Genomic DNA, 119,581 nt, shown 5'->3' with positions numbered 1-119,581 from the left:
CCTGATCCTGATCCCAATCCCGATCCTGATCCCAGTCCCAGTTCTGATCCTGATCCCAATCTTCATCCCAATCCTGATCCCAATCCCAATTCTGATCCTGATCTTTATCCTGATCCTGATCTTGATCCCAATCCCAATCCTGATCCTAATCCTGATCCCAATCCCAATTCTGATCCTGATCTTTATCCTGATCCTGATCTTGATCTTGATCCCAATCCCAATCCTGATCCTAATCCTGATCCCAATCCCAATACTGATCTTGATCTTGATCCCAATCTCGATCCCAATCCTGATCCCGATTATGATTATGATTATGTTAAATAATCCTGGAAAATAAACGGGATTTTAAATAGTCCTGGAACTGGAAATAAACGTGGGATGTTAAATAATCTTGGAACTGGAAATAAACGTGGGATGTTAAATAATCCTGGAATTGGAAATAAATGTGGGATGTTAAATAATCCTGGAATTGGAAATAAATGTGGGATGTTAAACCCTTGTGATCTTGGAATTGGAAATAAACCTGGAATTGCAAACCCCTGTGACCCTGGAATTTTAAACCCTTGTAATCCTGGAATTGTAAATAAACCTGGAATTATAAATCTTGTAATCCTGGATTTGTAAACTCTTGTGATCCCAGAATTGTAAATTTTGTAATCCTGGATCTGGAGCCCTTGAAATCCTGGAAGTGTAAATTAATCTGGAATTTTAATCCTTGGTAATCCTGATGGATCACAGCCCCGGAGCTCTGCCTCTCGCGTTTTCTCCCCCAGCATTCCCGATAGGAAAAGGGTTCTGCTTCTCCCGATATTCCCAATATTCATTCCCAATATTCCCGATATTCCCGATAGGAAAAGGGCTCTGCCTGTCCTGATATTCCCGATAGGAAAAGGGCTCTGCCTGTCCCAATATTCCCGATATTCCCGATATTCCCAATAGGAAAAGGGCTCTACCTGTCCCGATATTCCTGATATTCCCGATATTCCTGATATTCCCGATTTTCCCGATATTCCCGATAGGAAAAGGGTGCTGCTTCTCCCGATATAACCGATATTCACGATATTCCCAATATTCCTGATAGGAAAAGGGCTCTGCTTCTCCCAATATTCCCGATATTCCCGATATTCCCGATATTCCTGATAGGAAAAGGGCTCTGCCTCTCCCGATACTCCCGATAGGAAAAGGGTTCTGCTTCTCCCGATATTCCCGATATTCCCGATATTCCTGATATTCCCAATAGGAAAAGGGTTCTGCTCCTCCCGATATTCCCGATATTCCCGATATTCCCGATATTCCCAATAGGAAAAGGGTTCTGCTCCTCCCGATATTCCCGATATTCCCGATAGGAAAAGGGCTCTGCCTGTCCCGTTTCCCCAAGGCCTCCCGGCTCTGTTTCCATTGGTTACGCCCGATCCGTTCCCCGATAGGAAATTGGATTTTCAAAGGAAAATCCGCAGGGCTCGGCCTGGCGCTGATCGCGACACGCGAGGATCCGGGTGGGAATTTTCTCCAGAGGGGAAGAGGATTTTAAATCCAGTTTTTAAAATGAAAGCTTTTAAAACTAAATTTTAAATTTTGAGATGCTGATGCAAGACAAGGATGGGGTCAGATTCCCTCCTCTCCTTCCCAGCTGATCCCAAATCCAAATCTGGGACAATTCCACACATCCAGAACTTGCAGTGATGAGGGAAAAAGGGAAGAGAGAGCAAATAATAATAATAATAATAATAATAATAATAGTGATATTCAGGAAATGGGGAAAATCCCTTTTCCTGAGACATTACCCGTGATATTTTTATTTTCTGTTATTTTTTTCATTTCCTGGCTTTAATTCCCTAAATCCCGGCTCAGGAGAGCCTACCTGGCCAGATGTGAGGAACAGGTATTGACAAAGAAAAAAAAAATCCATATTTTTCCACTCCAAAAGGCTCAGAATTCCCTAAATCCTGCTCCGGGGATCCTCACCTGGCTGGGGGGTTTAAATGGAGGCACTGACAGGGAAAAATCCACAATTTTCTCCCAAAATTCTCAGAATTCCCTAAATCCTGACCTTACCTGGCCAGGAACTTACAGGGAAAAATCCACAATTTTCTCCCAAAAAAAAAATCTCAGAATTCCCTAAATCCTGACTTACTGGGAAAAATCCACAATTTTCTCCCCCCAAAAAAAAAATTCTCAGAATTCCCTAAATCCTGACCTCACCTGGCCAGGAACTTACAGGGAAAAATCCACAATTTTCTCCCAAAAAAAATCTCAGAATTCCCTAAATCCTGACTTACTGGGAAAAATCCACAATTTTCTCCCCCCAAAAAAAAAATTCTCAGAATTCCCTAAATCCTGACCTCACCTGGCCAGGAACTTACAGGGAAAAATCCACAATTTTCTCCCCAAAAAAAATCTCAGAATTCCCTAAATCCTGACCCTACCTGGCCAGGAACTTACAGGAAAAAATCCACAATTTTCTCCCCCCAAAAAAAATCTCAGAATTCCCTAAATCCTGACCTCACCTGGCCAGGAACTCACAGGGAAAAAATCCACAATTTTCTCCCCCCAAAAAAAACCTCAGAATTCCCTAAATCCTGACCCTACCTGGCCAGGAATTTACAGGGAAAAATCCACAATTTTCTCCCCCAAAAAAAAATCTCAGAATTCCCTAAATCCTGACCTCACCTGGCCAGGAACTTACTGGGAAAAATCCACAATTTTCTCCCCCCAAAAAAAAAATTCTCAGAATTCCCTAAATCCTGACCTCACCTGGCCAGGAACTTACAGGGAAAAATCCACAATTTTCTCCCAAAAAAAATCTCAGAATTCCCTAAATCCTGACCTCACCTGGACAGGAACTTACAGGGAAAAATCCACAATTTTCTCCCAAAAAAAAAATCTCAGAATTCCCTAAATCCCGGCCTGGAGATTTAACGAGCAGCTCCTGTGATATTTTAATTTTCCATCTCCTGTTCTGGGCCCCCGAGCTGCGACGTTTCCTGTGCTTTGAGGTCTCAGCATCCGCTGCGAACTCTGCATTTTGGGGCCGTTTCGGTCCTAAAACCGAGCTCGAGCTGCGGCTGAGCTGAGCTTAAAAAAAAATAAAAAAAAAAATTGAAGGGGGGAGGGGGAATAAACTGAGTTTAAAATTTTGAGAAAGAAACGGCTGAAATGGGGTGGGGAGCGTTGGGTGCGAAACTGCCAGGTTTGGAAATGACGCGGCAGCGACAGCTCCGAGGGTTTTGGTGTCGGATTTGGAGAATTTTCTGGTTCTCGAATAGAAATCTTAAAAATACTAAAATCTTAAAAATCCTAAATTTTAATAATGCCTAACCTTCAAAATATCAAAATCCTCAAAATCTTTAAAATCTTCAAAATCCCAAACCCTTAAAATCTTCAAAATCCCCAAACATTTCAAAATGCTGAACCCTAATAATCCCCGAGTCCTAAAAATCCCAAAACCTTCAAAATTCCAAATGTTAAAATCCTCAAAATTCCAAATACCCAAAATCCCTAAACCCTCAAAATCCCAAACCCTCAAAGAGCCAAACCCCTCAAAATCCCAAACCCTCAAAGACCCAAAACCCTCAAAATCCCAAACCCTCAAAATTCCAAAATCCTAAAAATCCCCAAACCCCTCAAAATCCCAAAACCCCTCAAAAACCTAAACCCTAAAAATCCTAAACCCCTCAAAATCCCAAACCTTTAAAATCCTACAATCCTCAAAATCCCCAAATCCCTAAAATCCCCAAACCCCAAAATCCCAAAACCTTCCAAATCTCAAAATCTTAAAAATCCCAAATCCTAAAAAATCCCCAAACCCTAAAAAATCCCCAAACCCTAAAAAATCCCCAAACCCTAAAAATCCTAAAATCCTCAAAATTCCAAAATCTTCAAAATCCCAAACCCCTCAAAATCCCAAACCCCTCAAAATCCCCAAACCTTTAAAATCCCCAAACCTAAAATTCCCCCAAACCCCTAAAAAAACCCCAAAACCATAAAAAAATTCCCGAAATCCCAGCGTTGAATTTTTGGGTAAATCCACCCTTTAGGGTCCCTTCTCCATAAAACCATCTCCTTGGGAAATTTCTATGTGGAATTTTCCATATTTCCAGGTGGGAATTTCCCCATTTCCAGGAATATTTCCAGGTGGAAATTTCCCCATTTCCAGGAATATTTCCAGGTGGAAATTTCTATATTTCTAGAAATATTTCCATGTGGAAATTTCCATATTTCCAGGTGGGAATCTCCATATTTCCATGTGGAATTTTCCATATTTCCAGGTGGGAATTTCCACATTTCCAGGAATATTTCCCACATTTTCTTAATAAGAAGCACCTCTGGATTTCCAGGAATATTTCCAGGTGGGAATCTCCCCATTTCCAGGAATATTTCCAGGTGGAAATTTCTATATTTCCAGGTGGGAATTTTCCACATCTCCAGGAATATTTATATGTGAAAACTTCCACATTTCTAGGAATATTTCCATGTGGAATTTTCCCCATTTACAGGAATTTTTCCAGGTGGAATTTTCCTAATTTCCAGGAATATTTCCAGGTGGAAATTTCCATATTTCCAGGAATATTTATATGTGGGAATCTCCATATTTCCAGGTGGGAATTTCCACATTTCCAGGAATATTTCCAGGTGGAAATTTCCACATTTCCAGGAATATTTATATGTGGGAATCTCCACATTTCCATGTGGAATTTTCCATATTTCCAGCTGGGAATTTCCATATTTCCAGGAATATTTCCCGCATTTTCTTATTGAGAAGCATCTCTGGATTTCCAGGAATATTTCCATGTGGAATTTTCCCCATTTCCAGGAATATTCCCATGTGGAATTTTCCCTATTTCCAGGAATGTTTCCAGGTGGGAATCTCCGTATTTCCATGTGGAATTTTCCATATTTCCAGGAATATTTCCCACATTCCCCCATCCCAGGTGTGAGACAACCCAAGGCTTTATTTTTACAACCCAGCCCCTCTTCCCTGCAGAAAACAGGAAAAGTGGAAATCCCATTCCACAACATCCCAGCACCACTTTTTCCCCATGGGAATTTTGGGAGAAAAAAAATAAAAATTGGAAAAATCCCAATCCCAGCTTCAACTGCGGGGCGGGAACAACCCCAAGTGAGGAAATTCCCGTTGGGAAAAACCTCCCCCAGCTCCAGGTGTAAATCCTTGGCTGAAGCTCAGCTTTTCCCACCGGGAATTTTTTTTTTTTTTGGGATCATTCAGGACAGCTGTGAATGATTCTGCTGGGGTTTAAAAGGAGGAAGAACCCAAACCCCAAAAGTTCCTCCTCTTATTTTGGTTTTGGTTTTGGGTTTTTTTGTCTTTTTTTTTGGTTTGTTTTTTTTTTTTTTTTTTTTTTTAAGGGGGTGTTACCGCCCTCTCTGCTTCCTCCTCGCTGCCCTTTGGGGTGATCACGGAGGTTCCTTTTGGGGTGGGAAAGAATTCCATGGATCCCGAGATCCCGGAGGAGATTTGGAGGGTCCTGGAAGGTACCGAGCTCGTCCCTGTCCCCTCCCTGCCCTGTGGGGTCACCCTGCTCTGGGGTGGGGCTGGGGAAGGATTTGGGGTGGTTTATTTTGGGGTCTGTAGGGGCTTGTGGAGAGTTGGAGGGGGGGGATCCCCCTGACCCCAAAGAGAACTTGGGGGATGTGGTGCCTTCCTGACCCCAAAGCCGAGGAGGATTTCGGGGTGATCCCAAAGAATTTGGGGGGGTTGTGGGACCTCCCTGACCCCAAGAAGAATTTGGGGGATGTGGGACCTCCCTCAGCCCGAGGAGGATTTGGGGGGGGCTGTGGGACCTCCGTGTTCCTGACCCCAAAGAGAATTTGGGGTTGTGGGACCTCCCTGGCCCCATCCCTGAGGAGAATTTGGGGGGGCTGTGGGACGTCCTTGACCCCAAAGAGAATTTGGGGGATGTGGTGCCTTCCTGACCCAGCCCCCCCGTAAGAATTTGGGGGTGACCCCGAAAAATTTGGGGGCTGTGGGACCTCCCTGACCCCAAAGAGAACTTGGGGGATGTGGTGCCTTCCTGACCCCAAAGCCGAGGAGAATTTGGGGGTGATCCCGAAAAATGTGGGGGGGTTGTGGGACCTCCCTCACCCTGAGGAGGATTTTGGGGGGGCTGTGGGACCTCCGTGTTCCTGACCCCAAAGAGAATTTGGGGTTGTGGGGCCTCCCTGACCCTGCGATGAATTTGGGGTCCGTTTTTGCTGTTTTGGCCACCAAAACCCTGATTTTTGTGTTTTTTATTTATTTATTTTTAACCCCATGGCGCGGTGGTGCCCACCCACTCATAAATCCAGAAATCCCATCCCGGTGGGAATTCCGGGCTGGAGCAGGGACTGAACCCATCCCTGCCTATGGAGCCTCCCCCCCTCCCCGCTCTGTGTTTTGAGGCTGCCGCTGCTTTTGAGCGTTGGCTTCCCCCAAATCCTCAATTTTGTGGGGTTTTTGTTTGGTTTTTTTGGTTTTTTGTTTTTTTTCCTGCTGTGGCGTTGGGAGAAACGCTCCGTGGTGGTGGAGCCCATAAATCCAAGCCCGGATGGGATCTGATCCATCCCTGCCTACGGAACCCCCACACCTGGAGGGTATCAGGAAGCAGCTGGGACCCCTTCTTGTGTTTTGGGTTTTTTTTTTTTTGGGGGGGGTGGGGGGGTTGTTCAGCTCTCATTTCCTGCCACGGCAACGCCGAGCTCATCCCTCCCCCTCCAAAACCCCACAAAACTCCCCCCACCCTGCCCTTCAGGACGAGATTTTCCCAACCCAACGGCTCTTTTCCCAAATTCCCAGTGTTTTATCCCAAAGTGAGTTGGGAATTGTCCCCTCGGCTCAACCCCGGGGACGTTTTTGACCCTCCATGGTTCCGAGCTGCCGCCTCTACGATGACTCCTTCCCGTGGATTATTTCCTCGTTAGCTGCCGGGTTTTAATTGAAGGCATCAGCTCTGTCCTCGTTCCCGCTCTTTGCCGCTTGACAGCTGGAGCAGGCCGGGAATGGAGATTAATTGTGTGTCACAAAGCTCGGGATCAAACCTGGCCCGGCCTTGTCAATCCCAAAGTCTTCCAGGAGCTCTGGGGATTTCCAGGAGCTCTGGGGATTGAGGCATTTAAATCCGATTTTTTTAAATTTACTTTTTAAAAAAAAAAAAAATAAAAATTATTCTGTGAGGTTTTGGGGTCGTCTTGTCCCTGAAAGAGTTGGCAAAAAGTGTGGAGGGGGATTTGGGATCAAACCTGGCCCGGCCTTGTCAATCCCAAAATCTTCCAGGAGCTCTGGGGATTTCCAGGCTGGGGATTGAGGCATTTAAATCCGATTTTTTTAAATTTACTTTTTAAAAAAAAAAAAATAAAAATTATTCTGTGAGGTTTTGGGGTCGTCTTGTCCCTGAAAGAGTTGGCAAAAAATGTGGAGGGGGATTTGGGATCAAACCTGGCCCGGCCTTGTCAATCCCAAATTCTTCCAGGAGCTCTGGGGATTGAGGCATTTAAATCCGATTATTTTTTTTTTTTTAAATTTACTTTTTGTTTTAAAAAAATTTTATTCTGTGAGGTTCTGCGGTCGTCTCGTCCTTGGAGTTGACAAAAAATGTGGAGAGGGATTTGGGATCAAACTTTGCCGGACCTTGTCAATCCCAAAATCTTCCAGGAGCTCTGGGGATTTCCAGGAGCTCTGGGGATTGAGGCATTTAAATCTGATTTTTTAAAATTTACTTTAAAAAAAAAATAAATAAAAATTATTCTGTGAGGTTTTGGGGTCGTCTTGTCCCTGAAAGTGTTGGCAAAAAGTGTGGAGGGGGATTTGGGATCAAACCTGGCCCGGCCTTGTCAATCCCAAATTCTTCCAGGAGCTCTGGGGATTTCCAGGAGCTCTGGGGATTGAGGCATTTAAATCCGATTTTTTAAAATTTACTTTAAAAAAAAAAATAAAAATTATTCTGTGAGGTTTTGGGGTCGTCTTGTCCCTGAAAGAGTTGGCAAAAAATGTGGAGGGGGATTTGGGATCAAACCTGGCCCGGCCTTGTCAATCCCAAATTCTTCCAGGAGCTCTGGGGATTGAGGCATTTAAATCCGATTATTTTTTTTTTTTTAAATTTACTTTTTGTTTTAAAAAAATTTTATTCTGTGAGGTTCTGCGGTCGTCTCGTCCTTGGAGTTGACAAAAAATGTGGAGAGGGATTTGGGATCAAACTTTGCCGGACCTTGTCAATCCCAAAATCTTCCAGGAGCTCTGGGGATTTCCAGGAGCTCTGGGGATTGAGGCATTTAAATCTGATTTTTTAAAATTTACTTTAAAAAAAAAATAAATAAAAATTATTCTGTGAGGTTTTGGGGTCGTCTTGTCCCTGAAAGTGTTGGCAAAAAGTGTGGAGGGGGATTTGGGATCAAACCTGGCCCGGCCTTGTCAATCCCAAATTCTTCCAGGAGCTCTGGGGATTTCCAGGCTGGGGATTGAGGCATTTAAATCCGATTTTTTTTTTTTTTAAATTTACTTTTTATTTTAAAAAAATTTTATTCTGTGAGGTTCTGAGGTCGACTCATCCTTGAAGGAGTTGACAAAAAATGTGGAGAGGGATTTGGGATCAAACTTTGCCGGACCTTGTCAATCCCAAAGTCTTCCAGGAGCTCTGGGGATTTCCAGGCTGGGGATGGAGGCATTTAAATCTGATTTTTTTTAAATTTACTTTTAAAAAAAAAAAAATTATTCTGTGAGGTTTTGGGGTCGTCTTGTCCCTGAAAGAGTTGGCAAAAAGTGTGGAGGGGGATTTGGGATCAAACCTGGCCCGGCCTTGTCAATCCCAAATTCTTCCAGGAGCTCTGGGGATTTCCAGGCTGGGGATGAGGGCGTTTAAATCCATTTTTAAATTATTATTTTATTTTATGAAGTTTTGGGGTCATCTTGCCCCTGAAGGAGTTGACAAAAAATGTGGAGAGGGATTTGGGATCAAACTTTGCCAGACCTTATCAATCCCAAAGTCTTCCAGGGGCTGTGGAGGTTTCCAGACTGGGAATGGGAGAGTTTAAATCTGATTTTTAAATTTATTATTATTATTATTATTATTATTATTATTATTATTGTTCTATTTTATGAGGTTTTAGGGTCATCCTGTCCTTGCAGGAGTTGACAAAAATGTGGAGAGGGATTTGGGATCAGACTTGGCCGGGCCTTGTCAATCCCAAAGTCTTTCAGGCTGGGGATGGAGGAGTTTGAATTCATTTTCTTTATTATTTCCCAGATTTCCCGATCCCCTTTCCCATATCCATGTTTCTCCAACCCTTTCCCAGTTTTCCCAAACCCTCTCCCATATCCGTATTTCTCCAGCCCAATACCCCTTTCCCGGGTTTCCCCCCTTTCCCGGGTTTCCCCCCTTTCCCGGGTTTCCCCCCTTTCCCGGGTTTCCCCCCTTTCCCGGGTTTCCCCCCTTTCCCGGATTTCCCTTTTCCTCCTTTCCCATTCCCGTATCTCCTGCCCCTTTCCCGGATTTCCCCAACCCTTTCCCGGATTTCCCCAACCCTTTCCCGGATTTTCCCCCTTTCCCGGATTTCCCTTTTCCCCCTTTCCCATTCCCGTATCTCCTCCCCCTTTCCCGGATTTCCCCCCTTTCCCGGATTTCCCTTTTCCCCCTTTCCCATTCCCGTATCTCCTGCCCCTTTTCCCGCTCCCTTTTCCTGATTTTTCCGCCCATTCCCTGTTTTCCAGAGGCTGAGGATTACCTGGCCCAGGGATTGCAGGAGGAGCCGCTCAGCTCCAGGGCCCGCGAGCAGCGGGATTCGATTCTCCAGGACTTCCAGCTCCTCAAAGCCAGGTTGGATTTCCTGAATTTCCCCATCCAAACCCTCTGAATTTTGTCTGATTTTGGGATTCCTCCTTCTCTTCTGGCGGAGTTTCCCTGTGGTTTGGGATTTTTAGGGATATTCCAGGCCTGGGATAATGGGAGAATTGTGGGGAGCTGTGTTGTTTTGTTTGGATTTTTCTCTGTTTTCAGGATGGGGATTTCTTCCTCTTTTTTTTTTATTTTTTTTAATTTATTTTTTTTAAGGAAGGAATTCTGGGATATTCCTGATTTATTCCCTAATTCTAGGATGGGGATTTCCCCTTCTTTTTATTTCTTAAGAAGGAATTCTTGGCTATTCCTCAATTTATTCTGCATTTTCAGGATGGATTTTTTTGGCCTCTTTTTATTTCCCTGAGGAAGGAATTCTCAGATATTCCTATTTTATTCCGACGGGGAATATTTTCCTCCCCCCCTCCCTTTTTCTTTTAAGAAGGAATTTCCCATATTAATCCAAATTCAATTAATCCCATTTTCAGCTCCTTTATCCCTGAGCTCACTCCCACCACTAATTCCATTTGGAGCCTCCTGGGTTGTTCCTTTCCGGAATTTTCCATCCTTTCCCAGCCTGGCTGATGGAATTATCCCACTTTTCCCATCCATTTCCTCCGGATCCATCATTAACCTGAAACCTGAGAGCCTCGACCAAGATAAAAAATGAATTTAAATCCCTTTCATTTTCCCCTTATGGAGAATTCCAAATCCTATTTTCCTGGCTCCCAATTTCTTTTTTGGAAATCTCATCCAGCATACTTTTTTTTTTTTTATATTTATTTTCCCAGACATTCAAATCCTGGCTCCAAAGGTCCCGTTCCACTTCATCCCTTGGGAATATCAGCTCTTAATTAATGAGGAAAAAACCAGGAATTTAATTGGAAGCTGCCTGGATTTTATGGATCTGGCTCAGAGGGTTTGGATTTTGGGTTTTCCAGCTGCTCTAATCCCATTAAAACTCAAGCTTGCCCAAATATTTTTTTTGCATTATTTTGGGTCCCAAAAATCCAAGAATATCCTGGAAAAATGGGAAAAGGGATTTGAATGATGTTTTCTGCCGGAAGAGGTGGGGAACACCAAGTTTAGGGAAAATATTGGGAAAACAACATGGGGGGACTTCCTGGGCATTCTCCTTCCCCCATTCCCAATTCCATTTTATCCCAGCTTCGCATTCCTGGAGTAAAAATGATCCAAACCTGGAATTAAATCCAAATCCTTGAGCTGAAATCAGATTTTTTTTTTTCTGCTTTTTTTTTTTTTTTTTTTTTTAATCCTAAAAAACAAACGAAAAAAAAAAAGGCAGGAAAATCAAGCTTTTTTTCTTGTTTTTTCTTTTTAGCATTTTTCCTCTGCTTTCCCAGAGCTGCTCTGGGAGGGAATGGAACTCAATTTTCCCATTTTTTTTTTTAGGCCATTTCCTGGGATTAAAATTGACAGAGGTCGGGAGCAAAGCCCAACGCTTTCACAGAGCAGGAATTGCGAGTGACAGAAAATCATTCAGGAAATGTTGGCGCTAAAACGTGGCCAGGGAAAGCTCCCGAGGCAAAAATTCCCAGGAAAAAAAAAAAAAAGGATTTTTGCCGTTCTTCTTTGTCCGGGAGGCAAAAATATCCCGAATTTTTTTGGGAATGTTGGATTTTTGGGATTGGTTGAATGCAGGGATCTCTTCGAGCTGTTTTATTACTGAAATGTTGAATAATTGAGTTTTCATGGAAATGTTGGCATTTAAGGATAAAAATATGGAGGGGGGTGGAACCTGGAGCTGCTTTACCAGCTGGATTTTTGGGATTTAGGGATAAAATGGAGCAATCACAGGATGGAGAAAATAATTCCTTGTGGAATTTCAGGAACCACTTCAAGAGCATGCTGAGAAATTCCCAATTTTCCCTCCAAAAGGCTCTTCCCAACCCAATATCCCAGGAAATTTTCTCCTGGTGATTTTGATTTTTCCTGGATTTTTCTTTTTTATTTTTTTAATTTTTACATTTTAATTTTTTTTTATTTTTTTTTTTTTTAAATCCAAAGCAAACATCTCCAGGCCCTTCATCAGAATTCTGGCGTTGTTTCCCAATAAATCCGTGCCAGGAGCTCAGATGTTCCTGAGAAATTTTTTAGCCCCAAGGATCATAAATTATTGGATTTTTTCCCACGTCGGATTCCTGCCACCAGAGCTCATCTTGGAATGGGCGCTTTGTGCTTTATTCCCAATTCTTGGTGGGATTCCCAAATTTCCAGACACCATTCCTGGATTAAAATGTTTCCCAGGATTTGCCTGAAGTGGGAGAGAGGAAAGAATCTGGATTTTTTTTTTTTCCAATGTTAAATCCTGATTTTATTTTTTTTTTGGTGGGGGGGGGGGGGGTGGAATGGACAATGATTTTTTGGGAATGAGCTTGGCAAAAATCCTGGAATATTTTGGGGTTGGAAATTATTTTTAAAGGACTTGAGGAAAAAAAAAAAATGTTGCAGGAATTTTTGTATTTGGAGGAGTTCCAATGGATGGAAATCCATGGAATTCCACTTGGGAAGAGCCTTGAATCCCCTCCATTCCCTTCCCACATTCCTGGGTTGTTCCAAACCCTCTCCAGGGCTCCCAATTCCTCTTGGAATTCCTCGTGTTTCCCATTCCTGGGGTCCTGGATTCTCCCATCCATCCCTAATTCCTCAAGGCTGAAATAATCCTTGAGGAAAATCTGGGATTTTTATTTTCCTTTCCGTTTGGTTTTTTAGGTACCACCTGGAATTCCCATCCCGAGGTGAGTCCGGCTGGGAAAGGTCTGGGAGTTGTTGGACTGGGAGAAATTCCCAGTGCAGAATTCCCGGGGTGGGGAAGGAAGAAAAAAAATTAATGGATGTGTGGGGCAGTTCCCGGGGTGGGAAAACTCCGCAGCGGGAATCTCATCCCAGAGAGCAAATCCCACAATTTCTGCAGCTCTGGCATCGATCCCTGGGTTGGAAAATTTTCCGGAAACTCCAGAAATGTGTAAAAGTTTGGGAAGCTTGGAAAAGGCGGGGCATTCCCATGGAAAATTGATGGGGAATGAAGTTTCCCTGAGCTTGGAATGGGAGCAGAGCGCAGGATCAGGGCAGGAATTTTCCAGGAGTGACCATTCCTTGTTCAAAAATTCGGGAAATTTTGGCTTTTCTCCTCATTTTTTTCCATTGTGGGAGTGAGGATTTGGGTCACCAGGCGGGAATTCTGGATCTCCAGGACAATCCGTGGATGTTGGGATCGCTCGGAGCTGGGCTGGAGCTCCTTTGGATCAAGGGATGGAATTCCCGATTCAGAGTCTTGGGAAGAAAGCAGGGATTGGTGGATTTGAAGTTTTTCCTTTAAAAAACCTGTTGGAATCTGTGGGGATATCCTGGAGTTCTGCTGAGGTGGGAGCAGCTGGAATAAATCCTTTCCCAGAGTTCCAAATGTTCCAACCCTTCATTCCAGGAATAAATCCCTTCCTGGAATTCCAACTCATCCGACCCTTTATTCCAGGAATAAATCCCTTCCCGGAATTCCAACTCATCCGACCCTTTATTCCAGGAATAAATCCCTTTCTGGAATTCCAACTCATCCGACCCTTTATTCCAGGAATAAATCCCTTTCTGGAATTCCAAATGTTCCAACCCTTTATACCAGGAATAAATCCCTTCCTGGAATTCCGGCTCTTCCAACCCTTTATTGCAGGAATAAATCCCTTCCCAGAATTCCTGCTCCTTCAAACCTTTATTCCAGGAATAAATCCCTTCACAAACTTCCAGCTCCTCTAAGCCTTCATTTCCTCTGGGAATTGCAGAATTCTAAATCTTCCAGTTCTTTATTAAACTCCTTCCCAGAATTCCAACTCCTCCAATCCTTTACTCTGGGAATAAATCCTTTCCTGGAATTCCAGCTCTTCCAACCCTTTATTCCAGAAATAAATCCCTTCCCGGAATTCCAACTCCTCTAAACCTTCCTTTCCTCTGGGAATCCCAAAATTCCAAATCTTCCAATCCTTTATTCCAGGAATAAATCCCTTCCCAGAATTCCAGCTCTTCCAATCCTTTATTCCAGGAATAAATCCTTTCCCGGAATTCCAACTCGTCCAACCCTTTATTCCAGGAATAAATCCCTTCCCGACATTCCGACTGCTCCGATCCTTCCTTTTCCCCAGGAACAAATTCCAACGTGTTCCCTCCTCACTCAGGGCCTGCTTCCAGCCCATCCTGGAAATGCCAGGAGCGCGACAGCCGCGCAATTCCCACCGGGAACGACGTTCTCCCGTTTTAATCGGAGCTTCGGAGCTCTGATTGCTTCCCGAGCTTTGTTTTCCCCATGAATCCAACATCTGGCACCATTTGGGAAAAATCCAAGGGACAGCTGGGCGGAAAATTAAAACGAAAATGGGAAGGAGGGAAGATCTGAGCACATTAAAAGGATCCAAATGAGGTTTTTAAAATCGGGAAAGTTCATGGAATTTCAAGGCTGGAGGGGGAGGGAGGCTTTTGTTGCTTGGAATTTTTATGGAGTCAGAAGATGAAGGAAAAGTAGAAAAATTGGGATGTGGAAATGGGCAGGGGTTTGGAAGGGAGCACTTGGCTCGCTTGGGCTCGCCACCGGGAATTCCCGGCTTTTTGGGGGGGTGTTCCCTCCAGGAATTCCCGGCTTTTTGGGGGGGTGTTCCCTCCAGGAATTCCCGGCTTTTTGGGGGGGTGTTCCCTCCAGGAATTCCCGGCTTTTTGGGGGGGTGTTCCCTCCAGGAATTCCCGGCTTTTTGGGGGGGTGTTCCCTCCAGGAATTCCCGGCTTTTTGGGGGGGTGTTCCCTCCAGGAATTCCCGGCTTTTTGGGGGGGTTCCCTCCAGGAATTCCCGGCTTTTTGGGGGGGTTCCCTCCAGGAATTCCCGGCTTTTTGGGAAGGTTCCCTCCAGGAATTCCCAGCTTTTTAGGGGATTCTCTGCTGGGAATTCCCGGCTTTTGAGTTCCCACTTGGAATTCCTTGGTCTTTTCCTTGGAAATTAATATTGTTGGGACAAAAGCTGGGAAAACTTGAGGCAGAAAACGTGGATTTGAGGTACAAAGAGGCTCAGTGTGATCCCTGTGGAGAAAGGAGAGGTGGGAATGGGAATTTGGCTGGCCTGGATGGAAAAGAGTCAGGGAATTGTGGAGCTGGGGTTGAATTTTAGGGATAAAATAAAATCCGTGCCTGAATATCTGGGTGAGAGAGCTGGGAAATCCTGGGATAAATGAGGATGGATTTTAGGAACAGGCTGGAGTGGCAAAAGAAGAGATTCCTTCCAGGATTTTCCTTGGGAATATTTAGGGGATATTTTCTGAAGGATTGAGCTGGATCTGGTAAAGGCCAAGTTCTGGGAATCCCTCTGGAGAGCAAAATCCCAGGAATTCCAGTTATCCCAACCTGTGGATTCCCAGGATTGGCTGGAACGAACCAAACCCATCCTGGGATCTAAAAAATTAATTCCTTCAAACCAGGAGTTCAGGATTTCCTCTGTTTGAGATGAGAATTTCCCCTTTCCTTTTCCTTTCTTTTTTTTAAGGAATTCTTGCATATTCCTTGTTTATCCCCTAATTTCAAGATGGGATTTTTTTTTTTTTTCCCCACCTGCTTTTTTTTGAGGAAAATTTGGGATTTGAGTGCGGATGTGACCGAGCAGGAATTGCTGTTCCCAAATCCCTGGCACCAAACTCTGGAGCTCCAATTTATTTTTACCTCATTCCATAGGTTCTCTTGGAACAGAGCCCCAGCAGGAGCCAAATTCCCCTTTGGAATTGCCGGGGTGAAGTATTTTAATTCTATTTGATTCCGAATAATCTCCTTGGAAGGAGAGAGGGAATTTGGGAAGGAAATTCAGGAATTTGAGCCCTTCCCCCGAGCTCCTGGGCGCTGTTTTCCAGGGAAAATATTCAATTAAAAAAAAATCGGGATTTGGGAGGAAGGGAAGGAAGGAACGGTCTGAGGGAGCAGCCAGAGGCCGGTCAGGGAACTGCAAGGGAATTTTGAGGGAAAAGGATGGGAATTTGGGAAGAGAGCTGTGGGAAAAAAAGGGAGGGATAAAGAAGGGAAAGGTCTCTGGAGGGGAAAAATGGGAGCGGTGGGTCAGGGCTGGAATTCCAGAATTGCTGGAGTGGGAGTTTGGGAGGGGAAAAAAGGGAGAGAGGGATGGGAATTCGGGAGGGGAAAAAAGGGAGGGAAAAATGGGAAGTAGTGAGGAAATCAAGCATTGCTGGAATGGGAATTTGTGATTGGAAAAGGCATTTCTGAAGTGGGAATTTTGAAGGGGAAAAGCATTATTGGAATGGGAATTTTGAGGGGATAATGGATCGTTGGAAATGGGAATTTTGAGAGGGAAAGGATTGCAGGAATGGGAATTTTGAGGGGGGAAAAGGATCCTTGGAGTGGGAATTTTGAGGGGGAAAAAGGATCCTTGGAGTGGGAATTTTGAGGGGGAAAAAGGATCCTTGGAGTGGGAATTTTGAGGGGGAAAAAGGATCCTTGGAGTGGGAATTTTGAGGGGAGTGGGAATCAGCAGTAAATGTCTCTGCTGTGTCCCACTGACCCCAGACCCAAATCCTAAAGGATGTTCCGGTGTAAAAATCCCCTCTGGCACAGAGCTCAGCCCAATCCCTCCATGGATTTGGGCTCCTTTTTATTTCCCTGATTTCTCTCCAGGAATTTTTTTTTTTTTTAATTTTTTTTTACATGTCCCAGACCAGGTTTGGGATTTGGAGCACTCTGGGATTTTGGAATGTGGCACTGGGTGAGCTTTAAACTCCTTCCAAGCCATTCCGTGATTCCCTGAATTTATTTTTCTTTTTTCTTTTTTTTAATTTTTTTTCTTTTTTTTTTTTTTTTTTGGTGCCCAGGAGCTCGGGTGACTCCGTAACCACTCCTTGAAAAACATCGGAGATGGAAAATGTGGCTCTGCCCTCCAGCCATGGAATTATCCCTCCCAAATTCCCGTGGCTGGGAATTCCCTGAGAGCTGCAAGTATTAATTCCCACTAAAAATTCCCAGTGGGAAGCAATGAATTTTTCCCCATTTATTTTGTAGAAAACAGCTCCAAATCGATGAAATAAACCCAGATATTTTTTTTTGCACAGAGCTGACAACGCTTTTATTTTTTTTTTTTCCTCCATCCAAAATTTATCCCAAATGGCTTTCCCTGAATTGCTGAATTCCTTAAAATATTCCTAAGTACTCCAAAAATTCAGGAGGGAGAGGATGGAGCTTCCCTTTGGATGAAATTTTGGGAAAAATTTGAGGCTCAAAAAATACACCCCAGGGGTTGGATCCAGAATTCCTTCTTGTCCCAGCTCTGTGTTTTAACCCCAGAAAATTCCAACCTCCAGGAATTCAGGAGCCGAGAAGAATCAGGGGAAATGTAGAGAAAGGAGGGATGAATTATAATTTAAAATCTGGGAGCTTCGTTAATTAAAAGGATTAATTAACAAAAAGTCAGAGTAGGCCCTGTCTGGACAAAATTTGTTTTAATTTTTTTGGCCTCATTTTTTGGTATAAATATTTTATTGGGGATCGTGTTTTGAGATCTTTTTTCCAGTCCCCTTTTCCCCATTTTGTTCCTCCCTTTTCCCCATTTTGTTCCTCCCTTTTCCCCATTTTGTTCCTCCCTTTTCCCCATTTTGTTCCTCCCTTTTCCCCACTTTTTTCCCAACCCCTTTCCCTTTTTTTCACTTTTTTCCCAACCCCTTTCCCTTTTCCCCATTTTTCCAACTCCGTCCCCTTATCCCCATTTTTCCCCACCCCTTTCCCTTTTTCCCATTTTTTCCCCACCCCTTTCCCTTATCCCCATTTTTCCCCACCCCTTTCCCTTTTTCCCCATTTTTTTCCCCACCCCTTTCCCTTTTTCCCCATTTTTTTCCCCACCCCTTTCCCTTTTTCCCCATTTTTTTCCCCACCCCTTTCCCTTTTTCCCCATTTTTTTGCCCCCTTTCCCTTTTCCCCATTTTTTTTTGGCCCCCTTTCCCTTTTCCCCATTTTTTTTTGGCCCCCTTTCCCTTTTCCCCATTTTTTTGGCCCCCTTTTCCCCATTTTTTTTGGCCCCCTTTCCCTTTTCCCCATTTTTTTGGCCCCCTTTTCCCCATTTTTTTTGACCCCCTTTCCCTCATTTTTTTCCCCCCATCCCCTTTTCCCCATTTTTCCAACCCCTTTCCCTTCACCCTCAAAATAAGGACTCTAAGTTTTTCCTGGGAATTCTTTTATAACTCCTGGAATATCCCTCCTCGTCCTCTCCCTTCAAGAACGACATTCCCCCCCCCCCCCCCAAAAAAAAAAATTAAAACCCAGATATTTGGAGCTTTTTTCCCCCTTTTAAAACCCAAATTCCATGAATCTGGAGCTGGGTGGGAGCTGGAATCTCACATTTCTCTGCTCCCACATTTTTTTTGTTCCGTGTAGTTACGACAAGGACAAGTAGCAAATCATTAAAGCGGGGAAAAAAAAAATTTAAAATAATTTTTTTTTTTTTTTTTTTTGCTGCAAAGATTCCCTTTGAAGCTGAGCTGGAGTGTGCAGGAATTAATGGAGTGCTGGATGATTTTAGGAAGTTTTATTTATAAAAAAAAAAAAATCTCTTTTTTGGTTCATGTCGGTTTTGCAGTGCAGAGTTCAGGCGCACGAACCCGGCTCGGATTTATGAAGTGGTTGGGAAATAATTTTAAAAAAAAAAAAATAATAAAAAGAAAAATTTGGGATTGATAAGATTTGGAATCTCCGGCTGAATTCCCCCCGGAATTCTGGTTCTAAACACCAAAGCTCAAAAGGTGTCAAAACACAGAAAAATAAAAACAAAATTTTTATTTAGAGGCCTCGTTTGGGCAGAGAAACAGCAATTAATTAATTAATCAATTAATTAATTGAAAATTATTGCCACGTGTGGAATTCCGGTTATAAACACCAAAACTCTGGAGGTGTCAAAACACGGAAAAATAAAAACAAGATTTTTATTCAGAGGCTTCGTTTTGGTGATGGGAGGAGCAGCAATTAATTAATTAATTAATTAATGGAAAATCCAATCTCCACAAATGCCATGGAGCTGGAAAAAGCCAAATTTTAACAACATCCCCTTTATCAGAAACGAGGTTTTGCTTCTGGGTGGATTTTTATTTTTTTATTATTATTATTATATTTTTTTTAATTTTTAAGTTTTTAATTTTTATTTTTAAACAGTTTTAAGTTTTTGTTTTGGTTTGGTTTTTTTTGTGGATTAAGTCCTGGGTGAACTCCTTCAGGAATTTTTTAAAATTCTCTTTATTTTGTTTTTTTGGCACGAAAATCCCTCCCAAATTTGGAGTTTTGCACGATCAGAGCAGCTACACAGATTTTTTTTTTTTAATCCCATTTATTAATTGTTGAGTTGAATTATCATTAGTTGTAATTAATTGTTATTAAATTGTTGAATAATTGTTATAAATTATTCCGAGATTTTGGGTGGAAATTTAGGAGGGAAGGAATTGCAGGAATAATTCCAGGAGAGGAAAGAAAACTTTTAGTTTGGGAAAAGTCTGAGTTCCGAGTTGGGGGACTCCGAGTTGGGAATTCAGAATTGAAATTCCAAGCGGAGAATTCCAAGTGGAGAATCCTGACTTGGGAATTCCAAATTGGGAACTCCAGCTGAGAATTCCAAGCGGAAAACTCTGAGTTGGGAACTCTGAGTTGGGAGCTCCGGTTGAGAATTCCAAGCGGAGAATTCAGAGTCGGGAACTCCGGGTTGAGAATTCAGAATTGAAATTCCAAGCGGGGAATTCCAGGTTGAGAATTCCAAGCAGAGAATCCTGACTTGGGAATTCCAGGTTGAGAATTCCAAGCGGAAAACTCTTGAGTTGGGAGCTCCGGTGGAGAATTCCAAGCGGAGAATCCTGACTTGGGAACTCCAGGTTGGGAATTCAGAATTGGAATTCCAAGTTGGGAACTCCAAGCGGGGAATTCCAGTAGGAGAATTCCAAGTGGAGAATTCAGAGTCGGGAACTCTGAGTTGGGAGCTCCGGTTGAGAATTCCAAGCGCAGAATTCCAAGCGGAGAATTCAGAGTTGGGAACTCCGGGTTGAGAATTCAGAATTGAAATTCCAAGCGGGGAATTCCAGGTTGAGAATTCCAAGCGGAAAACTCTTGAGTTGGGAGCTCCGGTGGAGAATTCCAAGCTGGGAACTCCAGCTGAGAATTCCAAGTGGGGAGCTCTGAGTTGGGAGCTCTGAGTTGGGAATTCCAAGCAGAGAATCCTGACTTGGGAACTCCAGGTTGGGAATTCAGAATTGGAACTCCAAGTTGGGAATTCCAGGCGGAGAATTCCAGGCGGAGAATTCTGAGCGGAGAATTCCGAGTTGGGAACTCCAGGTTGGGAGCTCCGGTTGAAAATTCCAAGCGGAGAATTCCAGGTTGAGAATTCCAAGCAGAGAATCCTGACTTGGGAACTCCAGGCTGGGAACTCCAGCTGAGAATTCCAAGCGGAGAATTCCATGCCGGAATCTCCCGGAGTGTCTGCGCGGGCTTTGGGGTTTCTCCTGCCAGGAATTCCCCGATTAAAAACCACCCCAAAACGCCCCGGGGTGGGGGAGGAAATATCAGAATATTTGGATTTAAGGATTAATAATTCCCAGATTATTCCTTTTTTTTTTTTTTTTTTTTTAATCCGGGAAGTTCCCTGGAATAATTTAACCCCTGAGCTGCCGAATTTCCAATGGCATTATCCTCAAAAATCCCAAAATTTCATCTTTCCCTCTTTATCCCACCCTAAACCCACTGCAGGAATGTTGGAATATTTCGAATTATTCCCATCCTCCACGAGCCCGAAATCCACCTTTTTTTTTTTTTTTTTTTTTTTTTTTTTTTAATCCTTTCCCGGTATTCTTTGCTGGATTTGGATATTCCCGAGGTTTTTCCATGCCTGGAGGGGGAGGGGATGGGAGCAGAATTCCAGCGGCTGCCGCTGCCTTGCAGCCCGACCTGCTGGGCACTGGGAATCACTGCAGGCTCCGGCAGTTCCATCCCTAAGATTTTCCCCCCCAACTCCTTTTCCAGGCGTTTTTTATTTGATTTATCGCGTGTTAATTTGGGGAAGAAAAAAAAAAAAACCAAACAAAAAAACCAAACAAACAAAAAAAAAAAAAAAACCAAGGAAAAAAAATCGAGAAAAAACCAAACAAACAAACAAACAAAAAATCCAGAAAAAAATAAACAACCCAAAAAAATCCAGGAAAAAATAAAAGAAAATCCAGAAACAAAAAAATAACAAGAACAAAAAAAAAGCACAAAAAAAAAAAATCCAGAAAAAAATAAGCAACCCAAAAAAATCCAGAAAAAAATAAACAACCCAAAAAAAATCCAGAAAAAAATAAAAGAAAATCCAGAAAAAAAATAGCAAGAACAAAAAAGAAGCACCAAAAAAAAAATCCAGAAAAAAACCCCAGAAAACAAAAAAAATATATAAAATTTAAAAAAAAACAAAACACAGAAAAGTCAGGAAAAAACCAAACCAAACAAAAAAAAAAAAAAACAGAAAAAAGTCAGGATAAAACAGGAAAAAAAAAAAAAACACGAAAATCCAGGAAAAAAAAAAACAAACAAAAACACACCCCAAAAAAAATATATCCAGGAAAAAAAACAAACAAAAAACCACACAAAAAAAAATCTAGAAAAAAAAGAAACACAAAAAAAAATCCAGAAAGAAAAAAAAAAAACCTAAGAAACAAAATAAATAAAAAACCCCAAAACCAGAAAACCCCCCCAAATCAGAAAAAAGCCCCAAAACCAAAAAAGAACCCCAAAACCAGAGTACCACCCTCCCCCCCCCCAAAAAAAAAAAACAAAACCAAAAAACCACCCGGAACAAACACCCAAAAAACAACCCCCCCCCAAAAAAAAACCCCAAAACCAAAAAAAAAAAAATCCCCAAAACACAAAACCTTCCAAACCAAAAAGAACCCCAAAAATAAACCCCCCCCAAATAAACACCAAAAAAAAAACCCCAAAAATACCCAACCCCCCCCAAAAAACCCCCAAAAAACCAAAATAAAACAGAGAAAACCCCAAAATAACAACAATAAAAAAACTGGAAATTTTAGGGAGAAAATGAGGCTCGGATAAAACCACCCAAAAAAAAAAAAAAAAATGATGAGGGAGAGATTTGGAGGCTCTGTATGGAATTTTGGGGTTTTTTTTGGGGATAATGGAGTTGGGATAAGGTGGGAATGGGAGAGCGATGGGTGGAATAAAAAAAAAAATAGGATTTGAAGGTAAAAAATTGGGATTAGAAAGCAAAAATATATAAGATTTTAAGGTGAAAAAATGAGGGTTTGGGAGGAAAAAAATAGGATTTTTAAGGTGAAAAAATGAGGGTTTGGGAGGGAAAAAATTAGGATTTTTAAGGTGAAAAAATGAGGGTCTGGGAGGAAAAAAAATAGGATTTTTAAGGTGAAAAAATGAGGGTCTGGGAGGAAAAAAATTAGGATTTTTAAGGTGAAAAAATGAGGGTTTGGGAGGAAAAAAATTAGGATTTTTAAGGTGAAAAAATGAGGGTTTGGGAGGAAAAAAATTAGGATTTTTAAGGTGAAAAAATGAGGGTTTGGGAGGAAAAAAAATAGGATTTTTAAGGTGAAAAAATGAGGGTTTGGGAGGGAAAAAATTAGGATTTTTAAGGTGAAAAAATGAGGGTTTGGGAGGAAAAAAATTAGGATTTTTAAGGTGAAAAAATGAGGGTTTGGGAGGGAAAAAAATTAGGATTTTTAAGGTGAAAAAATGAGGGTTTGGGAGGAAAAAATTAGGATTTTTAAGGTGAAAAAATGAGGGTTTGGGAGGAAAAAAATTAGGATTTTTAAGGTGAAAAAATGAGGGTTTGGGAGGGAAAAAAATTAGGATTTTTAAGGTGAAAAAATGAGGGTTTGGGAGGAAAAAAATTAGGATTTTTAAGGTGAAAAAATGAGGGTTTGGGAGGAAAAAAATTAGGATTTTTAAGGTGAAAAAATGAGGGTTTGGGAGGGAAAAAATTAGGATTTTTAAGGTGAAAAATTGGAGTTTGAAGGCAAATTTTTTAGGCACTGGCACTCCAAGGAAGTCAGTCAATAGAAAATTTGGGATTTTAGGGAAATATGGAATTGTTCAGGCCCTGGAATTCCAAGGAAATCAGTCAATTAAAAAGAAAAAAAAAAAGGGATTTTAATGAAATCCAGAATTATCCAGAAACTGGAATTCCAAGGAAGTTGATCAATAAAAAAAAAAAAAAAAAAAGTGGGATTTTAAGAAAAATGCTGAATTAATTCCGAGAAATTCAACAATCCCTGCGGAAAATCTGCACCACCAAACCTTCGGCTCTTCCTGGAGTTCATCCCAAAAATCCAAACTCTGGAGTTGTGAAGGTTTTGGGAAAAAAAAAAACAAAACAAAACACCAAAAAAACCCCCCAAAAAAACCGGGAACTTCCTCAATTTTCCAGCCCATCCAGACATTAAAAAAAAAAAAAAATCCCAAATTTCTCCGAGCGGCGTTGGCGGAATTTAAACCAAACCCCAAGAGCTCCAATCTACCCCATTCCCAAATTTTTTGGTGCCGTTTCCATGGAATTTTTTTTCCCTGATTTTGGTCGATTATCGGGATATTAAACCACGATATCGATAATTCTTTCCCAGCTCTGAAAATCCAGGGATATTAACAGAGCCGGGTGGGATTTGAGGAGGAAATTTTTGGGGTTTTTTTGGGTTTTTTGGTTTTTTGGTTGGTTTTTTTTTTTTCCTGGGATTTGGGGATTTTGTAAAATCCCAACCGGAGCTCTCCCGGTGTTGATTTTTCCCGGGATTTTTAAGAGATGTTTAACGAAGCTCTGGGTACCTGAGAAAGCCAAGGAAATTTAATTGCAATTCCCATAAAAAGCTGCAGGAAATTAAGTTTATTTTCTTTTTTTTTTTTTTTTTTCTGTCATCCATGGAAATTGGTTTTTTTTGTTCCCCTGGCTTTGCTGGGATTCATTAATTCCTTTTTTTTTTTATTTTTGTTTTTTCTCCTCCCTCCATGGGAAGCAGCTGCAGCTGAAAGAAAGAAAAAAATTCTGTTTAAAATAAAAAAAAAAAAAAAAAAAAAAGGGATTTTAGTTTGGGGGATTTTTGAGGTTTTAAGGAGAGGTTTGAGTTGGAAAAGAGGGGGAATTTTCCTTCTCCTGCTTTTTCCCTTCCCCCAAATCCGGATTTTTCCTTCCCCAAATCCGGATTCTTCCTTCTCCACCTCTGGATCTTTTCCTTCTCCACCTCTGGATTTTTTCCTTCCCCAAATCCGGATTTTTCCTTCCCCAAATCCGGATTCTTCCTTCTCCACCTCTGGATCTTTTCCTTCTCCACCTCTGGATTTTTTCCTTCCCCAAATCCGGATTTTTCCTTCCCCAAATCCGGATTTTTCCTTCCCCAAATCCGAATACTTTCTGTCTCAAAATCCACATCTTTTCCTTCTCCAAATCCCGATTTTTTTTCTTCTCTAATTCGGGAACTTTTCCTTGTCCACCTTTGGATCTTTTCTTCCTCCAAATCCAGAGATTTTCCTTTTCTAAATCCAAATATTTTTTGTCTCCAGCTCAGGATCTTTCCCTTCCCCAAATCCGGAATTTTCGCTTTCCCCAAATCCGGATTTTTCCCTTTCCCCAAATCCGGATCTTTCCCTTTCCACAAATCCGGATCTTTCCCTTTCCCCAAATCCGGATCTTTCCCTTTCCCCAAATCCGGATTTTTCCTTTCCCCAAATCCGGAATTTTCCCTTCCCCAAATCCGGAATTTTCCCTTTCCCCAAATCCGGATTTTTCCTTCTCCTCTTGGCATTTTTCTTTCCTCCAGCTCTAGGGCTGAGGAAGTTTTTCCTGAAGTTTTTCCTGAAATTTTTCCCTCGGAACGTTCGACATTCCCGACTCCTGCAGGGCCCTGGAGTCACCAATGGAACCAAAACCTCGGGAATTCTTCCCGTTCCGGCTGGGGACACCCCTGGGACACCTCTGTCCCCCCTGGAATTTGCTCCGCGTAAATCCCAACATCTCGGAATTCCACAGAAAATCTTCAAACTCCTCTTCCTGCCCCTGCAGGGAATTCCAACCAGCTGGAATTGGGATAATCCCATTTTTTTTTTTTTCCCCCAGGGAGAAATCCAGGATTTGTTCCAATCCTGCTTTTCCATGTCCCAAACAGAAATCAGGGAATTTTGCCGTGGATTTCATGGAGCAGCTCCCTGTCCGGTGTAGGAGAATTATTTTCCAGGGTTTTGTGCTGTTCCGATTTTATTCCCGGTGTTTTCATTAAGAGTTAATGAGTTTTTCCTTCATCACAACAATCCCGGAATTGTTTTTCCTGCTTGGACTCCTCCTCGCTCCATAAACTTTATGGAAAAAAAAAAAAAAAAAGTGGATTAAAAGCAGGAGAGATCCTCGGGATGAGAATCCAAATGGAAAAAAAACCAACGGGATTGGGTTTTTATGGAGCAAGGGCTGCGGAGTTTTGGGTCACTCCTGAAGGAATATTCCGGAATATTCCCAGAAAATGAAGCAGCTCCGTTTCCATGGATTTGTGCGGCGCAGCTGCACCTGGAACGATCCCTAAAAAATGGGAATTATTGATGCTGGATCATTTTATAGCCAAGCTTTATTTGGGTGAATTATGGGATTTTGGGAATTCCTAGTTCTGGGGGGGGAAAAAAAAAAATCCCAGTTTATGGTAATGAAAATCTTGGATATTGCATCTTTGGGAATTTTCCTGTGGGATCCGGAGTTGGATTTGTGGTTGAGTTGCCCGATCCCAAAGGGAATTTTCGCACTTGGAATTTTGTTCCTGTTCTGAAGGGTTCCAAGGTGCTGGAGATGCTCATCCCTCTGGAAAAATGGGAACGGGCTGCTCGTTATCCCAAAAAATCCCAAATCTGGAACGGGCTGCTCATTATCCCAAAAAATCCCAAATCTGGAACGGGCTGCTCATTATCCCAAAAAATCCCAAATCTGGAATGGGCTGCTCGTTATCCCAAAAAATCCCAAACCTGGAACGGGTTGTTCATTATCCCAAAAAATCCCAAATCTGGAACGGGCTGCTCGTTATCCCAAAAAATCCCAAATCTGGAACGGGTTGTTCATTATCCCAAAAAATCCCAAATCTGGAACGGGCTGCTCGTTATCCCAAAAAATCCCAAATCTGGAACGGGCTGCTCATTATCCCAAAAATCCCAAATGTGGAACGGGTTGTTCATTATCCCAAAAAATCCCAAATCTGGAACAGGCTGCTCGTTATCCCAAAAAATCCCAAATCTGGAACAGGTTGTTCATTATCCCAAAAAATCCCAAATCTGGAACGGGCTGCTCGTTATCCCAAAAAATCCCAAATGTGGAACGGGTTGTTCATTATCCCAAAAAATCCCAAATCTGGAACGGGCTGCTCATTATCCCAAAAAATCCCAAATCTGGAACAGGTTGTTCATTATCCCAAAAAATCCCAAATCTGGAACGGGCTGCTCGTTATCCCAAAAAATCCCAAATCTGGAACGGGCTGCTCATTATCCCAAAAATCCCAAATGTGGAACGGGTTGTTCATTATCCCAAAAAATCCCAAATCTGGAACAGGCTGCTCGTTATCCCAAAAAATCCCAAATCTGGAACAGGTTGTTCATTATCCCAAAAAATCCCAAATCTGGAACAGGTTGTTCATTATCCCAAAAATCCCAAATCTGGAACGGGCTGCTGGTTATCCCAAAAAATCCCAGACCTGGAATAAAGGTGGAATTCCAAGGAAATGTTCTTTTTAAGGAATTTCAGAAAGGGATTTGGTATTCCCAGCACCAGGATGGGGGCATGGAGAAGTTCCCAGCGCTGGGAATTCCGGGAATTTCTGTAGGGAATCCGTGTTTTTATCCCAATCCCTGTAAATTTCTGTAAAGAATCCATGTTTTTATCCTTATCCCATTTGTTTTTACAGAGAATCCATGGTTTTATCCCAATCCCTGTAATTTTGGGATCCAAGTTTTTATCCCAATCCCTTTAATTTCTGTAGGGAATCCACGTTTTTTATCCCAATCCCTTTAATTTTGGGATCCATGTTTTTATCCCAATCCCTTTAATTTTTGTAGGGAATCCACGTTTTTTATCCCAATCCCTGTAATTTTGGGATCCAAGTTTTTATCCCAATCCCTTTAATTTTGGGATCCAAGTTTTTATCCCAATCCCTTTAATTTTTGTAGGGAATCCACGTTTTTTATCCCAATCCCTGTAATTTTGGGATCCACGTTTTTATCCCAATCCCTTTAATTTTGGGATCCAAGTTTTTATCCCAATCCCTTTAATTTCTGTAGGGAATCCACGTTTTTTATCCCAATCCCTTTAATTTTGGGATCCATGTTTTTATCCCAATCCCTTTAATTTTTGTAGGGAATCCACGTTTTTTATCCCAATCCCTGTAATTTTGGGATCCAAGTTTTTATCCCAATCCCTTTAATTTTGGGATCCAAGTTTTTATCCCAATCCCTTTAATTTTTGTAGGGAATCCACGTTTTTTATCCCAATCCCTGTAATTTTGGGATCCACGTTTTTATCCCAATCCCTTTAATTTTGGGATCCAAGTTTTTATTCCAATCCCTTTAATTTCTGTAGGGAATCCACGTTTTTTATCCCAATCCCTGTAATTTTGGGCAGAGAATCCACGTTTTTATCCTTATCCCAATAAATTTCTTTACCTAATTAAATTTTTTTTTTTTTTTAATTTGGAGTTTGGAATCTCAGCAGCATTTGAGCTTGGAGCTGATCCAGGAGGGGAAAATCCTTGGGCATTTTTATTCCTTATTTTATTCCTTATTTTATCCCTTATTTTATCCCTTATTTTATCCCTTATTTTTATCCCTTATTTTTATCCCTTATTTTTATTCCTTATTTTTATTCCTTATTTTATTCCTAATACGTTTCTTTTGGATGAGAAACTGGAAATTTTCCTGGAAAAAAAAAACCATTCCCTAGGATGTGGGAAAATCTGGGGTTTTTTTTTGTTTTTTTTTTGTTTTTTTTTTTTTTGTTTTTGTTTTTTTTGTGGGAGATGAAAGGAAAATTCGGGCCTTTCCCAGATTAAAATCCTGACTCTCCCAATTTTTAATCAACAATTAAAATTTTTTTCCAACTCCATCCCGGTGTTTACCAGGAGAAAAGTGGGAATTAGGGCTGGGAAAAATGAAGGAGCAGCTGGAAATTCCAATTTGGAGAGCGCCGAGTGAGGAGCAGCTGCTCCTCTCGCTTATCAATCCTCGTTTTTATTCCGGACAAATATTAAATTCCAAATCTTTTATCGCCTCTGGATTTTCATTCAGCCTTGATCTCAACACTCGGAGCTGAGCGGCCGATCCCGAAAATCCGAGAGGGGAAGGAAATTTCCCTGGAAAATTCAATGGGAGGTTCATTGGAGGAGAGGAAAGATCCTTTCCACACCTCGCCTTCGGAAATTTATTTGTAGGGAATCCATGGCTTTATTCCTTATCCCATAAAATTTCTGTTGGGAATTAAATTTTTTATTCCTCATCCCATAAAATTCGTGTTGGGAATTAAATTTTTTTATTCTTTATCCCATAAAATTTGTGTTGGGAATTAATTTTTTTATTCTTTATCCCGATTAATTTGTGTTGGGAATTAAATTTTTTATTCCTCATCCCATAAAATTCGTGTTGGGAATTAAATTTTTTTATTCTTTATCCCATAAAATTTGTGTTGGGAATTAATTTTTTTATTCTTTATCCCGATTAATTTGTGTTGGGAATTAAATTTTTTATTCCTCATCCCATAAAATTCGTGTTGGGAATTAAATTTTTTTATTCTTTATCCCATAAAATTTGTGTTGGGAATTAATTTTTTTATTCTTTATCCCGATTAATTTGTGTTGGGAATTAAATTTTTTATTCCTCATCCCATAAAATTCGTGTTGGGAATTAAATTTTTTTATTCTTTATCCCATAAAATTTGTGTTGGGAATTAATTTTTTTATTCTTTATCCCGATTAATTTGTGTTGGGAATTAAATTTTTTATTCCTCATCCCATAAAATTCGTGTTGGGAATTAAATTTTTTTATTCTTTATCCCATAAAATTTGTGTTGGGAATTAATTTTTATATTCTTTATCCCGATTAATTTGTGTTGGGAATTAAATTTTTTATTCCTCATCCCATAAAATTCGTGTTGGGAATTAAATTTTTTTATTCTTTATCCCATAAAATTTGTGTTGGGAATTAATTTTTTTATTCTTTATCCCGATTAATTTGTGTTGGGAATTAAATTTTTTATTCCTTATCCCATAAAATTTGTGTAGAGAATTAAATTTTTTGTTCCTTATCCAATAAAATTCGTGAAGAATTAAATCTTTTGTTCCTTATCCCATAAAATTTGTGAAGAATTAAATCTTTTATTCCTTATCCCATAAAATTTGTGTAGGGAATTAATTTTTTTATTCCTTACCCTGATAAATTTGTGTTGGGAATTAAATTTTTTATTCTTTATCCCTGTAAATTTGTGTAGGGAATTAATTTTTTATTCCTTATCCCATAAAATTTGTGTTGGGAATTAAATTTTTTATTCTTTATCCCGATTAATTTGTGTTGGGAATTAATTTTTTTATTCCTTATCCCATAAAATTCGTGTAGAGAATTAAATTTTTTATTCCTTATCCCATAAAATTCGTGTAGGGAATTCATGTTTTTATCCCAATCCCTGGTAATTTCTGCAGCAAATCCATGGTTTTATTCCTTATCTCAGAAAATTTGTGTAGGAAATCAATTTTTTAATTCTTTATCCCGGAAAATTTGTGTAGGAAATCAATTTTTTAATTCTTTATCCCGGAAAATTTGTGTAGGAAATTAATTTTTTTATTCCTTATCCCTATTAATTTATGTAGGGAATCCATTTTTTTAATCCTTTTTTCCTCTCTCCTGAAGAATTCCCAAGTTTTTATTCCCTAAAATTCCCCATTTTAGCAGAATTCTTTATTTTACACCTGGATTTATAACCAGGGCAGGGATAAAGATTTGGATTCACCTCTGGAATTTTTGACCCTCAGGATCAACATTCCCAGATTTTTCCAGGTTTTTTTTTTTTGTTGTTGTTGTTGTTGTTGTTGTTTTGGTTTTTTTTGAGGCAGGAATTCCATGAACGATGGATTTTGGAACTCCTTCAATCGCACAAAAACGATTTTGGATTTTGGGAGGCAACCAGAAAGAAAAGGGAATATTTGGAATATTTAGGAATTCCTCAAATTTTTCCCCAAAAATTCAACCTCACCTCGTCTTTCCCACGCAGGAGAGGAAGAACACGAAGGACGGGACGGCTCCCACGAAAATCCCGGCTGGAATTTCGGCTCTTCCCGAAGGATTTCTGAGGCCTCGTTCCCAGCAGAATTCCAGCACGAGGGTGAGTCACTGATTTCATTTTATTGATTTGATTTGATTTGGTTTTTATTTTATTTTCTTTTATTTTATTTTATTTTATTTTATTTTATTTTATTATTTTATTTATTTTATTTTATTTTATTTTATTTATTTTATTTCATTATTTTATTTTATTTTATTTTGTTTCCTTTCCTTTCATTTCATTATTTCATTTTATTTTATTTTATTTTATTTCTTTATTTTACTTTATTTTATTTCATTTCTTTATTTTATTTTATTATTTTATTTCATTTCATTTCAATATTTTATTTTATTTCATTTCATTTCATTATTATTTTATTTTATTTTATTTCATTTCATTACTATTTTATTTTATTTTATTTTATTTCATTATTTTATTTTATTTCATTTCCTTTCATTTCATTTCATTTCATTATTTTATTTCATTTCATTTTATTTTATTTTATTTCATTTCATTTCATTTCAATATTTTATTTTATTTCATTTCATTTCATTATTATTTTATTTTATTTTATTTCATTTCATTTCATTATTATTTCATTTCATTTCATTTCATTCATTTCATTTTTTTGGCAAAATTCCGAAATTTTTACTGGAAAAGTTTCTTGGAATTCTGGACGGTTTCTGCAGCTGTGGCTGCTGTTCCTTGGAATTGTTGGAATTTTATCTTCTGGAGAACAAATCAAAGATAAACCTGGAATCCTTTGGTTTTCCATTCATCCCATCCCACCGTTCAGGAGGGCATTTTGGGATATTTTGGGTCATTTCAGGGTCTATTTGGGGTTATTTTGGTGCTTTTAGGGCCCGTCTGGGATTTATTCGCTGTTTTTGGGATCTGTTTGATCCCATAATTCAGGAGGGGATTTTGGGATTTATTTTTTTTTTTCGGTGCCACTAGACGTGAAAATCCCGGCTAACATTCCTGAAATCCCACGTTTTCCTTGGTTGTCTTCGTGCTGCTTTCTTTGGGGTGGCTTTTCCCAAATTCCCGAATTCCCAGTTTTATTCCATCCCGCTTTTCTTGGGATCCGATTGGATTTGGGATCCCTGTGATGTCTTTTCCCAAATTCCCGAATTCCCAGTTTTATTCATTCCCGCTTTTCTTGGGATCGGATTGGATTTGGGATCACTGCGATGTCTTTTCCCAAATTCCCGAATTCCCAACTTTATTCATTCCTGTTTTTCTTGGGATCCGATCGGATTTGGGATCATTGCGATGTCTTTTCCCAAATTCCCAACTTTATTCATTCCCGCTTTTCTTGGGATCCGATTGGATTTGGGATCACTGCGATGTTTTTTCCCAAATTCCCGAATTCCCAACTTTATTCATTCCTGCTTTTCTTGGGATCGGATCGGATTTGGGATCACTGCGATGTCTTTTCCCAAATTCCCGAATTCCCAACTTTATTCATTCCCGCTTTTCTTGGGATCGGATCGGATTTGGGATCCCTGTGATGTCTTTTCCCAAATTCCCGAATTCCCAGTTTTATTCCATCCCGCTTTTCTTGGGATCCGATTGGATTTGGGATGATTCTCACCAAAACAAAACAAAAAAAAAAAATAAAACCCAAAAATGTGAATTTTGGATGTGGAAGAATTTTTGGATTCAGGGCCTGGTTTTATCCTGGCTCTGATTCCTCCTGGGAATTCAGGAATTTTCTGGACGGACACCAAGGCTTGGGAATGATTTCACTCAATGAGCCGCGAGCTCCGCGGGATTTTCCCTACGGAGCGATTCCGGAGGAATTGTTTGTGCAGAACCAAAACCTGGGAAGTGCTGGGAAATCCCGAGGGATCTCGGAACGATCAGAATTCCTCGGGAAACAATTCCCGAGATTCCCAGGCTCCGGGAGACTTCTCCAAACTGGTTTTGGGGTAAAAATTCGGGAGATTCCTTAATTTTGGCGTTCGACCGTTAATTTTTAGGGAAGGAGTGAAAGGTTCAGAGCTGGAAATGGGAGGATATGGCAGGCGGGGCAGGGATTTTTAGGATGGAGTTTGGGATATTTTTGGGATGGAATTTGAGATTTTGGGATGGAATTCTGGTTTTTTTGGGGATGGAATTCTGGGTTTTTTTTGGGATGGAATTCTGGGGTTTTTTTGGGATGGAATTTTGGTTTTTTGGGGAGGAAGTTTGTGATTTTCTTGGGATGGAATTCTGGATCTTTGAGATGGAATTTGGGTCTTTTTGGGATGGAGTTTGGGATTTTTTTGGGATGGAATTCTGGATTTTTTGGGATGGAATTCGGGATTTTTTGGGATGAAGTTTGGGATTTTTTGGGATGGAATTTGAGATCTTTTTGGGATGGTATTTGTGATTTTTTTGGGATGGAATTCTGGATTTTTTTGGGGATGGAATTTCGGTCTTTTTGGGATGAAGTTTGAGATTTTTTTGGGATGGAATTCTGGATTTTTTGGGATGGAATTTGGGATTTTTTGGGATGAAGTTTGGGATTTTTTGGGATGGAGTTTGGGATTTTTTTGGGATGGTATTTGTGATTTTTTTTGGGATGGAGTTTGGGATTTTTTTGGGATGAAATTCTGGATTTTTTGGGATGAAATTTGGGATTTGTTTTGGGAATGCCTAGGGCCAGGTTGGAGCAGCCTGGGATAACGGGAACGGGATGGGATTGAAAAGCCGGAGCATTCCAGGGTTTTATAAACGGGATATTTGATGGATTTGGGATATTTATTCCCCTTGGATATCGATTTATTCGCTCAAGATATTGATTTATTCCCTTTTTATTATATTTATTATTTATTATTATGAGTTTGGGGTGATTCCGTGTTTTTGGGGGGATTTGTGAAGATTTTGGTGCATTTGGGGTGATTTTGGAGTATTTGGTGCATTTGGGGTCTCTTTGGGGTTTATTTGTTGTATTTGGGGTTATTTTGGTGTTTTTAGGGTCTGTTTGGATTCTTTTGGGGTTTTTTGTGTCTGTTTGGGTTATTTTGGTGTTTTTGGGGTCTGTTTGGATTCTTTTGGGGTTTTTTGTGTCTGTTTGGGTTATTTTGGTGTTTTTAGGGTCTGTTTGGATTCTTTTGGGGTTTTTTGTGTCTGTTTGGGTTATTTTGGTGTTTTTGGGGTCTGCTTGGATTCTTTTGGGTTTTTTTTGTGTCTGTTTGGGTTATTTTGGTGTTTTTGGGGTCTGTTTGGATTCTTTTGGGGTTTTTTGTGTCTGTTTGGGTTATTTTGGTGTTTTTGGGGTCTGTTTGGATTCTTTTGGGGTTTTTTGTGTCTGTTTGGGTTATTTTGGTGTTTTTGGGGTCTGTTTGGATTCTTTTGGGGTTTTTTGTGTCTGTTTGGGTTATTTTGGTGTTTTTGGGGTCTGTTTGGATTCTTTGGGGGTTTTTTGTGTCTGTTTGGGTTATTTTGGTGTTTTTGGGGTCTGCTTGGATTCTTTGGGGGTTTTTTGTGTCTGTTTGGGTTATTTTGGTGTTTTTAGGGTCTATTTGGATTCTTTTGGGGTTTTTGTGTCTGTTTGGGTTATTTTGGTGTTTTTAGGGTCTGTTTGGATTCTTTTGGGTTTTTTTGTGTCTGTTTGGGTTATCTTGGGGTTTTTTTGTGTCTCTGGGGGGTTTTGGGGTCCCTCGGTCTCTCCGGGAGCGGCGGCGGCTCCAGAATTCTGCAGCGACCCCGTGTGGGGCCGGCCGGGAGCGCGCGGGGCCGGGAAAGGGAGCGGGAGCGCGCTTTGGGAACGGGAGCGAGCTTTGGGAACCGGCTTTGGGTTCCGCTGCTTCTTGTTTGATCCCAAAACCCCATCAAACAATTCAAAGCCAGCCCACAATCCCGTCCCACAAACACATCCCAAATAGTCCAATCCAATCCCATAAACACATCCTAAACAAATCCCATCCCATAAACACCTCCCAAATAAACCAATCCAATCCCACAAACAGATCCCAAATAAATCCCATCCCATAAACACCCCCAAATAAACCAATCCCATAAACACATCCCAAACCAATCCCATAAACACATCCCAAACAAATCCCATCCCATAAACGCATCCCAAATAAACCAATCCCATAAACACCTCCCAAATAAACCAATCCACCCCACAAACACATTCCAAACAAATCCCATTGCATAAACACATCCCAAACCAATCCCACAAACACATCCCAAATAAACCAATCCATCCCATAAACACATCCCATATAATCAAATCCACCCCACAAACACATCCCAAATAAACCAATCCCACCCCACAAACAAACACACCCCATCCATCGGGATTGATTTGGGATCAGAATTGATTTGGGGTTGGGATTGAAGTTTAGGGGTTGAGATTGATTTGGGATCAGGATTGATGATTTGGGGTCAGGATTGATGATTTGGGGCTGGGATTGATGATTTGGGGTCGGGATTGATGATTTGGGGTCAGGATTGATGATTTGGGGTTGGGATTGATGATTTGGGGCTGGGATTGATGATTTGGGGTCAGGGCTGATGATTTGGGGCTGGAATTGATGATTTGGGGTCAGGATTGATGATTTGGGGCTGGGATTGATGATTTGGGGTCAGGATTGATGATTTGGGGTCAGGGCTAATGATTTGGGGCTGGGATTGATGATTTGGGGTCAGGATTGATGATTTGGGGTCAGGGCTAATGATTTGGGGCTGGGATTGATGATTTGGGGCTGGGATTGATGATTTGGGGTCAGGATTGATGATTTGGGGCTGGGATTGATGATTTGGGGCTGGGATTGATGATTTGGGGTCAGGGCTGATGATTTGGGGCTGGGATTGATGATTTGGGGTCAGGATTGATGATTTGGGGTCAGGATTGATGATTTGGGGCTGGGATTGATGATTTGGGGCTGGGATTGATGATTTGGGGTCAGGATTGATGATTTGGGGCTGGGATTGATGATTTGGGGCTGGGATTGATGATTTGGGGTCAGGATTGATGATTTGGGGCTGGGATTGATGATTTGGGGCTGGGATTGATGAACTGGGGTCGGGATTGATGATTTGGGGCTGGGATTGATGATTTGGGGCTGGGATTGATGATTTGGGGCTGGGATTGATGATTTGGGGCTGGGATTGATGATTTGGGGTCGGGATTGATGATTTGGGGCTGGGATTGATGATTTGGGATCGGGATTGATGATTTGGGGTGGGATTGATGATTTGGGGCTGGGATTGATGATTTGGGGCTGGGATTGATGATTTGGGGTTGGGATTGATGATTTGGGGCTGGGATTGGGGGTTTGGGGGATTTGGGGTCGGGTTTTTCCTCTCACTCTGGCACCTTCCCAGCCAGGAAACCGCTGGGTTTGGGCAGGTTTATTTTTATTTTTATTTTTATTTTTATTTTTATTTTTATTTTTATTTTTATTTTTATTTTTTTTTATTTTTATTTCTTTGGATAATCCCAAAGAACTTCTGGCAGATCCAAGAGCTGCAGGAAGGAAGGACTGACCTGGATTTAGGGGATTTTATCCTTTTGATCCAGTTTTTCCTTTGGATGCTGCTGTGGGGTCTGGGTGGTTTGACTCAGAAATCCCAGAATGGTTTGGGGTGGGGAAAAAAAACCTTAAAAATTCCCCAATTCCAACCCTAAAAATTCCCCAGTTCCAACCCTAAAAATTCCCTAATTCCAACCCTAAAAATTCCCTAATTCTAATCCTAAAAATTCCCCAATTCCAACCCTAAAAATTCCCCAATTCCAACCCTAAAAATTCCCTAATTCTAATCCTAAAAATTCCCCAATTCCAACCCTAAAAATTCCCTAATTCTAATCCTAAAAAAATCCCCAAATCCAACCCTAAAAATTCCCCAATTCTAACCCCAAAAATTCCCCAAATCCAACCCCCAAAATTCCCCAAATGCAACCCTAAAAATTCCCCAAATCCAACCCTAAAAATTCCCGAAATCCAACCCCCAAAATTCCCCAATTCCAACCCTAAAAATTCCCCAATTCCAACCCTAAAAATTCCCCAAATCCTACCCTAAAAATTCCCCAATTCCAACCCTAAAAATTCCCCAATTCCAACCCCATTCCGTGGACAGGGATATCTCCCACTGGAGACAATCCCAAATCCCCTAAAAACCTCCTGGCCAATCATTAATTCACGAATTAATTTGTTTAAGGGAGATGATCAAAGCCATAAAAAAAAAAAAAAAAAAGAAAGAAAGAAAGAAAAACCCCAACAAAAACCCCTTGGAATTTGGGGGAGAAACGGGAAGTTTATTTTAACTGAAAACTGATGGGTTTTGGGATTTTTCCAGCCTCGATTTTAGGGCCAGGAGAGGCCTCGGAGGTTCCGGAAATCATCCAGGACCAAAATTAAGGGAGGGAAATTTAGGGTTAGGAGAGAATTTCTTTGAAATCCTTCCAAAAAAAAAAAAAAAAAAAAAAAAATAGCGGGAGGAGCAGCGGAATTCCCGATAAACACCTGATGCATGAGGTGTGCGGGAAGGATGGGATCAGGGAAGGGTCGGAGCAGCCACGGGAGCGGGGTCACCCTTTAAAATCCTACAAAATGGTTCCAGACCCTTTAAAATAATTCAAAACCCTTTAAAACCCTTCAAAATCCTTTAAAATGGTTCAAAACCCTTTAAAATCCTTTAAAATAGTTCAAAACCCTTTAAAAACCTTTAAAATAGTTCTAAACCCTTTAAAATCCTTTAAAATACTTCTAAACCCTTTAAAACTCTTTAAACCCTTTAAAATCCTACAAAATGGTTCCAGACCCTTTAAAATAATTCAAAACCCTTTAAAACCCTTCAAAATCCTTTAAAATGGTTCAAAACCCTTTAAAATCCTTTAAAATAGTTCTAAACCCTTTAAAATCCTTTAAAATACTTCTAAACCCTTTAAACCCTTTAAAATCCTATAAAATGGTTCTAGACCCTTTAAAATAATTCAAAACCCTTTAAAACCCTTCAAAATCCTTTAAAATGGTTCAAAACCCTTTAAAATCCTTTAAAATAGTTCTAAACCCTTTAAAATCCTTTAAAATACTTCTAAACCCTTTAAACCCTTTAAAATCCTATAAAATGGTTCTAGACCCTTTAAAATAATTCAAAACCCTTTAAAACCCTTCAAAATCCTTTAAAATGGTTCAAAACCCTTTAAAAACCTTTAAAATACTTCTAAACCCTTTAAAATCCTTTAAAATACTTCTAAACCCTTTAAAACTCTTTAAACCCTTTAAAATCCTACAAAATGGTTCTAGACCCTTTAAAATAATTCAAAACTCTTTAAAACCCTTCAAAATCCTTTAAAATGGTTCAAAACCCGTTAAAATCCTTTAAAATAGTTCAAAACCCTTAAAAAACCTTTAAAATAGTTCAAAACCCTTTAAAACTCTTTAAACCCTTTAAAATCCTACAAAATGGTTCCAGACCCTTTAAAATAATTCAAAACTCTTTAAAACCCTTCAAAATCCTTTAAAATGGTTCAAAACCCTTTAAAATCCTTTAAAATACTTCTAAACCCTTTAAAACTCTTTAAACCCTTTAAAATCCTATAAAATGGTTCTAGACCCTTTAAAATAGTTCAAAACCCTTTAAAACCCTTCAAAATCCTTTAAAATAGTTCTAAACCCTTTAAAATCCTTTAAAATAGTTCTAAACCCTTTAAAATCCTTTAAAATACTTCTAAACCCTTTAAACCCTTTAAAATCCTACAAAATGGTTCCAGACCCTTTAAAATAATTCAAAACCCTTTAAAATCCTTCAAAATCCATTAAAATGGTTCAAAACCCTTTAAAACCCTTTAAACCCTTTAAAATCCTACAAAATGGTTCTAGACCCTTTAAAGTCCCTTAAAATAGTTCAAAACCCTTTAAAACCCTTAAAAAACCTTTAAAATGGTTCTAAACCCTTTAAAACCCTTTAAAATAGTTCTAAAACCTTTAAAACCCTTTAAAAACCCTTCTAAACCCTTTAAAATTCCTTAAAATAGTTCAAAACCCTTTAAGCCCTTAAAAAAACCCCTTGAAATCCTTTAAAATGGTTCTAAACCCTTTAAAATCCTTTAAAACACTTTAAAATCCTTTTAAACCCTTTAAAATACTTTAAAACTCTTAAAAATTGTTCAAAACTCTCTAAAAGCCTTCAAAACCCTTTAAAATATTGAAAAATCCTCCAAAAACCTTTAAAACCCTTCAAAACCCTATAAAAATATTTTGAAATCTTTTAAAAATCCTTCCAAAACCCTTCCAAACCCTTCAAAATATTTTAATTTTTTTTTTTTTTAAAATCCTTCCAAAACCCTTTTAAACCCTTCCAAAACCCTATAAAAATATTTTAATATTTTTTTTCCCCAAAAAACCCCTTCCAAACCCTTTAAAATCCCAGTGGGGTTAAACTTCCCATCCCTAAAAATCGAAGCCCCGCTTTTTCCATTTTGAATTCCCAAAAAACAAAACAAAACAAAACAAAAAAAAAAATCCCCAAATTTCCGCTGTTCCCCGAAGGTCACCCCATGAGAAATTTGGGATTTCCCAAAACCCCGAATCCCAATTCCCGACTCTTCGTATTCCCGAAGATTTCTGGGAATGAGCTCGGAGCTGTCCCGACCCCACAATGAAATTTTTCCCACCCCATTCCTGCCCTGGGGATTTTCAGGATTTGGGGTCAGATCCAATTTTTGGGAATGTTTCATTTATTATTCCCAGTTGGAAAAATCCCGGTTCCTTGTAGGGATTTCTTTGGATATCCCAAAATTCCAAATCCTGAATTTCTTTGCTTTTTCCTCCCTGAATTTATTTTGTCCTTGCTGGATAAAATAAATCCCGTTTTTCATCCCTGCCTGATAAAATAAACCTCATTTTTTCCCCTCCCCAATAAAACAAATCCCAATTTTCACCCCTCTCCAATAAAATAAATCCCAATTTTCATCCCTCCCCAATAAAACAAATCCCATTTTTTTTCATCCTGGAAAAAACAAATCCCTTTTTTTTTTTTTCCCCGTCCCATATGGAACAAATCCCATTTTTCCCGTCCCCAATAAAACAAATCCTATTTTCCCCATCCCACATAAAACAAATCCCATTTATTTTTTCCATCCCATATTAAATAAATCCCATTTCCCCCTTCCCATATAAAACAAATCCCATTTTCCATCCCATATAAAGCAAATCCCTTTTTTTCCCCCATCCCATATTAAACAAACCACATTTTCCATCCCACATAAAACAAATCCCATTTTCCCCATCCCATATAAAACAAATCCCATTTTTCCCCCATCCCATATAAAACAAATCCCATTTATTTTTTCCATCCCATATAAAACAAATCCCATTTTTTCCCCATCCCATATTAAACAAATCCCATTTTTCCCCCATCCCATATAAAACAAATCCCATTTTTTCCCCCATCCCATATTAAACAAATCCCATTTATTTTTTCCATCCCATATTAAACAAACCCCATTTATTTCCCCCCATCCCATATTAAACAAACCCCATTTATTTTCTCCCATCCCACATAAAACAAATCCCATTTATTTTTCCCCCTTTCCACTTTTTTTATTTTTTTATTTCATTTTTTTCCTTTTTAACCTCCCGGTGTCCCCTGCCATTATTTCCTCCCGATATTTGCATTCCCACCTAATTTAGTCTCTCGCGGCTCCCGGGATTAATGAGCTGTTTACCCGGTTTAGATAAAACCGGGACTAAACCCTGGCCTAACCCCAAAGCGGTGACAAACCCCATTTATCACCCTGCCCTTTGCCCTTTGCTTCTCCGAGGGGGGAATTCATTGGAATTTTTATCCCTCCTCAGCGAAAATCCCGGGATATTTTTCCGGAGTATCCCAGGTCTGAGGTGCTTTGGGTTATTTTTATACGATTTTTGAATTTATTTTTTAATTTTTTTTTTTTTTAAGCTCTGTTTCGTTATTTTTTGAGGTTTTGCGGATATTTGATTTGATTCCGTTTGATTTTTTTGTTGTTGTTTTTTTTGCTCTTCCCTGAGTTTCTTCTCCAGGAAAATCAAGGATTTGGTAAAATTGGGGAATTTTGTGGTCATCGTACCTGTAAAATTCCGTTTGATTTGAGGAAAAATAAATTTCCTGTCTTTCGTCCCATCCAAGATGGGAAAAGTCTTGGAAAAAAACCCTACAGCAAGTGGAAGATTTTTTTTATTTATTTATTTTTTGGGATTAGAGTTGAGATAAACAGATCCAAACCACTTCAATTTAATTTTTTTGGGGGTGATTAGAGTTGGGATAAATGGACCCAAACTGCTTCGATTTGATTTATTCTGGGGATTTGAGTTGGGATAAATGGATCCAAATTGCTTCAATTTAATTAATTTTTTTTTTTTTAAATTTGAGTTGGGATAAATGGATCCAAACCGCTTCAATTTGATTTTTGAGGTCTTGCAAAGCAAGAGAAAAATTCTGCCGAAAATTCCTCAAATTTTTGGGATGGAGAATTCCCCGGGATAGGGCCCTGTGGGGGTTGGAATGTTCCCTTCCCCTTTACTTCCATTCCCTGGACATTCCCGGAGTCCATCCCATCCCCTTTTCCCAGCCTGGATCCGTGGATTTTCCATGGATGCCAAATCCGCCCAAATCCCAAAATCTGCCCAGATCCCAAATCCCAAAATCCACACGAATCCCAAAATTCATCCAAACCACAAATCCCAAAATCTGCCCAGACCCGAAATCCCAAAATCCACCCAGATCCCCAAATCCCAAAATCCACCCAAATCCCCAAATCCACCCAGACCGCAAATCCAAAAATCTGCCCAAATCCCAAATCCAAAAATCCACTCAAATCCCCAAATCCACCCAGACCCCAAATCCACCCAAATCCCAAATTCCACTCAAATCCCAAAATCTGCCCAGATCCCAAATCCCAAAATCTGCCCAAATCCCCAAATCCCCAAATCCACCCAGACCCCAAATCCCAAAATCTGCCCAGATCCCAAATCCCAAAATCCGCCCAGATCCCAAATCCCAAAATCTGCCCAGATCCCAAATCCCCAAATCCACCCAGACCCCAAATCCCAAAATCTGCCCAGATCCCAAATCCCAAAATCCGCCCAGATCCCAAATCCCAAAATCTGCCCAAATCCCCAAATCCACCCAGACCCCAAATCCCAAAATCTGCCCAGATCCCAAATCCCAAAATCCGCCCAGATCCCAAATCCCAAAATCTGCCCAAATCCCCAAATCCCCAAATCCACCCAGACCCCAAATCCCAAAATCTGCCCAGATCCCAAATCCCAAAATCCGCCCAGATCCCAAATCCCAAAATCTGCCCAAATCCCCAAATCCCCAAATCCACCCAGACCCCAAATCCCAAAATCTGCCCAGATCCCAAATCCCAAAATCCGCCCAGATCCCAAATCCCAAAATCCGCCCAGATCCCAAATCCCCAAATCCACCCAGACCCCAAATCCCAAAATGCACACAAATCCCAAATCCCCAAATCCACCCAGACCCCAAATCCAAAAATCCACTCAAATCCCAAAATGCATCCAAACCTCAAATCCCCAAATCCGCCCAGACCCCAAATCCCAAAATCCACCCAGACCCCAAATCCCCAAATCCACCCAGACCCCAAATCGTTGTGCCCTCGCTCGGGAATTTCAGGGAACATTTGGAATTCCCATTCCCTGGATATTGGGAATTAGGATTTGGGGAATCCCTAAAGTCTCATGGGAGACAATTCCATTTATGGAGCTGAATCTCTTCATTCAAAATGGGAATAAAACCCCAAATGGAAAATAAAATCCCAATGGGAAATAAAATAAACCCCGAATGGAAAATAAATCCTCAATGGAAAATAAAACCCCGATAGAAAATAAACCCTAAATGGGAAATAAAACCCCAATGGAAACTAAATCCCTAATGGGGAAAAATGTCCAATGGAAAATAAAATAAACGCCAATGGGAAATAAACCCTAAATGGAAGATAAAGCCCCAGTGGAAATAAAAATAAACCCTAAATGGGAAAGAAAAACCCAATGGGAAATAAAAGAACCCCCAAATGGAAAATAAATTTCAAATGGGAAAAATGGAAAATAAATCCCAAATGGAAAATCAACCCCAAATGAAAAATAAAATAACCCCCAAAAGGAAAGTAAAATAAACCCCAAATGGAAAAGGCCAAGGGGAAAGAAAATAAACCTTAAAAGGAAAATAAACCCTAAATGGAAAATATGGAAAAGAAACCCCAAATGGAAAAGAAATCCTAAATGGAAAACCAACCCCAAATAAGAAATAAAATAAACCCCAAACGGAAAATAAAACCCTAAAAGGCAACCAACCCCAAATAAGAAATAAAATTAGGCTAAAATTGGGCCAAAATCGGGCTAAAATTGGGATAATTGGGCTAAAAAATGGGCTAAAATTGGGCTAAAATTGGGCTAAAATTGGGCTAAAATCGGGATAAAATTGGGCTGAAATTGGGATAAAACTGGGCTAAAATTGGGCTAAAATCGGGATAAAATTGGGCTAAAATTGGGCTAAAATTGGGCTAAAATCGGGATAAAATTGGGCTGAAATCGGGATAAAACTGGGCTAAAATTGGGCTAAAATTGGGCTAAAATTGGTCTAAAACTGGGATAAAATCGGGATAAAATCGGGATAAAATTGGGCTAAAATTGGGATAATTGGGCTAAAATTGGGCTAAAATTGGTCTAAAATTGGGATAAAATTGGGATAAAATTTAGATAAAATTGGGTTAAAATTGGGATAAAATTGGGATAAAATTGGGCCAAAATCGGGCTAAAATTGGGATAATTGGGCTAAAAAATGGGCTAAAATTGGGCTAATTGGGCTAAAACTGGGATAAAATTGGGCTAAAATTGAGATAAAACTGGGCTAATATTGGGATAATTGGGCTAAAATTGGTCTAAAATTGGGATAAAATTGGGATAAAATTTAGATAAAATTGGGTTAAAATTGGGATAAAATTGGGATAAAATTGGTCTAAAACTGGGATAATTGGGCTAAAACTGGGATAAAATTGGGCTAAAATTGAGATAAAACTGGGCTAATATTGGGATAATTGGGCTGAAATTGGGCTAAAATTGGGATAAAATTGGGCTAAAACTGGGCTAAAATCGGGATAAAATTGGGCTAAAATTGGTCTAAAATTGGGATAAAATTGGGATAAAATTGGGATATAAGTTAGATAAAATTGGGTTAAAATTGGGTTAAAATTGGGATAAAATTGGGATAAAATTGGGATAAAATTGGTCTAAAATTGGTCTATAATTGGGCTAAAATTGGGCTAAAATTGGGCTAAAATTGGGCTAAAATTGGGATAAAATTGGGCCAAAATCGGGCTAAAATTGGGATAATTGGGCTAAAAAATGGGCTAAAATTGGGATAAAATTGAGCTAAAATTGGGCTAAAATGGTGATAAAATTGGGCTGAAATTGGGCTGAAATTGGGCTAAAATTGGGATAAAATTGGGCTGAAATTGGGCTAAAATTGGGCTGAAATTGGGCTAAAATTGGGCTAAAATTGGGCTAAAATTGGTCTAAAATTGGGCTGAAATTGGTCTAAAATTGGTCTAAAATTGGGCTGAAATTGGTCTAAAATTGGTCTAAAATTGGTCTAAAATTGGGCTGAAATTGGTCTAAAATTGGGCTAAAATTGGGCTAAAATTGGGCTAAAATTGGGCTAAAATTGGTCTAAAATTGCTCTAAAATTGGTCTAAAATTGGTCTAAAATTGGTCTAAAATTGGTCTAAAATTGGTCTAAAATTGGTCTAAAATTGGGCTGCAATTGAGATCCGGGGTCAGCTCCTGTTCACGCCCATCCCCTTGCACCTTGCGCAGCAAGAGCTGCTCCAGGTAATTAAGTCAAACCCATAATTTCCCATCTCGATCCGAAGTGGAAGTGACGGTAATTGGGATGAAATTTGTTTGGAGAGAAAAAAAAAAAAAAATAAAAAATAAAAAAGAAAGAAACAAAAGGGGAAAAAAAAAAAAATTGGGAATAAAAGAGGAGGGAGCCGGGAATTGGCTCCGAAGGTAACGAGTTCAAAGGGGAAATGAAGTTCAAGGTTCAGTTCCTGTTCACTCCTCGTAACGGCGCCACAAAAAAACCAAACCAAAACAAAACAAAAAAACCAAAACCCACAAAAAGCAGCCCATAATTCCATCAGCTCCTTTTGGAGAGGGAATGGCAGCGGATTCCCTGCAGGAAAAATGGGAATTAAGGCGCTGACAGCTCCTTAATGGGATGATTTTTTATTTTTTTTTTTATTTTTAGGGGTTTTTTTGTTGTTGTTGGCGGAAGGGTAAAACCTCCTGTAATGTGATTTTTTTGTTGTTGTTTTTAATTTTTTTACTCACTTTGTTCTTGCCTTTGGAGCTGTCACCTTGTATGGAAATCAGGGAGCGCGGGAGATGAAAATTCCTGCGCTTTTTTTCTTTTTTTCCAGGAATTTTTTGATGGGAAAAGGGGAAAAGCGCCTGAGGAATGGGGGGAAAATCCTCTTTTTGGGGGGGATTTAATAGGATTTTGTTGTGCTCTGAATGTTTTTGGGAAAAGAAATCAGGGAGCGTGGGAGATGAAAATTCCTGCGCTTTTTTTCTTTTTTTCCAGGAATTTTTTGATGGGAAAAGGGGAAAAGCGCCTGAGGAATGGGGGGAAAATCCTCTTTTTGGGGGGGATTTAATAGGATTTTGTTGTGCTCTGAATGTTTTTGGGAAAAGAAATCAGGGAGCGTGGGAGATGAAAATTCCTGCGCTTTTTTTCTTTTTTTCCAGGAATTTTTTGATGGGAAAAGGGGAAAAGCGGCTGAGGAATGGGGGGGAAATCCTCTTTTTGGGGGGGATTTAATAGGATTTTGTTGTGCTCTGAATGTTTTTGGGAAAAGAAATCAGGGAGCGTGGGAGATGAAAATTCCTGCGCTTTTTTTCTTTTTTTCCAGGAATTTTTTGATGGGAAAAGGGGAAAAGCGGCTGAGGAATGGGGGGGAAATCCTCTTTTTGGGGGGGATTTAATAGGATTTTGTTGTGCTCTGAATGTTTTTGGGAAAAGAAATCAGGGAGCGTGGGAGATGAAAATTCCTGCGCTTTTTTCTTTTTTCCAGGAATTTTTTGATGGGAAAAGGGGAAAAGCGGCTGAGGAATGGGGGGAAAATCCTCTTTTTGGGGGGGATTTAATAGGATTTTGTTGTGCTCTGAATGTTTTTGGGAAAAGAAATCAGGGAGCGTGGGAGATGAAAATTCCTGCGCTTTTTTTCTTTTTTCCAGGAATTTTTTGATGGGAAAAGGGGAAAAGCAGCTGAGGAATGGGGGGAAAATCCTCATTTTTGGGGATTTAATAGGATTTTGTCACCCTGTTTTTGGGAAAGAAGGATGTGCTCCTGTTCCTGGGGTGTTTTTTCCAGATCAGTCCCTGATTTCTGTGTTGGAATTCCCGGGAATCCAGCTGGGATCTTGGGAGAAAAGAGAAAAATGAGATTTTGTTTGGAATTAGAGGTGCAGGAATGTCGGATGGGGCCAGGAATAAAGTCGGGATCTCTGGGGTTTTTCCTCACGGGATCATTTTGGGATCTTGGAATTTGGGTCGGAGTTTAGAGGGGATGCTTGGGGGTGGATCCAGGCAGGATTTGGCCCCTTTTTTTCCCGAAAAATTCTAGGATTTGGGCACAAAATGACAGCGTTTGAGCTCGTCTGGAAAAAGAACTGGGGAAATTTTGGGATTTCCTGACTGGAATGGGAAAAGCGACAGAGGAGCTCCCCAGGAAAGCTCTGGGCGGGGAGGGACCAAACATCCCCAAAATGTTCCCCAAAATGTCCCCAAATGTCCCCAAAATGTTCCCCAAATCTCCCAAGGTGTCCCCCCAAATGTTGTGCTTGTATTCCCTAGTTTTCCCCTTTTTTCCCTTGTTTCTTTCTTTCCCTTTTTTCCCTTTTCCCTGCACCCCAACAAACAACAAAGAGTGAATCAATCCCACCCCACCTGTCCCCTTCCCCTTTTTCTTGCTCCCCTTCCATCCCCATCCCAAATCCCAAATCCCAAATCCCAAATCCCAAATCCCAAATCCCAAATCCCGTCCCTCACTTTCTCCCGGTGCCCTTTAGTGGCAGAACTGCCATGATGGGAATGGGACCTGATCCTGATCCTGATCCTGATCCCTGATCCCTGATCCTGATCCTGACCCCTGATCCTGATCCTGATCCCTGATCCCTGATCCTGATCCTGATCCTGATCCTGATCCTGATCCCTGATCCCTGATCCTGATCCTGATCCTGATCCCTGATCCTGATCCCTGATCCTGATCCTGACCCTGATCCTGACCCCTGATCCTGATCCCTGATCCCTGATCCCTGATCCTGACCCTGATCCCTGATCCTGATCCCTGATCCCTGATCCCTGATCCTGACCCTGATCCCTGATCCTGATCCCTGATCCTGATCCTGATCCTGATCCTGACCCTGATCCTGACCCCTGATCCTGATCCTGACCCTGATCCCTGATCCTGACCCTGATCCCTGATCCTGATCCCTGATCCCTGATCCTGATCCTGATCCCTGACCCTGATCCTGATCCCTGATCCCTGATCCTGACCCTGATCCTGATCCCTGATCCCTGATCCCTGATCCTGATCCTGATCCTGATCCTGATCCTGACCCTGATCCCTGATCCTGATCCTGATCCTGATCCTGATCCCTATCCCAGCCCTGATCCCAATCCTGGCAAAGAGAAGCCAAGGCCTGGAAAAAAAATCCCTGGGATGGGATCAGTGCTGGGCCAAGTTTAGCATCTGGCTTTGCCTTCCCGATCCCCCTTTTCCCGATCCCCCTTTTTCCAATCCCCATTTTTCCAATCCTTCCTTTCCCATTCCCTCTTTTCCCGACCTCCCCTTTCCTGATCCCCCTTTTCCCATTCCCCCTTTTCCCAATCCCCCTTTTCCCATTCCCCCCTTTCCCAATCCCCCTTTTCCCATTCCCCCCTTTCCCGATCCCCCTTTTCCCATTCCCCCCTTTCCCGATCCCCCTTTTCCCAATCCCCCTTTTCCCAATCCCCCTTTTTCCAATCCTTCCTTTCCCATTCCCTCTTTTCCCGATCCCCCCTTTCCCGATCCCCCTTTTCCCAATCCCCCTTTTCCCATTCCCCCTTTTCCCAATCCCCCTTTTCCCAATCCCCCTTTTCCCATTCCCCCTTTTCCCAATCCCACCTTTCCCATTCCCTCTTTTCCCAATCCCCCTGATTTTATTAATTGCTGGGGGGTAATTTGTCATTCGGAAAACCAGAAAATCTGGGAATTTGGAGGGCTTTTCTGCTTTTCCCTTCTACCATCCCTTTTTCCAGGGAATTTTGTGCACTCTATATTTTAAATATTTTTAAAATATTTTAAAATAATATCCCAGATTTTCTGCTTTTCCCCTCCATAACACCTTAAAAAGCAGCCAGAAAAAAACATTTTCCACGGAATTTTGGGCACCGTTTTCTTAAAAAAATACTCTCTAAATAATAATCAGGATTTTCTGCTTTTCCCTTTCATCATCCTTTATTCCAAGAAATTTTGTCTCCTGGATTTTTTTCTGTTTAAAATAATATCCCAGATTTTCTGCTTTTCCCTTTCATCATCCTTTATTCCAAGAAATTTTGTCTCCTGGATTTTTTTCTGTTTAAAATAATATCCCAGATTTTCTGCTTTTCCCTTCCATCATCCTTTATTCCAAGGAATTCTGTCTCCTAGATTTTTTAAAATATTTAAAATAATATCCCAGATTTTCTGCTTTTCCCTTTCATCATCCTTTATTCCAAGAAATTTTGTCTCCTGGATTTTTTTCTGTTTAAAATAATATCCCAGATTTTCTGCTTTTCCCTTCCATCATCCTTTATCTTCCAAAGAATTTCAGCTCCGAGTTTGTTAAAAAAAATTAAATAATATCCCAGATTTTCTGCTTTTCCCTTTCATCATCCTTTATTCCAAGAAATTTTGTCTCCTGGATTTTTTTCTGTTTAAAATAATATCCCAGATTTTTCTGCTTTTCCCTTCCATCATCCTTTATCTTTCGAATAATTTTGGCTTCTAGTGGTTTTTTGGTTTTTTTTTTAAATATTTTAAAATAATTTCTGAAATTTTCTTCTTTTCCCTTCCATCATCCCACAAAAAAAAAAAAAAAAAAAAAAAAAGAAATTTTGGCCGTAAATCCCGGATGGTGCTGGGCTGCCTCATCCCAACACTCCGTATCATAATTCCCGTTCTCCCTTCGGAATATTCCGGACTTTCTAGCTGGCAAAAGGTGTCCAGGAGCCACCTCGTGGCCACCTCGTGGCAACTTCTCCTGAGGTGGGACCTCAAGGAGAGGTGAGGAAAGGCGAAAAAAAAAAAAAAAAAAAAAAAAAATCCTGGGATATAAATCGGATCCATCCGTCAGCCGGAATCCAGGGAAAAGCGTTCGGGAAATAAATCGGGGCGCTAACGGCGCTGACAAGCGGGGCCGCGGCTGTAAATACTCATTATCTCCCCTAATATGACATCGGATTGGGAAGAGCTGAAAGGGAAAGGAAAAAAAAAAAAAAGAAAAGATTAAACAAACCCCCCCCCCCCCAAAAAAAAAAAAAAAAAAAATCCAGAGGGAGGGCAAGGAATTAAAAGCAGGGCGAGGTTTCTTAAACAACAAAAGGGATTTTTTGTTGTTGTTGTTGTTTTTCGAACGGCGGGATTGATATAAATTATTAATAAATATTAAAACCAACCCACCACCCCCCCTCCACCCCCGCGTTCCCTCCGGACATCTGTTTGCATCCATTGGGTGTCGGATCCCGGCGGAGCTGAATGGGATTTATCTGGATTTTCTATGCATGGCTTGCTGGGAATGGAAATAAATCGGGAAGCGGCTCCGGCGGGGCCGTATTGGTTTTTCCTGGGCTGCCTGAACTTTTCACCCCAGGGGTCGAAGCGGTCGCACGCTGACCCCGCTGCCCTCGGCTGGTGCGGCCGTGGCTCCGAGGGGTCACCTTGCATCCATGGCAACGTCCATGGATCATCCAAGGATCATCCCGGACTCCTTTTCCCATTTTTTTCTGCATCTCCGGAGATTCCCGGCCTGCGGGATTTCGGATTTTCGGCAGCTGGAGTTGGGTTTTTTTGGTTGTTTTTTTGTTCCAGTTGGGAAAGTGGTTTTTTGGTGTTGGTGGTTGTTCCTGAGGGAAGTTTTGGTGTTCTGGAGGGGATCGTTATGGGAGGGATGGGGAAGGAAAAGAGGGATGGGAGAAGTGGGATGGGGAAGGGAGAGGAAAAGAGGGATGGGGAAGAAAAAGAGGGATGGGAAAGGGAGAGGAAAGGAGGGATGGGGAAGAAAAAGAGGGATGGGAGAAGGAGAAGTGGGATGGGAAAGGGAGAGGAAAAGAGGGATGGGAAAAGGGAGAGGAAAAGAGGGATGAGAAAAGAGGGATGGGGAAGGAAAAGAGAGATGGGAGAAGGAGAAGTGGGATGGGAAAGGGAGAGGAAAAGAGGGATGGGAAAAGGGAGAGGAAAAGAGGGATGAGAAAAGAGGGATGGGGAAGGAAAAGAGGGATAGGAAAGGGAGAGGAAAAGAGAGATGGGAAAAGGGGGATGGGGAAGGAAAAGCACTCCCGGTGCTGGGCTCCTATCCCTGCTCTCCGTTGTGCCTCAGTTTCCCCGTCGTGTCTCCAGGATTAATCCTTTGGAGTGGATTCGTCAGGGTTGAAATGGGAACGTTCCTGGTTCCTCTGTTGGGATTTTGGACGTGAAGGACTGGGGGTTGTTCCTGGCCTTAGGGAAGGCAAAATTCCTAAAAATTTGAGCTGGAATCCAGCTCTGGGCAGACCACGATGGGCTGGAGGGCTCCCAAGTGGGAGATTTGGTGGTTGGAAATTCTGGACCCCCGGGGGGATTTCAGAGCCTGGCGTCCAAGTGCAGGTTTTTGTACCTGGGAAGGGATTCATTCCCATCCCGAGATTCCGTATGGGAAGCTGGAGGTTTGGGATGGATTTGGGTGAGGGATCTCCACCAGGAGAGGTCTGGGAAAGGTCAGTTCCCAGGAATCAGGCAGCAGGAACCGGATTTCTGTCATCCCTGGGCTGGAACTGGTTTTGTCATGAAAATCCAAGGAATATCGTGGAATTACGGAACGGTTTGGGTGGGAAGGACCTTAAATCCCATCCAGGGACACCTCCCACTGTCCCAGGCTGCTCCAGCCTGGCCCGGGACACCTCCAGGGAATGGGGCAGCACCAGCTTCTCTGGGAATTCCATCCCAGCCCCTCCCCACCCTCCCAGGGAGGAATTTCAGGATGTGCTCCTGAAAAGATGAATTTCCATCTTTCCCTTTTTTATTTCCCCTTTCCCCCTTTTCTCTTTTACCCCTTTTTTATTTTCCCTTTTCCTTTTCCCCTTTTTATTTTCTCTTTTCCCTTTTCCATTCTCTCTTTCCCTTTTCCCTTTTCCTTTTTCCCTTTTTATTTTCTCTTTTCCCTTTTCCTTTTTCCCTTTTTATTTTCTCTTTTCCCTTTTCTCTTTTCCCTTTTCCCCTTTCCCCTTTTTATTTTCCCTTTTCTCTTTTCCCTTTTCCCTTTCCCCTTTTTATTTTCTCTTTTCCCTTTTCCATTCTCTTTTTCCCCTTTCCCCTTTCCCCTTTCCCTTTTCCCTTTCCCCTTTTCCCTTTTCCCTTCTCCCTTCTCCCTTTTCTTTTTCCCCTTTCCATTCTTGGTGACCCCCAGCTCTCCCTGTATCCCAGAACAGGCTTCGCTCCACAGTTTTGAACCCGGGGAACTTCTGGGATTGCTGCTGGAGTTATTTTGGGAATGACGCCATGCCCTGTCCCTCTCCAAGGGAACACAAAGGGATTTCCCCTCAATCCCACACCTGCTTCATTGTTTTCCCAATTTTTGGTGTCCAAAGGGCCTGGATGGAAATTCCAGCGGCCTCGGAGCAGATGCGAAAGTGCTCAGCTCGCTCCGAACAATAAAACACAAATCCGGACTCGGCCAAAGGCCTCAGGATGGATTGATCCTCATCCCATCCCAGTTTGGGACTCAAACTGGGACCTCTGGGCTTGTGGTGGTGCCTTTGGAGATGGGAGGAGGAGGAGGAGGCTGAGGATGAAGATCAGGATGTGGTTGAGGATGAGAGGGAGGGTGAAGGTGAAGATGAAGATCAGGAGGAGGAGGAGGAGGAGAAGGAGAAGGACCAGGAGGAGTCTGAGGACCAGGATGAGGATGAGGAAGAGGAAGAGGAGGCTGAAGCAGGGCTCCATCCCCAGCATCCCTCACCCTTTCCTTAACCCTGCCAGGACCCAGTTCCCTCCTCTTTCCCCGGACTTTTCTCCCAACCTTTCCCCTATTTCCCACCAGATCCTGCCTTGCCCAAATCTGCAAATTCCGATTTTCCCCCAAACCCCCTCCCCGTTCAACCCCGGAGCGAAACCAGCGCGGATCCGTGGATTCTGGCCTTGTTTTCCAAGTGGGAACGGGGGTAGGGAGCGGGAGCCGAGCCACGCTTCCCGAGCTGTTTGCAGAGCCCTCGGAAAAAGGGAAAACAATGCGATTAATTTTCTGCAGCGCAATCATGCAGAGATTTAATAAGCAGCCAAAGGTAGGATCCATCTGTAAGGAACGCGCCGCCTGCTCCATTACTCCTCTCCTGCCATTTTTTTTCCTTCCCAAACCTTAATTAATTGAGGAAAAAAAAAAAAAAAGAGGGAATTGTTTATTAAAGTGGGAACAGGCTCTCGGCTCTGTCTCTCCGCAGCTCTGGTTCAAAAGTTCACCCAATTCCCCCAAGGCTCATCCGTGTGTGTGTTTGGAATCGGGGCCGTGCGTGCGCGTCTCCCTCGTTCCCAGATTTCCTCGCTTCCCTGCTCCCGCACGGGTTCCCAAAAAGGTGCCGCACTTTAAAAGAAAAATTGGGGTTTTAAAAATTTTTATCGTGTCTGGAATATTCTGTGGAAGAGCTTTTACTTCTCTCCTCACTCGTCCTTTATCCTGGTTGGCTCAGGAAGGGAAAGGCAATTCCGGAGCGGGGCTGGAATGGGGCGAACGGGAAGGGACGGGAGCGGATTCCGCAGGTGGATCCGTGTGGGAAGCGCCAGCCCTGGAGGGGCTGGGGATTTGGGACACCCGTGGTCAGTGTGGGAATGTTGGATATCCATGGTCAGTCCTGGCAGGCTCACTGTCCTGGCCATGTCCATTTGTCCAGCAGGGTCACTCTGTCCTGGCTGCCACGGCCGCCCCACTGCCCTCCCACTCCTTCCCTCCCTTTGATTTTTTCCTCCATTTTTCCTGCTTTTTTTTTCCCATCAGATCCCTTGTAGTCAGGCAGGATCACGGCCTGGGACACCTGGAGCTGGGAGGAGGGACTTGGGATGGTTCAGGTGACCATTCCAGAATCCTGGAATGGTTTGGGATGGAAGGGACATTAAAGGGACAATTCACATTATCCTGGCCTGGGACAATTCCAGGGATGGGGCAGCCACGGATCCCCTGGGAATTCCATTATGGGGTGCAGCTCATCCAAGCACATGAATCCAGGTGCCTGTGGGGTGGGAGAAAGAGATGGCATTTTCCATGGAATCCTCGATCCTGTTTTTCCCAGGACAAGGAGGATCTGTCCCTCTCCACCTGCCACAGGCAGAGCTGGAGATGGATAAAACTTGGAAACCTCAGGGCTGGAGGAGGAAAGACCATAGAGAGCAGGAAGGAGGGGAAGGGGAAGAAGCCCAAAAATGACACAGGGATGGTCTGGGAATCTTCTGTGTCCCCTCGGTGCCACCTCGGTGCCACCACAGCAAGGACAAGCTGAGACCCATCACCGTGACCCCACCAGGGCCATTAAATGGATTTAATCAGGATTTTCCAGGTTTGATTTCCCAGATTTCTGTGGGCTCGGGGGCTGCTTTAATTGGGAATAAAGGCAGGATTTGGGGTTTGCGGCCAAGGCCTCAGCACCGCGCGCCACAGCTGGCGCTGCCTGGGGTTATCCCAAATAAAAATTGCAGCTGGATTTTATCCGCCACCTGGATTTTGGAGCAAGGAGAACAGACTATAATAATTTTCCCAATAAAATGAGAAGAAATTCGTGGAATAACTGCCACTGCTGGGGCGGAATTGGGCCGTGCAGATGTCTGCGCTCGGCTTCATAACAATTCACTTGAATTCCCGGAGTTTTCAAAAAATTCCTGCCCTTCCCGCGGTGCCAGGCATTGAGGAGCCTGTGAGATTTCCCCTTTTTTAACGACCTTTCCTCGCTCGGATTCAAGTTTCCTGCTCTTTCCCACAGCCAGGAGGATGAGGAATTTGCCAGGAGCGTGAACTGAAAGTTGAGAGTCTCCTGTGGCTGTGTTACTCCAGTTGTTGGGATTCCTGGAATATTCAGAATACAACATCCCCGAAAAGCTAGCGGGAGCTGCTGGGAAGGTCACGCATCCAGCAGCAGGAGGAACGCGGAGGTCTCCAAGAGAAAACCCCGATTTTCCCTTGGAAACCAAATTTTTCCCTTGGAAACGTCAAAATCTGTGAGGGTTTCAATGAGAAGTTGAGGATTAGAGAAGGTGAGGAAGAGAAGGAAGTTTGGGATTTTCAGTTGGAGGGAGGAATGGGGATATCCCATAAAACAACGCCTCTGTTTCCTGCCCAGGAATGTTGGGGACGTGGGTGAGTGGGGACATGGAGGGGTGGCACGGATTCCCAGAGAAGCTGTGGCTGTCCCTGAATCCCTGGAAGTGTCCCAGGACAGGTTGGAGCATCCTGGGACAGTGGGAGGTGTCCCTGGAAGGGCTTTAAGGTCCCTCCCCACCCAAACCATTCCAGGATTCTGTGGCAGTGCTGGGTTGAAGTTGGTATTGGAGATTCATCTTTTCCAACCTCAGCAGCTCTGGGATTCCATGAGGGACATCTGGGATGTTCCATCAGTTCCAGGACCAAGCCCATGGTGGTTCAAGAATCAAGCCCATGGTGGTTTTAGACACGAAACCCTGGTGCAGTTCTAGAAACAAACCCATGGTGGTTCCAGAACCAAACCCAAGGTGATTTTAGACCTGACCCCCTGTCCCAGTCCCAGCTGTGACCCCACTGCTGTTCCAGAGCCAAGCTCAAGGTCATTTTAGTCCCAGTCCCCATATTCCAGCTGTGACTGCCGTGTGGCTCCAGAAACAAACCCTGTCCCAGCTGTGACCTTGCTATGGTTCCAGACCCAAAGCAGTGATGGTTTTAGACCCGATCCTGTCCTTGTCCCAACCATGACCCCACTGCTATTCCAGACCCAAACCAGTGATGGTTTTAGACCTGATCCTGTCCTTGTCCCAACCATGACCCCACTGCTATTCCAGACCCAAACCAGTGATGGTTTTAGACCCGATCCTGTCCTTGTCCCAACCATGACCCCACTGCTATTCCAGACCCAAACCAGTGATGGTTTTAGACCTGATCCTGTCCTTGTCCCAGCCATGACCCCACTGCTATTCCAGACCCAAACCAGTGATGGTTTTAGACCCGATCCTGTCCTTGTCCCAGCCATGACCCCACTGCTATTCCAGACCCAAACCAGTGATGGTTTTAGACCTGATCCTGTCCTTGTCCCAACCATGACCCCACTGCTATTCCAGACCCAAACCAGTGATGGTTTTAGACCTGACCCTGTCCCTGTCCCAACCATGACCCCGTGTGTTGTTCCAGACTCGAACCCGTGATGATTTTAGACCTGACCCTGTCCCAGTCCCGGCCATGACCCCGCCGTGGTTGCAGCGCGTGCCCGGCGGCGCCGCTCAGCCCGGGGGGCGCGGGTCTGGCTTCGGGGGGGCAGCAGCAGCAGCAGAAGAAGGATCTGCGGCCGGTGGCTGCAATCATCCCGCTGCTGTCTGCTCCCAGACTGATGGCAGAGCCCGCCGAGGCGGGGAGTTCAACCAGAGGTTATCTTTCCCAGGTACCATCTCGCCCAACGAGAATTTGATTTTTTTTTTCCTCTTTCTTTTTTTTTTTTTTTTTTTTTCTCCAGGACTTTACTCCATTAGATTAATGAAATTTCAATGAGAGCCCGGCGCCCCCTGAAGCTTTGTTAACAAAACAAATGGGGGTTCGGGAGGTGTGACAGCTCGCGAGGAGAGTTACGAGAAGGTGAATACATCCTCGCAATCCACTCAGCCCGCCGCACATTGATCTCTATTTAAAGCCCCAATCGGATTTTTGTTAATTATAAATGATTGATCTGCAGCTCTCTCCCCGACTACCAGCGCCGCCCGCCCTTCTCATCTTCCATGTGGGTTGTTTTTTTTTTTTTTTCCACCCCCTCCTCTCTTTTCCCCGAGCCCCCCAATGCACTCGGAACTTCTTTGCATGCTGCGTGTGGAGCTTTTTTGTTTTCGGAGACAGCCCTGGAAGGCAAATTGCAGCTGGCCCCGACGGCAGAGCCGTGGCTCCGCTGGCGCTGTCAGCGCTTCCATTGCCGACTCCGTGTTTTTCATGGCTTATCAGCTCCGTGGCCAAATGAACTCCGAGCCCGGCGCCTTTTACAGGTTTAGCACAAAAAAAAAAAATAAAGGAAAGGAAAAAAAATAAATGGGGAAGAAAAGGAGAGAAAGGCAAAGAAAGGGCTTTGAGACAAAGCGAGGCGCGGCGATGAAAGCAGGGAAATTGGGTTTGGTTTCCAGGAGGGTTGGGAATCTGGGAAATTGAGGAGCCGTCCTTAAATCATCCGTTAAATGTGGGGTTTTAGCGGGGTCAGGGTGGTCGTGATCCTACACGCTCCGGGAGTGGGATCCAGGGAAAGGTGAAGTTCCAGAGCCTCTGGTTCCTCCCTGGAACTTCCTTTGGCTCTGGTTTTATCCCAGGCTGGAGCAGGAGGGTTGGAACTGGAGTCTGGTGGAGCTGGGAAATGGAGCCATCCTTAAATCCCCTTTTAAATGTGGGGTTTTATTTGGGTCAGGGTGGTGGGGTTCACACTGGGAGCGTGATCCAGGAAAAAAATGAGGATCCAGAGCCTCTGTTCCCTCCTCAGAGTCGATCCTGAATTGTTCCCTTGCCTCTGGCTTTATCCTGGTGAAGTTCTCCAGGTTGGAACAGGAGGGTTGGAACTTGACGGAGTTTGGGAAATGGAGGAGCAGCCCTTAAACCAAGGTTTTAAACCGGGGATTTTATCAGAGACAGGGCGGTCGTGTTCCTACACGCTCCAGGAATGGGATCTAGGGAAAAATGAGGATCCAGAGCCTCTGGTTCCTCCCTGGATCTTCCTTTGGCTCAGGATTTATCCCAGATCGGAGCAGGAGGGCTGGAACCGGAATTTGGGGGAGCTGGGAAATGGAGGAGCCGCACTTAAACCGAGGTTTTAAACTGGGGATTTTATCAGGGTCAAGGTGGTCATGTTCCTACACGCTCCAGGAATGGGATCCAAGGAAAAATGAGGATCCAGAGCCTTTGATTTCTGCCTGGGATTGATCCTGAACTTTTCGCTTGGCTCTTGTTTTATCCTGGTGAAGTCGCTCCAGATTTGGGCAAATCCCAGCAGAGCAGCTCCAACTCTGATTCCCTTTAAAATAAATTCATGGATGCTTTTGGACACCTCGTGAGAGACTGATTTGGCCAGTTCTGCCCAGTCTGGTGGCCACCAGTGGCCCAAGAGTGGCCTGGACTTTTCCTGGTGCATCCATGGAACTGCTGGAGTTCCATAAATCCAGCAACTCCTTTTTCCACTTCCCAAATATTCCCGTCTCCGAATCTTTAATAATTTGAATTTTTGGGGCATTCTGGAGCTTCTTGGGTTGGGAACGGGAGGGGATGGTTGGTTCTTCTTGCTGTGGTGGTTCTTCCAAGATTTTTGGCTGATCCCGGCAAATCCCATCCCACTTGGAAAGTCCTGCGAGAAAATCGGAGAATTCCAGATAATTCGGTATTTACTCCATGCCCAAATTCCCGAGTTGTCCTTAGGGTCAGCTGGGTGAATTTTGGGTTTTTTTACTCTTCTCTACTGCTTTAAAACCACCCCCCAAATCCCAAAACCAACAAAAAAAAAAAAGCCCAGATGAGGAGAAGAGGGACAATTATGCTTTTTTGCCCTTTTTTCCTTGAAAATCCACCCCAAATCCTTTTGCTTTTCCTCAAACCTTCCCAAAATTTCTCCGTGCTCATCCTGTGTGGAGCTCCACCAACCCAATACCCAAAAAAATGAGTAAAAAACCTCATTTCACCAAAAAAAAGGACCCAAAAAAAGCCAAATAATGGAATTTATGGGACAATGTCTCCAATCAGAGGGACCTGGATCCTAAAAATGTCCCCATGAGATGGGCAGAGCTTAAATTAAATTTATTTGGTTGATTAATTTAGAAAATAGATCCAAATTGAAACAAAACTCCTGAATTTTGCTTTTTCCTCCTTTTCTGTGTGCCCTGAGCAGAGCCTGGGTTGGGTTTTTAGTCCAGTTTTTGGGGTTGAGCTCCAATCCCTTCCTATTTCTGCGTCTGGATCCCGTTGATTTCCATGGATCAGAATTCTAGTTTTTAGGAAAGCCACAAAAAGTGCTGAATGTTTCTTTCTGGAATTAGGAACTAAATTCTGCCAAATACAGCTTTTAAAAAAGGGAGTTCAGGGCTCAAAAAAATCCGGGAAAAATCAGATATCACACAAAAAATAAATTTGGGGATCAGCACCGAGGTGGGGGGGGGGGGGGGGGGAAATTCACCAATTATTTTTGGTGAATTATCAAATCTGTCGGATTCCAAGGATAAAAAGATAAAAGAGGAGTTGATTTTCCGAGATATTCTAATCCCTTTTCCCGTTATCTTCGGGAACAGCCCTAACGGATGATTTTCATTAGCGGGGCCGGAATTTATGGGGTCCCAGCGGGTTCTCCCAAGGTTAAATAATTTAAAGGAATAAAACCCTTATCCAATGTAATCGAGCTAATGAAGGATATCGGATATTTCCACGCCGGGGGAGTGGAGGAATAAAAAAAAAAATAAATAAATAAATAAAATAAAGGGATTTGGGAAGCAACGCCGGGAACACAAATCTCGGCGTAAACATCGGATTTCCAAAGGCGCTTCATAAAGCCGGAATTACGGCGGGATATCGCGGGGCGGCACGGCGGCCATAAATAAAAAATCAATTCTTAATGATGAGGGCGCCTTGTTCGGGAGCATTCCCGGGGTTAAACGGGAGCAGGGAAGGAACGGGAAGAGCGGGAAAGGCTGAGGGGATGGTGGGGAGGAGGTGGGGGCGTTAATTTGATTTACGGGGATGTGATTCCTCGGCGGAATCTCCACGGAATAATTGTTATTATATCTCTGCTGCCAGATGGCTCCCGGTGTAAACAGCCATCGACAACTCCGGCGTTGTCCCCTTCCCGCCCCTCATCCGCGGCAAAAATTCCCTTTCTCCCCAAAAATTGATTTTTCCCGCTTTTCTTCATCTTCCCCCCACCTTTAGTTCAAAACTTCCTCCCCGCAATTTTATTTTTTTTTGTGTGTGTGTGTGCGCGTGTGTGTTTTTTAAAATCAATGTTTGTTTGGTTTTTTTTTTTTAATGATAAAAAAATGAAAGAAATCCAGGCTGGGAAGTGCTTCCGATAAAAAGTTGCGGAGTGGGAATTTTGGAGCAGGGAATAAAAAAGGGATTTGCTGCCGCACGGGTTGGTTTTACACTTTTACGGTGACAGATGTTCCCAAAAAAAAGGAAAAAAAATGTTTTACCTTTCAGCCAGAGAGATTCAGAGGCTTTCCCTTTTATTTTTTTTTTCTGGCCTGGACAAAAATGCTGGAGGTGAAAAAGGTCGAAATTTAAAAAATGGGAATCGAAAAAATCCGGTGAAATTATTAGGAAGTTTGGAGATGCTGAATTTAAAGCAGGATTTGGGTGTACTTGAATATTCCTGGATGGCTTTAAAACATCCTGGGATTTACGGAAGGAAATGGGAAGGAGTTATTTTATTTTATTTTATTTTATTTTATTATTTAATTTAATTTAATTTAATTTAATTTAGTTTCATTTTATTTTACTTTTTTATTTTTACTTCATTTTATTTCTTTGAACTTTATTTTATTTTATTTTATTTTATTTTATTTTGTTCCATTTTATTTTACATTTTTATTCTTGCTTCATTTTATTTCTTTGAACTTTATTTTATTTTATTTTATTTTTTTATTTTTATTTTTATTTTTATTTTATTTTATTTTACTTTATTTCATTTTATCCTTTGCACTTCCCACCTTTTTTCCCAAAACATTTCCTTGGCTCTCAGAACGAATTCCCTGATTTTTTCCCCCACTTCGGGTATCCTTAATAATTCCCATGCCTGTCTCCCCTTGCACATTCCCTACTCCAGGAATAAATGAATTGAAAATTCCCGGAGCAGTTCTGCTCCAAGGGAGGGAATTCTGGGACAGCTGGAAAACTTCTCCTTATTCCAAATGGGACACCTGTGGCCGGGAATGAGGGAAGGACAACCTCGGAATATTGGAATTTCATGCAATATTTGAATTTCATGGAATATTCGATTTTCACGGAATATTGGATTTTCACGGAACGGGAATTCCGAGAATCCATGGAGGATCCCCATGTCCCTGCCCTGTCAAGAGCTCCTTCCCTTTTTCCCTGGATTCCGTGGATTTTCCGAAGGGTTTGGAGTTGGAGAAAGGCAGGAAGGGGCTCGGGATGAAGGCGGAATTTTGGGGAAGCGCCCGGCGTGGGTCTGACCCCGGGCAGGGCCTTTGTTCCCGGAATTGTCCCGGGATTGTTCCTGGGATTGTTCCCGGAATTGTCCTGGGATTGTTGGGAGTGTCAGTGCTGAATTATGGACAGGGGGCGGCTTTTCCTGCCGGGAAACAGGAAAATAAACAGGAGGAAAGTTCAGATTGGAATCCCTAAAATCCCCTTTTTTTTTTTTTTTTTTTTATCCCATTTCCATCTCTGCCTTGCTTCGGAATGGCTTTCGTTGAATCTCCTTCTACTGAATCCTGGTTTTTTGAATCCCATTTTTGCAATTCTCTCTTTTAAAATCCGTGGGTTTTTTAATCCGCTTTTTTTTTTTAATCCAAATTTTTTTAAATCCCATTTCACTGAATCCCATTTTTTTCAATCCCATTTTATGGAATCCCCTTTTTATAATCCCATTTTTTTGAGTTGTAATTTTTGAATCCCATTTTACTGAATCCCATTTTTCTGAAATCCATTTTATTGAATCCCACTTGACTGAATCCCATTTTTTTAATCCCATTTTTTTGAATTCTAATTTTTGAATCCCATCTTACTGAATCCTGTTTGTTTGAATCCCATTTTTCTGAGTCCCGATTTTTAAATCACATTTTAGCGAATCCCATTTTCTAAATCCTGTTTTATGGAATCCCATTTTTTTTAATCCAAAATTTTGGAATCCTGTTTTACAGAATACTGTTCTCCCCGTTCTCCCAGTGCTCCCAGTGCTCCCAGTTCTCCCAGTATTCCCAGTGTTCCCAGTGTTCCCAGTTCCAGGCTGGTGCTGGGCCCTACGAAAGGAAACCAGGAACAGCTTTTCCCTGAAACAGGAGCCTGGAACTTCCCTGTTTTACCCTAAAATGTTTTGGAACCTGTAAATTCCCGGGGTTCCGTGATTCCAGGGACCAGGAATTCCAGGGATTCAGGGATTCCAGGGATTCAGGAATTCCCAGGATTCAGGGATTCCAGGGATTTAGGAATTCAGGAATTCCAGGGATTCAGGGATTCAGGAGTTCAGGGATTCGGGAATTCAGGGATTCAGGGATTCCCAGGATTCAGGGATTCCCGGGATTCAGGGATTCCAGGGATTCAGGGATTCCCAGGATTCAGACTGATGGAATTCCTGGTGAGGTCAAGACTCCTTCCCCATCCCCACACAAAATCCAGGGATTTTCGTCCTTTTCCCACCAAATCCCACATTTCCAGGGACCTCTCAAGCCGCTCTCCTTAAACTTTATCCCTTTCTTTTCCCGTTTTCCACATCCCGCTGACCTAAGAGCTGCGAATTCCGGCTGGAGCCGCCAAATTCCGCCTCCTTCCCAACCCCAAACAAAACCGGGAACAGCTCCTGGGAATTTTCCGAGACTTCCAGGGGGGTCTGGTTAAAGATTAACCCCCCCTGCATTCCTTAGCTCCGGAATTTTGATGGATTTCTCCAGGTGTGCCACGCCAGCCCAGGTGGAACCGGGAGCGCTGGGCCATGGCGACATTCCTGGCGCTCTCCGGGGGTCATTCCATGGCCTCCATCCCGATTTTCCGTGCTCCTTGCGCCGCTGGAATTTGTTTATCCCTGTGGGGAGAAATGTTGGCTTGGATTCCTGCCCGGAATTCCGGGATTTTTTGGCTTTTATCCAGATTTTCTGAAGGTTATGGCCCCCTCGCCGCTTTGATTTTTCCACCTCCCATCTGGGAGAAATTCCATAATTTTGGGTTTTATCCGGATTTTCTCAGGATTTTGGCATCTTTGTTGCTTTGATATTTCCGTCTCTGGGTTGATTTGGGATAAATTCCATGGAATTTGTTCACCTGGATGGAATATCCTTGGATTTCTGTGCAATTCCAAGAGAAAAAGGAAGGAATCAATCACTTGGATTGGCACAGGGATCCTGCAGGGGCTCAAATATCCCAGCCCTGGGAAAAACTTGGAATTGGGATCCATCCATGGATATCCAATCCCACCTTGGACTTCCAAACATTTGGGATTTGGGAATGCTCCAGCTCTGGAGAAAACCCCTGTGGATTGTTTTTCTTTCCCATAAAAATCCTCTTTCCAGCAAAAATATCCATGTTTTTCCTTTGCAAACTCAACCAAAAATTACTTTTCACAAGGAATTATTGGGATGATCCCAGGTTTTAACCTTTGATATGGGCTCAAATTTTGTAGGAATTTTGTAGGAATTTTGTAGGAATTTTGTAGGAATTTTGTAGGAATTTTGTAGGAATTTTGATTTATTCATGAATGTTATTTAAAATCCCAGGATTTTTTTTAATATAAAATAAAAAATCCCAACTATAAAAAAATCTCTATTTTTTTCCCCCCTTTTGCTGAAAAATTTGCCTCTCCTTTTTTCTATCCTTAAAAAAAAAAAAAAAAAGGGAAAAAAAAGGGAAAATGGATTTTTCCAGCATGGATTAATGTCAGGAATAAAAGCCAGGATGTTTCATTTCCTACCAGGTCACAGTGCAGGAGCTGGGAATTCCTTCATGTGGAATATCCAGTGCACGGATCAATGGGAAAAGTCGCTTTTTTTGGGACCTTTGCCTTGATTGACTCTGGAATTGCTTTTCCGGACGAATCCCAGGATTTTATTGCTCATTTTTTTCTCACCTGGGTGGGGACCTTTGGCATTCCTGGGGCATTCCCACATTTTTCTCCTTTTCCTCAGGGAATCTTGGGGTTTTCCCCAGAGAATTCCAGACCTAACCTGGCTCGGAATCCCATCCCGGGAGCGGATCCCTGGGAATGGGGTTCAAAGAAAATTTTGGGATGGGAGAAAAGAGATTTTAGGCCAGAAGAGAGGGAATTAAATTGGAATTAGGGAAAAAATGGGAATTTAGAAAAATCCCTTCCCTTGGAACAAAGCCTGGGGATGGCGTTCAAAGAAATTTTTGGGATGGGAGAAGAGGTTTGAGGCTGGAAAATAAGGATTTGGATCAGGAATTTGGGAGGAATTCCTCCCCCGGACAGTGGGAAGGGGCTGAAATTTCCAGGGGAAATTCCAGGATTCCACATCCCTGGAAGTGTCCAAGGCAGATCAATCCAGGATCAAGGGAGGGGGTGTGAACGGGATGAGCTTCATCCCAAACCATTCCTGGGTTTTCTGAGGAGCTTTTTTCAGGAGAATCCCAAAATTTCCCAGTTCTCTTCCTGGGAGAGCCGGGAGGGCAGGATTGGAGCCTTTTCCATGGAAAACTCCGGAACAGTTCGGTGCCTCCTCAGCTTCCAAATCCTGGATTAATTCCCTTCTTCCCCCATCCCTTTGAATTCCTGCTCTTCCCCCATTCCCGAGGAACAGGAGGAATCTGAGGGAGCCCTTCCCAGATTTCAGGCTTTTCCATGGAATATTCCAAGAGTTTCTTGGGAGCCGGATGGGGACATCATTAACGACCCCAAAGTGCTCCGGTGGCTCCAGGCAGGAAGGGAAAAATGATGGAAAATCCACAGAGAGAGCCCCAATATGGGATCCGCACTAATCCAGTCCATTAAGGATCCCCACAGAGCAATTCCCGGGAATCCGGGGGGAGGGAATGGGCCGTGGTGTCCTTGGAAACGGCAATTCCCAAAATTCCCAAATGGGGCTGGGTACGGAATTCATCCAGGGGGACTCTCCCGCTGATCGTAAATTGCACATCCCAAAAATCCGGGATTTTTATGGCTCATCCGTGGTTTGGGGGTTGGAGGGGATGGAGGAGCCACAGCCCCGTTGGAATTTTGGGATGAGCTCATCCCAGCTGGGCTGGGATCGAGTAGGCCCGCTTAAATCCAGCCTGTGGAATTCCCATTAGGGAAAATTTGGGAATTCAGATCCTCCCTCAGATCCAGGAGGTTGGAGCTTAAATCCAGCCCACGGAATTCCGATCAGGGAAAATGCGGGAATGGAATTCCCCCCTCAGATCTCCAAGGTTGGAGTGCAAATCCAGCCCATGGAATTCCCATCAGGGAAAATCTGCAAATGGAATTCCAGGAATGGAATTCCTCCCTCAGATCCCGGAGTTTGGAGCAGGAACGTGGTCAATTCCTGCACTCCGGAATTTCCGTGCTTGGGTTTTCCCTTGGTTCTCTGGCCTGGGAAGAGGGAAAAAAAATAAGACGTATCTGGGATCGGGGCTCAGTCCCAGGAATTTCCTAGGCAGGGATTGTGGGAATGTGAGGATGGAGATGCTGGGAAATTGGGAACTGAAGATCCCAGAGCCGGGAAGCTCCTGGATTTTCTGGGAGAGGGGAGTGGGGCTTTGATTCCGTCACTGAGCTGGGAATTTTGTGGTCTGGGATTTTGGGAATGGGAGCTGGAGACCCTCTGGAGTTGAATTCCTCTGGGAATGTGGGGAAATTCTGGGAATATTTGGAGTTGAATTCCTCTGGGAATGAGGGGAACATCCAGGGATGCTCTTAGGGAGAGGATGGAGGAGGGAATGGGAATCCTTATTCCCATTTTTCAGCTGGGGAAACTGAGGCAGCAGCAATCCCTAAAATGCCAGGAAAATGAGAGATATTCCCAAAAAAATCCAATTTTCCTGAAGAAAAGCACCTCTGGATCACTTTAGAGTTCTAATTGGGCTGGATTTTCCTGGTCTAAATTCCATAAAAAGAGCCGGAAAACTCCAGCTTCAGGTTCAAGCTGAGGTGGAAAAGCAGCAAGTTCCCAGTTTTCCCAACCTTTGCGCTCCATAATTTTCCTCGGGATGAATGAATCGTTCTGCTCCATTACGGCTCCCGCCTTGTTTTCCTTGGAATAATCGGATCCAGAATTCTTCCTGGGAAAGGAGGGAAGGAGAGGGGGAGGGAGAAGAGGAGGAAAAGGAGCCGGGATTTCATCCCTGGAAAAAAAAAAAAAAAAAAACAAACTCGGAGAAGCCGAAGGGATCTGGAGAGAAATTTAGGAATATTGAAATCGGGATATTTGGGAATATTTAGGTATATTTAAATTGGAAATATTTAGGGATATTTATTTGGAAATACTTAGGAATATTTAGGGATATTCAAATTGGGATATTTGGGACTGTTTAGGGATATTTGGGAATATTTAAATCTGGTTATTTAGGGATATTTAGGAACACTTAAATCATGATATTTAGGAATATTTAAATTGGGATACTTCGGAATATTTTGGGAATATTTAGGGATACTTCAATTGGGATATTTTGGGAATATTTATGGATATTTAAAAAGGGACATTTAAGGATATTTGATTAAGGATATTTAGGGATAAATAGGAATATTTAAATTGGGATATTTGGGGATATTTGAATTGGGATATTTAGGAATATTTAAATTGAGATATTTAGGAATATTTGGGAATATTTAAATCAGGGTATTTGGGAATATTTAGGGACATTTAGGGATATTTAAAGGCAGACATTTAGGGATATTTAAGGACATTTATATAGGGATATTTGGGAATATTTGGGAATATTTAGGAATATTTAAATTGGGATTTTTAGCATTTATTTGGGAAAACCCCAAATCCCAGCAGTAGGAAACACAAGGAGATCCAAGATTCCCTTCTTCCCTTTTCTGCCGAGCTCCGCATCCTCTTTTCCCATCTTTTTTCCACGATTCTCCCGGATTCTCCCGGGATTCGGGGGCTTTGTGGAAGAGCAGCCGTCCCTTTTTTCCCAGGATGAATTCCCGGGGCAGGGTCAGGGATGCTTCGTTTTCCAAGAGAAAAGTAAAAAAAAAAAAAACAAAACAAAACAAAAAAAAACATTAAAAAAAAAGGAATGTTGTTAAAAAAAAGGACGGATAGAGCCGGTGTCCATCGGGTCGGGAATGCCGAGGTCAAATCCAGGCCATTCCCGCCTCTCCGCACGGATCGGCCGCCTAGAGTTCACGGCCTCAGCTTTTCTCGGGAATTCTAGGAAGGATTGGGAATTTTCCCTTGGCAACTGCACAGAGCTGGAGCTCCGAGCGCGGCTTTGAGGGGAATTTGGGAATGTTGGAAAGGGTTTCAAGGGAAAATCCTTAAAATCTATGGAATTCTGGTGGAAAATGGGAATGAAACAACAAAAAGTGCTCGGTTTGGGAGAGGGAGAGGGAATTTCCAGCCCTGATCTCGCAGGAATGATTCATTCCTGTTAAAAAATAATTAAGGGATAAATCCATGAAAAATCAGGAAAATTCAGCTTTTCCTCTCGTTTTCCAGAGGAAGTTTTAAGGGAAAGGGTTTTTATGGGAAAGGTGAACACATGGAGAAATCCCACCCTGGATTTGGGAAAGGAGTTGGATTTGGGGGTTGGAGAAATGCTGGATTTCATTTTCTGGGAAGGGCTGGGATTCTTTTACCTTCAGGATTTGGGATTCTAAAGGTGCCAAGGTCCTTGGGAATTCTTGAACCTTTGGAATTTGGGATATTGAAGCTTCCCAAGATCCTGAGAAATTCTCGAATCTGCAGGATCTGGGATTTTCAAGGTCCCAAGATTCTCGGGAATTCTTGAACCCTCAGGATTTGGGATTGTCGCCCTAAAAATTCCGTGGATTTGTCACATTCCTGCTGCAGGATTCAGAATTTCCTGCTCATTTTCCCTCTTCCCAGTCCCTGCATCCCTCGATCCTGGTGCTATTCCCGTTTTTCCAAGGGCTATCCCAAAAATTTGGTGCTGTTAGATTCCACTTGGGAGTTCTCCTGGAAACCTCGAGCTCGGGATACTCCTTGGATTGGGATTGGGAATAACCAAGCCTTGGTCTGGCCTGAGTCTGGGAATGGCTTTTCCCAGTTTTTCCCTGGAAATGGGAATTGAAACACAACATTTTCCCACATTTTTTTCCCCATAGAAAAACGGAACCTTTTCCATATTTCCCTGCCATAAATCTTGGGAAATTTGCCGGCCAAGGTCAGTGGGAATGGGAGAGGAGAGAGATGAATTCCCAGTTTTTTGGATAAGGAGAGAGGAGGGTCAGGGAATTCTCCTCATGGAATGGAGCCGGGAATTCCGGGCTCAGATCTCACACCAGAAAAAGGGGGAAGAGGCACCACAGGTCCCAAAAACACGGTGGGAGCAGGGATTGCCAAATTCCTGGGAATTCCAGTTCCTGGGAATGAGGGTCCAAGGCAGGATAACGGGGTCATTCCGAAGGATATTCCTTTCCTTGGAATATCTGAGCGGGAACAGCTTTTCCAATGGGATTTCACCCCGTGGATCCCTGGGTTTGTGGGATTTTCCAGTGGGGCCTTTGGAAAAAAAGGAATACTTGGAGTGAGAGGGAATTGGGGGCTCCGCTTGGAATTTTTGAAGCACAATCCCCTGCTCCATCATTTTCTGGGAGTGGGATAAAACCCCGGTAACGCTGGATTCCCATTCCCAGATTTTAGCAGGGATTGGCTCCATCCCTGCCCCACGGAGGGAATTTTTGGGATCTGAGGATCCATGGAAAGGAGAGAATTCCCGGTTTTTTTGTTTTTTTGGTTTTTTTTGTTTTTTTTTTTTTTGGATGGGGTTCTTTCCCGGTCCTTCTCCCCCCTCCTCTTCCCGCTTTGGAGATTTCCAGCTGGGAATGTTCGCTGGGAAATGGCGCCACTGCCCCCTGCCTGCGGAACCGGGAGGGACGCGGGACCCGGGATTTGGGATGCGGGATTTGGGATAAGGGATTTCGGATGTGGGATGCAGGATGAGGAATGTGGGATTTGGGATGCGGGATAAGGGACGCGGGATTTGGGATACAGGATGAGGAATGTGGGATTTGGGATTCGGGATAAGGGATGTGGGATTTGGGATGTGGGGTTTGGGAAGTGGGATAAGGGATTTGGGATGGGGGATTTGGGATGTGGGGTTTAGGATTTGGGATGAGGGATTTGGGATAAGGGATTTGGGACCTGGGATTTGGGATAAAGGATTTGAGATAAGGGATTTGGCATGTGGGATTTGGGATTTGGGAAAAGGGATTTGGAATTTGGGATAAGGGACTTGGGATAAGGGATTTGGGATAAAGGATTTGAGATAAGGGATTTGGCATGTGGGATTTGGGATTTGGGAAAAGGGATTTGGAATTTGGGATAAAGGACTTGGGATAAGGGATGTGGAATAACGGATTCAGGATACAGGATTTGAGATAAGGGATGTGGGATTTGGGATTTGGGATGTGGGATGTGGGATTCGGGATTTCTGATAAGGGATGTCGGGTTTGGGATGAGAGATTTGGAATGTGGGAATGTGGGTTTTGGGATGCGGGATTTCAGATAAGGGATGTGAGATTTGAGATTTGGGTTTTGGGGATTAGGATGAGAATTCTGGGATGCAGGATCATTACTTTTATTTTGGAATATTCGGGACAGGGCTGCAGTCTCTGGGAGTGTTGATTCTGGGAATTTTGGGGCTGAAGATGGAGATCCCGTTTTCCTTTGGAATAAATCGGGATATGCCGGAGAACAGCAGCTCCTGTTGCAATCCCAAGTCCGGAAAATAATTAGGGAATAATGAAAAAAAACCACAGGATTTGAAGTGGGAAAACCATCCCGGAACGTCGATTGATTAATTAATTAATTAATTAATTAATTAATTACGAGCTCTGCTTCCAGTTAACACCTCCAGAATTAATGGAGTCGCACGGGAGTGGGAATCACTGGGATAATTTTATTGGGAATAACTGGCAATCCGTAACATTTTACATTCCCTATCAACATTCCCAGTTTTTCCAAGAACACCTCCCATTCTACCCCCAAACGTAGCAACAGCTCCTGGATTTTTCTGTTATTTTTCCAAGATTTTCCCATAATTTTTCCAGGTGGACAAAGCCGCTATTCCCAAAAATCCGGCATTCTTTTTCCAGGCAGGGGAGGGTTTCCGTGGAGCAGGAATCACCGGGATAATTTTATCAGGAAAAACTGGCAATCCATAACATTTTTAATTCCCAATTCCCAATCCGTAATATTTTTAATCCCCCATTTTCCTAACGACACCTCCCATCCTACCCCCAAACATGGCAGTGACTCCCGGATTTTTCCACGATTTTTCCCACCATTATTCCGGGTGGGGAAAAAGCCGCTGTTCCCAAAAATCCGGCGTTGTTTTTCTGGGCGGGGGAGGATTTCCATGGAGCCGGGATCGTCGGAGCTAATTAGCGGAATGGCCCCATTATTTATCCAGGGACACAGAGTCCAATAATTGCTATTGCAGCTCGGAAGCGGCTCTGGGATATTAATTCCCGATTTTTCCTGTCAGCTCCGTACAGTAAAACTTCCAAATGGGCCCCCGAAGGTGCAGAAGCTCATTTTAATCCTCCTTTTTCTTTGGAATTGGCAGAATCTCCTTCCATAAAAGCCGGAAAAAAAGCGGGAGAATGGATAATATTTTGCTCCGAAGGAAGCCGTTAGAAAATCTTATTATTTTTCCCACTCCCTGACCTTTTCCCGGCTTTCTGCTGGAGGAAAAGTTGCCTTGGATCTGGGGGTTTGTGCTGGTGCTGAGGTTTTTTGGGGGAGAATCCAGGGAATGGGTTGGGTTGGATGCCTTCCCTCTGGAAGCAGGGAAAGGATGGATTGCTGTCCCCATGGAAAGGATCCCAGGGTTTGGGTTATCCCCACGGTGTGGAAAAATTTGGGATTTGTTTCTCCCAGGATTTCTCAGGGGTTGTCCCATTTCATTTCCCATCCCTGGGCATCATTCCTGTGGTGTGGAAGAATTTGGGATTGGTTTTTCCCAGGATTTCTCAGGGGTTGTCCCGTTTCTTTTCCCATCCATGCATCCAGGCATTCCAGGGAGATTCACAAAGAATTTTGGGTGGGAATGAGGGAATTTTCTCAGCCTGATTCCCAAGGATTCTCTGCTGGCTAAAACCGGATTTCTGGTGGGAATGAGAATGGGAATGAGGCATTTTTCCAGGGAAATTCCCAAAGGATTCTCCACTGGCTGGGGCTGGAATTCGGGAGGTGCCTTGGAGCATCCCCATGGATATCCAGGTGCAGATTCCCAAGCGATTCTCCAATCTCTGGGGCCAACTTTTGGGTGGGAATGGAGACTTTTTTCCCCAGGGAGATTCCCGAAGGATTCTCCACTGGTTGAGCCCGGATTTCCGGTGGGAATGAGGGTGGGAACGAGACATTTTTCCCACCCAGATTCCCAAGGAATTCTCCCCTCACCGTATCCAAACTTTGGACGGGAATGAGCATTTTTCCCAACCAGGATTTTCCAGACTATCCTCGAATTAAAACCCCGGGAATGGCTCCGCACTCCCTTAAATTCTCCCAGTTTAAACCAATCCCAAATCCCAGAACTCCCACAGTTCCCACCAGGGAAAAAAGCAGGAAAAAGGTGATTCCCACCCAAGCCCCCAATCCGGAGGATTTCTCCGTGGGCAGGGGAGGCTCCGATGGAAGAAATAAAGCCGGGAAGATCCCGTTTTCTCGGGAAAACTCGTAAAGACAGTCGGAATCCGACATAAACAACAATTTACACCCGGCATTTATCCTGGAAATTGCGGTTCCGTGCGGCTCACGCAGGCGGATAAATCATCTTTTATGGGATTCTGCGGAGTTCTTCCAGGGAAACGGAAATTTAGTGGAATTTGAAGGCTTGGGAAAACGGAGAGCTCCGGCTTGGGCCGTTCATCCTGGAAAACATCGGCTCCTGCATGGAAAAAAGGATAAAAATCCATCCCTCGGGATTGGAGCTTTTCCTTAAAAAATGCCTTGGTTAAATGTTTGAGGGATGAGCCTGGAAAAACTCCTGAGGTTTCTTTGGGGTGTTCCCGGTTTGTAGTGGGAAAGTTGGGCCTCAGTTCCCTAAAAAACAGGGATTTAGGGATGATTCCCAAGTTCCCATGTTCCTGACATCCAGGAAGGAGCTGGAGCATCCCAAATCCTAGATTTCAGCTCAAACCCTCCTCCAAATTCCCTGTTTTTAGCCAGGATCCTTCCAAATCCCAGCTAAAACCATTCCAGGACATCCATTCCCTGGCTGGGACGGGAAAAACCTTTGGAAAACTGTTGGAAGCAGAGGCCACTTCTCCTAATTAGCACCAGCTTGTCATTAATTAATTGCTATTAATTAGGGGGCTTAATTAATCCTAGGATCTTGGGATCCCTTCTACAAATATTCCAGACATTGATCCAGGGGCTGCTCCAGATTTTCCTGTTTTTTGGGGGGGCGGGAATGCCATTTTTAGGGAAGGGCCCGCTCCCATTCCCGATAAAAGCAAGGATAGAGCCAAAGCTCCGTCAGAATTTGCTCAGGGAAGGAGGAAACGCTCCTGGCTCCAGAATTTCCATGGGATGGGCCTGGATTTATGGCCGGAGCCTCCGGTGCTGCTTCCTTTGCTTCGGGATGGGATTCCAGGCTGTTCCCAGGGCAGGAAGGAAGGAAGGAAGGGAGGGGATCTCGCTGGGATCCGTGGGCGCCAGGAACACGCCCGGATCCGGGATGGCGAGGTCTGGAAAAAATCAGCTCTGGGATATTTGTACGGCAATTCTTCTCCTCTCTCTTTTTCCCAGTTTTCCATAGTTTTATCCATGGATCGATGATCCCAGCCTGGTTTGGTGGGATGGGGCTGGAATGAGATCCCTGAGGATTCAGAATTCCTGGAATTCTGGGTTTTGAGGTCCCTCCCATCCCGATCCCATTCTGTGATTCTGTGGATCCTCAGGGATCACAGATCCCTCCAAAGGAACCCTCCCATGGAGCTGCTGATGGAGGAGCCAAAGACATTCCTGCTCCTTTTTCCCAAGGAAAAGATTTGGATCCGGCTGATCGAGGATCATTCCCATCCTAATTCCTGGAATAACAGGGGAAAATTCCAGCCATTTTCATTCCCATTTTAATTCCTGGAATAACAGGGGAAAGTTCCGGCTGTTTTTTCATCGGGAATTGGGATGACAGGACACAGGGAATTTCTACACAAGTGGAAAAGGGGAAATTGAAGTGGGATTTCAGGAAGGATTCCCAGAGAAGCTGGGAATTCCCAGATTCCCTGGATCCCTGGAATTCTCCACAGCCCCGCTGGAGCACCCTGGGATAATGGGAATTGTCCCTGCCCAGGGAATGGGATGGGAACAGGATGGGATTTAAGGCCCATCTATCCCAAACCATTCCATGAATCCCTATTTGGGATTCATCCTGTTTTTCCAGCAGAAACTCCCGGAGAAAAACAGCACAGATTTCTGGGAGCAGGTGGATCTCTCCCCCTTTCCTCCCCTCAGCTCCAGGACAATATTCCGTCAATATTTGCTCTGGGAAATGAGGAGGTGCCGAAAGAGCCCCGGAGCGGATGGAAAATCTCCGGGAGGAACAATCCAAACACACCTGGAATGGGGTTTTGTTCCCGCCCGTCACCATGGCAATAATCACGGGATAATTTGGGATCGCTGGGAGCCTTTCCAAAGTGGAGAAAGGGATAAATCCTGCTGGATGCTGAGATCCGGGCTGGTTTTAGGGCTGGTTTTAGGATTTGGGGAATCTTGGGATAATTTGGGATCACTGGGAGCCTTTCCAAAGTGGAGAAAGGGATAAATCCTGCGGGATGCTGAGATCTGGGCTGGTTTTAGGGATTATTTTAGGGATGGTCTTAGGGTTGAATTTTGGGATTTTGGGAACCTTGAAATTGCTGGGAGCTTTTTCAAAGTGGGAAGTGGATAAATCCTGCTGGAGGCTGAGATCCAGGGGGGTTTTGGGGGTGGTTTTGGGATTTGGGGAATCTTGAGGGTCCTGAAAGATGTTCCTGAAAGATTTTCTGAAGTGGAGAAAGGGATGAATCCTGCTGGATGCTGAGATCTGGGCTGGTTTTAGGGCTGGTTTTAGGGCTGGTTTTGGGGGGTTTGACGCACTAGGGTCACTAGGAACTTTTCCAAAGTGGGAAGTGGATAAATCCTGCTGGATACTGAGCAGGTCCAGGGTGATTTTAAGCCCAGTTTTAAGATTCCAACCCCATCCCCTCGACCCGGCCGCACTCTGCAATTCTCCGGCAGCCGCGAATCCTCGGAACGACTCGGAGGCCGCGGGAATAAAAAATGGGAAGTGTTTAAATGGTGAATGGGTTTCATGTTCCTGTCAGCGCCGAGGGTTTGTTCCCGTTTATAAACTCATCCGTTTGGAATGACATCGGTTTTATGGGAGCCATCAGCCCTGGGTGACGGCGTTCCCGTGTTCCACCATTACTGCCCGATTGGATTTGCAGTAAAGAACGGGAATGGGAATCATAAATCTCCCGCCGGGAGATTTAGGGCTCCTGGAAGGGGGAATGGAGCCGTTCTTGGCGCTCCTGGAAGGAGGGATGGAGCCGTTCCCGGTGTTCCCAAGGGATGGAGCTGAGCCTCAGGGCTGGGAAAGGGTGGGAGGTGGGTGGAGGGCAGGGAGAGGTTTGATCCCACTCCTTGGAATTCCATAAAAAAGGGGGGAAATGGGGAAGAAAAGAACATGGATTCATTCTGCTCCTTGAAATTCTGTAAGAAACAGGGAAAGGGGGGGGGGGGGGGCAGTTAATTCTGCTTAATTTCCTCTGTGAAATTCTGTAAGAAATGGGAAAAGTGGGAAAAGAAGATCATTCCGAGAGGGAAGATCCTTCCCTGGCTAGGGTGGGGTTGGGATGCGTCAATCCCAAACTTCAGGCCCATCAGCAAAGGGATGAGGGAATTGGATTCCCAAGGGCATGGTCCAGGCAGGAGCCTGGAATGTCCCTGGAATGACCCTGGAATGACCCTGGAATGTCCCTGGAATATCCCTGGAATGTCCCTGGAATATCCCTGCTGTCCCTGCACCCCTGTGGCCATCCCAGCTTTTCCCTCTCCAGGTTTCCAGTGGAATTTTAGGAATTTTCTGTGGTAAATGGGTCCTGGAATATTCCCAGAAATCTTGGGATGATCCTCCAGGCTCTTTCAAGTGCTGCTCTTGGCCACCAATGCAGGAATTGCTGCTGTGTATTCCCAGAGCTCTCCATGCCTCGGGAGTGCTGTCCCAATGCCAGGAAATATGGATTCATTCCCACCCTCCCTCTCCCATCGTTTTATTGTCGCTCCTGCCCAGCTTTCCTCGTGTTTTTCCAAGGAATTTTTGGTTATTTGGCAGCACTTGGCTGATTCCCCACTCCCGGAGATCCCTCAATCCATGCAGGACTCTCCCGGTGTGGAATTCCAGCCCCCCTGGAAGTGAATCCAGCATTTTTTAATCCCCAAACAGCACAAAGACCCCTCCCTTTGGCTCTCCCCACTCCGTGGATTTTTCCCTCTTCTTCTTTTCCTTAATTCACTGCCCGGCGAGTTCCTGATTGACTCCGAGACCAATTAAAGGAAAATTTAATGGGAGAATGGATGAACTCCCGGAGCTTTCCCGGCCATCCATCACTTTTTTATAGCAAGAGCTGGGAAGGAGCTCAGAACTTCCCGCTGGGAATGGGATAATGAAGAGGGCACGGAAAGGATTCCCGGGGATTGCTGGGATGCTGCTCCAGGCTGGGATTTACCGTCCCAGTCCCGGTGTTCCAGGCACTGGAGTGACCCCCATGGAAGCTGGAAAAAGGTGGGGAAATGGGATGGATTCCCAAGGAACCAGCCTGGATCCATTCCTGGTTCTGGAGTGAGCTGGAGGTGTTGGTTCCGTGTTCCCCCAATCCATAAATCCCGGGAATTCATACGTGCCGGGATGTCCTTGGGATTGGGAAGGAAGCCACGGGATCTATCCCTGAGAGCTGGAATGGGAGGCGGGATAATGGGACGGATCTCAAGGAACCATGGTTCCTTTGGATGCTCCATCTCATCCCAGGTTTTTACCTGGGGTCGAGGTGTTGGCTCCGTGTTCCCCCATTCCATAAATCCCAGGAATCCACGCGTGCCTTGGCAGGGAGAGGGGGACGGGCAGAGGTGACACCACCAAGGCCCCAGCAGGACATCGGGAATTGTCTCCTAGTGGGAAGCTGCTCCCAGTCTGGGATTTTGTGGGGATGAGTTTTTCTTCCCGAGGGTCAGGAGGGGTGTAGGGCTCCCAAATTCCCATCCCAGAACTGTGAGGTTTCCAAAATCCCATCCTGGAGCTTTGGGGCTTCCAAATCCCCATCTCAGAGCTGTGGGGATCTCTGGGATTCCTAAATCCCCATCTGAGAGTTTTGGGGGCTCCCAAAATCCCATTCTGGAGCTTCAGGGCTCCCAAAATCCTGGAGCAGAATCAGCCCCTTCCCATCCCCACCCAAATCCCGCTTCCCATCCTGCTGGGATTTGATCCAGGGGCAGCAGGGGAGGAAATGGAAACCGCCCCCAGCTCCCATTTTTCAGCCATAACTCCATAATAAAAATAACGGGATAATGATTTTTTTTTTTTTTTTGTTTTCTGGGATGATATTAAAGGCAGGGATATCGATCCCATGGTTCTTGGGACTCGCATGGAGTTGCAGTTTTTGACGGAGAGAGCAATAAAATCCTCATTTTCCCAATTTCCCATAAATGTCAGCTCCTCACGCAGGGTTACAAATTCCCGGTGATGTTCTTGTCCCTCCCTTGCCAGGGAATGAGGGAATGGCTCCGAGGGGAAAGTTTGGGATAATTCCAGCTCAGATCCAGGCTGGGAAGAGGCTGCATTCCCATGGGAAAAGAATCCTGGGGCTCTGTTTAATCCCAAATCCCTGGATTTTAGGATAAGGCCTCAGTGTGCACCCTGGATCCTGGAGCCCTCATCCAAGCTGGATTTGGGGTCCTGGAGCTCTGATCCCAGCTGGATTTCTATCCAAAGCTCCCCCAAACCCACCCCACATGGAGCTTTTCCCAACCAGCTCCCGATCCATAACATCCCGGATTTATGACTTTGTGGGAATCTGAGCTGCCATAAAAAGCAGCTCCCTGTTTTTCCGGCCCTGTCATCCTTTATCCGCTGTCACTTCCCAGCATTTCCAGAGGCGGATGCGGCCGCAGCGATCGATGTTTTGTTTTATCTCCCTTTTTTTCCCAATAATTTTTTTAATCATTTCTCCCGTGGATAAATAATTCCCAGGAAAGGCACGGTCAGCACTTTTGGAGAGTGGGGGGAAAAAGTGATGAGGTCGGGAGAGGGGAAGAGAGGGAGAAGAGCTGGAGATGCCATTAGAATTCCCAATGGGAATGGGGCACGGAGATGGCACCCCAAAAATGGGGGGAAAGGGGTTTGGAGGGACAGGGGTGGGAAAAGGGATGAGATGGGACGGGGACAGGGACAGGGACAGGGATGGGACAGGGACAGGGACAGGGACAGGGACAGGGATGGGACAGGGACAGGGACAGGGAATGGGGACAGGGACAGGGACAGGGACAGGGACAGGGATGGGACAGGGATGGGACAGGGACAGGGACGGGGACAGGGACAGGGACATGAGAGAGGGACAGGGACAGGGACAGGGACCGGGACAGGGACAGGGACAGGGACGGGGACAGGGACAGGGATGGGACAGGGACAGGGACAGGGACAGGGATGGGACAGGGATGGGACAGGGACAGGGACAGGGACAGGGACGGGGACAGGGACAGGGACAGGGACAGGGACAGGGACAGGGACAGGGATGGGACAGGGACAGGGACAGGGACAGGGACAGGGACAGGGATGGGACAGGGATGGGACAGGGATGGGACAGGGATGGGACAGGGACAGGGACGGGGACAGGGACAGGGACATGAGAGAGGGACAGGGACAGGGACAGGGGACAGGAACAGGGACCTTCCCTTGGAATTCCCAGCAGGAATGGGGCACGGAGCTGCCACCCCAGAAATGGGGGGAAAAGGGGTTTGGAGGGACAGAGCTGAGGATTTTAGGGATCAGCACAGCCCCTTTTTGGGATGGGAAATTTGGGAATTGGGATCCCCGTGCCCTTCTGCCGCTCCCGCCAGAGCCGCTCCCGCTCCCAACTCCAATCTTGAGCTTCTGCTGCTTCCTTGTGGCAAAATCTTGGAATGACACGGCCCTTCCCTGAATTCCTGCCGCAGGACGCGACCCCAAACCCCGGGAGAATCCCTTGGGAGCAGCTCCAGGGTTGGGATCTCCCGACCTTGGAATCTCGGGAGGGAAATCCTTCAGCCGCATCCATCCCTGCACTGACCTTTGCCAGCTCCTTGATAATTCCAAGTGGGAATTCTGCTCACGAGCCCTTCCCAGAGGCCATAAATATTCCCAGGAAGGTGATGGAAGTGCTTGATTTTCTTGGGATGCGTTTTTAAAGAGCTGGGATGTAACCCCAGAGTCCGGGTGGGAATTCCCGGGATATTTATGGTGGGAAAGTTCTTTAGTTCTTTTTCTTTCATTCCTGAATTTCAGCGCCATCGTCACTCGGGCTTAAACGTGGAATTCCTGTTCTGTGACACCCTCAGCTCCCCAAAATTTAGGATTTTCCCTGGGATTGCTGTGCCTGTTGGGAATAAGGAGAAGGGGTGGGACAATCCCCCCAGGATCTGGGATTTGGTCCCATGGTTCAGCATCCCAAATCCTGGTTATCCATGGCCAGGGGAGCTTCATCCCTTTGGGATTGATTCCTGACCCTGGAGCCATTCCCGGAGGGAAAAACGGGATGGGGTGGATGAGGGGTCCCTGGGGGGCCTCAGGACCCTCTGGAAAAATGGGAATGAGCAACTCCAGTTTGATCTCCAGGTGCCCCAGAGCAGCTTTTCCATGGGGAGATTGGGAATAAATCCTGGCAGGAATGGGCCTCATCATCCCTGCCATTCCTTCTCCCTCCTCCACTCGCTCCTTTTGGGGCCACGGGGTCCTTAGAGGGGCTCAGGACCCTCTGGAAAAATGGGAATGAGCAACTCCAGTTTGATCTCCAGGTGCCCCAGAGCAGCTTTTCCAAGAGGAAATTTGGGAACAAATCCCAGCAGGAATTGGGGTCACTCCCCTCTCCCTCCTCCTTTGGGGCCGAGAGGTCCTTGGAGGGGTTTGGGACCCTCTGGGAAAGCGGGAAGGATGGAGGGAAAGCAGCACTGGGACTTTGATGTCCAGGTGCCCTATATCAGCTTTTCCAAGGAGAAATTAGGGAACAAATTCCGGCGGGAATGAAGGGGGGTCTCCCCCTCTCCCTCCCTCTGGAGCCGCGGGGTGAAAGCTGAAAGTTGAAGAGTCCAAAGCCGTCAATCCCAACTTTCAGCCGGCGCTGGGAAAGGGAAATATTTGGATAAGGCGCGATCCGGAGCTGCCGCTGTTTACAAATCCCAATCCCACATCAAACGCGGCTCCCTTTGGGAAGCGCTTCCCGCTCTCCCGGCTCCTTTTGGGAGCTGTCACGGGAATTATTTGATGTTTCCCTCTCTCCTTTGTTTGTTTACGTTCATTAAAGTCAGGAAAATCCATCAAATCCTTGGCTCCGGTTATCCCGGAGCGCACGCGGCCGCAGGTGCGGAGCGGCCGGGAATGATGGAAGATCCATTTATCCCGCGGGGCGTGTGGAGGGAATGACACATTCCCGATAAATCCAACCCCGTTCCCGCCCTTTTCCCTTCCCCCTGCCCTGATGGATGAGTTCCTTATCAGGAACATGGAAAAGCCGCAGGCGAGCTCCGGACGCACTTCCCGGCCGGATGCGGGGGCAGAGGGGAGATCCCGGCGTTCTGGGGATTACTGGGATGAGCCAGGATTTATGCAAGTTGTTCCCCTGCTCTGACGAGAGTCATCTAGGATAGAATTCCAAAAAAATGCTGGATCCCCCTTGGATTTGCCCCACTGTGGGGAGTTATCCCAAGTTTGCCACCTCTGGAATTCCCGAGTTTTCTGCCTCTGGAATTCCTGAGTTTGCAGCCTCCAAAAATCCCAAATTAATTGCTTCCAGAATTCCCAAATTTGCCACTTCTGGAATTCCCAAATTTGTTGCATCTGGAATTCCTGAGTTTGTCACCTCTGGAATTCCCAACTTTGCTACCTCCAGAATTCCCAAATTTGCCACCTGTGGAACTCCTGAGTTTGCTGCCTCAGGAATGGGGCCTCCAAGGATATTCCCAGGAAAATGGGGCTTCCAAGGCCTCACCATTCCCAGAGAACGAGGCCTCCGAGGCCAATCCCGGGAAAATGAGGCCGTCGGGCTAACGAGGAATGGTCGGAGCACACCTGAACGCTCCGCTGGAGCCGGAGCAAAAGTCGGGATTTACGGAGTCCCCGCGTGGACAGGAAAGGACGGGAAGTTTATCATGGATTAGGGAATTAATGGGGATGAATTCCCGCCCGCTGATGGATGGGGTGGACGCTCCATTAGGGAATGATTTAGGATTTTCCGGCTCATTGTGGATCAGGGAGGGATCGGCTGCTCAGGCCCGGGGTAGGAAGGTTGGGACTGGGGAAGAGAGGGAACAGGGAAGGAATTCCAGGGATTTTCAGGTTATGGATCCATATTTTTATACTTTTGTCTCCGTTTGTGCATTTTTATATGGATTTTATATGGGATAACTTGGGGTGGAAGGGATCCTAAAACTCATCCAGGGTCACCTCCTGCTATCCCAGGATTCCCAGGTTTTTGGGAATGGCAGAGCCTTTCCAGGCTCTGAGATGAGATTCCATGGGAAAAGCCGTGATCCAGGCCAGACATGGAATAATGGGAATGGGGTTTCCATGGGATTTGGGTTTTCCATGGGAATTGGGTTTTCCATGTACATAACCCAAGCACATTCCGGGGAAAAAGGGCAGCTCCAGCCTCATCCCGTTGAATCCAGGAATTCCAAGACCCTCTTCCCTATTCCCAATCCTGGGAATATCAGCAGGATCAGGATTTCCACCCCTGAAGAGAGGGGCTAGAAAGCTTGGAATGTGGGAATGGGAATGGGGAATTCCAAGATTTTCCTTTGCTTGGCTCCCCTTTGCAGGCCTGGAGGAGATCCCACGGCCCATCCAGGATTCCAGGAATATTCTGAAGCAAGGATACCTGGAGAAAAGATCTCGAGGTAAAACCTGGAATTCCAGGAGAAGATCCAGGGCTGCCACCTCAAAATTTGGGAAAATCCCAAATTTCCAGTCAAAAAAAAAAAAAAAAAACAAACAAACAACAACAACAGGAAAACAGGAAATCCACGGATTTCCACCGACAGGAGCTTCCAGGTTTTTCCAATGAGCCTTGCTGGGCTCATTCCCTTTTCCAGAGCATCCAAATTAAATCCTGGAATTAAATTATGCCCGGCCCAGGCCTGGAGGGCAAAACTAATGAGGAGAAAAAGCCGGGAAAAGCTCCAGGGATTCAGAATCATCCCACACTTAATGTGGAGATAAGAGCCGGGCTCAGAATCAGCCTCGGCCTTATCTCCCTTTTCCCGTGAAAGCCACAAATTATTCCCTTCCCTAATGGGATTTTCTCGGGAATTATTTATGGGAAGAGGCAGAAACAGCTCCTGGCTTTTCCCTGAGCTGAGCTTGGAGTTAGGCCTGGCTCAACTCCCACTAATCTCCGGTTTAACAACATTTTCCGGAGATTTAACCCTGAATGTGTTCTCTGGCTGCATCGAATCCATGAGAAATACATCCCAAAGGAATTTGAAAAAAAAAAAAAAGTATTCCCTGCTTTTCCTGATTTTTTTTTTCTGTTTTTTTTTTTTTTTTCTGGGTTTTCCCAGATTTTTCCCAATTTTTTTCCCATTTTCCAGAGCCCAGCTTTTTCGGCTCCGAGTGGCACAAGCGCTGGTGCGTCCTCACCCAACGGAATTTCCTCTATTACACCAACGAGAAAAGTGAGTGGCAAAAGAATTCCCAACTTTTGGGTGGAAAAGAGGGATCTGACCATGGAAAAATGCAATTCCCAGCTCCCAGAAAGGGAAATTCCAGCTGCATCTGGGTTTTCTTCCATTGGAGCAAAGGGAATTTTCTGGCCATTTCTCTTTCCCTGATTTTTCCCCCGGCCATTTCCCTTTCCTGGAATTTTGCAGCCATTTTCCCTTCCCCAGAATTTTCCTACTATTTCTCTTTCCCAGAATTCTCTGGACATTCCCTTTCCCCAGAATTTTTCAGACATTTTTTCCTTTCCCAGAATTTTCCATCCATTTCAATTTCCCAGTATTTTCTGGACATTTCCTTTTCCCAGAATTTCCAACCATTTCCCATTCCCAGAATTTCTCGTCCATTTCCCAGAATTTTCTGGGCATTCCCCTTTCCTGGAATTTTCCAGCTGCGTGCCTCAGTTTTCCTCCATGGATAAACCCCCCTGTTTCCAAGGATGGAAAAAAAGATGGAAAATCCCAAATTTTGCTCAATTCCCATTTCCCAGGCAAGCAGCCCAAAGGCTCCTTTCCCATCGAGCACTACCAGGCCCATCTGGATTCCCAGCTCCGAAAAGATTCCCGGAAAAAAAGCTGCTTCCAGCTGCTCTGTCCCGGAAAACGCTCCTATGAGGTGGGAAATGGCGGGAAAATGGGAATTTGAGGGGGGGGGGGGGGGGGGAGGGGGAAAATAGGAATTACAATGGGGAAAAAAAGGGAAATTTAGGGGGAAATGGGAATTTGGGGGGAAAATGCGAATTTTGGGTGGGAAAATGGGAAGGATTTCCTTGGATTTCCATGGATTAGACCTTACAACCTTCCTGGGATGGTATTTCCATTGATTTCCATGGGTTTCCATGGGTTTTCATGGATTTTCATAGACTTTCATGGATTTCCATGGATTTCCATGGATTAGGCCTGCCAGCTTTCCCAGGATATCCTGGCTCTGCTCCGCTCCTAATTGGAGCCAGGAGATAAATCCCAGGAATGGCTTTTCCTGGCACCAAGGGGTTGGGAATGGTGGATCCCTCTCCCCTCATCCCAAATCCCAAATCCCGGGATAATGGATTCTCCCGGCAGTTCACAGCTCCGAGCCCGGCCGAGGCCCAGGATTGGGTGGAGCAGATCCAGTTCCTCCTCAAGGGTAAGTCCGGAGCAGCTCCCGGTTTTTGGGATCTCTGGGAAGTGTTTTCCCACCTGGATCGGGGTTTTCTATCCCCCCACATGCAATTTGGGGTCATTCCCTGGGATTTTCCCTCTTTCTTTGGGTTTTTCCACATTTTTTTCCCAGTTTTCTGGTGTTGGGTTAGGAGCTCGATCCCACCCCTCTGGAACTCAGAGAATTCACACTTTTCATCCCGTTTTCCCTCTCTCCCAGCTGGGTTTGTGTGGAGTTGCTCCAGTTGGAGATAGAGAAAATTCCAGGAACCCTCTGGAGCCCTCTGAAACTTTTCAGAACATCTGGAACCCCCCGGCTCCGTCCCTTCAGGGTTCATCCCTTGATTTGGGGTTATTTCCTTGGGTTTTCCCTGTCTTTCCTTGGGTTTTTCCTTGGATTTTTGCCCGTTCTCGGGCACAGGATTTGGATCTCCGTCCCACCCCTCTGGAATCAGGAGAATTCCCACCTTCCCATCCCGTTTTCCTGGCAGATCTGAGCTCCCTGACCATTCCCTGTGACGAGGATGAGGAGGACGAGGAGCTTTCCAAGGACCGGGACAGCTCCGATTCCATGAACAATTCCCAAAATTCCACCCTGAATCTGGAAGAGCCAGAGCTGGAAGGCGACGACATCTATGAGGTGCTGCCAGGTGAGCTCCCAAATTCCCAACTTTTCCTTGGAAAAACAGAAGGAAACCTCGGTGGTTCCCATGCCGATGCCATTCCCACATCTCCACTTTTAACACGCCCCAAATGCCAAGGTTTTATCCCATTCCTTTATTCTGAGTTTTTGATGGACGTCGCAAATCCAAAACTTGTTTTTTTTTCTGGGAATTTTTGCATCTGGGAATTCTGCTGGAGCGGCTCTCAGAGTTTTCATGGATTTTCATGGATTTTTATGGAATTCCAGGGATGTCCATGGGTTTCCATGGATTTCTGTGGATTTCCATGAGTTTTCATGGGGTTTTAGTGAATTTCTGTAGATTCTCTGTAGGTTTTCATGGATTTCCATGGAATTCCATGCACTTCCATGGATTTTCGTGTGTCTTTCCATGAATTTCCATGAATTAACCTTCCCGGATTTCCTTGGACAGCCCAGCTCATGGATCTTCCTTCATCCCAAACCCCCAAAAACTCCAGGAAAAATCCCAAGCCTCCCTCCTCTCCCCTCTCCCTCCTTTTACCTCCTGACCAAAAACCACGGAAAAAAAACCCAGGAGACGGGAATAAAAAAAACCTGGAAAAGCCAAGGAGAGATAATTTCCTCGGCGTTAATGAAGTTTTACAAAAACAGACGCGGCCGAGGCCAAATAAAATTTCACAGGTGATAAATTTTTCCAATTTCCCGGGAAGGATTCGATGGGAATGTTAAATCAGGAGTGAAGGTGTCCGTTCGGAAGCGCCGAGTGCTGCCGGGGAATTTTATCGACTGGAAAATTGAATCAAATTGCTCCATTAAAAACTTGGCTCCTCAGAGATTCCAAAGCTTCCCGGGATGCGCCGGCAGCTCCGGAACCCCCGGGATGAAGATCCCAAAAGTAGGGAGGGAGGGAGGGAGAAGCTGAATTTTCTGAAATTTTCCAGTTTTTTCCTTTGATTCAGTCCTGGAAAATCCAAGTGCTGGGTGGGATTGGGAAGGCTGGGCTTCACTTCCAGGCCTGATTCCAGGAAAACATTCGGATCCATCAGATTTGATTCCAGGGAAGTCCCTGGATCCATCAGATTTGGTTCCAGGAAAAACCCTGGAAGTGGAGAGGGGCTGGTCCCATCCCCATGGATCCCATTCCTGCATTTTGCAGCTCCAAATTTACTGGGAATGTGCCTGGGAATAGGCACAGATGGGAAGAGGCTTTCCTGGGATGGGAGGTGGGTTTTCCATGGACAGGGATGGAAATTTGGGATTCCCAGCTCCATTCCCTTCCCATTTTTCCAAGCCTTCCCAGCGTCTCTTTTTCCCGGGATCATTCCTTCCATCCTTTCCTCCTCCTCTTCCTAAATCCTCTTTCTCCCGAATTTTTTCCTTCCTTCTTCGCATTCCCAGCCTGGAATTTCCCCTCTGGAATCTCTTTTCCCCAAGACACCTCTCTTCCCACGGGGACACCCAGAATTCAGATATTTGGTTTTTTCCCAGTGTCCACAACAATTCCCGTTTTCCATGAAAATCGTCTCCGATACTTCCTCTCTCCACAATCAGTCCAGGAATTTTTTATTCCCAGGATTCTCTCGGAGCCCTGGGCCTGCTGGAGCTAAAACATTCCCGGATTTTCCCTGATTTTTCTGCCGGTTTTCCCTGATTTTTCCACCATTTTTCCCTCCCCAGATGAGGAGATGGAGCCACCATTCCCAGAGGATGAGGAGGATTTCGGAAGCGGGGAGGGTAAGATCCCAGCCCAAAGGATTTCCAGGATATGGAGGCCAGGGGAATATTTTGGGATTTTGGCCACTTTGGAGCATCCTGGGCTACGGAAAATGTGGAGAACGGGAGAATTCCCCGGATTTGAGGAGTGAGACTCTTCCCAATGGTGGAATTCCAGTTGGGAAGACTCTCCCTGATGGGATAAGGAGGCATCTCCCTAAATTCCTGGGATAAAGGAGGGGTTTGGGATTTTTTGTTTTAATGGGGTTTTTAATCCCTAAAAGGAGAGGAATCCCACAGGAATTTTGGGATGGCTCCTCGGGATCCCACCAGATATTCCCGGGATGCCTCCAATGCCCTCCTGTCCCTCTGGGAAATAGAATTCCTGGGAAAGGAGGGAAAACTGGGACAAAACTCTTTGGGAGGCACAAATTCCTCAGCCGGTGAGTCCATGATGGAATTCGATGGAACTCCTGGCATTTTCCAGCCTCGATATTCAACATTCCCGACAGATTTGGAGCCTTTCCCATCCCGGAGGAGCTCCAGGAGAACTTCCGGATCTGGAATCACCTTTCTGATCCGTGTGAATCCCTCACCTCTGCTCCTTTCTTTTCCTTTTTCCCAGAAAATTCCGACGAGGATTATTCCTGTTATTACCAGGGATTGTGGGATTGCCGCGGGGACAATCCCGACGAGCTCTCCTTCCAGCGGGGTGACCTCATCCGCATCCTCAGCAAGGTAGGAGCCGGAATTTTTTTGGGAACTTTTGGGGAAATCCATCTCGTTTTCCATTGTACTTCACGTTCCCACCGGCACGACTTCATTTGCGTCCTCAGTGAGGTAGAATCCAGAATTTTTTGGGAATTGTTTTGGGAATTTTTTTGGGAAATTTGAATCATCTTCCATTTTATTTTCCATTTCCAACGGGGCGACCTCATTGGGGTCCTCAGTGAGGTCAGAGCTGGAATTTTTCGGGATTCGGGCTAATTTTCAAGGCCAGAAGGTGCTAAAATTGCTCGAAGTTAAGGTTTAAAATTAAATTTATTATGTCGGGAGGGGAGTTTTACTGGGCTTTACTGGTTTTTACTGGTTTTACTGGATTTTACTAGGTTTTTACTGGGTTTTGCTGAGTTTTGCTGGGTTTTGCTGGTTTTTACTAAGTCTTACTGGGATTTACTGGGTTTTGCTGGTATTTACTGGTCTTCACTGGATTTTATTGGGTTTTCACTGATTTTCACTGGTCTTCACTAGTTTTCACTGGTTTTCACTGGTTTTTACTGGTTTTTACTGGTTTTTATTAGCTTTTACTGGGATTTACTGGGTTTTACTGGGTTGTGTTGGTATTTATTGGTCTTTCCTGGATTTTATTGGATTTTCACTGGTTTTCACTGGTTCTTTACTGATTTTTACTGGTTTTCACTGGTTTTACTGGTTTTCACTGGTTTTTCCTGCATTTGGAGCCACTTTGGGTCATGATTTGGGGCTGGAAGAGCAGCTCCCACTCCAGGTCCTGCATCCCGCTCCGGAAAGCTGCAAATTCCCAATTTTGGGGCCTGTTTTAGGAATTTTGGGCCCCATTCCCTGTCCTGGGGGACATTTATCTAGAGGGTTCCAAATGCGGGGATCCCGGTGGGAATTCCAGCGGTCCTGATGGCTTTTCCCCCATAGACTCGGGATGCAGGAAGCGGAGGGAGAGGCGGCGATGGGAAGAGGTGGAGGAGGAGGAGGAGGAGGAGGAGGAGGAGGAGGAGGAGGAGGAGGAGGAGGGAAAAGGTTGGGAATGTTCACTCAGCTGTGCCTTAATTCCCTTTTCAATCTTGTCCCAATTAATTTCGCGGAATTAATCTCTCGGCGGCCGCTGGCTCCAACCATGGAATAGCAGCTCCTATAAAATCCCATCTGGCGCCTTCCCGGCCTGACATTCCCGGGAAAACTGGACACCAGGAGCGGAATGGGCTCAGGGAATCATGGAATTGTCGAGGCTGGGAACCCATCCCGTCCCGGCGTTCCGTGGCACTTCCAGGGAAATGGGGACTTGTTTTATCCCGAGAATCCTGGGAACGCCGTTCCAAGGGATTTTGGCCCCTCTGGATCTGGGAGGTGACAACCCCAGGGGTGCCAACGGTGCATTCCCGCCGGGAGAAAACACTGGGAATTCTTTTGGGGAAAGGGAAGAATCATTCCCACCCCTAATTCCCAACCCTAATTCCCATCCCTAATTTCTGTCTCTGGAAGTGTCCAAGGCCAGGCTGGGCTGGGATAGCAGGCGTGGGAATGGGATGGGAGTTGAGCTCCTTCCCACCCAGCCAATCCCAGAATTCCGTAATCCCAACAAAATCCTGTTCCCATATCCCTGCTCGCAGCCCCGCTCCCATTTTCTCATCTGGGTGATTCCTCCTCTGGGATAATTGTGGGAATGTGGCACCACTTCCTGCTTGGAGAAGGTTTAGCTGGATGGGACATGGCGCACATAAAACTGGGATCCATTCATTCCTGCATCCCATAAAACCGGGATCCATTCATTCCTGCATCCCATAAAACCAGGATCCATTCATTCCTGCATCCCATAAAACCGGGACCCGTTCACTCCCTCAATCCCTTCCCATAAAACCAGGATGAGCTCATTCCCGTAATCCCTTCCCATAAAACTGGGACCTGTTCATTCCTGTATCCCATAAAACTGGGATCAGTTAATTCCCTCAATCTGTTCCCAATAAAACCGGGATCCTTTCATTCCTGCACCCCATAAAACCGGGACCCATTCACTCCCTCAATCCCTTCCCATAAAACTGTGATTCGTACATTCCTGTATCCCATAAAACTGGGATCCGTTCTTTCCCTCAGCTCCTTCCCAACAAAACTGGGATCCGTTCATTCCTGCACCCCATAAAACATCCCTTCTTTCCCTCAATCCCTTCCCATAAAACCGGGAGAGGGAAGGGGCGGGAGAGGATTCCCCACATCCCGCATCTCAGCCGAAGGCGCGGGGTGACATCTAGCGGCGTTTTCCATGGATTTGGGGACCGGGACAAGCCCTGATCCCCCCCACCCCCCCTTCCGTCCCCTCCATCTCCGGAGGCGGCGCGGGCTCAGCTGCGCTCGGATCCCGGCAATGATCCCGCTGGGAATGTCGGGAACACCGGGATGGGGGCAGCTGGAAGGCAGCGGTCACCCCCCGGTCACTCCTGGTCACCCCCGGTCACCCCTGGTCACCCCCAATCACTGCCTAGTCATCCCTGGTCACTCCTGGTCACTCTTGGTCACCCCCCGGTCACCCCCGGTCACCCCTGGTCACTCCTGGTCACTCTTGGTCACCCCCCGGTCACTCCTTGATCACCCCTGGTCACCTCCCGGTCACTCCTGGTCACTCCTGGTCACTCCCCGGTCACTCCTGGTCACCCCCCGGTCACCCCCGGTCACCCCTGGTCACTCCTGGTCACTCTTGGTCACCCCCCGGTCACTCCTTGATCACCCCTGGTCACCTCCCGGTCACTCCTGGTCACCCCCCGGTCACTCCTGGTCACTCCTGGTCACTCCCTGGTCACTCCTGGTCACTCTTGGTCACCCCCCGGTCACTCCTTGATCACCCCTGGTCACCCCCCCGGTCACCTCCCGGTCACTCCTGGTCACTCCCTGGTCACTCCTGGTCAGTCCTGGTCACTCCTGGTCACCCCCCGATCACCCCCCGGTCACTCCCGGTCACTCCTGGTCACCTCTGGTCACCCCCCGGTCACCCCCGGTCACTCCTGGTCACTCCTGGTCACTCCTGGTCACCTCCGGTCACCCCCGGTCACTCCTGGTCACTCCTGGTCACTCTTGGTCACCCCCCGGTCACTCCTGGTCACCCCCCGGTCACTCCCGGTCACTCCTGGTCACCCCCGGTCACTCCTGGTCACTCCTGGTCACTCCCGGTCACTCCTGGTCACCCCCGGTCACTCCTGGTCACCCCCGGTCACTCCTGGTCACTCTTCGATCATCCCTGGTCACCCCCTGGGACAGGCTCGAGGCTGATCCCAAATTTTCCCCCCATTCACAAGGCCTCAAGTACAGGTCCCTAATCCTGAATCCCAAATTTCGGGATCCCGAATCCCAAATCCACCCTCACCTGCCCATCCCTGGTTCCTCATCCCAAATTTCGGTTCTTCATCCCAAATTTTCCCTCATCCAGAGGGATTCACCTGCACATTCCTGGGATAAACCCCACCCAGAAAAACAGGAATTCCGTCCCCGCTTCCAGGAATTCCTGGGATAAACCCCGTCCGTTCCTTATCCCATAAATCCCGGGAATCTGGGGCCAGGTATTCTTCACCAGGTATTAATTTATTAATTGAATAAAATAATAAATTAATTAATAGGGAAATTGCTCAATTCTAAATTAATAAATGGACAGGTACATTAATGTTAATTAATTAATAAATAAGCAGTTAAATATACAGGTAAATTAACTCATTAATTAATCCATTTTTATATAACATGTAAATTATATAATATATATTATATAAATTAACTCATATTATTAATCCATTATCAATTAATTAATAAGCAGGTAAACAAACAGGTAAATAAATGCTAAATACTCCATTATCAGTTAATTAATAAACAGGCAGGTGAAATAAGATAATATAAAAAAAAATAAAATAAAATAAAATAAAATAAAATAAAATAAAATAAAATAAAATAAAATAAAATAAAATATTAAAATAAAATAAAATAAAATAAAATAAAATAAAATAAAATAAATAATAGACTTTTTGGTAAGGATTTGTTCTGGTGCTGAGGACAATTCAGGATTCGGGAATTCCGGCTGGGAAATTCCAGGATTTTCTGGGATCTGGGAATTCCATGGCTGATGGGATGTGCTCTATGGAATGGGTGTGAGCCTTTGGAGAGCTTTGGTTTCTTTTCTATTCTTTATTTTTATACTTTATATTCTACATTTAATACTTTGAATTTTGTACTTTGTATTTTGAAACTTAAATTTAAAATTTTCATATTTTATTTTTGTTTATATTTTACTTTTTTTCACTTTCTGTTCTGTATCTAATGCTTTGTATTTTGCACTCCGTATTTTATATTTTATATCATAAAATTTAAATTTTAAATTTTTCTGGTTTAATTTTTTTAATTTTATATTTTACTTTTAGTACTTTGAATTTTGTATTTTCTAATTTCTACTTTGTATTTTAAAATATAATTTTTAAATTTTTGTATTCTAAGTTTTAATTTTTGTGTTTTACATTTTGCATTTTGCATTTAAAATTTTACTCTTTCCATTTTATATTTTAATTTTTGTACTTTATACTTTGATTTTTGCATTTTAATTTTTATATTTTGCATTTTATACTATTTTATTTTTACATTTTTAAATTCATATTTTAGTTTTTAAACTTTTAAACTTTTTTTTATTATTATTATTATTATTTTTTATTCTCTATCCTATCTAAATTCCATCCATCTACACCCACCTCTGCCAGAAGTTTCGGGAATTTTTCCATAGAAAAAAAGCAGGAAAACCAGAGAAACTACGGGAAAAAAACCCAATCCCGTTTATCCAAAACATCCCAGGAAAGGCTGAAATCCCAGAAATCCCAGAAATCCCGGAATTCCCGGAATTCCCGGAAATCCCAGAAATCCCGGGGTTCCTTTTCCCGGTGTTGATCCCAAATCCTGGTGGGAATTCTGCTCTTTGGGATTCCAGAGATTCCAGGGCTCTGATCCCTCCAGAATCCATGGAATTCCCACTCCCGGAATTCCCAACCATTTCCCACAGATCCTGAACTAATCCCAAGTTTAAAACGATCCCAAAAAACCCCAAAATCCGGAATGGGGTGGAGCTGGGGAGAGCCTGGATTTGGGGCAAATATAGGAATTCTCCAGGGATAAATCCCGCTGATCCCATCCTTTATTCCCAGTTTTTTTTTAAATCCCTTTTCCAAGGTGCAAATGAAGGAAGATCCCGGTTTTATGGACAGGGAAAAGGGAATTTGGAATCCCTAAATGAGGCTGGAATTCCCGATTCATCCCGAGGAATCCCAGGATGGGGGGGATTCATGGATCAGGGGCAAGGATGAGATTCCTGCTCTTTTCCTGCTTTTTTTGTGCTGGATTTGGGATTTTGGGATGTGGGATGGGAGGAGGAGGCTCTGGGTTGGGATTTGGGAATGGGATCCTTGGGATTCCCTGTTCAAGGGATGAGGGGAAAAGTTCCCGGTGATCCAAATTCCAGGGAAAGGGGGAACCCGATCCCAGTAACTCCCAGTTCAAGATTAAAGAGAAAAACCCCACCCCAGTAACTCCCAGTTCGGGATCAGAGTGGGGAACACATTCCCAGTAACTCCCAGTTTGGGATCAGAGAGAAAAACTCAATCCCAGTAACTCCCAGTTTGGGATCAGAGAGGAAAATTCAATCCCAGTAACTCCCAGTTTGGGATCAGAGAGGAAAACTCAATCCCAGTAACTCCCAGTTTGGGATCAGAGAGGAAAACTCAATCCCAGTAACTCCCAGTTTGGGATCAGAGAGGAAAACTCAATCCCAGTAACTCCCAATTTGGGATCAGGGAGAAAAACTCAATCCCAGTTCTCCCAGTTCCCCAATCCCAGTTCTCCCAGTTCCCCAATCCCACACAGCAATCCCGAGGGAAAGAAAACCCCAAAATTCCCAGTCCTGGAGGAGAAACCCCCAAAATTCCCAATCCCAAGGGAAAAACCCCAAAGATCCCAATCCCAAGGGGAAAACCCCAACATTCCCAATCCGGGGGATTTGGGTTCACCAAATATTCAGGATCAGGAATCCTGCTGGAGAAGGAAATGTTTGGGATTTGGGATTTCTCTGAAAATCTGGGAAGAAAATGGGGTGATTCCCCAAAATTCCCAATCCGGGGGATTTGGGATCACCAAATATTCAGGATCAGGAATCCTGCTGGAGAAGGAAATGTTTGGGATTTGGGATTTTTGGTTGAAAATCTGGGAGGGAAAGGGGCAGTTTTTCCAATCCCCTATAAAGTGGCCGTGTCCCCTTTCCCAATCCCCATCCCTGGGATGTCCCCTCGTCCCCTTTCCCTGCCCCAAATTCCAGGAATCTCACATTTTGGGGGGGAAGCGACCCCGGGATTTCTCTGGAAAGGGATTTTTTGATCGGATTTTTGGAGGGATTCTTAATGGGATTTTTAATGGGATTTTTGAATGGGATTTTTTTGGGTGGGATTTTTTGGATGGGATATTTTTGATCAGATTTTTGGATGGGATTTTTTTGGATGGGATTTTTTGATCTGATTTTTAATCGGATCCATCCCAGAACCGACATTTGCTTCTCCCAAATCCTCACCCCACTCCCTTCTCCAGGGATTCGGGATTCAGGATTTGGGATTTGGGTTGGAATTATCCCAAACCCTCCCCACAGCTCCCAACTCCTCCAGCCTCCATCACGCGAAAATATTCGGCCGCAGAGCAAATTTCGGAAAACGAAGCGTGCGATAAACGGAATAAAAAAAAAAAAATCACTCCCGCATTTTTATTTTATTTCATTTCCTTTTTTCCCCCGCTGGGATAAGTGGGAAAGGTGGGAAAGGTTCATTTTTAATTTTTTTTTTTTTTTTTCCCCCTCTCCATCCTCACAATTTCGCCATTAACTCGAGCCGGGAAGTTTTACCCGTAAAAAAAAAAAAAAGATCCTTTTTTTTTCTCCTTTTTTTTTTTTTTTGGTTTTTTTTTTTTCCCCCTCCCCTCCTTGTTTTTGCTGTTGTTCTCCCCTCTCGACAGCGGCGTTATTAAAATGCTAATTTAAACAGGAGGGGAGGAAAAAAAAAAAAAAAAAAAAAAAAATTAAAAAAAAAAAAGTTAAATATCTGGCGGTGCCTAATTGCATCCCATAATGAGCTCTGGAAATGCGAGTGCCCCCGACACACGGAGAGCATCAACAGCCTCCGACACCTCATTAGCGCCCGCCTTCATTAATTCTGCCGGCCCCGCGCTGACCCCGCCGGGCGCAGGTGGAGCCCGGGTGGCCCCGGGGAGGCGACAACGAGCCCGGCTCCGGTTGCCGCAGCAACGCCGGGGATGCGACAGAGCCCGAGCGGGTCCTCGGGGGTCCCCGAGATGCGAGAGAGAGAGAGAGAGAGAAAAAGAGACAGAGTGAGAGAGCCCCGAGTTCATCGCTGGTGGTTTTGGGGGGGGTTCTGGAAGTGTGAGCATCAAAATTCGGGAATATTTCATCCCCAGTTCCAGAATATTTCCCCCGCAGTTCTGGGGTATTTCATCCCCAAATCCAGGATATTTTCCCTTCCAATTCCGGCATCCCCGAAATTCCAAATCCCCGAGTTCATCGCTGGTGGTTTTAGGGGTTCTGGAGGAGTGAACCCCAAAATTCGGGAATATTTCATCCCCAGTTCCAGAATATTTCCCCCGCAGTTCTGGGATATTTCATCCCCAAATCCAGGATATTTCCCTTCCAATTCCGGCATCCCCGAAATTCCAAATCCCCGAGTTCATCGCTGGTGATTTTGGGGGGGTTCTGGAGGAGTGAACCCCAAAATTCGGGAATATTTCATCCCCAGTTCCAGAATATTTCCCCCGCAGTTCTGGGGTATTTCATCCCCAAATCCAGGATATTTCCCTTCCAATTCCGGCATCCCCGAAATTCCAAATCCCCGATTTCATCTCTGGTGGTTTTAGGGGTTCTGGAGGAGTGAACCCCAAAATTCGGGAATATTTCATCCCCAATTCCAGAATATTTTCCCCGCAGTTCTGGGATATTTCATCCCAAATTCCAGGATATTTTCCCTTCCAATTCCGGCATCCCCGAAATTCCAAATCCCCGATTTCATCTCTGCTGGTTTTGGGGGGGTTCTGGAGGTGTGAACCCCAAAATTCCGGTGTGTTCCTCCCCCCCCCCACAATTCAGGAATATTCCCCTCCCCTCTCCCCCCCCATTTCTGGAATATTCACACAAAATTCCAGAAATCCTCCCCACCCCTCCCAGTTCTGGCATTCCTGAAACTCCAAATTCCCGAGTTCATCCCCGGGGGGGTTTTGGGGAATTCTGGAGGTGTGAACCCCCCCCTCAATTCCGGAATATTTGCCTTCACTTCCATCACATTTCCCCCCCAATTCCTGCATCCCTGAAACTCCAAACCCACCGGATCCCGCACATCCCTCTGCTCCCCACTAATTCCTGCACCCCCAAACCCCCCAGAAACTTCCCCCAGGTTTTATTTTATTTTATTTTATTTTATTTTATTTTATTTTATTTTATTTTATTTTATTTCCTTTTATTTTATTTTATTTTATTTTATTTTATTTTATTTCATTTTATTTTATTTTATTTCATTTTATTTTATTTTATTTTATTTTATTTTATTTTATTTTATTTTATTTCCTTTCCTTTTATTTTATTTTATTTTATTTTATTTTATTTAATTTTATTTTATTTTATTTTATTTCATTTTATTTTATTTTATTTCCTTTTATTTCATTTCATTTTATTTTATTTTATTTCATTTCCTATTATTTTATTTCCTTTTATTTTATTTTATTTTATTTTATTTTATTTCCCTTTATTTTATTTTACTTCCTTTTGTATTTTCATTTTTAATTTTGTTTTTATCTTTTTAATCTTCTTTCTCTCCTTATTTTTATTTTTATGCTTATTTTTTTTCTTATTTTTATTTCTTATATTTTTTTTTGGGGGGGGGAAATATTTTTTATTTCTTATATTTTTTTGCCCTTCCTCCCTCCCCCTCCCCCCACTAATCCAAGTAACTGAGGACCCCAAATCCCTGGAAATTCCTCCCAAACCCCACCTCGTGCCCTCCCCCTGCCCTCCCCGTGCCCCCAGATCCTCCTGAACCCCAAACATTCCAGGATCACGAGCATCCCCCCAAATCCCTGCACTCCTGAACCCCCAAACCCTCCCAGCAACTTCCCACAGATTTATATTTTTATTTGTATTTGTATTTGCATATATATTTATATTTGTATTTTTATATTTGTATTCGTATATGTATTTATATTTGTATTTTTATATTTATATTTTTATTTGTATTTATTTGCATTTGTATTTTTATTTTTATTTTTATTTTCGTTTTTCTTTTTCTTTTTCTTTTTCTTTTTCTTTTTCTTTTTCTTTTTTTTATTTTCATTTTCATTTCCATTTCCATTTCCATTTCCATTTTTGTATTTTCATTCTATACTTTTATTCTTACTCTTACTTTTCATCCTTATTCTCATTTAATATCTTTTCACACATTTTTATTTCTAAAACTTTTTATTTTATTTTTTCCTTTTTTGCACCTCCTCTCCCCCCGCCACCCCACCACGTAATCCAAGTAACTGAGGACCCCAAATCCCTGGGAATTCCTCCCGAACCCCACGTCTTGCCCTCCCCGTGCCCTCGCCGTGCCCCCCGTTCCGCCGTGCACTCCAGATGAACCGGCGCGGTGGCGGCAATGGCCCTTGAAGCGCCGCCGAGGTGATTTAGGAGAATATTAAAAGCGATGCGGAGCTTCGGCGGCGCCTCTCTCGGGGCGAGCGGCGCAGATGGGCCCGGCAGATGAAACATTTCCGTCACATTCCGTCCCCCGGCCGCGCTCGCCGCCTCGGGCGTGGAATAAAGATGGAGCCGGCGCTTCCCAGGCCTTGGGATTTGGGGGTTTGGGTTGGGCCTCGGCGTCACCCCCGGTGTCATCCCGGTGTCGCGATCCTTGGGAGGTGTGGATTGCGATGGGATGGGACGTGGAGACCCCAATGGGATGGGATCCGACTTGGTGGGATGGGACAGATCCCGCTGGGATGGGACACCTGGACCCTCCTGAGATGGGACGTGGAGACCCCAATGGGATGGGACAGATCCCGCTGGGATGGGACAGATCCCGCTGGGATGGGACACCTGGACCCTCCTGGAATGGGACACGTGGATCATGGTGGGACCTGGACCATCATTGAATGGGACACAGAGATCCCAGTGGGATGGGACACCTGGAGATCCCAATGGGATAGGACGGATCCTGTTGGGACGGGACACGAGGATCATGGTGGGATGTGGACCGTCATGGAATGGGACATGGAGATCCCAGTGGAATGGGACGGGTCCTGGTGGGATGGGACAGATCCTGGTGGGATGGGACACCTGGATCCTCCTGAGATGGGACGTGGAGATCCCAGTGGGATGGGACAGGTCCTGGTGGGATGGGATGGACACTGGTGGGATGGGATTCCCAGTTTGGGGATTCCTGGGGATAGAGGGAATGGGGTGGGGGTGATCCCAAATCCATTCCAAGTGACCCCAAATCCAGTTCCCAACCTTGAAATGGTGCCAGATTCCCAATTTTCTGATTCCTGCTGATTCCCAGGAATAGGGAGATGGGGTTGGTGTGATCAGAAATCAAATTCCCAGCGCCCCCAAATCCAGTTCTCAATCTTGAAAAGGAATCAGATTCCAAATTTCCCAATTCCTGCTGATTCCCGGGAATGGGGAGGACACTGCTGCATTTCCCAGTGCTCCCAGTGCCCCCCTGTCCCCCATCCCATCCCATCCCATTATCCCATCCCATCCCATCCCATTATCCCATCCCATCCCATCCCATCCCATCCCATCCCATCCCATCCCATCCCATCCCATCTCATCCCATCCCATCCCATCCCATCCCATCACATCCCATTATCCCATCCCATCCCCTTTTCCCGCCGGGAATCTCTTTCCCCACCCATCCACTCCTTTCCAGCCCTTTCCATAAAACCCCTCGAAATTCCCTCCCTCCCCAGCCTAATTAACGCCTAATTAACCAAATTCCAACAAAACCCCATCCTCACCCTCCTCCTCCTCCTCCTCCTCTCCCGCTTCCTAAAAAAAAAAAAAAAAAAAAAAAACAAAACAAAAAAAAAAAATCAGGAATTCCAGCGAGCTGGGAAGGAGCGGAGCAGAGTTCACGCAGCTCAGCCGTGCCAGGGCTCGGCGCTAATGATTTAATAAAAATTAGCATAATTAACGAACATCTGCACGAGGCAGCGCGGGGCAATTTGGCAGAGCGAGACGAGGACTCGAGCGTTATTGCCGCGAGTTTAATGCGCTTTTAATTCGTCCTGGCCCCGAACGGGGGGAGGAAATGACGGCTGGGCTGCCGAGAGTTTGGGGGTTTTTCCATCCCCTTCGGAGGTTGAAAAAAATCCCGGGATTTATCCCGGGATTCATTGGAGCACAAATGGCTTTAAAATTTCGGGTTGCAGAAGTGGGGCTGGCGTCGCAGAGCGGCCAAGGAAAGGCTCAGCCCGCGGGGTTTTGGGGATAAATTTGGGGTTTTAGGGATAAATTTGGGGTTTTAGGGATAAATTTGGGGTTGTTGTTTTGTTGTTTTTTTTTTTTTTTTCCATCCCTTTGGATGCTGCAAAATTCTCGGGATTTATCCCGAGATTTATCCCGAGATTTATCCCGAGATTCGGCAGAGAAGGAATTATTTTGTTTAAATTGGAGTTGCAGAGCGGCCGAGGAAAGGCTCAGCCCGCGGGGTTTTTGGGGATAAATTTGGGGTTTTAGGGATAAATTTGGGGTTGTTTTTTTGTTGTTTTTTTTTTTTCCCATCCCTTTGGATGCTGAAAAGTCTCGGGATTTATCCCGAGATTCGGCAGAGAAGGAATTATTTTGTTTAAATTGGGGTTGCAGGGTGGCCGAGGAAAGGCTCAGCCCGCGGGGTTTTGGGGATAAATTTGGGGGTTCGGGGATAAATTTGTGGTTTGGGTTTTGTTTTTTTTTTTTTTCCATCCCTTTGGATGCTGCAAGTCCCGAGATTTATCCCAAGATTTATCCCGAGATTCGGCAGAGAAGGAATTATTTTGTTTAAATTGGGGTTGCAGAGTGGCTCAGCCTGCAGGGTTTTGGGAATAAATTTGGATTTTAGGGATAAATTCAGGTCTTAGGGATAAATTCAGATTTTTCCTTAAATCCCACGGAAATCTGGGAAAAGATAAAGTTTCCCAGGAAAATCCTACTGGAGACATTTTGAGAACTCCAGTCTGGGAGCTGGAATTTGGGATTAAACCCCACAAAAAAATCAGGGTGTGAATTAAACTTTGAATTCCTGAGCAAACCTCAAAGCATGACCCAGAGGATTTGAGGTATTTTTTGTGGGATTTGGGGTGATTTTTGTTGGATTTGGGGTATTTTTTTGTGGAATTCGTGTATTTCTGTGGGATTTTAGGTTTTGTTTTTTTTTTTTTTTTTTGCGGGATTTGGGGTATTTCTTGTGGGATTTGGGGTATTTCTGGTGGGATTTGGAGTCGGAACCCCAAAGGAAGGGTCTGACCCAAATCCCGGCCCCAAAGGAGTACTCCGGGTATGGTTGGTGGGTCGGGAAGCTCGGCCAGGAAATCGGGATCGTCCCAAAGGAATTCCTGGCGCCTGCCTTCCACCTGGATGAGTGACCGGGACAGGTGAGGGCTGTGGGGTCAGCTTTGGGGTGTGGGGTCAGCTTTGGGGTGTGGGGTGCAGAGTTTGGGGTGTGGGGTTTTGAGCCCGGGCTTTGGGTTTTGGGGTCGGGTTTTGGGCTTGAGAATTGGGGTGCAGGATTTGGGGTCAGGTTCGGGATGTGGGGTTTGGGGTCAGGTTTGGGGTTTGAGGTTTGGGGTCAGGTTTGGGGTTTGGAGTGCGGGGTTTGGGGTGTGGGGTTTGGGTTCAGGTTTGGGGTTTGGGGTCAGGTTTGAGGTTTGGGGTCAGGTTTGGGGTTTGGGGTCAGGTTTGAGGTTTGAGGTTTGGGGTTTGGGGTCAGGTGTGGGGTTTGGAGTGCGGGGTTTGGGGTGTGGGGTTTGGGGTCAGGTTTGGGGTTTGGGGTCAGGTTTGGGATGTGGGATTTGGGGTTTGGGATGTGGGGTTTGGAGTCAGATTTGGGATTTGGGGTCAGGTTTGGGGTTTGGGGTCAGGTTTGGGGTTTGAGGTCAGGTTTGGGGCCAGAGTTTGGGATTTCGGGTTTGAGGTTTGGGGTCAGATTTGGGGTTTGGGTTGCAGAATTTTGGGTTTAGGATTTCGGATGTGGAGTCACAGATCCGTACCCACTGTCCCTTTCTCCATTCCCTGTTTTCCCTGGAGCAGACGGGACCAGGAATGGCGGTGACAGCCCGTGGCATTCTCTGGATCCCAAATCCCACAGATCCCACAAATCCCATGGGATTCCTCTGCAGGACCCAGCGCTGGCACCGAGCGGATTTATCCAAAAAATCCCTCCTGGAACCATTCATGAGGAAACTGATGCACGCATCTCGCTTTTCCCAAAAATCCCAAACTCCCTGGAGACCTCTCACTTTCCTTATCCTGATTTTCCTGGGTCAATACCCAAATTTCCTGAAGATCCCAAATCCAGGTGTTCTCTCAATAAATCCCTTTTCCCTTTCCAAGTCTGGCTGCTCCGGGAATGGCTGGGAATGATCGGGAATGATCGGGAATGATCGGGAATGGCCCCTTTGTTGTGAGGGTGAATCCAGCGCATCCTCGTCCTGCTTTTCCTGCTTTTCCTGCTTTTCCTGCTTTTCCTGCTTTTCCTGCTTTTTCCTGGTTTCCCTCCCGTCCCGCACTTGGCTGCGGGGCCGCTAGATGGTGGTAGGGCCCTGCCGGCTCCGATCCCTCTGGAATTCCCAAACTGGGCTCAAATCCCTCTGGAGTGGTTCCTTGGGGCGGGCTCAGATCTGTGGATGCAGCACGGATCCTGGGATTCGGATCGGATCCAACGATTTTGGGTGGATCCCAGGATTCAGAGTGGATCCCTGAATTTTGATCAGATCCCTGGGTTCAGAGTGAATCCATATATTTTGGGTGGATTCCTGGATTTGGATCGGATCCCTGGGCATGGATTAGATCCCTGGATTCAGAGTGGATCCATCTATTCAGATCTGATCCCTGGATTCAGATTGGATCCATAGATTCCAACCCAATCCCGGGATTCAGAATGGATCCATAGATTCCAACCCAATCCCGGGATTCAGAGTGGATCCATAGATTCAGATCTGATCCCTGGATTCAGAGTGGATCCATAGATTCTGACCCGATCCCGGGATTCAGAGTGGATCCATAGATTCAGACATTATCCCTGGATTCAGAGTGGATCCATAGATTCCAACCCAATCCCTGGATTCAGAGTGGATCCATAGATTCCGACCCAATCCCGGGATTCAGAATGGATCCATAGATTCAGATCTGATCCCTGGATTCAGAGTGGATCCATAGATTCCAACCCAATCCCGGGATTCAGAGTGGATCCATAGATTCCAACCCAATCCCGGGATTCAGAGTGGATCCATAGATTCCGATCTGATCCCTTGATTCAGAGTGGATCCATAGATTCTGACCCAATCCCAGGATTCAGAATGGATCCGTATATTCAGACATTATCCCAGGATTCAGAGTGGATCCATAGATTCCAACCCAATCCCTGGATTCAGAGTGGATCCATAGATTCCGATCTGATCCCTTGATTCAGAGTGGATCCATAGATTCTGACCCAATCCCAGGATTCAGAGTGGATCCATAGATTCCAACCCAATCCCTGGATTCAGAGTGGATCCATAGATTCCAACCCAATCCCTGGATTCAGAGTGGATCCATAGATTCCAACCCAATCCCTGGATTCAGAGTGGATCCATAGATTCCGATCTGATCCCTGGATTCAGAGTGGATCCATAGATTCCAATCTGATCCCGGGCCCATCTGCGCCATTCCCTGCGGTCTGCTCATGAATATTAATGAATGTTTATGAATATTCATGAGGGACCAGCCAATCACAGCCGTGCTCAGGACCCTGAACTCTTCCTGCTATTCCCGCTGCTCCTCCAAGGGATTCCCAACAGGAATTCCCAACATTGCCGGGCCCTCCCCAGAGCCAAATCCTCCCCAAACCCCACCCCAAGCCTAGTCCCAAATTCCCTAAATCCCAAAATTCCCAGCGCTTCTCCCACCCCCAAGCCCAGCGAAACCTGGAAAAGTCTCCTCCACTTCTGTTTTAATTTTATTTATTTTTATTTTTATTTTCATTTTCATTTTTTTTTATTTTTATTTTATTTATTTCCTGCCCACACCAAGTGCTGAGGGAGGGGAGGACCCCAAAACCCCCCCAAGCTGCTCCTGCTTCCCCAAAAATCCCTGGAACAGCTCCAGCGGGAAGGGGACACAAATTCCAGCCTGATCGTCCCAGTTTGGGAATTCCAGAAGGATTTGAGCCCAGATTGGGAAGTCCAGAGGGGTCAGAGCCAAATTTGGGAATTCCAGAAGGATTTGAGCCCAGTTTGAGAATTCCAGAAGGGTCTCAGCTCAGTTTGGGAATTCCAGAGGGATTTGAGCCAGGAGCAGAGTGAGGAAAACACTGCTGGAAATATCAAGGAATATCAGGAACGTTGGGAATCCACTGGGAAAGAGCTCAGACACAGCTAGGGCCGCATTCCCAGTGCTCCCAGTCCATCCCAGTGGCTCCGCGCTGATCCCTCTCCCAGCGAGGGCAGCGGTGCCTGGGACTCTCCAGAGTGGTCACTCAGTGTCCAGCTGGACATTCCAGGCTCTCCAAAGGGGTCACTCCGTGTCCAGCTGGACATTCCAGGCTCTCCAAAGGGGTCACTCCGTGTCCAGCTGGACATTCCAGGCTCTCCAGAGGGGTCACTCCGTGTCCAGCTGGACATTCCAGGCTCTCCAAAGGGGTCACTCCGTGTCCAGCTGGACATTCCAGGCTCTCCAGAGGGGTCACTCCGTGTCCAGCTGGACATTCCAGGCTCTCCAGAGGGGTCACTCCGTGTCCAGCTGGACATTCCAGGCTCTCCAGAGGGGTCACTCCATGTCCAGCTGGACATTCCGGGCTCTCCAGAGGGGTCACTCCGTGTCCAGCTGGACATTCCAGGCTCTCCAGAGGGGTCACTCCGTGTCCAGCTGGACATTCCAGGCTCTCCAAAGGGGTCACTCCGTGTCCAGCTGGACATTCCAGGCTCTCCAGAGGGGTCACTCCGTGTCCAGCTGGACATTCCAGGCTCTCCAAAGGGGTCATTCAGTGTCCAGCTGGGCACTCTGGGCTCTCCAGAGGGGTCACTCCATGTCCAGCTGGACATTCCAGGCTCTCCAGAGGGGTCACTCCATGTCCAGCTGGACACTCTGGGCTCTCCAGAGGGGTCACTCCATGTCCAGCTGGACATTCCGGGCTCTCCAGAGGGGTCACTCCGGGTCCAGCTGGGCTCTCCGGCCGTGCCTCGTCCATGCCGAAGTCACTCCAGTAAGGGAAGCTCTCCAGGCAGCCCCGGGCACTTCCCAGGGCAGCACAGCTGGGAAAAGAGCAGGAAAGGGGATCCAGGGAATGTTGGGATTTTGCAGGAGCACCGAGCCCAGAGCTGGAAAAGGGGGAACATTCCCATCATTCCCAGGGACATTCCAGCCCCCCTGCCTGGGATCCTCTAGGATCTACTGGGAGGAGCTCAGAATACCCTGTGATCCCCAAAAAGGAGCTGGGAGTGCCCCGGGATCCACAGGAGGAACTGGGAGTGCCCCGGGATCCCCAAGGAGGAGCTGGGAGTGCCCCGGGATCCCCAAGGAGGAGCTGGGAGTGCCCCGGGATCCCCAAAAAGGAACTGGGAATGCCCTGGGATCCCCAAAAAGGAACTGGGAATGCCCGAGGATCCACAAGGATGATCCGGGACTGTCCCAGGCTGCTCCTCCTCTCCCCTGGCTGTTTCCCGGGACACCCGGTCCGGGTCTCGGTCCCTCCCCTCTGGCATTACCTGTCTGTGGGCGGGGCCTGGCTGTCCCCGCGCTGTCCCCAGGCACAGCCGGCCATGGCGTAGTGCAGGATGGCCTCGGTGACCGAGTGCGGGCCCCGGCCCTGCACACACGCCTCGATGGCAGCCACGGGCAGCTGGCTCTGCAGGAACAGGTGCAGGCGGCTGTCGGAGAGCAGCACCGCGCTCTGCACCACCCTGGGGACAGGGACACGGACAGGTCACCTGTTGGCACCTTGTCACCTATGCTGGCACCTTGTCACCTCTGCTGGCACCTCTGCTGGCACCCTGTCCCCTGATGTCACCTCCCACCATGTGGAGGCAATGGACACTCTGCTGTCACCTGCTGTCACCTCCCACCCTGGGCACACAGGGACAGGGTCACCTGCTGTCTGTCACCTGGTGTCACCTCTCACCCTGCAGGGAGGGACGCAGCCACCTCTGCTGTCACCCTGTCACTCTCCTGTCACCCTGCCACTCTGCTGTCACCCTGTCACCTCCCACCCTGGGGACACAGGGACTGGGTCACCTGCCATCTGTCACCTGCTGTCACCTCTGCTGTCACCTTCCCACCCTGAGGGGAAAGGGAGAAGAAGGACCGCAGGGACAGCAGGGGCGGTCACCAGGGTCACCCAGCCCTCCCTGCTGTCCCCTCCCCTCAGCCCTTCCCAAATCCCAAACCCCAAACTCCAAACCCTAAACCCCAAACAATGCCGAATCCCAAACCCCAAATCCCAGATCCAAACCCCAAATAATCCCAAACCCCAAATTCCAAACCCTAAACCGCAAACAATCCCAAATCCCAAACTGCAATTTCCCAAATCCCAAACCCCAAACCATCCCAAATCCCAGGTAACCCCAAATCCCAGATAACCCCAAACCCCATACAATCCCAAATCCCAGATAACCCCAAATCCCAGATAACCCCAAACCCCAAATCCCAGACAATCCCAGACAACCCCAAATCCCAAACAACCCCAAACCCCATACAATCCCAAATCCCAGATAACCCCAAACAATCCCAAACCCCACACCCTGCTCCCACCTCTCCAGGAACTGCTGCAATCCCTGCCGCCGCCTCTCGATGAACTCATCCGTGCTGCCCACGAAAAACGCGGATTTTCCCGGCAGCTCCGGCACCGGCCTGGAAAAACCGGGGGGAAAATCGGGATGGGCACCACCAGGAGCCCAAATCCTGGTGTTTTGGGGGCTGTATCCCGGGAATTCTTACACCAATCCCGCGTTTTTCTGGAGCTGCCTCCTCAGCCACACGAATTCCCGGTAGCGGCGCCGCACACACGAGGTCTTGGCAGTGAAGGCTTTGCTGTTGGTCTGGCAAAAGCCCCCGGAATGGGAATTATCCTGGGAATTATCCCGGGAATTATCCCTGGGATCGAGGGCTGAAGGATCCAGGATGGGAATTATCCCTGGGAATTCTCCCAGGGAGGGAGGACTGGATCTCAGTCACTGAGGGATCCAGGATGGGAATTCTCCATGGGAATTCTCCATGGGAATTCTCCATGGGACTGAGGATCAAGATGACTGTCACTGTGGGATTCCCTCAATGCCAGATCCGGGATGTGATCCTGAGGATTCCCCTCCATGTCCCGGGATCATCCTGCTCCTGAGTCTTTCCCAGGGATCATCCCAATCCCAGCTCTCCCGCTCCATTCTCCAGGATCATCCCAATCCCAGCTCTCCCGCTCCATTCTCCAGGATCATCCCAATCCCAGATCTCCCTCTCCATTCTCCAGGATCATACCAATCCCAGCTCTCCCTCTCCATGCCCTGGGATCATCCCAGTCCCAGCTCTCCCTCTCCGTGTTCCGGGATCATCCCAATCCCAGCTCCCCCTCTCCATTCTCCAGGATCATCCCAATCCCAGATCTCCCTCTCCATGCCCTGGGATCATCCCAGTCCCAGCTCTCCCTCTCCATGTCCCACTCCCAGCTCACGTGCAGGAAGATCTTGTAATCCACGTAGGAATTCCAGGAGCCCTCGTTGTGCACGCGGGGATCCTGCACCCGCACCGTGGTCAGCTCCTGTGGGATTCCGGGAATGGGATTCTGGGAATAGGGATCCAACCCAGCCCTGCTTTCCCAGATTCCCGGGAATGGGATCAGGGAGCTCCAGGAATAGGGGCACATCCCATCCATGCTTTCCCAGACACCTCCAGACATTCCCATTCCCATTTCCATTTCCATTTCTATTTCCAGGCTCTCTGGGAATGGGACTGGGGGGGGTCTCCAAAAACCTGGATCCAGCCTCATTCCTGCTTTTCCAGACACCTCCAAACCTTCTTGTTCCCATTCCTGCTTTTCCAGCTTCTCAGGAATGGAATCAGGGCCTCCAAAAACTGGGATCCACCCCACTCCTGCTTTTTCAGTCATTCCCATTCCCATCCCCATCCCTCTTTCTCAGATTCCCAGGAACGGTATCAGAGGGCTCCAAAAACTGGGATCCACCCCACTCCTGCTTCTCCAGACATTCCCATTCCCATCTGCTCCGTGGATTATCCACGGAGATGGAATTCCCAAGAATTCAACTCATCCAAATTCCAGAATTTGGGAATAAACCAGGAATGTTCCTCACTTCCTCTCGGTTCTCCAACATCCTAGAGCCCAGCGGGGAACATCTGGGAAAAAAAAAAAAAAAAACACAGGAAAAAAACCCAGGTATTTAGAAAGAGAAATCCTTCCAGGGGGGTTTTCCATAGATTCTGCATCCTCCAGATTTCTGGGATCCTGCAGCTTTTGGGAATACTGGAAAACCCTGAAATCTGGGAAGAGCCTCAATTTGAGGGGCTCTGGGATTCCCAGCTTGGGGTTATTTCCCTAAAATTCGGGATTTTCCAAGGCTCTGCTGCCTGAGATCGGTGTTCCAGGAGAGAATTCCAGGTGGAATTCCTGCCAGGCTCCTTATCTTTTATCCCGATCCATCCCTAACAACCTTTCCCAACCCTCTGGAACCGCAGAAATTCTCATTCCCATCCACGGAAAACCCTCCAGAGCCAGAAAAAAACCCGGTATTAATCCCACTTATTCCTGATTTTCCCTGTCGCGCGTGAATTCCTGAGGATGTTAACAAATCAATCCCATTTATTCCCTATTTTCCTTGGACACAGCCGCCTCTCTAAAACACTGGAATTTATTTTTCAGGATCTTTTGCTTTCCAGGGAAGGAAAGGACTCCTGATCCCACTCCTAGGGATGTCCACGAGTCCCAAAAACGCAGGGAAAAACAAGGAAAACGGGAACGAATCCCATTTATTCCTTTTCCACGCCGCCTGTAAAACACCGCGGGGGGAATTCCAGGGAATTTTGCCTTCCAGGGAAGGAAAAAATTCCTCGGGACAGGGATCGGAGCCGCGGCCCGAGCCCAGCCGAGCTCCGGGCGCTGAGGGCGAGCCCCGGTCCGGCCCTGCCGGGAGAGGATTTGGGGGGGGTTTTTTGTTTACTTTTGGGTTTTTTTTTTTTTGTTTGGGGACACCGAGACCCCCCGAGGGGATCCAGCTGGGACCCCCCCTCCCAAATCTGCCCCCTCCCCTCAGGGCCCCCTCACCTCGCAAAGCCCGCGGCCCCTTTAAGCAGCGGCGACAGCGCGCGCGTTCATAGCGCGGGTGTGGCCGGAATTTCCGGTGTGGGGCATGCTGGGAGTTGTAGTTCGGATGTTGCTGTGGCCCTCAGGGTACCACCCCCGCCCAGGGACAAGGAGGGGTTGGAACTCCAGCATCAGCTGAGGGAGTGGGAATGTTTATCCTGGAAAAAAGGGGGATCAGGAGGGACCTTGCGGCTCTGCACAGAGGGGACAGCCAGGGGGTCAGGTTCTGCTCCCACGGAACAGGGACAGGATGAGAGGGAAGAGCCTCAGGCTAGGCATCAGCAGGAATTTCTCTATGGAGAGGGGGATCTAATACTGGCACCGCTGCCCAGGCTGATGCAGGAGTCCCCATCCCCAAAGCCATGTAGATGTGGCACTTGGGGACATGGGTGGGCCATGCCATGGCGGAGCTGGAGGAATGGTTGGACTTGGCGGGCTTAGGGGGCTTCTCCAGCTTGAACGATTCCAGGATTACTTAAATACGATTATTTATGGATGCCATGAACAGCACACTTCCCTGGGTGCCGGCACAGCCCATGGAGGGGGGGCACTCAGGGCTCTGACACAATGGACAAGGCGATTTTGGGTCACGGCTTGCACTCGAAGACCCGCGACAACTTTCCCACTGTTAATGATTTAATGAATTTAATTAGTATTTGATTTAATTAAACAACTATTTAATTGTTTAGTCAACGACGAGCAGAACTGAGAGGCCTAACCATCCCGGACTACACCTCCCATCAAGCCCCGCGAGAGCGGCGGACTACACCTCCCATCACACCCCTCGCGGACGCAGAGCCGCCGTTCTGCACGGACTACACCTCCCATCACACCCCGCGGCCCCTTAACGGAACGCAGCGCTGCTCGGCGGCACTGCGGGACTACAACTCCCGGCGCACCCCGCGCGGGCGCGGCGCGGGCGCGTTGCGCGCGGCGGGCAGCGGCGCTGGCCGGGCTCTTTTGTTCAGGGCGGCGGACGGAGCGCGGCCAGGCCCGGGCCCCCCCGACCCCCGAGCGCGCCCCCGCGGCCCTTCCCTCGGACACCGGCGGCGGGGCTGTGCACGGTCAGCGGGGAACGCGCACCGGCCGCCGCGGAGGCGGCGGCGGCGATGGGGGCGCGAGGGGGGTCGGGGATGAGGGGGGCGAAGGGGGGCGGGGCGGGCGTTGGGGGAGGGGAGGTGCTGAGGGGGTGGGGGGGGAATGGAGGGGAGGGGGGAAAGGGGGAGGGGGGGAGGATTTAGGGGCTTTGGGGGTGCGGGTGGGGGGAAAGGAGGATGGGGTCAGGGTAGGGAGGGGTTTGGGGAGGGGTCGGGGAGGGGGTTTGAGGATGGGATCAGTGCAGGGATTTGGGGATGGGGTCGGTGCAGGGATAGATTTGGGGATGGGGTCAGGGAGGGGGTTTGAGGATGGGATCAGTGCAGGGATTTGGGGATGGGGTCAGTGCAGGGATGGATTTGGGGATGGTATCAGTGCAGGGATTTGGGGATGGGGTCCGTGCAGGGATAGATTTGAGGATGGGGTCCGTGTAGGGATGGATTTGGGGATGGGATCGGTGCAGGGATTTGGGGATGGGGTCCGTGCAGGGATGGATTTGGGGATGGGGTCCGTGTAGGGATGGATTTGGGGATGGGGTCGGTGCAGGGATTTGGGGATGGGGTCCGTGTAGGGATGGATTTGGGGATGGGACCGGTGCAGGGATGGATTTGGGGATGGGGTCCGTGTAGGGATGGATTTGGGGATGGTATCAGTGCAGGGATTTGGGGATGGGGTCTGTGCAGGGATGGATTTGGGGATGGGGTTGGTGCAGGGATTTGGGGATGGGGTCCGTGCAGGGATGGATTTGGGGATGGGGTTGGTGCAGGGATTTGGGGATGGGGTCCGTGCAGGGATGGATTTGGGGATGGGGTTTGTGCAGGGATTTGGGGATGGGGTCCGTGTAGGGATGGATTTGGGGATGGGGTCCGTGCAGGGATGGATTTGGGGATGGGGTTTGTGCAGGGATTTGGGGATGGGGTCCGTGTAGGGATGGATTTGGGGATGGGACCGGTGCAGGGATGGATTTGGGGATGGGGTTTGTGCAGGGATTTGGGGATGGGGTCCGTGTAGGGATGGATTTGGGGGTGGTATCAGTGCAGGGATTTGGGGATGGGGTCGGTGCAGGGATGGATTTGGGGATGGGGTTGGTGCAGGGATTTGGGGATGGGGTCCGTGCAGGGATGGATTTGGGGATGGTATCAGTGCAGGGATGAATTTGGGGATGGTATCAGTGCAGGGATTTGGGGATGGGACCGGTGCAGGGATGGATTTGGGGATGCTGATAATTTTGGGATCACTGGGATGGAATTTCAGGAGAGGAGTTCTGGGGGTGCCCCCCAAAAAGGAGCTGCACAGGGGGAAAGGGGAATTTTGGGAACCAGGAGATCCCAGGGAGAGAGAGGTGTTGGGAAGCTGGGAAAAAGGGGAAACTGCAGGGTGGAAGTGTGTTTTGGGGGAAAAAAAGTGGAATTTGTGAGGGAGGGAAAGGGATCTTGGGGGTGAGAAGAAGGGATTGTGTGAGGGGAAAAGTGGGATTTGTGAGGGAAAATGTGATTTTGGGGGAAGAAAAAATGGAACCTGTGAGGGAAAAAATGTGATTTTGGGGAAAAAAAATGCGGGACTTGTGAGGGGAAGAGTGGAATTTGTGAGGGAAAATGTGATTTTGGGGGAAGAAAAAGTGGGATTTGTCATGGAAAAAGTGATGTTGGGGGAAGAAAAAATGGGATTTGTGAGGGGAAAATGTGTTTTTGGCAGACAGTGCTTTCAAAACCCCATTGGAATGAGAGGAAGGGGATCTCCCTGGAAAAGAGGAAATCTGGGAAAGGAGTGGGATGGGAATCGGGGAGGGGCAAGCGACAAGTTTTGGCGGGAAACGGGAAAAATCCCGGGAATCCGGGCTTGGGAGTGGAATTTGGGAATTTGGGATGGGAATGTGCCGGGAAGGGAAAAGCAGCTGTGTCAGGAGCAGTTCTGCAGGGATTTTGCTGGAATTTTGGGAGCTGGAGGGAGCCAAAACTCTTGGAATGGGAGCTGGAAAATGTTTTGGGAATCTCATCGGGAATTTGTGTGTCTGGAGAAGGATCTGGGGAAGCTTTTTCCCAGGAAAAAGTGGATTTGGAGCTGGGAATGGGTTTGGGTTTATCCCAGGAATTTTCCCTGTGTCTTCTGGGGGAATTTTTGGGTGGGAAACCCCTGGAATGTGGATGGGGTTTGGAAGCAGCTCCGTGTGTTCCTATGACACTGAGGGATCTCAGGATGAAAAAAAAAAAAAAGGGGGAATTTGGTGGGATAATTCCAGGACTGGCTGTGAAATAGACTGGAAATGGGGGGGGGAAATTAGGGATAAATCCCAAAATTCCTCTGGAAATTGAGAGGGGAGGGTCCGGCTCCGAATCTTGGAATCCATGGAATTCAGCTGGGGCTGTTCCAGCTCCGGGAAATGCCCCCCCCCAAAAAAACCCCTGGGAATGGGCTTGGAATGTGGCCCCTCCATCCCTTGGGAATTCCTTGAGGGAATATGGGAAAAATGGATCCAAAAATGAAACAAAAATAGGCTCAAAATCCAGAGTTTTCGTGTCTCTGGATCCGGAGTTTTTCCAGCTTGGAATCCAGGGGTTTCCTGGTTCTGAATCCAAAATATTCCCAGCTCAGAATCCAAGACTTTTCCTGGCTCTGAATCCAGGTTTTTGAATGGGAATGAGCGTGGAGAGGTGGTGGGGGGGGGGGTCTGGGAATGTGACCTGGAATTAACTGGGAATAACAGCTGGTGGAATTTGAGTTCATATAAACCCCTGGAGTTCACAGAAATCCCAGTTTTCCTGAGGGTTTCCCATCCCAGGGAGAGAAAATCCTGGAAAAAATGGGGAAAATCCCAATATTCCTGAGGTTTTCCCATCCCAGACAAACCAGGGAGAGAAAATCCTGGAAAGAAATGGGGAAATCCCACTTTTCCCAAGGGCTGAAAGGGAGCTCAGAAATGAGCTGAAAAAAAAAATTGGGGAAGGGTGGAAAAATTTGGGAAAGGCTGGGGAAAAAAAAACCCCAAAACCCTGGAGCAGCTTTTATGGGGGGGGAAAAATCGTCTGGAATTGCTGAAATTGAAGAATAAAAATCCAAATGTTTGTGTCCAAATCGTGGCATAAATCCAGCGGGATTTCTCTGGGAATTTCCATGATGTTCCCACCTGATCGCAGATTTTTTTTTATTATTATTATTATTATTTTTCCCCTCCTCTCCCGTTTTTCCCCCTGCAGCAGCCCGGGAAATCGTTGAAACTGGCCAGCACAATGGGAAAAAAGCAGAACAAGAAAAAGGTGGAAGAGGTGCTGGAGGAGGAGGAGGAGGAGTACGTGGTGGAAAAAGTCCTGGATCGACGCGTGGTCAAGGGAAAAGTGGAATATCTGCTCAAGTGGAAGGGATTCTCTGAGTGAGTCATTCCTGCCTGGATCTTGGGCTTTTCCAGGAGGAAATGGAGATGGGAGAAAAAAAATCCTGGGGTTCCTGAGGGGTTCTGATGCCAGGGAGGGAGGGAAAAAAAAATGGGAAAAATTTCACAGTGCATGGGGTGGGGAAAAAAAAACAAAAAAAACTGTGCCCAAGGTGGAAAAATCCTGGTGTTGCCAAGGATTTCTCATCCCAGGGAGGGAAAATTCTGGGGAATTCCAGTGTTCCTGAGGAAAATCACTTTGTTCCCAAAGAATTCCTGTGGGGCAGGGAGGGAGAGAAAATCCTGGAATGTCCCAGTGTTGCTAATGAACTTCAGCAGGGAAGGGAAATAAAAATGGGAAAATCTCAGTGTTCCCAAGGATCTCCCATCCCCGGCAAAAGGGCAGGGAGAGAAAATCCTGGAAAATCCCATTGTTGCCAAGGAAAATCCCACTGTTCCCAAAGAACTCAAGGAGGGCAGTGGGAAAAAATCCTGGATGGGAAAATCCCACTTTTCCCAAGGAAAATTCCACTGTTCCCAAGGATCTCCAAGGAGGGCAGGGAGGAAAAATCCCAGTGTTCCCAAAGATTTCCCATCCCAGGCAGGGAGGGAGAGAAAATCCTGGAAAATCCCAGTGTTCCCAAGGAACTCCAGCAGGGCAGGGGAAAAAAAAAAATCCTGAATGCAAAAATCTCAGTGATCCCAAGGAAAATCCCAGTGTTCCCATGGAGTTCCAGCAGGGCAAGGAGAGAAAATCCTGGAAAATCCCATTCCAACCTGGGGACAAATCCTGGAGGGATTTCCCCCCCCCTCAAACCCAGCGTGGGATCCAAGGAATTCTGTCCTGAGAAGGGAATTTCCTCCGGGGTTTTCCCAGTTCTGAATCGAGAGTTTTCCCAGCCAGCACTGGATGGATTTTCAGGAATTTTTGATTCCCTAAACAGCTCTGGAAGCTGAGAAGAAAAAAAAAACTCTGGGATGAGGAGCTGGATAAATATCCCATAATCCAACAAGGGAATGAGCATGGAGAGGATCTGGGAATATTATTTGGGAATTCCTGGCTTCCCTCCAGCATTCCCACCTGGATCAACCCAAACATCCCAAATTCTGCATCCCCAACATCCCGGTGATGGCACATCCGGGTTTGTTTTTTTTTTTATTGTTTTTTTTAAAAGCTTTTGGGGAAGAACGAGGGATTTGTGGTTTTTTTTTGGCAGCGAGGACAACACCTGGGAGCCTGAGGAGAACCTGGACTGCCCGGATCTGATCGCGGAATTCCTGCAATCCCAAAAAACCGCCCACGAGAGCGAGAAATCCGAGGGCAGCAAGCGCAAGGCCGAGTCGGACACGGAGGACAAGGGGGAGGAGAGCAAGCCAAAGAAAAAGAAGGAAGAGGTGAGGCTGGAATGGGATCCCTGTCCTTGGAAAAGCCATTCCCGGGGGTTTTTCTGAGGAAGGAGGTGCTGGCTGAGCTTGGCTTGCCAGGCAAGGGAGAGAAAAGTGGGAAAATCCTGGTGTTCCCAAGGAACTGTGGCAGGGCAGGGTGAAAAAATCCTGGAAAATCCCAGTGTTCCCAAGGAACTGTGGCAGGGCAGGGTGAAAAAATCCTGGAAAATCCCAGTGTTCCCAAGGAACTGTGGCAGGGCAGGGTGAAAAAATCCTGGAAAATCCCAGTGTTCCCAAGGAACTGTGGCAGGGCAGGGTGAAAAAATCCTGGAAAATCCCAGTGTTCCCAAGGAACTGTGGCAGGGCAGGGTGAAAAAATCCTGGAAAATCCCAGTGTTCCCAAGGAACTGTGGCAGGGCAGGGTGAAAAAATCCTGGAAAATCCCAGTGTTCCCAAGGAACTGTGGCAGGGCAGGGTGAAAAAATCCTGGAAAATCCCAGTGTTCCCAAGGATTTCCCATCCCAGGTAGGGCAATAGGAGAGAATGTCCTGGATGGGAAAAATCCGTGTTCCCAGTCTGGCTCCCAGTCCTGTTCCCTGTCTGGTTTCCCAGTCCATTCCCAGTTTGGCTCCTGGTCTCGTTCCAGTCTGTTTTCCATTTCCCAGTCCTATTCCCAGCCTAGTTCCCAGTCTGGCTCCTGGTCCAGTTCCACTCTGGTTTCCCAGTCTGGTTTCCCAGTTTGGCTCCTGGTCTCGTTCCAGTCTGTTTTCCATTTCCCAGTCCTGTTCCCAGTCCCTTCCCAGTCTCTTCCCTGCCCTGTCCCAGTTTAACCAATTCCCTATCCCTCCATCCCTTATCCCAATCCTTCTCCAGCAGCCCTTGCAGCATCCCCACATCCCTGCAATTCCAGCCTGTCCGTCCCAGGATCAGGAATGTCTCTGGGAATTCACAAATGGAATTTTCTCCCCCCCTTTTTTTTTTTTGTTCCCTTTTCCCAGTCGGAGAAACCGCGAGGCTTCGCCCGAGGCTTCGAGCCGGAGCGAATCATCGGAGCCACGGACTCCAGCGGGGAGCTGATGTTCCTGATGAAATGGTGAGGATTCCGGGGGGATTCCCAGGGAGCAGCGGGATCATTCCATCAGATCCATTGGATCAGGAATTGTGTGGGATCAGAGATTGTCCCTCTGTACCGTGGCTACTTCTGGGCCACTCCAAAGAGGAGCTGGAGAGGCTGGAGTGTGGCCAGGGAGTGGCTGAGGGAGTGGGAATATTGATCCTGGAGAACAGGGGGATCAGGAGGGACCTTCTGGGTATGAACGAGGGACAGGGAAGAGTTTGGAGTGCCAGGAGATGGGAATGTTGATCCTGGAAAAAAGGGGGGGTGTCAGGAGGGACCTTCTGGATCTGCACAGGAGGGGACAGGAGAGGACAGGAGGGGACATCAGGCTCTGATCCTCAGGGGCAGGGCAAGGGTTTGGAGCCTCAGGAGCAGCTGAGGGATCTGGGAATGTTGATCCTGGAGAAAAGAGGGATCAGGAGGGACCTTCTGAGGTCCCTGACAGGAGGGCACAGCTGGGAGGGGAAGGGGTCAGGCTCTGCTCCCAGGGAATGGTCAGGGTCAGGAGTTTGGGATCAGGGGTTTGGGGTTAGGGTCAGGGTTAAGGTCTGGGATCTGTGGGACATCCTGAGCCCCTCAGGAATTCCATTCTCCTGCTGCTCCCCCATTTCCCCCATTCCTCCTTTTCCCTTCTCCCCAACTCCCTCTCCTCTCTTCCCGCAGGAAGAATTCTGACGAGGCCGACCTGGTGCCCACCAAGGACCAGTGTCAGGGTTAAAGTCAGGGTTAAGGTCTGGGACCTGTGGGACATCCTGAGCCCCTCAGGAATTCCATTCTCCTGCTGCTCCTCCATTTCCCCCGTTCCTCCTCTCCTCTCTCCTCTCTCCTCTCTCCTCTCCTCCCACAGGAAGAACTCTGATGAGGCCGACCTGATGCCCGCCAAGGGCCAGGGTTAACGTCAGGGTTTAGGGTCATGGTTCTGGTTTGGGTCAGGGTTCTTTGGGACATGCTGAGCCTCTCAGAAATTCCATTCTCCTCCTGCTCCCCCATTTCCCCCATTCCTCCTTTTCCCTCCTCTCTGACTCCCTGTCCTCTCCTCCTCTTCCACAGGAAGAATTCTGACGAGGCCGACCTGGTGCCCGCCAAGGAAGCCAACATCAAGTGCCCGCAGGTGGTGATCTCGTTCTACGAGGAAAGGTTGACATGGCACTCCTACCCCTCAGAGGACGATGACAAGAAAGAGGACAAGAACTAAACCCTGCTGGCCCCAGCTCCGGGCAGCCTTCGGGGTTTTGGTGGTTTTTTTTTTTGTTTGTTTTTTTTTGGTTTTTTTTTTTTTGGTTTTTTTTTTTTTGGGAAAACGATCTGAACTTTTGTGGGGTGTGAGCAAAGGAGGGGTTTGGAGATGCCCTTGGAAGAGGCCCCCCAGCCCGGTTTCTGTGCCCTGCAGCCACTCCTCTGCTCCCTGCCGTGTCCAGATTCCAACCAGAATCCCATGGAATTCCAGATTCCATCGGAGAGGGGGTGGGGGAGGGAGGGAGGGAGAATCAGGGGGGATATGGAAAGTTTGGGATCAGGTGGGAATTTTGGGGTGGGGAGGGGTCTCAAAGCGATGGGAGCAGAAGCAAAACCCCTTCCATGAAGGACTCGCCGGGATGGCCGGGCTGGTGAATGGGATTGGGATTGGGAATGGGATTGGGATTGGGAATGCAGATGGATCCTGCTTCCCCTCCACAGCCCATCCCAGCAGCCCCCAGCCCTGTTCCCAATAGTGTTAACTCTGCATTTTTAAGGCGTAGCATGTGTGTAGGTCTTTTGATTTGGATTTTTATTTTCCTTTTCCTGTTTTGTTTTTTTTTTTTTTTTCTGTTCATTTGTTTCCTTTTTGTTTTTGTTTTTCTTTTTTCTTTTGCTTTTTCCTGGTGTTATCCTTTGGGAAGGGAGGGAGGGATTTTAAGGGGAATTTGATCTCTTTTAATCAAGGAGGAAAGTGAGGTCTGGTGATGACATTCCCAGATCATTTCCAGTTTTGTTTTTTTTTTAAAAACCTGAATTCATTTTTTTTAAAAAAAAAAAAAGCTGAATTCAGTAAAGAAATTTCAATTTATAAAAAAAAAAAAATTAAGGGAGAAAGGGAGAAGATCCCAGAGCTGGGGACAGAGACACTGAAACTGTGAATGTCCAAAATCTCCAGAGCTGATCCTCGAGTGATTTTTAGGGGGAATTTTTGGGGAAAAGGGGAGGGAATTTTTGGGGTGGGAGGGGACAAAGGGGAGACTTTGTGAAAATGCAACTTTGTGATTCTGTATGGTCCTGCAGCAGAACTGCCACTCCTGACATTTGCATTGTATGGGGAGGGTGGGGGGGGGATGGATTTTAACCCTTTTATCGCCTTTTTAACCCATTTTTGTTCTCCATTCTAAGGTGCTATTTCTCCAAATTGGGGGAGGTCGGGGAGGGGGAATAAAAAAAAAAAAAAAATAATGTTCTAAATTTCTGACCACTTGTTCCTTTTCCCACCCTGGATTTTGCTGCCCAGCAGGGAGAGGAACCAGCAGCAGCACAAGAAAAAAATCCAATCAATCCCAGTTTCTCCCCAAAGCAAGGCTGGGAGCTGCTTTCCCAGAACTTTGGGAGGGTTTTTTGGATTTTTTGAAATTAGATTTATTTCCCAAATCCTGAACTATTTAAGTGACTCCGAGGGTGGGATCTCGACGTGCATTGTGCAAACCTTTTTTTATGAGCATGTGTTTGGGTTCCTGTGCAAAAATCCGTGTGCAAATGTAAAAGTTCGTGTTTGGATTTTAACTTCATACCGAGCTCTGTCCAGTTTTTATTTTGGTTTTGTTTTGGTTTTTTTTTTTTTTTTTGGTTTTGTTTTGATTTAATTTTTTTTTGTCTCAATAAAATTTTAGATTTATAATCCTGATTTTTTATTTTTTTAAATATTTTTTTAACCTTTTCTTTACCTTGCTCCCTTTCCTCCAGTGAGGAGTGACCAGGTAGAGCAGGACACGGAGGGAAGGTGAGCCCTGAGCCAGGTTAGAACTTTGGAGAAAGTGGCAGCAGCAGGTTCTGGAGCAGGTTCTGGGTTTATTTTGGCCTCCAGCTGCAGAAGAGAGGCTCAGCCAGAGCTCTGAGGCCTGGCCTGGGAGCCTGGAGGGAATTCCCAGCACCTCAGGTGGGTAAGTGACCTTTGGTTCCCTTCTGGGCCCAGCCTGGGGGGGGGTTGGGTGGGGATTTGAAGGATCTGGCAGAGTTTTTGGTTGGAGGGATGGATGGGTGGATGGATGGATGGAGGGATGGATGATGGGTGGATGGATGGATGGATGGATGGATGGATGAGGGATGGATGGATGGATGGATGATGGGTGGATGGATGGATGATGGGTGGATGGATGGATGGATGGATGGATGGATGATGGATGGATGGATGGATGAGGGATGGATGGATGGATGGATGGATGGATGATGGATGGATGGAGGGATGGGTGGATGGATGGATGGATGGATGGATGGGTGGATGGAGGGATGGGTGGATGGATGGATGGATGGATGGAGGGATGGATGGATGGATGGGTGGATGATGGATGGGTGGATGGATGATGGATGGATGGATGATGGATGGATGGATGGATGGATGGATGGAATCCATGGATGGATGGATGGATGGATGATGGAGGGATGGATGGATGATGGATGGATGGATGATGGATGGGTGGATGGATGATGGATGGATGATGGATGGATGGATGATGGATGGATGGATGATGGATGGGTGGATGGATGATGGATGGATGGATGATGGATGAATGGATGATGGATGGAGGGATGGAATCCATGGATGGATGGATGGATGGATGATGGATGGATGATGGAGGGATGGATGGATGAATGGATGATGGATGGGTGGATGGAGGGATGAATGGATGATGGATGGATGGATCCATGGATGGATGGATCCATGGATGGATGGATGGAGGTGGCTCCTGTTAGCCCAGAGTGGAGGTGGGGTCCTGAGCAGGGGGAGCAGAGTCACCTCTGGGCCTGGAGGAGGAGGGTTAGTGGAGGAGGATGAGGAGGGTTCCAGGAGGAGGAGGAAGAGGAGAATGGTAATTCTTGGAGGGAGGAGGAAGAGGAGGGTTCCTGGAGGAGGAAGAGGGAAGAGGATGGTGGTTCTTGGAAGAGGAGGATGATGGCTCCTGGAGGAGTGTGATGATTGCTGGGAAGGAGGAGGGTTCTTGGAGGAGGATGATGGCCCCAGGAGGAAATGATGGCTCCTGGAGGAAGATGCTGAAAGCCAGACCTCGCAAAGGAAGGGAGCTCACCTGGGATCACCTGGAGCTTCCCAATGGACTTGGGCACAGGGAAGGAGCTGTGAGAGCACAGGAGGGAGAGAGATCCCTTGAGTGGATCCCTTCTCTATGAGCAGCGATCCTGGGAAGAGCAGATCTGATCCCAGGAGGAGCACTGGATCCAATCCCTATGGAGGAGCACTGGATCCAATCCCAGGAAGAACGGTGGATCCCTTCCCTGAGAGCAGAGATCCTTTCCCTGTGGAAGAGCAGTGGATCCCTGCACCATCCCAGGGAATCCTTGTGGGATTTTCTGCCAGCTGGGATCCCACCCTAACCCAGGCCCTAAGGAATATCTGCAATAATCACCCAGGAGGAGAGCGGGAAGCACCTTGGATCTAATGTGGATCCAGTGGGGATCTAAAGTGGAATTAGTGTGAATTTATTATGGATCCAGTGCGGATCTAGTGTGGATTTATTGTGGATCCAGTGTGGATCCAATGTGGAATTATGGTGGATTTGATGTGAATCTAATGTGGATCTAAAGTGGATTTAATGTGAATTTATTATGGATCCAGTGTGGATTTATGGTGGGTTCGATGTGAATCTAATGTGGGTCCATTGTGGATTTATTTTGGATCTAATGTGGGTCCATGGTGGATTTATTTTGGATCTAATGTGGGTCCCATGTGGATTTATTTTGGATCTAATGTGGGTCCCATGTGGATTTATTTTGGATCTAATGTGGGTCCATTGTGGATTTATTTTGGATCTAATGTGGGTCCCATGTGGATTTATTTTGGATCTAATGTGGGTCCGTTGTGGATTTATTTTGGATCTAATGTGGGTCCATGGTGGATTTATTTTGGATCTAATGTGGGTCCGTTGTGGATTTATTTTGGATCTAATGTGGGTCCATTGTGGATTTATTTTGGATCTAATGTGGGTCCCATGTGGATTTATTTTGGATCTAATGTGGGTCCGTTGTGGATTTATTTTGGATCTAATGTGGGTCCCATGTGGATTTATTTTGGATCTAATGTGGGTCCCATGTGGATTTATTTTGGATCTAATATGGGTCCATTGTGGATTTATTTTGGATCTAATGTGGGTCCCATGTGGATTTATTTTGGATCTAATGTGGGTCCCATGTGGATTTATTTTGGATCTAATGTGGGTCCCATGTGGATTTATTTTGGATCTAATGTGGGTCCGTTGTGGATTTATTTTGGATCTAATGTGGGTCCATGGTGGATTTATTTTGGATCTAATGTGGGTCCATGGTGGATTTATTTTGGATCTAATGTGGGTCCCATGTGGATTTATTTTGGATCTAATGTGGGTCCATGGTGGATTTATTTTGGATCTAATGTGGGTCCATTGTGGATTTATTTTGGATCTAATGTGGGTCCCATGTGGATTTATTTTGGATCTAATGTGGGTCCCATGTGGATTTATTTTGGATCTAATGTGGGTCCATTGTGGATTTATTTTGGATCTAATGTGGGTCCCATGTGGATTTATTTTGGATCTAATGTGGGTCCATTGTGGATTTATTTTGGATCTAATGTGGGTCCATGGTGGATTTATTTTGGATCTAATGTGGGTCCCATGTGGATTTATTTTGGATCTAATGTGGGTCCATTGTGGATTTATTTTGGATCTAATGTGGGTCCATTGTGGATTTATTTTGGATTTAATGTGGGTCCATTGTGGATTTAGTGCCCCACATCCCCTGGGCTGAGCTCGGATCCGACACCAGGAGCGGGACTCGGACCTTTCCCATCCCAGGGAAAAGGGATTTGTTTGGGGAGATGGGGGGGAGCTGGAAGGGGAATTCTGGTTGGATTTTCCCATTGGGTTTGGCCGAGGGAGGCGGGGATGAAATCCCTGGAGAAGAGGCTCTAAAATCATGGAAATAACAGGGATTGGATCCACAAACTTCCATCCCTGCCTTGTTCGTCCAAGGACCCCCAGCCCCCCGCCCAAGAAGAGGGGCTTGGTGCTTCCAGGGGAACTCCAGGAAGGATTGAGATGCTGGAAATGCTCCCAGTGAAGGATTTGGTGGCAGGATTTGGGATATTCCACCCTAGGGATGGAATCAACATCGGCTGAGAGTCGCAGGCCATTCCCAGCAGGAAAAACCAGACCTTGGAAGTCAAAATTCCAGAGAGAGGGATCTGGGTCTGCAGCACCTCGGGGGGCTCAGCCCCAGGACCCCACAGAGCTGGGAATTCAGCCAGAACTCGCTTTGCCTTGGATTTGGGAAAGAAAAAAGGAAAAAAATCTCCAGAGCTGGTTGTTCCCATAGAGAAGTTTTTGCTTATCCTTTTCTTTCTCCATTTCCTTTCGCTTCTCCTTTTCCTTCTTCTTCTCCATTTCCTTCTTTTCCATCCCCTGTACAGCTGGAACAACTCCCTCCCCATCCAGTCTGGATCTGGAGCTGCTGTGATGGCCGAAAATCCCCAAATTCCCATAATTTAATCCCCAAATCCCAAATAAAAACCCCTGGAGCCAAGGCTGGTACAGTGAATAAGCCGTTTTTATTTTTTGTCCTGTGCTCACAACAATCTCTCTTCTCTCCCTGACAGGTCACAGATCATTCAAATTAAAAAAAAAAAAAAAAAAAGTTTCTAAGAGCAAAAAAAAAAAAAAATAATAATTTAAAACACACACACAGGGCTCTCTCTCCATTCCAACCTCCCCACATCCCAACTTGTGCTTCATTCCCGGGAAGCTGGAGGGGCCTTAGGGGTCCCATCCAGCCAATCCCAGCTCCAAACATTCCCAAAAAAAAAAAAACCTGGAAAACATTCCCACAAACCCACACACATCTTGCCAGCGGGCCTTCCCTGCTGCTTTCCCAGGTGGAACAACCACCCTGGAATCCTCCTTGGATCCCATGCACAGGACTGGCTCGGAAAAGCCGTTATTTTATTTTTTTTTAAGCTTTTTTTTTTTCTTTCTTTTTTTTTTTTTTTTTTTTTTTACATTTCTATATTATTTTTTTTTTTTCGTTTCTATTTTATTTTTTTTTTTTTCTGGTTGCTGGTAAAGTCAGAACACTCCCAGCTGTGCTATATGGAAATACAGCTCTAGGATGGTCTCCGAGGTGTGGAGACCTGACAGTGATCAAGGCACTACCC

The 119,581-nt window shown here is 45.6% G+C and overlaps 3 protein-coding genes across 6 annotated transcripts; 2 read left to right on the top strand and 1 right to left on the bottom strand.

Annotated features, from left to right (window-relative positions):
• Positions 1–5,003: 5,003 nt before the first annotated feature.
• On the top strand, positions 5,004–97,448 carry SKAP1 (src kinase associated phosphoprotein 1). Its single transcript, XM_062508044.1, has 12 exons — positions 5,004–5,493; positions 9,701–9,806; positions 12,558–12,583; positions 30,106–30,216; positions 79,520–79,597; positions 80,291–80,374; positions 80,908–81,032; positions 81,479–81,542; positions 82,048–82,206; positions 83,877–83,933; positions 84,538–84,650; positions 97,224–97,448. Exons 1-12 carry the CDS (start codon positions 5,451–5,453, stop codon positions 97,320–97,322), a joined length of 1,065 nt encoding a protein of 354 aa, XP_062364028.1. The 5' UTR covers positions 5,004–5,450; the 3' UTR covers positions 97,323–97,448.
• Positions 97,449–99,879: 2,431 nt separating this feature from the next.
• Positions 99,880–105,234, bottom strand: SNX11 (sorting nexin 11). 3 transcript variants are annotated; one of them, XM_062508319.1, is made up of 7 exons: positions 105,197–105,234; positions 104,229–104,271; positions 103,592–103,678; positions 102,868–102,968; positions 102,682–102,780; positions 101,640–101,834; positions 99,880–101,186 (listed from the first exon to the last, which is right to left on the bottom strand). In XM_062508319.1, exons 2-7 carry the CDS (start codon positions 104,247–104,249, stop codon positions 100,916–100,918), a joined length of 774 nt encoding a protein of 257 aa, XP_062364303.1. In that variant the 5' UTR covers positions 104,250–104,271; positions 105,197–105,234; the 3' UTR covers positions 99,880–100,915. The 3 variants fall into 3 exon arrangements, with proteins under 3 accessions (XP_062364303.1, XP_062364301.1, XP_062364302.1); XM_062508317.1 differs by lacking the exon at positions 105,197–105,234 and having other exon boundaries at positions 103,592–105,106; XM_062508318.1 differs by lacking the exon at positions 105,197–105,234 and having other exon boundaries at positions 100,943–101,186; positions 101,640–101,779; positions 103,592–105,106.
• A 949-nt stretch (positions 105,235–106,183) lies between these two features.
• On the top strand, positions 106,184–115,318 carry CBX1 (chromobox 1). 2 transcript variants are annotated; one of them, XM_062508372.1, is made up of 5 exons: positions 106,184–106,299; positions 109,525–109,697; positions 110,915–111,092; positions 112,082–112,176; positions 113,251–115,318. In XM_062508372.1, the coding sequence occupies exons 2-5, from the start codon at positions 109,558–109,560 to the stop codon at positions 113,393–113,395; spliced, it is 558 nt and encodes a 185-aa protein (XP_062364356.1). In that variant the 5' UTR covers positions 106,184–106,299; positions 109,525–109,557; the 3' UTR covers positions 113,396–115,318. The 2 variants fall into 2 exon arrangements, with proteins under 2 accessions (XP_062364356.1, XP_062364355.1); XM_062508371.1 differs by lacking the exons at positions 106,184–106,299; positions 109,525–109,697 and having other exon boundaries at positions 110,643–111,092.
• Positions 115,319–119,581: the final 4,263 nt, after the last annotated feature.

The sequence above is a fragment of the Cinclus cinclus genome, chromosome 24 (genome assembly GCF_963662255.1).
Source record: "Cinclus cinclus chromosome 24, bCinCin1.1, whole genome shotgun sequence".
NCBI classification, from domain to species: domain Eukaryota; kingdom Metazoa; phylum Chordata; class Aves; order Passeriformes; family Cinclidae; genus Cinclus; species Cinclus cinclus.
The sequence above is the reverse complement of the archived record's forward strand: the minus strand, read 5'-3'. Positions and strand labels throughout refer to the sequence as shown.

What these genes read in the sequence shown, in the direction of transcription:
- SNX11 (XM_062508317.1), bottom strand. Translation starts at nt 104,044, where the DNA reads ATGGGGATGGGAATGGGAATGACTGAAAAAGCAGGAGTGGGGTGGATC. An exon ending in ATTACAAGATCTTCCTGCAC is followed by an intron (nt 102,969 to 103,591) that starts GTGAGCTGGGAG and finishes GGCTTTTGCCAG; the next exon opens with ACCAACAGCAAAGCCTTCAC. An exon ending in CAGGCCCCGCCCACAGACAG is followed by an intron (nt 101,187 to 101,639) that starts GTAATGCCAGAG and finishes CTCTTTTCCCAG; the next exon opens with CTGTGCTGCCCTGGGAAGTG.
- SKAP1 (XM_062508044.1), top strand. Translation starts at nt 5,451, where the DNA reads ATGGATCCCGAGATCCCGGAGGAGATTTGGAGGGTCCTGGAAG. An exon ending in CCTGGAGAAAAGATCTCGAG is followed by an intron (nt 79,598 to 80,290) that starts GTAAAACCTGGA and finishes CCCATTTTCCAG; the next exon opens with AGCCCAGCTTTTTCGGCTCC. An exon ending in CCGGAAAACGCTCCTATGAG is followed by an intron (nt 81,033 to 81,478) that starts GTGGGAAATGGC and finishes TTCTCCCGGCAG; the next exon opens with TTCACAGCTCCGAGCCCGGC.
- CBX1 (XM_062508371.1), top strand. Translation starts at nt 110,715, where the DNA reads ATGAGCATGGAGAGGATCTGGGAATATTATTTGGGAATTCCTGGCTTC. An exon ending in CAAAGAAAAAGAAGGAAGAG is followed by an intron (nt 111,093 to 112,081) that starts GTGAGGCTGGAA and finishes CCCTTTTCCCAG; the next exon opens with TCGGAGAAACCGCGAGGCTT. An exon ending in CTGATGTTCCTGATGAAATG is followed by an intron (nt 112,177 to 113,250) that starts GTGAGGATTCCG and finishes CCTCTTCCACAG; the next exon opens with GAAGAATTCTGACGAGGCCG.